This window comes from Lampetra fluviatilis, chromosome 5 (genome assembly GCF_964198595.1).
Source record: "Lampetra fluviatilis chromosome 5, kcLamFluv1.1, whole genome shotgun sequence".
NCBI classification, from domain to species: domain Eukaryota; kingdom Metazoa; phylum Chordata; class Hyperoartia; order Petromyzontiformes; family Petromyzontidae; genus Lampetra; species Lampetra fluviatilis.
The window spans coordinates 4,093,866-4,237,371 of record NC_136279.1 but is presented as its reverse complement, the minus strand read 5'-3'; the positions used below and the strand labels follow the sequence as shown (position 1 = coordinate 4,237,371).

The window sequence follows — 143,506 nt, the reverse complement described above, 5'->3', positions numbered from 1 at the left end:
AGCGGGGTTCATGAAATCAAATCATAGCGGTCACGAAGTGAATGAAACCAACAATTACTGTTCCACAACGGCATCGTCTGCCCACCCCTCCTCCATCATCCACCATTTAGTACGCGGAATTTCCACCAGTGGCCTGGGATCGTCAGCGGCTGTGAGATGCGTTTGTCGAAGCCGGGAGGCTGCACGTTGATTTTTTGGACGTATGGACGGTGGAGGCGGATCGGTGCGTGATAATAACGATGCCATCTCTCGTTTTTTATCGTTTTCAGGCCATGCACAGATGAAATCAGCTGCTTCCTGCCAACTCATCCAAACTTATCTTGCCGACCTATGAAGAGCGGGAGAGAGACGGAGATGCGGGGAGATGATGCGGGGACATGTGGGGAACAATGCAATCGGTCTTGACGACAGAGTGTGGGTTCCGTGCGCCGCTGGGGTGCGGGGTGGGGGGGGTGAAGAGGTGAAGTGAAGAGGTGGAGTGAAGTGGAGGAAGATGAAGAAGAGACTAAAGGGAGTGATGATGAAAAACTCTGCCCTGCATGGGATGCTATAGAGATGGCGACCGGGCGCGCACGCACACACACACACGCGCACACGCACACACACACACGCACACACGCACACACACGCACACCACTACGTGACAAAGATCCCTCGTGCAACTTGCAGTCTGCCATACCAGTGGGGGGCATAACCCGCCCACCTTTGTCCTCCCATTGCCGATGCTTGTGACGAACACCATGGCACCGGTGACTTAGGTTGAGTCGGCCTAAAGGAAGCCAAATAACAGTTCTTTTGTAATGCGGCTTCCAGTTGCTTTTGAAGATGTGCATCGTGGTCAGGAGTCGAACCCGGGTGACCGGGGTTGTAGTGTAGTACACTCATCACAACGCCTTCATAGGTGCTCGCTAATTGTTCTTGCACTGGCAGTCTGTAAGAGCCGAGGGATCCGTGTCTGTGACGCACACACAAACACACAATTGTACACCGTACTACAAATGACCAACTTTGAGAATTAAACGAAATACATTCTAGAGTACAGTATATATTGTAGTAAGTTAATATTTTAGGACAGCAATCTGTGTTACTAGCACAACAATGATTCAGCAAACATTATGATTCTTATTATTATTATTGAGGTATGGGCCTTTGCCAGTAACAACCTCTTCTGTCATAACAATGACAATTGTTGTCATGAAAATGCCAATTGTGTATACGTCCAGTTGTGACGATGATCTCCAACGTTCACGAAACCCAGTCCACGTCTCGTCGCCCAGACGGAAGGGCCGTTGCGCGCGATGGTGATGCGCTAAATATTTTAGTTTGTTAATCCAGACGCAGTTTTGTTAAAGACGACAGTCGTAATTTATTCTTATCCATGCAAGTCTCATCGCTTGGTGTAAATTTCCCGATGGGGTTACGGGAAAGACCCCCCCCCCCCCCAATGCCTATTGGCCAAAGAGAGCCGACAGATGCCGACGATCGGCACATTTTTTTACGCGTAGACTTTGCATCTCGTAATCAGCGCGCCGCGCCGCACGCGGTTAAATCGACGGAACGGCGAATGTGTCCAGGTGCACGGGACTGCGTTCGGGTGCCACGCGATCGAGCGTCCAGCGTGGTCGTGCGCCGAACCGCTGCGACTCGACGGCCACCACCCCCCGGGTTCGATCCCTGGCCGCTGACGCACGCTCGTTAGGACGTCGTGTTTGTCGCTCCAACGCGGCGTTGGGCCTCCCCCAGACCGACCCGGCTGAGAGAGCGTTTCGCCGAGTGGCCCCAGTGGCGCTGGGCCATGCCAAGCCCTCGCACTCGAGGTGCGCCATTTGGTCTTCGATCATTGCTGCTCGATAACGGCACTGGCCCCCCACGTGGCTATAAGGCTGAGAGGGTACGGTGGTGGGGGACGGGGGGTGGGGGAGGGGGAGACTTTGCCATTGCCTTGTGTTCGTTCGGTGTTGGCTCTTTTACATTCAGTCCTGCTAATGGTATTGGTGGCGCTAATGACAATAAGCAGCACTGCATTCTTTCCTCATTCTGTTCCCATGTATTTTATTTATTTCTCCACTGATAGGCGACACCGCTTGTCCTATTAATTTATACGACACCTTGCCCCCGCGTGTATTTATTGTGGATGTGACGGGGAAGTCGAAGAGGACACGCTCGCGCCGATTCGTATGTATGAGAGGCGCGCCGATGTCGTTGTTGCACCCTTGTTGCGTATTGTAGTCTGCGTATCGCTTTGCGTATGAAGCTGGGGCACAGATGTGCGAGAGCTCGTGTGATTCTCGTACAGGCTCTCAATAAACACGTCTTCCTTGTCATCCGTCCGTCTGCCCGAGTCGTCTGCGTACCGCTACAAATATCGCTTGCTTGTCAATGCGTGTTAGTTTTAGGGCCACGGCGGTGTGGCCCACCGGTAGTGCCTCTCACCACTCGTTGTTGCCGAGGTTCGAATCCCAGCGGCTGCCCTGATTAATATTGCTGGTGCATTGACCGTAAAAAGCAATACTACTGAAGCTCCTACTAAGTGCGGTCTGCTTCGCGGCCGACGTCAAAAGATCCCGTGACGTCGTTCGCAAGAGTTTGCCACTGCGTGTGCCGGCGTCGCGGTCCAAATTTGCACACTTAAAAAAAAATTCACACGCCAAATGTATTCGATTGGGAATCGACAAAACAATAACTTGCCCCCCCCACCCGCCCATACTGCAAAAACTTGGCAGGACCCTCCTGAAAAAGAGTCACGAGACTCGGCACGCTCGTGTAATGTGCCTTATGAACAGGACCAATTTACCCAGAAATGCAACTGATCCCATCACACCTTGGATACTAAAAGCGAGAGTTGAACGTGGTTAGAGCTTGGATGGGTGGCTTGCATGAGAGCAGAACAAAAACTACGTAGTCTTTTGTTGTTCTCACTCCTGCCCAACTTCATCACCCCCCCCCCCTACAAGCGTGGTGAAGTATGGTTAAATTACCCTCCCGGCCCACTCGACGTGGGTGCGGGGGAGACCCTCGTCCAGAAGCGGTTTGACAAACGGTCTGCACGTGCACACACGTACTTGCAGGAAAAGCGTCAAACGAACGACACACCTCAAACATTGCACAGAGCCAGATCGTGGAGTAGATAACATGAATAATCGATCCTAAATTTGGAGCTTTCGTGACTGCAGGAATTACTCTTTGGTTCTTTCGGTAAAGTCACGTATAAAGATAAAATAATAAATTAAATAATAAAAGGCCTCGCCACAGAGACGATCTGCCTCTCTGTGCCTGTGTTACTCTCTCTCTATGTATCTTGGTGATATCTGTCTGCTTATATGTCTGTCTATAGTTTTCTGGTTAGATTTTTGTTGCTATTTCAACATGAATAATCGTTAAAATCGGGATAAACGCACCAATTTCGGCAAGTATTCGCTCGGACGAGAGTTTCTCAACGAGGAAAACACGTGAGCCACCAACATATCAAAGATTGCCGCCCAGAATCAAAGAGTGCCACCACCAAAAAACTGGTGGCCATCTTGGAAAAATGTCAACCATATTGGAATGTTTGGGTGGCTAACCTTTTATTTTCCCGAAAAGTTCCACCGCTGTGAACAGCTCTCGCAAGTGTCATGTTTGTATCACGATGTTAACGATTCCCGCGAGAGAAAAATAAATGCACATCTGCTCCACTTATAAACGTGAACCCTTACATAACAAACTGGCCACCTGCCTCACCAAATGTGACGCTTGACGGGCTATTTCAGATCACCGTTAATGGGACACTTTCGCTCTTTCAAAAGTCTCAATCCTTCTTTATGTGTGTCCCGTGCACTCTCGACTAAACTTGAAAAAAAAGTGGCACCCGAGCATTCCGTCATGGAACAAAAAAAGATATTATTTCATCAGCATCGCGTTACTATTTGCGCAACGGAAATATTCCTCCCGTAAGGACGGCGATGTCGTTGTCCAAAAAATGTTCCCACACTTGCAACGATCATTCAAAGTGTGGGCGTGGCTGGATGGTGGGGAAGGTTACAGATGATAACTTGAGAGTGCCAGATTAGGAAGTGGTGGTGTGGTGGATGGAGCAGCCAGCCAGCAGCAGCAGCAGCACAATCCACCGGAACTGTGTAATGGCCATCTGGATTGTTGTTGTTGTTGTTGTCTGCCTCGTGTGAAGGCTGATGCACGTTAAGTTGGAGGGGAGGGTTTCTGCCATCTGAATGTCAGGACCCGTTCGCCAATAAGCAGCGTGTCAACAATCTATCAAACATTTTCACTTTTGTAAGGATGCAATAACAACGCTAAATAAGAGAAGGTACTTCTGTTTTTTAAGTAAACCTCGTTTGTTTAAAAGAAAGCCACAACATATAAACATACTAAGGTTGAATATATATTATAACTTTAAAAAAAGCATGCATCATTAAATAAAAGTATCTTAAAGGACTAGTGGCCGATACATCAGCAGCTACATATTCACAACAAAGCAGTGGTTCGTGCGCTCGACTATAAACTCAGCCACTTGAGTTAGATTGCCAAGCACGGCTCACATTAGTGGCGAGTGATAGCTGTACCAGTTAATGGTCCGACCCCTTCACCAACCCGCACTGACCGGCGTGGCGATGTAAGATCCAACAGGTGGCCCAGCGGACTTGCCCCAGCCCCTGTCATCACAAGCGGTAAACAGCCCTCCATTCAGGGCAGCGATAAAAAAAAGAATGAAAGCGGGCTGAGCGTTGCGACGATGAGTTTGTGGGCTCTTGTGGGCGAACCTCCCCACCACATCATCATCATCAGGAGGGTGCGAGGAACGGTGGCGGCGGTTGCCTCTTGTCATGTCGAAGATGGCATGTCTGTGGAGGGCCATGGGCCCTTGGGTACGACGAATCGTGGCGACCGTCCAGGGCCCCGCGCTTTGGGGGGGGAGGTCGAGCTTTGATGTCACGGTGTCAGATGCAATACTTCTGGTTTAGTTTGAAGGCGTTAGGGAGCCCGCACTCTGGGATTTGCCCAGGACCCCACACTCACCCCCCGATATGGATGGATCTGCTCGTGAGCAAAGTGGATGAGTCTCGGATGGCTTGTGTGACCTCAGCCTCGGACGTTGTCTAAAGTGGCCCCGAGGGATACGGTCATTTGATTTGGGTTGGCTCGAATGCTCGCGTAGAGGACCGTGATGCTCACGCATGGATAGGAGTAATTGGAAGGTATGGGCCAGATCAGTTCAACAATCATCATGACAAAAGTTACAAAAAGTGTAGCCACTCAATCGTGGAGGCCCGAAACAATAATATGCGTGGCATTTATATTTTTAACACTGATTTAATATTTTGATTCAGCACTTTAAAACAAAAACCGCCAGTCATACAATTTAATTGAGCTGGGTCCATTGAGCCGTGTCCAAATCTTGAAAATATATATATTGGAGGGTCAATTTAAAATTGGATATTTATTTGAAGTTGATAGCAGTGTTTATAGGTGTGAAGCCATACACTTGCATCATAGGTGAGAATTTCGAGGTCGTAGAAGCACTGTGTGCATTGAGGCGGTAGCTCGCGTCGTGCAAGGGGGGGGGGGGGGGGTGAGGGAACAATTGAGCTGTGTATTCCGTTACCAGGGCGAGTGCTTAACGGATGACACAGAGCACTTTTGGAAGAGTAGAGATGTCAGTGCGATGAGACAGATGTTCGAGGCAACGGTAATGTCTGTGTTGCTGCGTGAGTCAGAGAGTTTCTTGAAATTTAACAAACGAACTTGAAAATTAACGTCCGGCCTATGAAACGCAGGTGAAGGATGTTTCGAGCTTCGTGAAAGGTTTTATGGTTAAGCCCCTGGGGCGTCTGTAACATAATATTCCGACAAAAGTGCTGCCGATGTCATCGTGGAGGAGGGCAGGTTGGCGAAACAGCCTTTGGAGCGGCACCCAGAGGGTGAGCCAACGCTGGACCCATCGCGCCTGATATCGCTTACCAACAAATGTCGGCCGCGGTTGGGAATCGAACCTCGGTCTCACTGGCGCGTTGGGTCCGTCGGCGTTTGAGCGATGTCGTTAAACAGCGTGGCCCACACGCAAGCCGGGAATCCCCCCAACCCCACCCCACCCACGGTAACGTGGCCGCAAAGGTGCGGGGGCAAGAGAGCGAGCGAGAGAAAGAGAATTGACTTTGAGTCAGGAATTCCCCGCGACAGACTCGCTTCTGAGAATCAACGGAACGCGCAGACGGGTGGGCGGGCTGCGGGCTGGAGGTGCGTGGGAGGGGATGACGGGGTTTCGGGGTGTGGGGGAGGGGTTGCAGGTCACGGTGGTGGTGGTGACGGTGGTGAGGAGCTGTGGAGCAGCGGTTAGCGCTACGCTGCGCTCCGAACCCCGTGATGCGGACGTTAGATTCCCGCTCGCTGCCACCAACACCGGTGACGATGATCTTAAAGCTGTATGGCTCAGTGGGCCTTACCTGGTCAAATGAAAAGAAAAGAAATAAACCCGTCCTGGGCCTCTCTCCTTGGTCGACTCGGCCTCAAATGAGTACCTGGTGCTGTGTGTAAAACATCGCCACTGGGGAGACAAAGGCGGTCGGCCGTGGTGTTGACCATCCACCCCCTCGTGTGCCGTTCACGGCCTTCATAGGTGCTCGCCAACAGGACATGCTCCTACAGTCTGTTAAGGCAACACGGGGGATCTGAAACAGTCCAGGTTCTCCCTCGAGGTCGGCTCAGCCTCAAAGGAGTCCAAGTACCTGGTGCCTGCGGTGTGTATACATCTGTACGTACAAAGAATATCGCAAAGATCCTCCGGGTAGCCTTAATGGACTATTGGGGCAAGTGCTGTGAGCGAGTAGCATCGATGAAGGCCGGCACGGCACACGAGGGGGTGGGGTGGCCAGCACCACTCCCGGCCGCCTTTGTCTCCCCAGTGGCGTCGATTACACACCGCACCAGGATCTCCATTTGAGGCTGAGTCGACCTATGGGAGGCCCAGGACCAGTTGGGATAATCGTCACTGGTGCTAGCCGTGAGCGGGAATCGAACTCGGGGTCGCCTAACCACTGCGCCACCGCTCCCCAGCGACACACCCACCCACCCACCTCGCCGCTACCCTCATCGCTGCCGCGTTCCTGCGAGTCACGCCACCTGACAAAGCGCTGTTCACACAGAGACGTCACGATGATGGTCCACACCTGCGTGTCCGCCCCGCCTGTAAGGCCAACGCCCGTGTCGTCGCAGAGGCGACCCGAGTAGCATCGTCACCACCACTCGGCACGGGCCCTCCTGCATCGAGAGCCCTCTATTCACGTTCACTCAGATGTTAAGTCAATCCCCATTCACTTACATTGAGACCCATCCAATACACATCCATTCACTTTCATTGAGATATGTGAAGACTAAGTTAATCCCCATTCACTTACACTGAGACCCATTCAATACACATATATTCACTGTCATTTCCATATGAATATATATATATTCTTTGGTTCTTTCGGTAAAGTCACGTAGATAGAAAAATAAAAATATAGTGAATAAAAATAATAAAAATTTAATAAAAATAATAAAAAACTAAAAACTACTAATGTTGTTCCACCTGATGACGATTGGTTGTGTTGCGATCGAAACGTCCTGATTTGTCTTATTTAATTGTATTTCTACCTACGTGACTTTACCGAAAGAACCAAAGAGTAATACAATGAATAACATGGACACGAAAAACTGATAAGTGCCCTACGCCCCACCACTCATTGCGCAAGCAGACGTGACGGGGGGGAGGCGGGCGGGTGGGGTATTTGTAAGCCGGAGTTGCGTGCCTCGCAAATCCAGGCCGCGCACGCGACGTCTGCCATTGTTAGCGCAGTCCCAGCATCAAGGTGGGTATCCTCTTTCTCGCTCTGTGTCACTCACCGCGGGATCCGTCTACAGCTCAGAGGTCGGCGAACTGCGGCTCTGGAGCCGCATGCTGTGGCTCTTTAAGGACTGCAGTTCGGGCTCTTGAAATAAAATTTGAAAAAATGTCTCTTCTTGTTATTTTAGGTTGCCGACCCCTGACCGTGGAAGTCCGGTTTTCTATGGAAGTCCAGTTTACCACGGAAGTCCAGTTTACCATGGGAGTTCAGTTCACCATGGAAGTCTAGTTTACCATGGAAGCCCAGTTTACTATGGGAGTCCAGTTTACCATGGGAGTCCATTTTACCGTGGAAGTCCAGTTTACCTTGGAAGTCCAGTTAACCATGGGAGTGCAGTCCACCATGGAAGTCCAATTTACCATGAGAGTTCAGTTCACCATGGAAGTCCAATTTACCACGGAAGTCCAGTTTATCATGGGAGTTCAGTTCACCATGGAAGTCCAGTTTACCATAAAAGTCCAGTTTATCATGGGAGTTCAGTTCACCATGGAAGTCCAGTTTACCACGGAAGTCCAGTTAATCATGGGAGTTCAGTTCACCATGGAAGTCCAGTTTACCATGGAAGTCCAGTTTAGCATGGGCAGGGGTCGGCAACCCGCGGCTCCACGAGCTGCATGCGGGCTGCATTACGAATCGTTTCGTGACGTCATTTATGAATGGCCATCACCGTCTCCTATCCGCCGCACAGCGCATTGCGGCTCTTGAAATATTGGGGTTGTTGGTAAAAAAAAAATGTTTCACAGAATTAAAAATGAAATGGCTCTCTTTCTTCTTTTTGCTGTTTTGGTTTTTTACCGATCCTCTACTCGAGCTGACTTCCATCTGCGCGCACGCCGAACGCAGTCGTGGACCTCTCGACTCCAACGTGTTCATTGGCGTCGGTGTGGGTGAAGATTCAATCACGCGGATGAAACAACCGCCTGCTGTACGAGCACACACATTGTGACCTGCGATTTTATTGAGGCGCTGCGGCGTCGTCTTCGTTGTTGTCTTGGCGTGCTCTGGGGCTGTTCTTGCTGGGGTTTGTTTTTCTTGCTCTGTTGCTCAAGCTTGTACAGATGCAATTTGAACTCGTCAACTTTGTTGAGCCATCATTTGTGGCCAGGTCGCTTCTGAAATACAAGTGAATGTCTCAGTGGGCGTTACCTGGTAAGATAAAAAAAAAGTTTAGTTTATAATCTTGGATCTTTCGAAAAAGTCACGTAGATATTTTCTTTGCACCTATCTCCGTGACTTTACTGAAAAACCCATGAATATGAATTCCTGCAGTCACGAAAGCTTTAAGTCTAGTTGAGTTGTTTTCGTGATTTACTTACCTTTCCTATACTTTGCACTCCAAATCGTTTTTGTTGTTGTTGTTGTACTGTTTGTTGTTGTAACTTTCTGACCCGCCCCTACTGGACACCTGTGAAAAATAGATTCACAACTCATCGAATTTCTCCAGCACAAATAAAGATTCTGATGCTGATGTTGAAACCGGTCCAGATATTGCGTGTCTTGAATCAATGCTACTGAAAATCATGCGCTCCTGTTGAAGGCCGTCCGGCTGATGGCTTGTGTCAGAACGGTTTTTTTTTCTATTCTGTACCAGAGGGATATGTGAAGGAGACGTATCATCTGCTTATTTTTCTTTTATTGCTTTTGAGGAGTTTTTTGGGGGCTGAAATTCATCATATTCTTGGGTCTTTCGGTAAAGCCACGGATATAGATCAAATAATAAAAATAATAACAATATCACGACGTGTCGATCGCAACACAAGCAATCGTCATCAGGTGAGAAATATCGCTCGCGGGAGAGCTGTGTATATATTCTCAGCAGCTCCCCCGCGATATTTCTCACCTGATGACGATTGCTTGTGTTGCGATCAAAACGTCGTGATATTGTTAATTTGTTTTTATCTATCTACATGGCTTTACCGAAAGACCCAAGAATAGGAATTCCTGCAGTCACGACAGCTTGAAGTCAACATGAAATTCATCATCATCATCAGCAGCTATGATCTGCCACTGCTGGATGAAGGCCTCCCCAATCCGTCGCCATCTCTCACGACCCTACGATGCACCCGCAAGCGAGCTGGCTTCGTCTTCCTCATCATAATCCTCGCTCCTGGGTACGCGCGATGGAAGATGGATTGCAATTACAATAATCAAATGACAAAAAATTTGAATCGTCACTGAAATATTTCCCACCGCCCTCTGTCATCGGAATACTCCGTTAAAGTCATTGCTGTTTCGCACTATCGCCTCCGTGTGAGGTGAGGAAGGGACAATTTTAACTTGAGCTGTGGGTTTAAGTGGGGGGAATATGATAATTTTTTATTTTAAAGAAAAGCCAGAATTCTGGGGAAAGTCAGATTCCATTGCAGGATGGACACGCGGACCTAAGGGACAAGTTCAAAAAGTACCAGGGCATTGTCTATTGCTCTTCTGGTCTGATGACCAAGCCCATTAACAGCCACGCGTTATACAAAATGCCGCAGTGAGTGTATCCGACATGCGAACGTCACCTCAATGAACCATTCCAAGTCCACGGGGCTACAGGAAATATCCCCCTCAGCCCCACGGACTGTCGTGACCTCATCTGCCGAGATGTTTCTCATGCCTTTCGACTTACAATTGCCACGTGGCTCACATTCACAACGCGTTGCATCGTGAAACAATGCTACCGAAAGTATTCTTGGTACACATTCATGTGAATACATTTTTTTACTTAAAGCTATTATTATCATCAAAGCCCTCCACAAGCCGCGTTCGTTGAAGTCGTTCGGCTATACTTCACCAGACTGGTCATTGTGGGCTGGATCGGTTCAGATATCACTCAGCACTGATGTTGACCTTGGCCAGGAATCAAACGCAGGTCGCCGGATTCACAAATAATGATTATGTTATTATTATTAGAGATTCGCTGGGTGCAGTTAGCCAGACAGACTAAGGCACCCTTCTTACATGAATATTGTCAAAGTCAATGACCCAATCACACTGATCTTGGAAGCTAAGCAGAGTTCAGCCTGGATTAGCAATCCCCATGCATTAGACAGCTGTGGGACGATGATGTGGGCAGCAGAGAGCATTGCATGCCACAAATAATTGTTGTATGGATTCACCCCACGGCTATCGCCTCTAAGGGCCGTCACTGACCAGCGCGCTGAAATATGTGTGTGGGAAGGCCCTCATCCAGCAGTGGATTTACAAAAAGAGGCCCTGTTACGTTTACACATTGTCAATGCCTTAGGCTCAGAGAGCCAGTGACATCATTCGGATTCTAAGGGTTACATCTTAGGACACACAGAAGGCCGTAGGGTTCGATCCAGACCCTGACGCCTGCTGTATATTTGGAGTTTGCGTGCCTCTCTCTCGCCGTGATCGCGTGGATTTTTCTCCGGCTCCTCCGATTGTTTTTCCTCCACGTCTAGAACCAACATCACGCGTTCGGAGTATTTGGCTGCTAACAATCTCCACGCGATGATGAGCCACTTCGTTGAGCTATCAAATTGTGGCCAGGTCGTGTCTGAAAAAAGAGTTATTAAAGCCCAGTGGTCCTTTACCTGGTAAAAAAAAAAACCCAAACCCGCGGATAGTTCCATGAGCAACATATCCGGTAATTAGCAACACACCAATGTTCCGTATCCACGTGCTTAATGTCTCCTCCCGGTTGTCGTGTTTACACGGTCGGGCATCGTCTCGCCTCTCCGTCGGGTGCTGTTGGGTGTTTACGAGGACTCATCGCTGCCGTTGCTAACGCGACATCTCACCGCAGCCTCCCTGCGGCGAGTCGGCGGAGGTTGGAGGAGTCCCGACGGGAAGAGCCCCCCCCCCACCCCCACCACTTTTGTGTCTGCGATGGGAGTCAGGGCGGACCCCACTGCGGTGCATCGCACACAGCACAGGAAGCAGGAGGCGTTCGGCGAACGAGACACGCAAAAGTGTTCAGCTTGCACTTGATCATGTCACCAAACGCGTCGTCGTGCGGCTGCTTAATTCGACGCAGAGCACCACCGGACTACAATGTCACACTCAGGTGGTCAAGCCAGACAGCCGCGTCAAGGTCAGCGGCGGAGTGGCATCGCAGCGACGTCTCCCTTCGGGCACTGGTGCGGCCTGTTCTGGATGGCCCCAGTCGCATACTGGGGAGGGAGTTTGAACATTGCCATTCGAGCATCAGAAATCCGCATCGACGGCCACGGTGCGCGCAGCGGATGCGGTTTGGGGTGGACCGCCAGCTTCGTGGCAGGACAAATCCCAGGGGGATCTTCTGCGTTTGGCTCTTCCCTTTCGTTCATGCAGTGCAAACCGCGAAGCGAGTTACAAACCCAGGGGCAGTTTAAGACAATCGACCACATCTTCAGCGAAGATCGATGATGGTGGTGGTGAAGACGATGGCGGTGGTGTGGTGAGCGAATGTTGGCATGCCCTCACCCCCCCCCCCCTCCTGTGTACGCCTCTGGCTGATGTACAACAGCCAGTCGCGGCTTGCAGGGCGGGGAATGAAACAGAAAGCCGAGTTCCGTGCCTCCTGCACGCGACTGCCTCGCCTGACGGCTCCGCCTCACCCAGAACCGGCCTCAAAGCGATCCCTTTTCTTTGTCCATTGAGCGCGGCACGGGTCGAACCGTGCTGGCGTCGTTCCCGGAACGTGGCCAGCCGCAGATCGCGCGCGTTCCCATGGCAGAGCCGCACAGACAACAGCATGCGCACTCGCGTGGTTTGCCAAGAGCGCCTTCGTCTCGTGGACAAACGTGTTTCCCCGAAGTTTTTAACGAAATAAAAATCTACACGTTTTTTGTCATAATATTTCCCCCCATGTTTATTCCGACTGCGATACCTGCGTCTGCATCACGAACGAGGAATCCGTTCGGAACTCTCGCGGGGGGCAGTGCGTCTCTCTCGCGGGGGGCAGTGCGTCTCCCTGGCGGGGGGCAGTGCGTCTCCCTCGCGGGGGGCTGTGCGTCTCCCTCGTGGGGGGCTGTGCGTCTCCGCCCGCGGAAGCGGGTAATATCACAGAGCTACTACCTCCGAGATCCCTCCCAGGGACCTCTGTTCCACGAAGTAAAAAGGAAGCACTTTTTCAAACTGCTCCGCGCTTTTTAGATCTCTGAGCCAACCGGGGCCACTTTAAACGCCAGATTTTTGTCAGTCGAGCATACCCAGACATGGTCGATCATCCTCCGGTTTGTATCTGTACAGTCCTCCTTACGACAGCAATATGTAAATGGCACTGTTACAGCCGCTGAAGGCTTCTTGAGGCGTATAGTCAAAACGGTGTTAAACCGTGCAGGGGTTCGAGGGCATGGCTGTATCACCGCATCTCCCATTCGCCCCGGTTGGCTGCGTACGGTTTCGAAAGAAGTTTAACAAACAGTGCACACCTACAGGGAATGGCACCGACTCATGGCCACGCAGCTTTAACTCGGGCCAGCACAAGATCACAGAGGAGCCCTGGAATGATCATTGGGCAGAGGGTCAGGGGGCACCCAAATTGGGAAGGACACACCCACACCGAACGAACACAGACGAAGGTGCCGGTGAAGGCGCAGCCCTGCGACTGCTTGCTCTAGCCACTGCTGGTGGAAGGGTATCCGGTAGAGGGAGCTCCAGAAAGCCGTTCTAGAGGGGTATTTTATACTTACTTATCTACATTTCATTTTATTTTACCAGAAAAGGCCCACTGAGCTATATCGATATTTTTGAGAAGCAACATGGGTACAAAGGATAGCTAAAAAGAAGTGGCTCATCACGTGGACACGTACAGCAGCCAAATAGTCTTAAACACACGCTGATGCTAAATGTGGAGGGAAAAACCGGAGGACCCGGAGAAAAATCCACGGGGAGAGAGAGATAGACGCAAACTCCAAATACACAGCAGGCGTCAGGGTCGGAATCGAACCGACGACCTGCTGCATACCAGGCGAGGTAGTTAACATCTCGATATAAATGAACACGTCCACACATGTGGGTCACCCACGCACAATGCAACACAAAACAGCCGCGGCCAGGCCAGCGGCTGGCGTCATTTCCCCCGCGAGATCGGGTTTTACATTTTAATCCGTCCTCCCCGCACCCCCCGTGTGTTAAAGCGGTGCCATTCCTCTCCCACTGCAACCCGATCTCCCGCGCCTGCTCCATCTGTTGCCGAGCTGAGAGGAGCATCCCGCCATGCCGACCCCCACCAACCCCCACACGCCCACACCCCAGCTCCCCCCAACCCCCCCCCCACACACATCCTGGACACGTGTGAATAAGAAAGAGCTTCATAGCTCACCGGATTCCTCCAGAATAAATACTGATGCTGACATCCTCCGAGGCCGCCTAACCTCACCACGCAGGCAACATCAACAACAAGCGCCGATCACCACTAAGTGGCGGTGACGTCACCACGGCGCTTGTGCCATGCTAGGTGCACTTTGAAGCCAAGCGAAGTGTCGAAGGCTCGCTGGCAGGAGGAGGTCACGGAGCAGACCCAGATGCCATGGGTTGACTGAGATGACCGGCAGATGCACCAAATGTGCTAGCCCACTGTGCCAACTTTCTACGTTTTATCCACCCCGGCGCTCTGCTCGTTGATGTGAGACGTCGCTCCTCTGCCCTCCGTTGTTGCTGGAGGGCGACTGCCTCCAACTCCCCAGTGGCGTCCTTTACGAACCTCCTCCACAGAGGCCGATCTTGACACCGCTGGTATCAGTCATCGGCTCGTACCAACCACACACACACACGGTCGCACAGAAACACACCACCGGTCACTCGCTCTCTCGCTCGCTCGAGCTGACCTCTGAAGCCGAAGCCGCACTCACCCTGGACACACAAGCTGCACCACTGGGGTTTGCAATGAGCAGGATATAAAACGTGAATTTATTTCTCAAAATCAGTGTGTTCAGGATATGGATACGGTAAGGCCTCGCTTAACGCGGTTCTTCAATTAAGAAACACTTTTCGCACAACGCAGAACGCGCACACCGTTATAACGCGGAACGCGCGGCGCAATAACGCGGCTTCTGATCGGTCGACGTACTTCTTTCTTGAGCTGTGGGACGGTGATACAGTACGCGGAATGATACAGAAACGCGGCGGCGTACCCCTGAGTTCTCAGTCCCGCCATCTCGCTGTGTGCGCGTAGTAGTACATCGTAAACCCACCAGACGTGATCGTTACATTGTTCACGTGCAAATCGTCTTTTCGCTAAACGCGCTTTTCGCTTAACGCGGCACTCTCCAGGCAACGCATGTCACCGCGTTAAGCGAGGACTTACCGCACGCACACGCGAAGGGGTTACCTAATAAAGGCGACAAACCGGATCAATCAATTACCGCGGTCTCGCCTCGCATTCACCTGGGGCAACGCTGCTCGTTTTTGTTGCTTCACCTGCGGGGTGAATGTGGGGGTGGAGTGGGAGCCCGGGCCCCTCCCCTCCCCCCGAGCCCTCACCCTGCCCCCCCCCACCACCACTACCAGCCCCCCATCACACTCCACCAGGGCGTCATCTCGACTCTGAACGCCTCTTCATGTGTCACGCGCAATCAATCAGGGGACGACCGACGACTTAGTCACTTTCATTATGGAGTCAATTAATCTCAAAATGGAATGTCCACACCGCGCTTAGAACCTGCATACGGTGCTCGCAAACAGAACTTCGGAAAGCAGTCGACATAGGCCGTAAAGGGCATCTGCTTTTATGGTGGTGATGGTGGCGCTATGGTGGCGGCGTTGGCGATTGTGATGATGATGATAATGGTATCGGTGGTGGTGATGGTGGTTGCGATGATGATGATATCAGTGGTGAAGGCGGTTGTTGAGACGATGGTATCCGTGGTGGTGGTCGTGATGATGATGGTATCGTTGGTGATGATGGTATCGGTGGTGGTGGTGGTGTTGGTGATAAAGGTTGTGATGATGATGATATTGGTGATGCCGGCGGTGACAGATGGATTATTCTGGCTGCACGCCTGGCACCTGCCCACGAGGAAACGACAAAGAAACCTCGGCGTCTTACGCCCGCGACTCTCTCTCTCTCTAACGAAGACACCCACGCGGTTTGTTTTTGTTCATTTTTGTTTCACGCAAGACTCACTGACCCACTCCACAACCCAACACACGAATCAGCCACCAAGAGTCAGTGTTATTGTCCCAGACACAAGCCCCACCGTGCTTTTTAAAGTTGGTTCGCCCGCAATTCGTGCTGCGTTCCGTCAGTTACAACTCAGGGGGTTGTGGTGGCGGGGGAGGCACCTTTGTTAATCAAGGAAATTACCACCACCACCACCACCCAGTCAGGATCGTGCAGTCTTGCACGATCCATATTTTCCACTGCCAAGCCTCAACTTGTACCGCCGTCTCTTCCTCCCGTCTGCCACCACCCACAAGTCACGCCACCCACTCTCCCCCCCCATCCTCCACTGCCTTTGTGATTGAATACAATTTTTTTTGCGGTTTCTCAAAAAAATTAATGTTATGGCAACAGGTGTGTCCATTATTAAATATATAGATGGGAGGAGGGGGGGGGGGCGCAGTGAGATGGGGCTTGCATGCGATTTACAATTAGCTTGAGGCTACATTTCCATCTGCTGTTGTGAGTGAGCCTCCGTGTATGTTTCGCCACAGAGATATCCTCCGTGTCTCGCCTGCGCTTGTTTATTTATACTGTGTGTGTGTGCGTATATCTATCACTGTTGCTGAGCACGGGTCCAAAGGACAAAACGCCAAGCGACCAGTAACAAACGGCGCCGTTAATGTTGAACTATCGATAAGACGAGTTCTAATGTCTCTTGAATTGAGCGAGGTTATTCGGGCTTGGGGGAGGGGAGACAAGAGGAGAGGGGATTCCACAGAGGAGCAGTGCGAGTGAAGACGTAGAGAAAGAGAGAGAGCTAAATAAGTGTTGTGACCTGCAGTGTGGTGAGCGAGTGGGTGAGTGAGTGTTTTGTTGTGACCTGCAGTGTGGTGAGCGAGTAGGTGAGTGAGTGAGTGGGTGAGTGAGTAGGTGGGTGAGTGGGTGGGTGGGTGAGTGGGTGGGTGGGTGAGCGAGTGGGTGAGTGAGTGGGTCAGTGAGTAGGTGGGTGAGTGAGTGGGTGGGTGAGCGAGCGGATAAGTGAGTGAGTGGGTGAATGAGTAGGTGGGCGAGTGGGTGGGTGAGTGGGTGAGTGAGTGGATGAGTGAGTAGGTGAGTGAGTGGGTGAGCGTGTCGTTATGACCTGCTACAGTGGTAGTTGCTGAACGCAGCCGTGCGCGAGAAGAAACACATCAATCTGCTAGACCGAATCCTTCGACACGACCCATTGAGTTCCAGTTCACGGAAACGGTGACCATTGTAGTCGCGATGATAACAGAGGGACGAGCAACTAGGAGGTGAGTCAATCAGTGAATCAGAGGTGCCACATCTTCAGTCGGTGGCTGCTTGGGAGTGATGAACAAAATGCCCATTTCGCACCGCGCATGTGAACGCGTTTCGCGACACGGGGAGACGTGCGTTGCATGAACGAAAGCTCTGGTCAATGGAAGAACAATACAGAAACAAAAATTGCGGCAAGTGATGGGACAGCGAACGTAATGCGCTACGGACAATGGTTCATGGACTTGAGTCAGTGGCAATGACGAGAGAAGAATGAACACGCAGTTCACGAATGAAATGCAAATCACATGCGTCGTGTCGTCTCGCGATGGAAAGGCGGTGATGCGAGAACTTGAAACGGCGTGGTGAGGCTTTTATCTAGAAGTGGATAGTGGCTGATGATGATGATAATGATTATAAATAACTAAAACAGGCACTCCCAAAAGCTGACGATTTAAGCCTGTCACTCATACAGTTCTGTATTTCCGTGTGTTCCACCTATCGTAGGTGATAACTCAAGACTTCCTACAAGCCCGCTGCCCCCGTCAACATGCAACGTCGAGCCAACGTTGGCACGCGCTTGGAACTGTTGGCCCCACTAATGCCATGGTTACTGGGTAAAAACATTGCCAACTTTCACTCAGAGTTCTGTTTTTGGTTTAGAGTGACCAAAAATTCCCTTCATACCCATCACAGTAGCCGTGCAATAAATACATTTTTCAGCCCTTTGAAAATCCACTGCTGGATGATGGCCTCCATGCTTAGTCTGTGCCCTAGTTTCATGGGAGCGCCGCTGTGTACCACAGATAAGCAAATTTCACTTGAAGCACTGTAGAGGTCGTGAGGTTCGATCCCGAACCTGACGCCTGTATATTTGGAGTTTGCGTGTCTCTCTCCCCGTGATGGCGTGGATTTGTCTCCGGGTCCTCCGCTTTTCCCTCCACATTCATAATAATCAGCATAAGTATTTGGCTGCGATACATTGCCACACGACAAGCCACGAGTTATACGCTTATTCAAGAAGATATATTGGATTAAGAAAAAAAGTGTCATCATGCATACAAAAAAAAACGTGGAATCTTAATTTTTTTCGTAGGCCCTTTTTGTGTTCGTAGGCCTACTGTGGCCTATTGGCCAATAGGGCCCTGCTTCTTGCTACTGCCGGTGACGACTGGTATCGAGGTGATGTGTCCCTTGGCGCCGGGGGAGAGGAACCGTGGCGTGCACGTGGGAGTGGCGCTTCTGTGCCACTCCTGTCCGGACCAGCCCAAGGCCCGCAGGCACCGGCATTGTGTGATGATCTGCGCTGACAAAATGTCAAATATCACCACATTTATTGTGTGCATATATCAACGGTTGTGGGGGGAGGGAGCGTGGGGGGGCGCGGAGTGGTTGATACAAAAATGGAGATACTGTACTACGATACCTCGTCGTACGGTACAACGTACTTTGAACTTCTTTCGCACCGTACGTAGCCAACCGCGCTAATCGGATGTGCGCGGGAAAGACAATAAAACCAAACGCACAAATCAGCTGTAAATAAATGAGTTTTCAAGCTAAATTGTTTAAAAGTGCATCACAGCTCCATGGGTCTTCCTAATATCGCAGGGAAGAGCGTTCCAGACGGCCGCAGAAGCGCATCGGAAAGCGACGCGCGATACGGTGACCACCGTCTAAACGTCCGCGCTTATTGTGCCGTCCGATTTACTAAATATCTGCAGGTCGCGATTTGCACGGGAAAGGAGGACTTTCAGACATCACCCTAACGAGGGCGTGGTGGAAGCGACGAGTTTCAGGAGAGAGTGGACGACCCAAGATAAACTGGATGACAGATGTGAAAACTTCGACTGATAAGTACATCACCCGACAAACACTGCACATCGTAGGAAAAGGTGGACAGAGTTGACAGCTGAAGCATTTCGGTTAAAGGACAGAACATTAATATTTTTTTATTTATAGATATGTTCGTAACATCATAGTACATACATGTGTGCAAGCTACGACTTGAACAGGAATGAGCCAATGTTGATAAATGTGGGCTCCTTGGAACCGGAAAGACTGCTGGAAGATTACACGGCAGTGACATTGGATGACAGGGCCCTTGTCTCAATAGGGTAGACGCTGGTGCTGACCACGCACAAAGTAGTACTCGTTTTATCAAACGTCGAGATGATGGGTTTCAGTTGACCACCTTAACCAGGATTTGAGTTTGAACCCCCACCGTAGCCATGGCCGATGCAGGATGAGTGATGCACGAATGGGCATTTTTATTTAAACTTTCTCGTGCGGGACGATTGTCACCCCGATTCACGAGTAGAGATCGCACGAGCGAGGAGGCATCGTCAGGGCAATGCCCTCAACCACCTCGATGTCACAGAATAGCTGATTGCTCCACGTCAATATCAGCCGTACAAAGGAGAAGCACCAGACTTTGAGCTGTTATATATTGTGAATGTCGTGGGGTTTACTCTAAAAGTAGTAACTAATTGGCAGGTTTTGTGTACGCGACAAACCTTACCAATTGGCTGTGTCGGGTGGTGGCGGATTAACGACACATTTATATTTACACGATCTAACTCCCCCGAAACCCCCTCGCCCCGCCTCCTCCGTAATTAGGGAAATTATTGGTCGCGAAAGCCTGCGTGTTAAAACTGTGATAAATTCTTCAGCAAACTGAATTCAGTTCAGTACAACCCTAAACAACAACAACAACAATAATTAACGCCATTCGCCACTAAGTGGTGGTGACGTCACCACGGCGCTTGTGCCAGGCTACGTGCACGTTGAGGCCACGTGAAGTGTCGAATGCCCGCTGGCACGAGGTCACGGGACAGACCAAGGTGCCATGAATTGCCTGACTGAGATAACTGACCAATACACCACCTGTGCCCCCCTACTGTGCCAACTTGCTGTGCTTTAGCCATCCGACGCTTCACTCGTTGTGAGCGTCACTCCTCCGCCTTCCGCTGTTGCTGGAGGGCGACTGCCTCCAACTGCCCAGTAGCAGCGTCCTTCACGAGCCTCCTCCTCCACAGAGGCCGATCTTGACACCGCTGGTACCCTAAACAAAGACAAAGATCCCCCGTGTAGCCTGAACATACTGTTGGGGCAAGTGCTGTTAGCGAGCACCTATAAAGGCTAGCACGTGACACGAGGGGGTGGGTGGCCAGCACCACGCCCGGTCGCCTTTGTCTCTCTAGTGGCGATGTTTACGCACCTCACCAGGTACTCATTTGAGGCTGAGTCGACCTAGGGGAGGCCCAGGACGGTTCAGATAATCGTCACTGGGTGTTGGCTGCAGCGTAGCGCTGACTGCTACTACACTACCGCTCCCCACGGAAACGCCGCAGTCGGTACCTTGAAACTTCGTTTTATCTGAAGTTTCATTCGCAAAAGCGTGTTTATGTTTTGTTTTGTTACCAACTCATTACAGCGCAGAGGTAGGTGGGTGCGTGGGTGGTTTGGGGGGCGTTCTTCTTCTTACGTTTGAGCACAAATGCGAAAGTGGCAGAAAGGGTGAAGGACAGACCCAATAACCAACCTCAACCGCATCCACACACACACACCCACCCAGGTGTTTGCCCAGGGCGGCAAGTTGCCGCTGGATCACCGTGGTGACTGCCAAACGAAGTCGGGCGGGAAACTACTTAAGTTTGGTATTACCAATTAGTTCGTGAACATCACCCACCATCGGCCATGATCTTAATCCACTTCACACGAGGGCATCCGAAAGCCGTCGCCAAAGCTCACGGCGCGGATTCGCAAAGCCACAGTCCTAGCTCCTGCACATCCCGCCACGGTGGCTAGGAGATGTTAACTACCTCGCCTGGTGTGCAGGAGGTCGTGGGTTCGATCCCGATGCCTGCTGCTGTATATTTAGAGTTTGCGTGTCTCTCTCTCTCTCTCTCATCATCACGGTGGCTAGGAGATGTTAACTACCTCGCCTGGTGTGCAGGAGGTCGTGGGTTCGATCCCGATGCCTGCTGCTGTATATTTAGAGTTTGCGTGTCTCTCTCTCTCTCTCATCATCACGGTGGCTAGGAGATGTTAACTACCTCGCCTGGTATGCAGGAGGTCGTGGGTTCGACACCGACCAAGACGCCTGCTGCTGCTGTATATTTGGAGTTTGCGTGTCTCTCTCTCTCTCATCATCACGGTGGCTAGGAGATGTTAACTACCTCGCCTGATATGCAGGAAGTCGTGGGTTCGACACCGACCAAGACGCCTGCTGCTGCTGTATATTTGGAGTTTGCGTGTCTCTCTCTCTCTCATCATCACGGTGGCTAGGAGATGTTAACTACCTCGCCTGGTATGCAGGAGGTCGTGGGTTCGACACCGACCAAGACGCCTGCTGCTGCTGTATATTTGGAGTTTGCGTGTCTCTCTCTCTCATCATCATCACGGTGGCTAGGAGATGTTAACTACCTCGCCTGGTGTGCAGGAGGTCGTGGGTTCGACACCGACCCAGACGCCTGCTGCTGCTGTATATTCGGAGTTTGCGGTGTCTCTCTCCCCGTGGTTCGTGTGTACTTCCCTCCGGGGCCTACGCTTTTCCCCCCCGCCACATTTAGAATCAACATCACGCGTTTAGAGAATTCGGCCGCTATAAATCTGCACACAATCATACGCCGGCTCGCTGAGCTATCAATTGTGGCCGGTCGCTGCTGAAAAGGAGCCACCATAGCTCAGTGCGGCCTTACCTGGTAAAAGAAAAATAAAACAAAGTTTAGTTTAACTGATGTCATCTCTTTTGATTTAAAGCTTTCGTGACTGCAGCGATTCATATTCTTGGTTCTTTCGGTGAAGTATATTATTTTATTATTTCCCTTCTACGTAAATATATTTACATTATTTCCCTTCTACGTGACTTTACCGAAAGAACCAAGAAGATGATGTCATCTCCTTTGGCTGCCACTGCGTCATGAGCCGTGGCCACTGCCCATCAACGCTTCAGGCCCCGTGTCTTGCCCAAACCCATTGTCTGATCAGAGCAATGGCGTGATCAGACAATATGAGCGATACGCAACTTTGCACCGGTGTGTATTGCCTTCTCATAATGTGCTCGCTTCCGTTGCGCGTGTGTGTGCTGAACTTCCTTCGCACCGTACGTAGCCAACCGTGCTAATCGGAGGCCTTGCGCATGCGTGAGACCTATATGTTTGCATCTATTTGCTTTGGTTTTCCATAACCATGGCGGCGGGGGTGTTAATCAAAAAACGAGCATAAATTACACGTTAGTCGCTAAGTATATGCCTCGCCTAGTGTAAACGACCGAAGAAGTGGCTCGTTTGTTTGATCGTCATGCGACTTGCTCTGTTTGGGTAACTGAGTCATCATCCGTGGCTTCTATCGTCCGCGTTATAATAAGAGATTCAGCCCTCGGGCAGTTGCGTCTCGGGGTTTGCAGTCGCACTGAACACGATTCTGATTACACTCCAGCCACGTGTCGCCCCCCCCCCCTCATCTCCAAAGACAAAGATACCCCGCGTAATAGCCTTGGCAGACTGTCGGGGCAAGTGCTGTGTGCGCTAGCGCCTAATGAAGGTCGGCACGGTGCACGAGGTGGTGGGTGGGCAGCAAACACGCCCGGCCGCCTTTGTCTCCCCGTTGTTAGCGTCGCCACCAGGTACTCGTTTTGAGGCTGAGTCGACCTAGGGGAGGCCCAGGACCGATCTGTGAAACTACACAAATCCGAGATGCTGTATAGCCAAGGAGGGTGGGTTAGAGAAAGTAGTTGCATCAAGCAGTTGCATCAAACTACGTGGGGTGACCTTTGCAGTAACAAATCTTTGATGCACCTCTATATTGACCCCCCCCCAACCACCAACCAAAGACAAAGATCATCCGTATAGCCTGAACAGACTAGTTATGGCAAGTGCTGTTAGCGAGCACCGCACCTATATACATACTGTAAATATCAACAAATCACTTCTCGCTGAAGCCTTTCTCCCTGCACCGATTGATTTGGTGGTGCCACTCACACGGCTCGTGGCCTGTGGTTAATGCAAACGATCCAGGGCCGAGGGGGCGTGTCTCCAACGGTGACGCGGTGCCTGCGACGCTGGGTGACGTGGGGTGACCTTTGCATCAACACACGCACGGCAGCAAAAGCACTCAGCGGCTCGTGGAATTCGCCGGTGCGCGGGCAAAGGTCACCGGGGGACCTGCCCTCCGAATGTTCGCCGTAAAGTGCGTGAGGGAACCCGACGGCTTTATTGCGGCCCTCCTGAAACACGAGCTGCGCGCAAAACCGACGCGCCATTGTGCCTGCGGGACAACTGGAAGAGCCACAAAGGGCTTAGAGGTGCAGTCATCACGAGTCTGCTTTGTCATCTTAGGTCTCACTGGGCAAACACCCACCTGCCCGCCTAATTGTCTCCACTTCTTCAGCCCCCACTCTACGTCTCCTGGCCTCTGTGCTGTCAAGAAGGGCCATTGACCGAAGCGTCGCCGATTGTATGCTTTTTATTTCTGAGGCAGTGCTGTTGACGAATGTGTTGGGTGTGTTCTTGCTAGTTGGTGTTTGTGCACCGCTGCCAATGCAGCGTCACCAAATAATTAATCCATACTTCTCTACCCATCGATCCACTGCACCACAGCATGCACGGGCCATTTTGTCGAATCAATTGCTGGATGAGGCGTTCCATACGCCTGTACAGGTCGTGGAGGTTAATGTCACCTTACTTCACCATGCTGCTCGGCGTGGCTTGGTCTAAGCGGGGGATGGGAGCTAGGCGCCCATGCCCGCTTCATTCTGTATATAAATTGCCGCTGACGTGAACCGTGGCCAGGAATCCAACTCAGGTCGCCTGGTTCACAGCGCATCGCCTAAACCGCGTCGTCACGCACAGTTACACCCACCTACATTGCAAAATATGCCCTGCCAAAAATAAAGCGGACGGAATTGCGACGATGATTTGGCCGCAGTACAGAGAGGCGGCAGCCGTTGGCTCCACGCCGTTTCGTTGGCCACCCTAGCGGTGATGCCACCCGCCAAGAAGTGGACTTGGCAGCGCCGAAGGGACATGTGGTGGCGTAGGGCCCACCCACCCACCGGCCCACCCACCCACCCACCGGCCCACTCACCCACCGGCCCACCCACCCACCCACCGGCCCACCCACCCACCGGCCCCCAAAAACCCCGGAGCGCCGGTCCTGATTTAAAAAAAAACCCACGCGAGGAATTTACCCGCACGTGGTTTCTTTGTTGGAGTGTAAAAGATGCTGGGTGAAGGGTATTTCCCGAAAAAAAATACCTCGCGGCGTCTCGCTGATGCTGGGTAAAAGTCGCCGGCATCGGTTCAGTGCTGAAGAAACCCACACCTGTCGCGTTCCGTCTTTGACATCGCTTTTTGTCCCGTACTCATTCATGTACCGAACCGCCTTGATAGGTTTCTCGGAAACCACACACCCCCCCCCACCCCACCCCACCCCTCCAGACACACCTCCACGGCGCGACACAAACACCGCGCACACTCTGAGCTCACACCCGCACACGGTTTCCGCGCGCTTAGCTAAGAAACTCCGCATCTGCACGGTGCGAATTTGCCAAATTTGCAGAAGAAGAATAAGAAGAAATTGCACCGCAAAACCACTGCAATTGTACACAGAGAAAAACGCCGTCCGCCCCTACTGCGAAAACTTGGGAGGACCATTTTAAATAGGGGTCACGAGACTCGCTGAGGCTTTCCTGGGTAAAACACGCAGAATAATAATAACAATGCAGACAGAGCCGGCTCCAGCTCCACTCGGATGGTGGTGTGGTGGTGGGGGGGGGGCAAGGAGAGCGTGGGTGATGGATGGGAGGGGGGGGGGGCACCATACCAGTGATACACCATCAATGAGCGTGAACTCGGGAGGACTAAACGGAACACCTATCTGGTGGCGCATGGCCGGTGCAGATGTCACTCGCCACTGACGTTATCCGTGGCCGGGACTCAAACTCGGGTTACCTGGTTCACAGCGCAGTGCGGTGCGCGAACCATTGCACCACCGCTCTACGAGCGCATCTCGTCTGTTCAGTGTCGATCAAAGAAGACCCAATTTCGTGAGAAGTCCACGACTGTAGTCACCACTTAGAGACCGGCACCCGCCATACGAATGTGGAATTTTAACGACCCGGCTCAAAAGCCGCGTACAGAAATTAGCTCCGCCCTAGAATGCTACCGAGTGCCGTAGTGTCCCCCCCACCCCTCCCCCATGGCACATGGCTAAAGAACTAAATAAAGTTCGGAGCCGCGCGAATTCCGAAGTGTGAAATTACGGCCGTCGTTTGCTCAGATTTAGTGCCGCATGACGGCCCCTATCGGTTTTGTGCCCCCCCTCCCCGCCTCCCCCTCCCCGGTGTGATTGAGGTGCACCGCGAGGGGCATTCCGTCGCAGGGCGATCCACCTTGGGACAATTCATCACGGGCCCTGACGGAGCAAGCGGCATCGCGTCAGGCGGCGTGGTTGCCTCCTGAGAGATGTGCGCGCCGTGAGAAAGGAAAAACAAAATAACAACTCCCCGACAGCGATCGCCATTCAGCCACACGACAGACGCCGACTTGGCGTGCCGGAGTTGGAGGGTCAAGTGATTGACGTTGTCGGTGCAATGAATGTTCAACACGGGCGGCAGCGTATCTTCAAAGTCGTTCGTAAACATTCGTTCGCAGGAGGGGGGGGGGGGTGAGCGAGTGCGAGGACAGAATGCACGCCGGACGAAAAGCTGCAGATCGACATTGGTAGGCTACTGATTGTGTTTTGAGTTTGACGTTTGTTTTGAGATTGTTTAACATTCACTGTGCCGTGCCTTCCCCCACTCACTCACTTCCCGCCTCTCATTTGTTTTGTGTGACCCCCCCCCCTTCCCCCATTCCCCTATAAACAAGGTCAAGGTACAATGGTTGGTTGTTTACGCGGCAGACCCTCGGTTTTGCGTGGCTTTTGCAGGTTATCAAATTTGACCCTTTGAGCACGAGGCATTGCGAGCTGCTAGCGGTGCCGCCTGTTCTGGTTTTCCCAGGATCGTCCTCTTGTTGAGGCAGCAACTGTCCCGGGAAATCTGTGAGCCTTTCCGGGATATTACAGGTCCAGCTTTTTGTTAGTTGCATAATCCAATAACGCACCATTCAAAACAAAACCAACTCTGCACGTTCATTAATAGCACCGCCTTATAATTAAAAATATATAATAGGTGAAGTTTCGGGCAATGTCCCGTCGTCATAGTACATTATATATGTTTTTCTTCTAAAGTCGTAGTGGCATTAGTGGCAGTGGTGCAACTTCATTTGCACTTCATTTGCACCACTCCCTCCAGGGCAGTATCACCCAAACTATTACTTTTAAAACGACGAGTTTGCATGGACTACCTTCCTGGCGTCGTGGCGCATTCTTCTTCTTCTTACGATACGGATTTTCTTTTTTGTAGCCTGGAGGTGGCAACCCTACAGATTGCACCTCCGGCCTGGATTGATGAGTGCCGCTGGTGCACAGCGCGCCCTTACAGGCAGGCAGTCACTTAATTCAGGCAATGGGGTAGGATGTGAAGATTGAGCGCTCGCTGTAATTGCCGGGGCAAAAAAAATTCCATGCGGATGAATGGATTCATTCATGAATTAATGGGCGCGTTATTCTTTTTTTATTTGTGGGACGAGATTCTATGAGGACGTGGGTGCACGTCACACCACCGTTTTCTCCCCGCTCCAAGCCGTGAGCTGTTGCACAAAGACAAATCGCAAACATTCATCGTGCAAACATTACCCGCAAATTACTCAATGGGAGTGGAGTCTCTGTAGCAATCATTGCCCCCCAACTACGACAGCTTGGCAGGACCCTCCTGAAGTAGAGCGTCATGCTACTCCTCGGTGAGGCTTTGCTAGGCAAACAGGCATAACACATGGAGAGAGAAAAAAATATGCAAACATTGAGTAGCACAGAGTTTGCCGGTTATGTGGCCAGCACATACAACTATAGATGAGTGGCCTCTACACACGCCAGTTCAGATGATAGGCTGTATGCACACACACACACAGCAGACTGCATGTCAGGCTGTAGACACACACAGCAGACCAGATGTCAGGCTGTAGACACACACAGCAGACCAGATGTCAGGCTGTAGACACACACAGCAGACCAGATGTCAGGCTGTAGACACACACAGCAGACCAGATGTCAGGCTGTAGACACACACAGCAGTCTGGATGTCAGGCTGTAGACACACACAGCAGTCTGGATGTCAGGTCTCCGTGTTCACTGTGAAGTGGATGAACACCGCCCCACGCCAGGTCGGTTCTGCGGACTTCTCCTGACGTCACTTGCCACTGATGTTAACCGTGGCGCTAAGCACTGCGCCACCGCTCCGCCCTGATGTTTACTGACATTGTAAAAATAGACGTGTATATATTTATATATTTCCGTGCAAGGGCTTTTTTTTTTGGTGAGTACAATACAAGAATAACGTAAATAAATGATTATAAACAGGTTGTGGGAGTCAAGTGACAGGATGTGTGAGTGTAAACATCGGGTTTAAAAAACAGGTGTCGCAAGAGATTACTCTAAGTGAGGGAGGAGGGGGGGCGACAGCGCGAGAGGAACCGAGGTGGGACCATGGCAGAACATCGTACAGGGGGGGGGGGGCAGTAGTAGGGTCGTTATATTAATTTTAACAGATCACATTGGGTTATTTCATTTCTCCTAACGAATGCGCACGCTGACTTCCATGGGCGTAAATGCATGCCGCGTGAATTATCTTTTGGAATTAATGTCGGAGATTTTGTTTTTAAAGATTGCAACTGCTTTCTTCAGCATTAATTTTTCAAAAAAAACGAATTTAACTCGTTCCGTCTTTCGTCGATTATGGATTTCAGATGGTGTTTTGTTGTTGTTGTTGACATTTTGTTCGCACCGTACGATGCCATCGTTGCTCATCGGGTACGCGGGGGGGGAAGGACCTCAAAACTAAACACAAAAAAGCAGTTGGGATAAATGTAAGCCGGCGACTCCTGTTCACAAGTCGATGTGCACAATTTATCTCTCGTTGGTTTACGCGACCTCAGAACCAGGTAGACAAATTTAGCGTGGAAAAAATACAACACGGCAGAGAGCGAGAGGCAGGCCTCGATATAAAAAAAACGTGGTTGGAAGTGGTGAACCAGGATATGAAAGACTGTGCAGTGGATGGGCATGGCCCAGAACAAATATGAGTAGACCAGGGAGACACTCAGTGTAGAAAAACAAGTTGGGAACGCGAGAGAGATAGGGGGTGGTCATGTAACAATGTCACCGGGAAGTCCTTGAGCTACAATTCTCAATGGGTGGCCCAGATGCTAATGGAGGGGCAATCAATAGGGGGAGGGGGCTAATCGTAATCATAATCAGCCATGATCTATCCACTGTTGGACGAAGGCCCTGCCAAACGCCGTCATCATCTGTTGCCCTCTTAACAATCCATTTAGCTCCTGCACATGAGCTGATTTCCATCCACTGCAGAGGTTAGGACGGGAGGAGGAGGGGGGGGGTCCTCCAATATGAAACGCGTTTGACTGCTAAATCAACATCGATAAGGGCATTGCTGGCAGTGCCACTTCACCTTCGTACTTGTACCTACTTGCTGTGCTGTCTTCCTACAGGCACCACCGAATCACCCAGACGGTGGTGATATTAACCAACCTCGCCTTCTTGGTAAGGTTGGTTGGATGCACTCAGGTTCACCTTGCCGTCTTGAGGCAAGGCAATGCAAGGTTAGCTTGAGTGCATTGTCCGTGGACCCTTACCAAACCTTGCAGTGTTTGCCAGGTCTTAGGCAAGAGCTGGTATTTAAACTTCACCTGCATTCCATTACGCGGTCTCTGAACCCAAGTCACTCTGCACACTTGCTCAGTCTGTTAATCATTGCCCAGCCTGAGCTGAGCAAAGATACTTTGAGACAGGATGTGGTCTGTATCCGGAGATGCTATAAATGATTTGAGCGGTGTCAGAAGTGAATTAGGGAACGTACCACACGTTGTGTAATAAATAAATCGACGCCGACTTCGGGCACAAAATCTCTGACTCGACGAAGAGCCTCTTGACGTGAACCAAATTCAGCCTGCACACCGCGGGGCTCGCCACGAATATTTTTTTTTTATATATAATTCTCTTCTTTCGCCCGACTTATCTCTCGGCTCGTGCTATCGGCGCCACCGCTGCCACGATACGACGCATTCTCTCTCCGAGCTGCAGGACAACGGTGCATCGCAACCCACGCAACTTCTGCGTTGTTCGATTCGTGCGGCAGTTACACATCGCCAGAACTTGGCGTCCGATGTGGCTCCAAGTGGCCTCTTCGGCGAGAGAGCCGCGTTCGTCCCATGGCCGCCGGATGCAAAAATGTCCTCAAATCAAGTGCAACGGCGAACGCTGTTTGCACAGTCCATTGATTGGTGACCGGGATGACCAACATCGCCATCGACTCGGCGCACTTGGGAACTCCGTTTCATTGTGAGTGGCTCAACCTGGGTTTGAACTTGGGACCTCAGCTGTGTCCGCTCAACGCTCTGACCTCTGAACCACTCAGCAACATCTTTTCACCGGACGTGTTGAATTATCTCCTCCCCCGCCCCCCCCACCCCGACTGCATGCACTGCTGATTCGTACGTGTGTGTGTATGTTGAACTTCTATCGCACCCTGCGTAGCCAACTGTGATAATTGGAGGTGCTGAGAGAAGGACAACAAACAGCAAGCAGTTCTAAAGGAATCAGTTTGTCAAGATAGATGATGATTTAAAAGTGCATAGTTCCAGTGGCTTCCTAATATCGGAGGGAAGAGCGTTCCAGACGGCCGCAGAAGCGCATTTCAATGCGGGCGATGTGGTCTTTGTTCGATGGCGAGAAAAACGCCATCGCTGTGAGAATGATCGGAGTTCGCGTGATGGTTTATTCCCTCCCTCTCCTTGACTTCACTCTCTCCCCTGCTGTGGCCTGGGTCGCTCCTCAGTGGACACGATCATTCGATCTCCAAACCTCCCTGCCTCTCCACCTCTATCATCATACCCCCCCACCCACTTTTCGTCCTGGTTCTGCTTCAGACTGTTGCTCACATTACAAGACGCAAATATTCATTGCGATATTTCCGAAATGTTGTAAGCTGCAGCGACCCCTGTCTCCCTGTGGTGGAAATTCCACGTTCGTATGGCAGGACACAGGAACACCATCGGACTTATCTACACAGATTTGAGCAGACAACCCTCGAGGAGATGACGAGGGTAGTGATGATTATAATGTTGATAATAAAAATGAACCCCGAATGGGAACTGAAACTGCTTTTTTTCCACGATGAAGAAGCACGCTGCTCCACCAACTCAACCACTAAACCCCCCCCCTCCCCCACCATCATTAGTGGAGACTTTCAAAGCAAAAAAAAAGGGTGCCAGCATCAACCACGTGCGCGCGCGCGCGCCCGCCCGCGGGTAGCCTGATGTGACGGCACTGGTCACGCGCGCGCGGCACGGGTCACGCGCGCGCGTGACCCGACCGAGCGGGCGTCACGCGCCCGGCGCTGCTGCAGACGGAAGAGAGGGTCGCGTGCGCGCGTCAGGTGGTGTTGGCACCCCCACTACCGATGAGAATGTGCCATGGTCATCCACCCCCCCCCCCCCTCGTGCCTTCGGCGAGCTCGCTCCGCCTTGGCAGCCTGCAACTGGCTACAGCTTGCTGATGAGCACCCCCACCCCTCCCACCCCCCGCCGGTTTGTATTGATTCTCGCGTATGGCGATATGGTGCAAGAGATGAATGCCAATGTCGAGCGAGCTCCGCTAGCCATGACGAGAGGGCTTCAGGAGACAGAGAGAGAGAGTTCGTGTCGTTGCTGATGTCCCTCCTCCACTGAAGGAGCGCACACTACGGCGGCTTTACTGCGAAGTCCACAGTTCAGGTTACGTGGCCACGTTCGCACTCCCCGTGGCTTGCGTCTTTAATAGTCCACGCATCAAGGAGGCGTGCGCAATGGGGCCCCGTTGATGCCATTCTGACGCGGCTCACGGTTGCACCACCGGTGTGTTTCGAGGAGGAAAGTGAGCGCCAGGCGCTGTGCGATGTTTGGATCTCGAACGAGACGTGTTCCTTGTGGCCGTCTGCGTTGCTCCAGTCCCAGGGTACCGATTGGGAGCCTGTGGTTTAATCAGGTTTGTGACAGGTTAGTTAGAGAAGAGTGGTTCTCATTTTTCAAAATACGCTGTTTGATTGGGACTGTTTAAGTGCGTCGAATTATGCATGAGCGTGGAATTGTTGCAAAATATAATGATGTTGAGGGGTCGTTACAATGGTCCTTATTTTATATATTTTAGATATTAAGGACCACCCTAATATATACATATTCATGGGAGGTTCATCGTTATCACCCTGTCAAAGTTATGCTCTGGAATGCATCTGAGAGATCGCGCCGCCCAGCAAGGAGGTGAAGTCATGGTGCGAGCCAAGGACGAATGAAATCAGCTCACGTGCGCCTCACCCATCGCTGCGTTCTTGACAAGATGAAACAAAATGGCAAGTAGATAAAAAAACTAAATTTGCTTAAAAATGTTTCGTGTCACTCGGCGCCTGCCCCGTGACACGTCCGCCCTCATTCCAAGTTTGGCGAAAACCGGTATCCAAAATCAGCGTGACTAGGTCACGCTTTTTTTTTGTTGCACAAAGGGTTTGCCGGAATGCCGACCACTTGGCCCAGGGTAACCATTTGAATGTGAAACTTGAAAGCTGTCTCAATAGGCTTATAGACAGACAAAGACCCACCGTATAGCCTCAACAGGCTGTTGGGGCAAGTGCTGTTAGCGAGCTTTGTGGAGAAATCCTCCTGTTTCGTTGTTAAATAGAGGAATAAATGTGACGTCGTCCCTTGCGAGCCAATGTTTACGAGACAAACCTTCTTAATTGGCTGTGTCGGGTGGTGGCGGGTTTAACAACACAATTATATTTACGCGATCTAACCCAAAAAAACCACTATTATGGATAATATTGGCCACGAAAGCCTGCAGCGTGTTGAACAGTTCAATCGTTTTTTTTATGTAGAGGATTCGCGAATAGCGTACCCCACATGAAGGCAGGCCTTTGGAGTTGCGCTTTCCATGCCCCCTCCCCCTGTTCCCCATGATCTCTGCCTCTCAGCTCCCCCCCACTCACCACCTCTGCAGGGAGTTGGGGTTCGGATGGAGAAGGCAGGCGCGGTCTTTGCTTGCACGATTTTCAAGAGGAGGCCTCTGACTTGGCAAGGGTGTGGCTGGAAAGTAGACATGCCTGGGAATGAGTCATACGTATGAATGTTGAACTTCTTTCGCACCGTGCGTAGCCAACCATGCACATTTGGAGTGTGCGGGGGAGGAGGGAGAACGGCAAACTCAACGTGAAAAAGCAGTTCTAAAGAAATTGGTTTTCAATCGAGATGATTGAAGAGTAGTGCATGGCTCAAGTGGATTGCTCACATCGGAAGGAAGAGCATTCCAGATGGCCACAGATGCGGTCACCGCCTTTGTTCGACGGCCAGCAGCTAAAAGCCTTCACTGCGAGGTTGACCGGAGTTCACGTGGTGGTTTATGTTCCTTGACGAGATCAGCAAGGTTAATTTGTGGCAAGTACTTTGAATTTGAATATAAATTGTACTTCAAGAGAGATTACAGTTGAGAAGTTTGAAATTGACATTTGAACAGTTTATTATTTTTTAATCAGCGATGATTATTATTATAATCTGCCACAATATGCCCACTGCTGGATGAATGTCTGAAGGTGTCATCATCTTATTGATGAGTGTTAATACATGTGAGAGCAAACCGGAACAATCGGGAGAAAAAAAACCCCACCCATGTGCGAGGGAGCAACACTCGATCCCATACATACATACATACAGACAAATAGGACAAATGGAGACGAGCCCACACTCGCTGTACCGCCTTCCCCTTGCCAGCCAGGGGCACGGCGCCTCCTCCTTGAACCCCACAGGAAGAGAGTTTCACATCACGTGGTGTGTGTGTCTGCTGCGATCCATCGACCCTCGCTTCTGCCTCCACAGCGCTGGATTGTAAAGCCACGTGCATAGCCACCGCCGCCGGGTTGTCTGTGCCCATAGCTGGGCTGGGCCTGAGCTGGGCATTCCTCGCATTCCACCGATAACTGAGCCACCAGAAACCCCCCCTGGGTCTCGTGGGGGGTGCGGCCAATGAATGGATTATTGAGTCCAGCTTCAACTGAATGTGAGCGGTCAAAAGGTGAGCGTCTTGGATGTCCCCGCAACTCTTTGATCAATTGTGAGGCTGATTTGTTTTTTTTATTTTTTCACCTATATCGTCACTGCTGTGCGATGAAGCCGTGTCAATCCACTGCTGGATGAGGGGCCTCCCCACACCGTTGTTGGTCATGGGATTTGAATTGACCATACTTCACCACGCTGGTCAGTGCTGGTAGGCGAAGGGGGGGGGGTGAATGCCCTGGACCTGATCACAGATATCACTCGACCTCTGATGCTTGGGAATTGAACTCGGCTCGCTGCTGTTTATTTATTTATTTCAGAGCGCAGTGCGCCCACCAGCGACGCAGCGGGGCAGAGACGTCCGTCCGCTGGGCCCGGTATACTTCACTCAAGAACTGCCTCCTGCCTTTGCTGACAAACGTGCAGTGATTCAAACGTTAAAGGATCGCTCACAGCCCCCCCATCCCCCCCAGGGGGTGGTCAGTGCTCTATGCGAGTACACGACTATTACACTCGGCATTTTTAAGAGATCTCTTTGAAAAGAATTATGACATCCGCTTGTAACGGCTCACTCGTGGACCCTTCCACGAGGAAGCGTACAAGCGGGGAGCGATCTGTCAAATTAAAAGACTGGGGAGGTGGAGGGAGGGAGGGGCACGAATAGAAAGGGTCTTACCACACTGACCAGCGTGGTGAAGTATGGTCAAACAGATATGGCGTGAGAAGGCCTTCATCCAATACCGCTGACCGATACGTCTAAATAATAATGATCAAAACAACTGAAGGAATAACAGGTGACATGGCCTTGACTCGCCAAATGCACCTTTAAATAATACTATAAATAACAATGTACCTTTAAATAACACTATAAATAACAATGTACCTATAAATTATACTATAAATAACAATGTACCTATAACTAATACTATAACTAACAATGTACCTATAAATAATACTATAAATAATAATGTACCTATAAATAATACTATAACTAACAATGTACCTTTAAATAATACTATAAATAATAATGTACCTATAAATAATACTATAACTAACAATGTACCTATACAAAAGAGCCATCACGTGACCTCTGTCTTGCCGCTTACCACTCTGTAGCTGGGCATGGCTCACTGATGAGGCCCAAAGCTTGAGCGTCATTCCTCGGCGAATACATTTTACTTTAAGGAAGAAGAAGAATAAAAAAAACCGCTCACTGAAGGTAAAACATGACGGGAACTTCATGTCCACTCTTTTAGCACGGTGGTGGAGTGGTGGCGCAGTGGTTAGCACACCACGCTATGAACCCAGCGATCTGGGCTCGATTCCCAGCCACGACCAACATCGGTAGCGAGTGATATCTAAAACAGGTCCGATCCCACTGACCCCCTTCATTGACCCACACTAACCATGTGCTACGAAAAAGGGCCATTGCCCGAAACGTCGCCTTTTAAATATTACAATTGTGTTCATTCTAGGGGCGATTTTATTGGAGTATGCGCTGTGATTGTGTTTCTTCACAATGACCATTGTTATTTACGAGACAACGAAGCAAGCAAAGTCACTGAGACGAGACCCAAACCTCCAAAACTCCAAAAACTCCAAAACTCAACACAAGCCGCACCAATGCCACGCGTCTCCCATCCACTCCCCTCTGACCAACCAATGTGAACCAACCCAACCCACCTCACCAACGTAACATTCAGCCCGTCCGCTGTTGCGGATGAGCTACGCGGACCATGCTGGGCTTATCCGGCCAACACCCCCCCCCTGCTCCTCCTTCAAGTTGGCGATGATGACCTCGGGTGGTGGAGAGGCGGGGCTGGTGGTGGATGCGGGCAAGAGCCGAGTGCGATGATGCAAGCCGCTAGAAACTGCTCGAGCCATTGTGGATCACGTGGTACAAAGTCTAATCGCAGCAGCGACTAATTAAGGTTCGATTGACTCTTGATGGAATGCTTCTGCGACGTACGGCGAGATGTTAACTACCTCGCCTGGTAAACAGGAGGTCGTGGGTTCGGTACCGACCCTGAAGCCTGCTGCTGTATATTTTGAGTTTGCGTGTCTCTCTCCGCCTGGTCGCTTGGATTTTTATCCGGGTCCTCCGGCTTTCCCCTCCACGTTTCGAATCAGCGTGCGTTTCGAGTATTTGGCTGCTATAAATGTCCACGTGATGACAAGCCGCTTCGTTGAGCTATCATTTGTGGCCAGTTCGCTTCTGAAAAAGAACTACAGAGCTCAGCGGGCCTTACCTGGTAACATTTAAATAGTTTCGTGTAAAAAATATACGGGTCAAGGTCAAGAGGTCATCGTGGCCGGTGTCATTTGATTCGACGGCACCTCGCCGTCACCTCCTTCCGCGAGATCGAGTTCCCCGACCTCGCCAGGGCACACGGGCGGCATCGTGAGCGTGGGTGAAGGGGCTCTGACCTGATTGCAGTCCAACATAGCAGAGGCAGAAGAGTCTCCGGCAGAGGCAATGTTCCCACAACAGGAGACATCGTTTCAACATTAAACGTTTTCTCACCACGTTACATTACGGGACAACGCGAGGAAGAAGTGCGCATTTCCTCCACGAATGCAAGACCGATGACGGCAGCGCAAAGTTGCCAATGCGGTGGGGTGCAAACCACGAGGCATGATGACTGCCCAATACAAACTCGCCTACCCTGGTGGGAACTCAGCTACCCCGGACGCCGTAGAATGGCTTACAAAGGGACATTGCAGAACGTCGCCACTTAAACGTGCATCACGATGTCCCCTGCTTGCCCTCTGCAGGGCGCGATGTTCATTATTAACGGTGAAACCGGCGGCGGTGGTGGTGGTGGTGATGCAGCATTCATTTGCAGCTTAAGTGTGTTTGTGCGATACGCCTATTGTAGTGCCGTGGGGAGGGGTGGGTGGGATGGGAGGGATGGGAGGGTCACAAAAGCAGCCGTCGCTGATGTTGTCCAACGTGAATAAATAATTTGTTTCGCCGATCTCGCATTCCTCTGCCCGACGGTCCAAGACGAGATGATTATTGTTTGTGTCTCAACGGGCTCCGAGTGCACCGCTCCCCTTCTGGGTTTGTTTTGTGTCAATCCACGAGCCGGGCCAGGCGCTGCAATGCGCCAAAGACTTCACCACGCTGACCGGCGGGGCTTTGGCGAAGTGGTGAGAGCAGAATAATCATCAAGAGCGAGGAACTACGGCACATCGATGGATGGATGTTGCTGCGCTGCTGCTCACAACGTAACTCCCGGTAGCATCGACTGTTTGCTGTTGTTCTAACATCATTACCCCCCTACTGGACATCTGTGAAACAACGAGCTTCATAGCTCATCGGGATCCCTCCAGTATAAATACATATTCTGATTCTGATCTATTTGAGACACTGATGATGGTGACCCATCCAAAGCACAATCCCGCAAGCTCGACCCTGTCGGCAACGGATGCGCTCCGTGTGATGCGGCCAGATGCAACGGGCTTGCGCGCCTGGGTTACAAACACAGAACAGATGACGGCATTGTGAAACTATTGAAATCTGGGTTCACGATGAGAGTGCGGCATTCCCCCCCACCACCACCACCGCAGCTGCGAATGACGATAATGTCACCGGACACTTAAGTGTCCACTCTGCGGCAGGATGTGGCGGCGGCGGTGACAATGAATGCCTGCGATCCATCGGCTGGGTTCGTCGCTTCGGCAGCGATGTGTCACGATGATGCCGATGAAGATGAGGATGATGATGTGCATCAATCACCCACCCCATTGGATAATGGGATGGTATCTGAAGTGGCATGGTATGGTTGACATGGGGGGGGGGCCTTGGTGCAAGAAATTAAATGGGGGGGTGGGCTGTAGCCCGACACTTGGGCCCCTTCGGGCCTTGTCCCCCAGCGCAGTTGCACCGCCTGCACACTCGATAGCTACACCGCTGGGTATCAGTTCGAGGTCGCACAGCAAGTAGATTTCTGATGGGCTAACTTTATGGTGGAGTTCGAGTGCTTTTCCCTCAAATGTGCGGGTATTCCCCTGCAATGCCAGTATCAACTCACTCCGAATAATCATTATAATAATAACAACATTTAAACAAAGTTACTTGCTGGCAGGACCCTACCAAAATTAAAGTCCTGAGGCTCAATGCGGATTATTGTCAGGAAATAATATTCGGCAGTGTCGGGCGACTGAACCCGTGCCCCTGAGACACTGGGTTCAATCCTATAGGCTCCAGATACCCATAATTGCAGCCATGTCAAAAGTATCACTCACTGAAGGTCTCAGCACAACCTGCGATACAAACCACCCTGCGAAACGAACAAATATATCTCTAGAAACTCGGTAAAAAAAATGTGGAAGTCGCCAAGCCCAACGCCTGAGGATGAACATTTATAAACACTGCGAACGATTGACATTTAAACAAACCACTCTTTAAAGACCATCAGCAGATGTCTGGTGATAGCCTTACTGAAGTGACTCCAGGTGTGGCAACTTGATTCCTCCGCGCGGGGCTCTTCACTCGATATTTCCTGGCAGGCAGGCGCCCCACTGATGTTCATTCAATTCCTTTGGTTCTTTCGGTAAAGTAACGTAGGTAGAAAAATAAAATAAAACAAAAAATAAGAAATCACGACGTTTCGATCGCAACACAAGCGGTCGTCCTCAGGCGGGAAAAGAATAATCCAGCAGTGGAACTGCTGAACCAGCGAGAGAGCTGTTATTTTTCTACCTACGTGACTTTACCGAAAGAACCAAAGAGTATAGATTCCTGCAGTCACGAAAGCTTCAAATCAAGATTTTATTCATATCCTTATCGCAGTGCTGGATTAAGCTAGTGCGGGGCATGTAGCATATGTTAAAAGGGGCCCTAAATAAATTATAAACACATACATATTAAACACACACATTTTTTATTTGCATAGTAAAGTAATTGTATTTTTTCATTTGCTATGCAGCCAGATAATACGACAAAACGCTAACCTTAAACACTTAGTCGTTCGTAAAAGTTGAAGGCGGTATAGCACTATAGTAATAGAGCAAGTGCAGAATCACTGAACCGGAATTGATAGCTTGAAAGCATTTATCGCGGGGCCCTTGAACGTGCGGGGCCCGTAGCTACTACACATGTAGCTACTTTTGCTGCGAGGATAATCCGGCACTGCTTTATCGCACAATTGGAATGTAATTGCTAATGGCAATTTCTCCGCAGCTTGTCTAAGATGTCTGTGCTGACTGGACTGCTTTCAGGTGAGTGGGTAGCGGTTAGCGCGCTGCGCAATGAACCCGACGACCCGAGTTCGATTCCCGCTCACGGCCAACACCAGTGACGATTATCTGAACCGGTCCTGGGCCTCTCCTAGGTCGACTCAGCCTCAAATGAGTACGTGTGGTGTGAGTGTGTAAACATCGCCACTAGGGAGACAAAGGCGGTCGGGCGTGGTGCTGGCCACCCACCCCCTCGTGTACCGTTGCGGCCTTCATAGGTGCTTGCTAACAGCACTTGCCCCTACAGTCTGTTGAGGCTATACGGGGGATCTTTGTCTTTTCTTTTGCTTGCAGGTGACCAGTGTGCTGACTGCTTTGTTGGCCTACAAATAGTGTCATACATCGCGTGAAGGAATTATTCTCGATTATATTCTCGAATTATATTACAGAAAATATTCATTAAAACAATTGCGATTCAATAACAGCAAGATGTAACTATTTAGCTGCTCAATTGCCTGCCTATCCACCTACTCACCTAGGCCTCGGCAAGGTAAGGCAATTTACCCTTTTTACCGGGTAAAAGGGTAAAGGTAGACGGTAAAGGTGTCGACATGCCAAGGGCAAGGTAAAGGGTAGGGTAAAGGTAGCGTGAAGAATTACCCGGTAAATCATCTTGATTTTAAGCTTTTGTGACTGCAGGAATCCATACTATTTGGTTCTTTCGGTAAAGTCACGTGGGTATCAAATAAAATAAATCACGACGTTTCGGGCGCAACACAAACAAGGTATTCACCCGGTAAACACCTTGTTTACCGCTCGCTAAAAGCTCCGTGGCGCATTCCGTGGCCTGCATTTAAAATTGGAATAATCGAGAGCATTCTATACTCGCTTTACTACCCGGCTTCGCCCGGGACTTGGATTCTTGTCTTGGATTAATACACGGCCTACGCGGAGGGTGGGGGGGGGTGCGTGACGTCAGCAGGCACACTGCGTCACGCTGCCGCATGCGGGTGACATCACAGATGTGACGTCACCGCTCACTTGCCGTGCAAAATATATTCATTATTGCGCCGACCCCCCATTCCCCAAAATACAAAAGTCTATTTTTGTACGTTTTGCATTGTGTACAGTCTGGAAGCTACCCACATGCCAAATGTCAGGTTTGTTGCATGTCAGGAAGTATGCTAAACATTTCGAACAAATGAATAAAGTGCTCTACCTAGCATTTACCTGTTATAAACCTTTTTCATGTGTAGTACCCCAGTAATTGCCCTGTAATCGGGTAATTTGTATGAGGTAAGGGTAAAATGTAGGGTAAAGGTAGGCTCGTTATTTTTACCTTTTACCTTACCTTGCCGAGGCCTATACCTTACCACCCACGCGTTCACCACCAATAAACCAACCTATCATGCTCCTCGCCTACCTGCCCACCCACCTATCCATCCACCTCCCTACTTGTTCTCCCATCCACCCACCGACTCACCAGCTCTCACCTGGTCGTAGGGCACCATTGGACACCACATCAATCAATGATCGGTATCGCTCCGCTTGTTTTTATTTTTGCCATCGCACCGGACGTATGGGGGGGAGGAGGGGAAGGGGTAGGTGTGGGGGGTTTGTTGTTCTTTTTGATTCGTATCAAAAGCCACGGAAACCGGTTCGTTTCGTACCGCAGCCGCACCCGGCTGTTCGCGTCCGGTTCACGTGAATGTGTCCGCCGCGCATTCCCATGGGCCCCACCAGAAGGAGTGTGGGGGGGGTGATGGAGTGGGGGGGTGAGGGAGCATCCATCCCCAGCAGTGCTGTGGGTGAAAATTCTCGGGAGGGCAGCAATGTTTGTTGAGTCAGGGATAAGGTTGGGGGTGGGGGGGGTTGATGCGAGTATTATGAACAGGGTGGGTGTTTTGTGTTCATGTTCGGGATAGGGTTAGTATTTGAGTTGGGGCTTAGTGCTATTGGATAGGGCTGGAGTTAGTGTTATCGGATATAGTTGATGGTTGTTTTAGTCTTATAAATGGAGATGAGTGTTGAGAATAAGAGTGGTGTTGGCATTGTTGCAAGGGCCCGGTTCCTGTGAAGCGAAATGGTTGGTGTCAAGGGTGATGTGGGTGGCGATATTAGCGGTGGGCACTACACGAACTGTCCCACGCATTCACTCATCTGAACACTTATCAGGGTTCTGAACACTTATCAGGGTGCGAAAAAAAACAAATTCATGTCACGCCACCCACAGCTACCACCCGTACCCATGCAGTGCCTTTGCATTGCCCACGTGATTGAATTACATGTTGGTAAAGTGCATGAAGGGCATAATGACAGCCAAAACACAGTTTCATGGGAATTACGGCCCATGACTCCCTCTGCATCTCCCTTCATGTTTGCTCGAGTGTGAATGTGTCCCCGACTCTCCGCGTCTCTCTCCTTATCTCTTTCTCTCCCCCACTTAAGACCCGAATCGGCTCGGAGCTTCGGGTGCTGCACACAGCCTCACAGGGCCGCATAGCTGCAGCCCTGACAGTTTTTTCTGACATTCATTACCAAAACAAAAATTAAACCTTTTTATTTTACCGGGTCAGGCTATATTGCTCTTTTTCAAAAGCGACCTGGCTATCACAAATGATAGCTCAACGAAGTGGATTGCCATCATGTGGACATTTCTAGCAGCCGAATACTCTTAAACGCACGTTGTTTCTGAATGTGGAGGGAAAAGCCGGAAGAGCCGAAGAAAAATCCACGCGACCACGGGGAGAGAGAACATGCAAACTCCAAATATACAACAGCAGGCGTCAGGGTCGGGATCAAACCACGACCTCCTGAATACCAGGCGAGGTAGTTAACATCTCGCCACCGTGGCGCCAAATTACAAACTGTCTCCAGCGTCCCTGTGCTCATCCGTGTTGGCATCCCTCCACCAGTGGTCAAAACCCCATCGTCAACATCTCAGGATCAGTGTACCAAGTGGGCAACCTTGTGTTGTGCTCAAGAGTGCGTGTATTCGGGTACATCGCCTTCGTCTTTGTGAGGAGCCGTGGCATCGTGGCAATGAACCCGGCTTATGTGGGTTTGACTTCAGGTCCTGGCTAACATCATCGGTGGCGAGTGTTACCTTTCTCAGATTGCTGACCCTGCCCATGTTAAACTGGGCTTCCATGGAAAACTGGACTTCCATGGTAAACTGGGCTTCCATGGAAAACTGGACGTCCATTGTAAACTGGGCTTCCATGGAAAACTGGATTCCCATGGTAACCTGGGCTTCCATGGAAAACTGGACGTCCATGGTAAACTGGGCTTCCATGGAAAACTGGATTCCCATGGTAAACTGGGCTTCCATGGTAAACTGGGCTTCCATGGAAAACTGGACGTCCATGGTAAACTGGGCTTCCATGGAAAACTGGATTCCCATGGTAAACTGGGCTTCCATGGAAAACTGGATTCCCATGGTAAACTGGGCTTCCATGGAAAACTTGATTCCCATGGTAAACTGGGCTTCCATGGAAAACTGGACGTTCATGGTAAACTGGGCTTCCATGGAAAACTGGACGTCCATGGTAAACTGGGCTTCCATGGAAAACTGGATTCCCATGGTAACCTGGGCTTCCATGGAAAACTGGACTCCCATGGTTAACTGGACTCCCATGGTAACTAATAACAAGAAGAGCCATGCTTTTCGAATTCGTAAAATAAAAAAAACTCAATATTTCGAGAGCCGCGATGCACGCGAATAACAGGCGGTTGCCCTTAATAAATGACGTCACGAAGCAGCCCTTAAAGAGTGGCAGTTTGCCAACCCGTGGTCTATGCCAAATATCTTTGTCTTCATCTTTGTTTGGAGGGAGGGGGCAGCATGTGCACTTTTGGTGAGCATGCGTGCGTCAGTGTACTGCGCTGTCATATCTGTATGTTATCTACGATCATAACCATCCTAGAGTACAGCATTTAAATATATTTTGATGGAATCTCGCAGCGCAGCCAGAAACAGAATGTCTAGAAATACAACTAAATGTTCGAACATTTTGTCAGAAATTCAAATGGGGGGGGGGGGGGGTGTCTGTGCTTTTCGGATGGACGGGTTCACTTTTCTACCTGATAAACAAAGACAAAAGATCCCCCTTATAGCCTTAAAACACGTTTGGGGCAGGTGCTGTTAGCGAGCAGCACCTATGAAGGCCGGCATGGCACATGAGGGGGTGGCTGGCCAGCACCACGCCTGGCCGCCTTTGTCTCCCGAGTGGCGATGTTTACACAACGACACCAGAGGTACTCAGTCAACCTAAGAGATACAATTAAATATAAAGGGGCTTTTGTGATCAATACCACACGCGTACCCAGCTGCCTTTGTCTCCCAATTACTGATGACACATCCACTTTAGGCCAAGTCGATCCTGGGCAGCCCCAGACCAGGATCAGATACAAATGTCCTTGAATAACAATGCGTTGCTAACACTCGATGCCATAGCGACCAATTCTCTCTCTCTCCATCACGCATCACTCGTTTAACAGACAGTAGGGGGACAATGCTGTTAGCGAGCGCCTATTAACGCAATTCATGATACACAACAGGGCTGATCGTGGGCAGTGCCCTGCTCGGCCACCGATCAAGCACGGTTGGCTAGCGTACGGTGCGAACCGTGAATTGAAGGCGCCCCAAAATTCGAATGTATACAACATGCAGGCAAGCAGGCTCTCGTCTATGGCCGAGTTGACCTCGGATTCAGGTTTCATTCGCCACTCGTGGCTGTTGCGTGTGAATTGAACCCACGGATTGCATTTCCGCGTGAGAACCACATTGGGGAATGATCGCCGCAATTTCAGATTCCCATTCCACAGATAACAGACGTGGGCGATCTGTAAAATCGTCCATCGTGAGCACGTCACGGCCAGCAGTAGTGGCCCGTGTGTCGGATGGAAATAACGCGTCCACCTTTGTCGAGAAGAGACGCACTCAGGACGGACTTGCTCCTTTCGTCCACGCAGGGAGAATCGTTGTCTTTGTCAAACCGTGGGCTTATTCCATAAGTAACCCATATTACCATACGGCTATACGCAATTGCCTTCAAAACGACACCCCGTAATGTCTTTGGACGATTCGGAAACGTTTACTGCGGCGTTTCGGGTTGCCACCTTGTCCGCAGCCTAACACCGGATGTATTACGCCTCAGCCAACCTCGCCCTTTACAAATGTGTCCGTGTACTGCAGTAAAGTCCACCACAACACAGTCCCAAGTAACCACATCTCAGTATACGGTACATCAATTCGTGCCGCCAGAACACAGTTGCCAATCCCCGGCCAGGTAGGGTTCAACTCTTTGGGGTGAAACAAAAAAACCCGAACCTCGTGGCAACCCTGGCAAAGTTGCCCAATTTGTGGACCTGGGACAATAATAACACAGCCTGCCGTCTCTGCCTGCACGCTGCATAACAAAACACGTGTACGCCGCTCTGCACCTCACGGTGACCGTAAACGATCCCGTGACGATCATTACGAGAGCATGGGCCACTGTGTGCGTGCCAGCGTGTACGCTGCACTACGAACCTGACGACCCGGGTTCGATTCCTGCTCACGGCCAACACCAGTGACGATTATCTGAACCGGTCCTGGGGCCTCCCCTAGGTCGACTCGGCCTCAAAGGAGTAGTTTGGTGCGATGTATAAACATCGTCACTGGGGAGACAAAGGCGGCCGGGCGTGGTGCTGGCCACCCACCCCCTCGTGTGTCGTGCCGTGCCGGCCTTCATAGGTGCTCGCTAACAGCACTTGCCCCTACTGTCTGTTAAGGCTACACGGGGGATCTTTGTTCTTTGTGCCAGCGTCACGGGGTCCACGGTCCACATTTTTGCCGATTCAACAATCATCGCCCCGACCGTGAAAACCTGGCAGCATGGTCATGTCTGCTGCAGCAATAGTAATAATACTACATACTGTAATCTCACAATCCGAATATTTAGTCAACATATGAAAGCTCTATTACACATGTCCAGTAGGGGGCGGGTCAGAAAGTTAAAATAACAAACAATACAAAAAACAACACGATTGTAGTGCAAAGGAGAGGAAAGGTAAACAAACGACTGTTACCAGAGTGACCATACAGATCAGTTTGCACTGCGCGAGGAGGATGCGGTCTGTGCCTTGATGGCATCGCGATGAACTGGACACACAGCAGTCAAATGCCCATACCTGGTACTTGCACATCGATACATCTCAGGCATTCCCGTCATAATTGGGAAATTAAAGCAAAAGCCACGTTAGTGTGACTCTGTAGCCGTCATGCAATCCAAACCTACGCCCCGTATTGTAAACCCCTCTATAGTCTAGTCCCTTTCTCCTGAAGCCTGGTACGCAGGAGGTCGTGGGTTCCATCCCGACCCCAACGCCTGTAGATTTGGAGTTTGCGTCTTTCTCTCTTTCTCTCCCCGTGGTCGCCTCGATTTTTTTCTCCGGGTCCTCCGGTTTTCCCCTCCACATTTATAAACAACGTGCGTTTAGAGTATTTGGCTGCTATAAATGTTGTGATGCCGCCACCACGAAGCCGTTCAGCAGGCGCCCCATCTGCGGCCTCGCCACCACCAAGCGACGGAGCCGACCCCACGTCCCCCTCACCTCACCTCACATGAACACACCCGCACGCATCCCCCCCATCCCCATAGAGCGGGAAGGGGAGGACACCTGATCGACCGGTTTTTATCCGAGAAACCCTTATCGGGATTAACTCTCACGGTTTCCGGCGATCAGGGAATTGGATGACCTCCCCCGACGCTACGTTGCACCGCGGCGCTGCGACCGGCCTTAATATGGTGTGGCCGCGGCGAAGGGCATTCGGCCACCACGGTTGAAACGCATCCCCCACACACACCCCCCCCCCCCCCCATGCGTCGACGAGGCCAGCAGGGGAAGGACGGGACAGCATGAGTAGCAGGACTGCAGGGGCTCTTGCGCATAGTCACGGAAGGTTGGGATAGTTGCGCTTGAGCGCGCAGGCACAATTGTTGGGGAGGATAAATAGGGAGCGCAAAGGGGAAATCGCTCTCTTGTCTACAGCGACAGAGGACCAGCAGCAGCTCCAGCCAGCGACCCGGACGTCCGTGCGACGCACCGAGGTACGCTGTTAGCACAAGGATCAGCGGACCGCCGTGGACACTTGACGGTGAGTAAGGAGGTAAAAGTAGGATCATAGCCGATAAATAGAGAATAGATTCAGGGGTGGTAGAATAGGCCAGCCTCGTCGACTCAAACTGATTTAACATCAATTACCAGGTAGCAGATAATAAATCATTAATAGCGAAGCGTGGCCTCGCGTGATCTTGTCGAGCAGTGTGAGCGTGTGGGTGCGCGTGTGTACACAGTGGTTCGCCACGTGAGTGAGCGCTGCGCGGAGCTGAGCGCGTGGGTGAGCGTGTGTACACAGTGGTTCTGTAGTGCTGCGGCTCGCCTCGGGGGAGCGCTGCGCAGAGCGGTGCGAGAGTGGGTGTCGCGTGTGTTCACTCCGTGTGTGATACAGGTGCGCGATCATAACGCGAATATTCAGTGGTGAGTGAGTGCCGCGGAGAGCTGTGTGCGTGAGTGCGCATACGTTCGCTACGTTTCGGATACGGATGCGCATTGGTAACGTGGTTATTCGACGTGGAGGCGAGTGCCGCACAGGGCTATAGACGGGCACACGCTCGCAGTGTGCGAGAGCTGTACGTAGCGGTGTAAAGAGGGGGAGTGTGGCGTTTGATTGATGATGCTGTGCGCACGTATGCTCGCAGCGTGGGAGCGCGGCGCGAGGCTGTAACAGTAGGGGCATCGCGTTCGAATGCCGGCGAAACCGTAGCGGGTAATAGGGAGGTGGGGTAACTTAAACGGAATAGGGGATGAAGGCGGGAGGGACCCCGGGGGCCAACGGCCCCCACAATGTCCACATCATAAGCCACGTGGCCAGGTCGCTTCTGAAAAAGAGCGAAATAGCTCAATGGGCTTTACCTGGTAAAATAAAAAGTTTAGTTTAATATCGCTGTCATCATACGCAAGTAAAGCATCGGCAACCGAGCGTAGAATCGATTTTAGTGAATCGATGCATCTGTACATGCAGACTATTCCAAGACAAGAATGCAAGGATTATTATTATAAACTCCAGTACAGCACCAAACACTATACAATATATAACGCTACAAGATTGCGTATGCAGAATGCGGTATTTAAAGATGGAAAGCGAGCAGCCGGGTGTGTGTGTTGTTATCAGCCGTCCAACACCTGGGTGCGGGCACTTTGTCGACGCGCAGAGATTTCCACTGTGACGCCACAGCGCCCTCCAGTGACTCCAGACAGACCGGGTGGCCACAATTGGATAAGCGGATCCTTTTAAATCGATGGCCACTTTTTTCACACGTTTGGCCAGAACGGTTCCCTGTGGTGTCGTACCCCCAGCTCTCTCATCACTCTCACTCGCCTTTACAATTCTACAACCCTTAAGACAATTCCCCCCTCTCTCTCTGGCACAGAGCTTGTGAGCGTATACTCGCTCCTAAATCCTGTCTGCCCAACGCTTTCCACACATTGGCTTTTGATGCCCAAGTATCCTGCGGTTGAGAACTCGAAGAGACCGGGATGAGTCTCGCTTGCAAGTGTGACCGGGTGCGACCAATATCACAATGCCCCACTACGCAATGCCCCACTACGCAATGCCGTCTGCTCCACACGCATCAACGCAGTCATTGCCCACACACACGTAGTCAACGGCTCAAAAAAACACACCGATTTGGTCGTGAATTCACAGCCCTTTTGTCGGTCATGAGGTTCATTTGACTGATACCTCACCACGCTGGTCAGGGCAGGTTGGTGAAACAAAAGGCACGGTAACGGTTTTCAGATTAACACTCGCCACTGATGTCAGCCGTGGCCTGAAATCGAACTCTGGTCACGGGTTCATAGCGTGCTGCGTTAACCACTATGCCACCGCTCCACCCACCTCCCCCCCCCCAAAAAAAATAAGACACGAAACAAGAATTCTATTTACACCAATTTGTGAGCACGCATTTTATTTGCCTGATGAACTGGATTCGCATTCGGACTTCAGCCACTCGAGATCGCGTAGCTGAGCAGGTCGACCATTCCGACCCAATCAGCAATGCCTCCACACAAAATCCAACACGGAAACATTTGAGTTGATCGCCGGAGTGAGCATGTGCCCGCACCGAGATGCAAAAACGATGGCACGTGAGCCGTGTGTCAAAACGACCTGGACGGAGCCAAAAGGGGCACCCGTCCAGTGTTGGGCAGAGGGCCCGGGGTGAAGGTGCATCGAGAGATAGTTCTGCGACGCCAGCTTCTGTGGGTCGCTCACTAAAACACTGTCGCTGCGCGGGGGGACGCGGACGCGAGTTTCACCGCCTCGTGCCGACTTGGCGATGCGTCGAAACAGCACGGCGCGAGCTTTGGGCGCCCTCTCTTGGGGAGTGCTCCCAGCTTTGGCTTCCGCTCCGTTGTTGAGTCTCAACCGCAGGTCCGAGACCAATGCCTTCTAGCCCTGCCCGAGCCCGCTCGCTTTCCTTCACCGTCAACACGGCGCCCTGAACTCGTCACCTGACATCCCGTGCCGGGTGAAGCGACGAAGGCGCCTCGCCTGCGAGGCGCCGTGCGCACGTCTCCCCGCACCTCCGATTAGCGCGGTCGGCCACGTACGATGCGAAATAAGTTCAACGTACAGACACACACACATATACGTCGCGTCGCAAGACCACAAGCGTGGCGAAGGCTTAACGAGGCCTTCGTCTAGTAGTCGATCGATTGTGGCCAATGACGATAACTACGGCTTGCGCCAGCTGGTCCGAAATTTCCGAGCCCAACCCCATCCCCCCCTCCTCCTGCGGACCCCCCACACCCCACCCCCCCGCGCCGTTCAGTCGAAGTAGTCCTCGATATCTACGTCGGGGTGCAGGAGATCCTCGCCGTAGGGCGAGAGGTCGGTGCCGTTGAGGATGAGGTTGTGGAACGTCTCCTCCAGGTCCGTGTCGCCCACGAGCACGGCGCCCGCCATGCGCCCGTCCAACAGCACCACCTTCACGTACTCCAGCGTGCCGCTGCTGCGCACCAGCAGCTCCTGGCCGCTGCCGCTGCTGCCACCAACCTCAGCGCCGGCGTCGCTTCCATCGCCACCGTCGTTCCCGCCGCCGTCGCCGTTCCCATTGCCACCGTCATCGCCATCGACCTTTGCGTCACCACCACCACCACCGGTGCGGGCGTCGCCGCTGCTGCCGCCGCCTCCATCTTTATTTAGCCGCGTGGCCAGGCCCTGCCCGTTGAAGCGTCCCAGCAGTATCACCTGTACGTGCAGAACGCAGGCAAAGAGGGGGTCACGGAGAAACATGGATTGAGCGAGAGAGGCAGGGAGGAAGTAGAGGTAAGGCCTAGGGCTCGAAAAGACGAGGATGGCCGTGGTATCACCGAGCTCGGGGCTCGCTTCCCGGCTCGCGTGCCGAGGGGGGCCAGTGTAAGCATCTTGCGAGGGGGAGCGACGTCACACGTGGCCGCCCCCCACCTCACCTTGTAGCCGAAAAAGCTGGTGACGTGGGTGAAGAGGTCGAAGCAGAGGTCGAGCTCGGCGTGCCGCCCGTCCGCGTGCGCCGCCATTGCGCGAGCCGCGTGGGCGCCCATCTGGCGCGCCTGGGTCCACAGCCTCATCTGCAGCAACGACAACAATGACGATTAATCGTGATCATTGGGCGCTTTGGGTTATGTACGTATATATGTTGAATTTCTTTCGCACCGTGCGTAGCCAACCGTTCAAATCGGAGGTGCGGGGGAAGGACAACAAAGAGTTCCAAAGAAAATGAGCCTTCAATCTAGAGCAGTGATCTTCACTAACTTTCAGAGGGGGACCCACTTTCGCCTATAAGACGTCAGTGTGAGGGCCACCACACCGCCCGCAAGCGGTATTTTCACATTTGTGTACTGCCAGGGGCCGCACTAAGGTCCGCCAATGGCCCGCGGTCCTTGCAATGAAGACCACTGACCTAGGGGTAGGGGTAGATAGTGTGGGTGGGATGTCAATCAGAGCTTTGCTCCCTCCACCAACCGACACTGGCAAACACATCATCAAGATGTCACCCGGACAAGTGACCAATTGAGGTTTTTTTCAGCAACCCGGGGAACGTGAAATAATTGCTTTGTGTCTTTTTTTTACATTTTGCGTCGTTCTTGCAAATTGAGCACACCGGACGAGCTGGAAGGCAGCAACAGCAACAACCGGGAGGTAAGCCGACACTGCCCACAGTTGCCAAAGCTCTGAGGTCCTCTATATATTCAGGTGTTTTCAGCCAGTTAATGAGTGCTCATGTTGAAAAATAAAGCAGAGTTTTGACAATTGTATCGGATGGAGGAGCGTTTTAGCTCTAAGTTACATTATAACTACATGATCTAACCAAGATAAACTATTTATGAATCGCAGTATTGGTGGTGTATATATGTTTTGGAATGTCCGTGTTTTTGTTTCATACAGACCACTCCTCCCCGCACCCATTACCCGGGATATTTAAGGGTCATCAACAGTTCGGAGATCCGAGTTGGTTTCCTCCGTACGTCTGTGTGCGTGAACCCGGCGACCCGTGCCCCATTCCCACTCTGGGCCTCCCCTAGGTTGACTCAACGTTAAACAACGACATGGTGAGGTCAAGTGTGGTGCTGTCCGCCCACCAGCTCATCCCGTTTCCGGCCTCCATAATTGCTACTCGCCAACAGCACTCCGCCCCCCAAGTGTCTGTTAAAAAGCTATACTGGGGGTGGCGGGGTGGGGGGGGACCCTTTGTCTTTGTGGACTCTACCTGGAACCAGTGCGGCCGGGGCTCCCAGGCAGCGGAGCACGCGTCCCCAGCGGCGTAGACGCACGGCACGGACGTCCGCATCTGCTCGTCCACTCGCAGCCCCCCGTCGTCGGCCAGCGCCAGCTGCTCATCGCACACCGCGAGCGCCGTCGCCGCCGTCGAAACGATGGTCACACACAACACCACCGCCGTCGTCGCCACGCGGTGAAGTCATCGCTGACAATGGTAACGCGACACCCGTCACCATCGCCAGCCGTCATGCGGTGACACCGTTCCCAATGATGGTGATTGCAACATCGTCATTGCGCATTGTTAACGCCATTACCGTCATCAAAAAAAAGCGGGTGTGGCACAACCATCAGTCAAACAAAAGAACTGACACCGTCGTTGGGGAGAACGCACGCAACAAAACAGCGAAGCAGACGAACACGAAGGAGCCATCTTCTGCTCATCTATTTCACCGTCAACAATGCTCGCGCGGCGCGTTGTGTGTGCGCGTTGACGCGTGCCGTGAGAAGCCCTTCACCCGGCAGCGGATCGACAAGAGGATCAGCGAACGGACTTCCTCGCGCTTCGAGGGCAGTGTGGCCACGGCCAGTCGACGTCTCGGCGCTACGTTGAGTGAGCCGCCGGGGGAGCCTCACCTCGTTGCGAGCGACGATGGCAGCGACGTTGGGCACGACGCCCGTGGCGCTGACGACGAGGTCGCAGCCGAACGTGCGCCCGTTGGTGAGCCTGGCGTACACGGGCCAGAGCTCTGCACATCCACCCACCCCCCCCCCACCAACGCGGCCGCGGACCCGGGAACAAAAAACAAAAAGAACGCGGCAACGGTGACGAGGGGAGCGCCGGGCGGGAGCTCCCCGCTCGTCGCAGAGGTTCGCGGTTCGACTTCCAGCGGCTCGCCCCCGGTTGTTACCACGGGTGTAATTAATCAGAGCAACATGCGCCGTGTGCTCAACACTGGAGGCTCAACTTCCCTTGACATCATTTTAAGGTTTCGTTTAAAACGGCAAATGCATATGCAAAGGAAAGAAAAAAATTCATTTATGGGTCAATTCATTGGGGGGGGGGGGGGGGGTCACAATACATTTAGACCACCCTGTGTAAGGCCCCCATGTGCTGGGGTCACAGTCCAAATTTGCCAAAATGTGAAATATTACCCGCAAATACTCCATTGTATTTATACAAAGCAAACACCACCCCCTACTGTGAAAACTTGGTAGGACCCACCTGAATAAGGGGAATGAGACTCAGTGAGGCATTCCTGGGGCGCGGAGAGGGTGGGGGATATGTGTAAACACGTAATTTGCAGGTAATTTTTCAGCATTTGCGAGTTTGAGCAATACCAGTGACATTGTACGCTTTTTTTAACTATGGGAGGAAACCGAAGAACCCAGCTGAGAATGCACGCAGAACAACAGGGGGAGAGACAACGTACAAACTCCACGCACGCAGACATGCGCCCGCGTTGGAAATCGAGGCCAGCAGCTACCCCCCCTCAATGCTGCGAGGCGCCAGTGTCACCGCTGCGCCGCTCTGCCGCCCACTACCACAAGGTTAGGGATCGGGAAGTCGGCGACGGTGACGCGTTACCGGTGTCGGGCTGCGGGGAGTCCGGTCCGGGGAAGGCCAGCGGCGTCTCGGAGCGCGCGACGACCTCCTCCGGAGAGAGGATCCTCTCCACCTCGCAGCCGTACTCCACATGCACCCTGCACGGCCCCTTGACACACCAAGACAAAGATCCCCCCATATAGCCTTGACGGACCGCTGCGGCAAGTGCTGTTAGCGAGCACCTATGAAGGCCGGCACGGCACACGAGGGGGTGGGTGGCCAGCACCACGCCCGGCTGCCTTTGGCTCCCCAGTGACGATATTTACACACCGCAACAGGTACTCATTTGAGGCTGAGTCGACCTAGGGGAGGCCCGGGACCGGTTCAGATAATCGTCAATGGTATAAGTCGTGAGCGCGAATCGAACTTGAGTTGCCGGGTTTGTAGCGCTGCGCGCTAACCACTGCGCCACCGCTCCCCACACACACACAGTCACCTGCCATGTAGCGCCATTCCCGCACCTCCGATTCGCACGGTTGGCAATGTACAGTGCGGAAAAAGTTCTACATACGTACGTACTATGCAACTACACACAAGCCGATGTCGATAACTCTGGTACCAGCCAAGAGCAAATCCACTCGGCTCAAGCTCATCCTGTACAAGATCAAACTCAGCTCCTTTATAACCCACGATACCCCGTGCCCCCGCACTGCACACGCTTACCTTTTGAGCCCCTTCCAGGCTTAGGCCCTCATGCCAGTCGGGTCCTAAGGCACTGCCAAGGGCTGCCCTTTGCTCTGCCTGTGTGCTGCCTGCCGCAAATTAAAAAGAACCACACGTACATAACCATTAATATTATTTATGATTACGTATGAAACAGTTTACGACTATTGCTGAACCACTAATATATGGGAATAGTCATGCACAGTATGTGCAGATGGAATAAAATGGTAGAACAGCATGGCTGTCGATTCCAATTTTTCAAATCCTGGCCAGGGTCAGTTCAGCCTCGGTCTCATGATGATTATGAGCGCCGCCGCCACCTACGCGTTGGGCATATTCAGTGCCGTAGCAAAGCGCGGCGGCGGCGCCTGTAGCGCAAAGGTGTATACGGCATGGTACTGCATCAGAGCACAGAGAGGCAAGGCCAGGGCAGTGTGGTCTGCAGTGCAGAGGTGCAGCACGTGATGGTTTAATCTGTGGCGAGGGCATCACAGCGCAGGGTGCAGCAGGGTGCGGTTGGGGCGGGGTGCAGGGGGGGGTTGGTGCGGTCCGGACCGTGCGAGCCTCGCCCCGGCGCGTAGCGCTGCCGCTTGCAGGGCCTAGGGACGGCGCCCGACGCCGACCCTGGCGCCGTCTTAACCAGGTGCGGCAGGAAGAAGGCGGCGGCGCCGGCGTCGAAGAACGACGTGCCGATGGCGCGGTCCTTGATGGCCCAGATCACGTCGCAGCCCCGCACCTCGTGGCTGCGGCGGGCGACAGGCAAAGTGTGGTCAGGTGGCGGTTGAAATGACCTCACTGGGGACAAACCACGTGGCAGCATCCAACGTCGCCCCTCCTGTGGCGAGACTACTCTGCGTATGGGGTTAAGTGCATTAACTGGGCATGCAGACGTTCATCGATTAAACCATTTACCGTTATCCTCGGATATATACATGAATTGAATTGTGAATATCAAAATCGATTGTCGATTGTTTTCACAACTTATATGGCTGATGTATGGGAATTCTGGCTCCGGAGGTATCTCCGTCACCAAGCCACAAAGTAGAGACAGAATATACAAGACAGACAAGACGGACAATCCCGTATGAGACGAACAATCACTGATTCTTTTGATAACTCAATCATAACCATGAATCACGGAAACTCGTGGGTTCAAATGCGAGGTTAGCAGAATTATTTTTACGTGTAAGTTTCAATTTTCAAGTTTAGTTTAACCAGGTGAGAATTCAAGAGACTTGCCCAATTTCACTTGAGAAAACAATGCAATGGTGACCTGGGGCATGAGTCTGCCAGAAGGGGATGATGACTGATGTGTACAATCCCCATTGAGTAATTTTGCAGGTAATTTTCAATTATGGCACATTTGCGTGTTACTACGCATTGTTTATGTGTCGTACATCATGATTTGTTTATGTGTACAAACGGCCAGTGCACGGCTATTCTGAAGCACCGAGCAGATGCCTTGAGTCCTCCTCCAAGGCCTACGGCTGTGGCAGTCCCAGCTATCACCCCTGCGCTCGTGCCTGCGCGCACATGCACTGTAAATTAAAATAGTTGTTATTTTACCAGGCAAGGCCCACTGTGCTACATATCTCTTTTTCAGAAGCGACCTGGCCACAAATAATAGCTCAATGAAGTGGCTTATCGTCACGTGGAAATTTATATCAGCTAAATACTCTTAAACGCGTGTTGATTCTAAATGTGGAGGGAAATACCGGAGGACCCAGACAAGAATACACACGACCATGGGGAGACCATGCAAATATACAGGCATTAGGGTCGGGATCAAACCCACGACCTCCTCCATACCAGGCGAAGTAGTTAATATCTCGCCACCGTGGATACTCACACGAGCTCAAGCGCAATCCCTCCGTTCCCGATCACCACCACCCGCCTCGCCTTCTCCAGCCTCTTTTGAAATTCCTGCCAGGGCAAGAGAAGAAATAAATCAAACAACGGGCACGTCTTTTTTAATGTGTTCATCGTATTCAACAATTGTATCCTGATTGTGCTATGGGCAACCTGTCATGAGACCGAGTATCCAATCGAATCTCTCACAAGAGCAGTATAACCCTCCATTGAACTGCACAGCATGTGCACGGGAGTAGAATGAGATGAGGGTCAGGAAGGGAAAGCATGGGGAGGGGAGAGGTAGTGAGCTGAGAGGAGGCAGGAGGGGAGAAGCAGGAACGTGTGTGGAGTGCCGTATAGCGAGTTGAGAGAGGAGCGATGATAGGAGAAGATGTCAAGGAGAGTGAAGTGGGATGGGAGGAGAGAGGTAAGAGACGCAGGCAGCAGTCGTCCCTGGCCGAGGGCTTCCCACCTGTGTGCTGTCCGTGTCCCGGATGCCCAGCACGTGAGGATTGCCATCGGCCACGACCTTGGGTCGCGCCCCCGTGCAGATGCAGAGCCTCTCGTAGGCGAGCTCCTCGCCCGCGTCCGTGTGCACGACCTTCACACGCACGTACGGGACAACAAAGGCAAAGATCCCCCGTGTAGCCTGAACAGACTGTTGGGGAAAGGGCTGTAAGCGAGCACCTATGAAGGCCAGCACAATGCACAAGGGGGTGGGTGGCCAGCAACCACAACTGCCTTTGTCTCCCCAGCAGCGATGTTTTAACATCCCGCACCAGGTACACATTTGAGGCTGAGTCGACCTAGGGGAGGCCCAAGACCGTTTCAGATAATCGCCAGTGATGTTAACCGTGAAATCCAACTTGGGTCGTCGGGTTTATACCGCAGTGAGTAACGGCACCACCGACGACACAAACGCAAGCACATGACAACGCTCGCGGGCATGGATGGGCACTTACTTTGGTGGTGCAAACCTTTTCACCCTAACATGCACGCAAGGTGCATGCGCCAGACAAGAACCGCCTCATATTTCAGCATCGTTACCCTTTTTAAAATGATTGATGCATTATGTGTGTACCGTTCCCAAAGCTTTTCAATTCCCCCCCCCAGAAATACATTTCCTTCCAAGATCATTCAGGTTCCCGTGCACGGCAAATGTACGAGAACGCCCTTGAGTACAGACACGCACGCAAAGGCCGCCGCCGCCACCACCCCCCGCCCCCCGCCCGCAGACACTGTTCAACTACAGACACGCTGCACATCACGGCTACATGTGGCAGGTGCGTACAATTACAGGTGGCGGTCCGAGTGGTTGGCACCGGTGGTTGGGCCCTCAGTGGTTAGGCCCCCGGTGCTTGGGCCCCAGGTGGTCGGGCCCCACGGTGGTTGGGCCTACCTTGCGAGCGGCATCCAAGCGGCAGGCCGTGCCCAGGTGGACACGCACGTTGGGGTGGGCGGCCTCCAGGTGACTCCCTGCTCGCTCCTCCACGTCAAACTGCTCCAGGGCTCCGTACACCTGTGCGGGGCGACGTGGGGCACGCACCTCTTACACCTACAGATTCCCCTCCCCCCACCCTGCCCATGAGCAGCAGGTAGGTCGTTGGTATTTTTTTCTCTTACAGTGTTATCACGAATGTGAGTTTGGATGGTTGGGTAGGTGAATGGGTTGTTTTATGGGTGGGTGGATGGTTTGTGGGTGGATGGTATAGATGGGATGGTTTGTGGGTGGATGGGTATTGTGGATGATTTCATATTGGTCAGTGGTTTGTAGTTGGATAGGTATCGGTGGGCATTTTGTAGTGGGTAGTTCGATAGATTGGTAGATGGATGAAGGGGTGATTTGCGAGCGAGTGGCTGTTCTCAAGGTCTCACCTGCCTCCAGTTGATGACGGACTTGACGGCTGGGGATGCCGTGAGGAGGAGGATGTCATCGTCAGGGCATAGGGAAGCGATCTGTTGGCACATGATTGAATAAAATGCATGAAAGTTAAACATTGATCTCAATAAGTAATCACGTGGCCCTGAGGGCCGTCCATTCATTCGCATTATCTGTGCTTACCCACCAGATTCTCTCTCTATCTTCGAGAGAATACTGTGAGACGCATTACTCAGTGAATTATCCAGCAGTGGATTAAGGAGCATTATATAATTTAAGGAAGCAGCAGCAGCAGCCACGCGTTGAGTCGGCACTACCAATAATTGTCCGAGCTCTGCAGTCCTCTATATATCAAGATGTTATCGGCCAATTAATGAGGGTTTAAATGTGGGTGTGTTGTTGTCCTTCCCCCGTTCCTCCGATTAGCACAGTTGGCTACGTACGGTGCGAAAGAAGTTCAACATGCATACATACAAACACCACGCGTGCGAGGGGGACAGACGGAACAGGTGGGAGTCTCTACCGCCTTCTCCTGGCAATCCAGGGTATCGCACCTCCTCAACACCAACGGGAAGCGACATTGGTGCGATCCAACCACCTTCGCGTCCAATGCTGGACTTACAAACGACAAGATCCACCCCGTCTAGCCTTAACAGACTGTTGGGGTAGGTGCTTGCAGCGCCGATGAAAGCCGGCACGGCACACGAGGGGGTGGGGTGGCCGGCCAGCAACACGCCCGGCCACCTTCGTCTCCCCAGCGGTGATATTTACACACCGCAATCGGTACTCATTTGAGGTTGAGTCGACCTAGGGGAGGCGCAGAACCGGTTCAGATATTCGTCACTGCTGCACACGCTTCCCATACCCGTGCTTGCTATACTGTACACCATAATAAAGATTACATTTTGGGTTTGATCGCGTAAATATAAATGTGTCGTTAAACCCGCCACCACCCGACACAGCCAATTAGTAAGGTTTGTTACGTAAACAGAACATGGCCAATTCGTTGCTAGTGTAGCACACCGGTGTGTTGGAGAGTGAATCCACATTTACAATCCGAGTACGACGTTTCGCCAGTAATTACAACTAGCATCATCAGGCGACAGCCAAATGTCGTGGGTTTACTCTCCAACACACAACCGGTGTGCTGTACTAGTGACGAATTGGCCACGTTCTGTTTACGTGACAAACCTTACTAGTTGGCTGTGTCGGGTGGTGGTGGGTTTAACGACACATTTATATTTTACGCGATCAAACCCCCCAAAAAAACTATTATTGATAACATTGCTCGCGAAAGCCAACGCGTTGTACTGTACACCGTTACCTCTTCCACGCAGTAAACACCAGCGATGCCGCCGCCTATCACCAGATACTTGGCGCTGCTGGAGTTCATGGCTCGCATTAACCGTTCATGTTATCGCTTCTTGTTGTTGTATCTGTAGTGTTCATTTAGATGTTGGTGACATGCGGTGCGGTGCAAGGCCAATACTGCACTGTACTGCACTGTCATCCGGACCGCGTCTCCACACGAGGTGCGCGGGAGCTACCACGTGTCGCACTCTTACGGGGGTCCCAACTCATTTTGTATTCACAGATTTTCAACAAAATTAACTATTTATCCCAAAAATAAAATAGTGAATACATTATACAGTACTTTAAATTAATGTGCATCAGCAAATTCCGGTTTATTACCATTTACAGAGATATATTTGTTTTACTTTAATAAGACGTGGACCGTTTTGTGGTTGGTACATTCCATGTTGCTTGTCGAACTCCCCCTCCAATCCCCCCACCTTGTTTAAATGTCGCGTGACGTCACGGCGTCCAGCGTAATGACGTCACAGTGTAAAGGTCATTGACGGAGAGATGCGACGAGGGGTGGTTTATTGGTACTGCAGGAGGAATCCGATGAGCTATAAAGCGCTTTTTCGCAGACGTCCAGTAGGGATGGGTCCGAAACGTTACAACAACAAACAAACAAAAAATACAAGAGGAGTGCAAAGTATTGGAAAGGTAAACAAATCACTTTTAAAAAATACAAAAATAAAACTAAATTTTTTTATCCTAGCAGCTATTAATTTATTTTTCTACCTACGTGACTTTACCGAAAGAACCAAAGAGTATGGATTCCTGCAGTCACGAAAGCTTCAACTCAAGATTAGCTATTAATTTGTTTTTCAGAAGCGACCTGGCCACAAGTGATAGCTCAACAAAGTGGCTTATCACGTGGAAATTTATAGCAGCCAAATAATAACGAGTTTCCGTGTCAAGACAACTTGGTATATTTATGTCATACTGATGACAATACTATATTATATCATAAAAAAAATATATTTTTAAACATTATTTTCACATCTTCTTGGTTCTTTCGGTAAAGTCACGTAGAAGGAAAATAATAAAATAATAAAAATAAAACATAAAATCATTCTCACGACGTTTCGGCCACAACGCAAGCAGCCGTCTTCAGGTGGCCGAACCGTCGTGAGAATTATTTTATTGTTTTATTTTTATTATTTTATTATTTTCCTTCTACGTGACTTTACCGAAAGAACCAAGAAGATGAATCCCTGCAGTCACGAAAGCTTTAAATCGAAATTATTTTCACATGTTATGTTTCGGCTTGGCTCTAATTGTGCACGGTCAACTGACGTTGGCTGTAATTGCCCCACGGTCCCTGACGTTATGGCAAGCTTCGGGGCCACTTCCTGGAGTCGTGGAGTACTTCCATTACTAGTACATTTCATAAAAGCGTGTTTTAAAACAAAGTGTTTTTTTATATTACGTATTACCAACTTGGCTGACCTTTAGGAAACCATTGCAAGGGCTTTTCCTGTTCGCGCAAAGCTGTCAGTAACTGGGGGGGTGGGCGTGGTGTTGGCCACCCACCCACTTCCATGCCGGCCTTCGTGGTGCTCACGAACAGCACTTGCCAACAACATTCTATGAAGGGCTATGCGGGAGGGGGGGGGAGATATTTGGCTTTGGGGCCGTCCATATATGACGTCACCACCTAGGGGGGGGGGGTCAGACATTTGTGACGATGTGTGACGAGGGGGGGGGGGGTTGAGAAATGTGACGTCACATCAAAATGCGCAACTTTAAATAAATATAGACAACACGTTCCACTTAATTAAATAGACTTTTTAATAAATGTTTTATCCTACAACATCAGAGTGCAGCGCCACATTAAATACGCACTACAATGACAATAGTTTAAAGCGATTTGAAGCATGTTTTATATTTGGGGGGGGGGGCAGAGCTTTGTGACGTCATATTTGAGGGAGGGGTCTGACTTTCTGTGACGCCGTGTGACGACAGGGGGGAGGGGGGTCAAAAATCGTCCAAAATCGCGTGACGTCATTTATGGACGGCCCCTTTGTGACGCGCCGGTGGTGAGCGTGCTGCGCTCGGAACCTGGCGACCCGAGTTCGTTTTCTCACTCACGGTCAACATCGGTGACAGTTTTACCCGAACCGAACCTCTCCTAGGTCGACTCAGTATCAATTGAGTACATCTGGTGTGGTGTGTAAACATCGCAACTGGGGAGACAAAGGCGGCCGGACGTGGTGCTTCTCCCCCACCACCACCAACTGGGGGATCTAGGGGAGCGGTGGCGCAATGGTTAGCGCTACGCTGCGCTACGAACCCGGCGACCCAGATTCGATTCCCGCTCACGGCCAACACCAAGTGACGATTGTCTGAACCGGTCCTGGGCCTCCCCTAGGTCGACTCAGCCTCAAATGAGTACCTGGTGCGGTGTGTAAACATTGCCACTGGGGATACAAAGGCGGTCCGGCGTGGTGCTGGCCACCCACCCCCTCGTGTACCGTTTCGGCCTTCATAGCTGCTCGCTAACAGCACTTGCCCCTACAGTCTGTTACAGGCTATACGGGGGATCTTTGTCTTCGTTCGCCGTCACTTGCCCCTACAGTATGTTAAGGCTATACGGGGGATCTTTGTCTTTGCTCGCCGTCACTTGCCCCTACAGTGTGTTAAGGCTATACGCGTGATCTTTGTCTTGTGTGCTCGCTAACATCACTTGCCCCAAGCTTCGTGATGTCATTGTCATCATCATCCTCATCAGCAGCCTCTTGACACACTGCACGGGCGTGCCTTGTAGAGGAGCTGGGAGGTTCCGGCCTCCGAGAGGCAGGACACAATTTGTTTCGTGTCTCGAATGATCGACCAGGATATACACAAAAAAATAATAGTCGATCATAAGTGTTGGTCCATCAATCGGCTAATCGACTCATAGTCCCAGCTCCGATGTGACACTTTCAGGACGGCTTTCGATGCGCGTGTGTACAAGTCGTGAGTATGTAGTGCACGCGAGACGAAACGAGGGCGTGAGAGGAGATGACACTGGGATATACACACACACAGCTCGGCCAAGAGCTTCATTGTGCTGTGATTATTTTATTTTACTGCCTCCCTGATGGCTCTCTCGGAGACCTGTGCGGCAGAGTTTCGTGCGTAATCTCCAGCGAGTGGCCTTATACGGCAAAGAAGCTGCTGTGCAGGGTAGAGTTTAATTGTTCTTGCGCGGACTTTCTCTGGCCGTTTAGAATTCTTACCACATCAAACATTTATCGGCTTACTTTTTTTTTAATAAGTGCCAAGGGTTTAAACTCGCAAGAGTGGTAATGTGCGTCAGAACGTGAAGCCGAATCTTCTGTCGAAAACGGAACAGTTGCATAAAATACCTTAGGGGGCGTCCATAAATGACGTCACGCGATTTTGGACTATTTTTGACCCCCCCCCCTCGTCACACGGCGTCACAAAAAGTCAGACCCCCCCCTCAAATATGACGTCACAAAGCTCTGCCCCCCCCCCCAAAAAAAAAACTAAACATGCTTCAAATCGCTTTAAACTATTGTCATTGTAGTGCGTATTTAATGTGCCACTGCACTCTGATGTTGTAGAAGAAAGCATTTATAAAAAAGTATATTTAATTAAGTAGAACGTGTTGTCTGTATATATTTAAAGTTGCGCATTTTGATGTGACGTCACATTTCTCAAACCCCCCCCCCTCGTCACACACCGTCACAAATGTCTGACCCCCCCCCCCCCCTCGGTGCGTGACGTAATTTATGGACGGCCCCTTATGGGAAAATGTTCCTTGACTTACACGAAGCGGGTTCAGAATCAGAATCTGTATCTATACTGGAGGAATCCGATGAGTATGAAGCTCTTTTTCACAGATGTCCAGGAGGTTTGATCGATGTCATCGTCGCAGCCCAGTCACCAATTGCATAATGAATAAGCCACGGCTTAATTTAAAAGGTCACTGAATTTGGCATAGTCCAGACGTAGTTGCTAAACATTAAACAAAGTCAGTTTGCGTTCCGACCTATGTAACCATGATTGTAACAGAGGTCTGTACTGCGTCATGCCATCTGTACCGTCGCAGGACTCCCATCAAACAGAGCCTAACAGCTTCATTGGGCCCTTCCTGCTGAATTAAACCAAATCTAAGCGTCGGATATTAGAATCTCATTGAAGTTTATTGTGACGTCGTCGCGCTCGAGGGCGATGTTACAATTCTCGGCGTGGCGTTTAGATGAAAAATCACTGATCCCTTGCCATGATGGCAAGTGCACAATTGCAATATAATGTAAAGTATAAATGCAGTGTATTGGAATTCGTGATTGCAAATAAATATGCTGAAATCTTTCAAAGTCAGACCCATCCGTCCCTCCTGTAAAAGTCTTAAAGATGGGTCCTGCTGACATCTGCACTGGCCGATGAGAGACGCTCGTCAAAGGTCAAGTCAATGTAACTTTGTAGATCAAACAAAAATCAGTAGCCAAATTCGTTTCAGTAGAGACCAGAGAAGATGGAACCTGGTTGATGGTGGTACTGTTGACGGTAGTGATGGCGGTGGTGGTTGTGAGTCTGCTGAATGCAGACTCTTTTACAGGGCGTAGTCCGAGGGTCATGAACGACGTGGGCGGGGCTAGTGATGTTAATGAGATAAAATTTGCATGTTAATGTGAGACATTAGCATGTTAATGTGAGATCGGAGAACGGCCTCCGCTTCGAGTGCGCGGTGGCTATGTTAATGTGAGAGATTAGCATGTTAATGTAAGAGATTAGCGTGTTAATGTGAGAGATTAGCGTGTTAATGTGAGAGATTAGCGTGTTAATGCGAGAGATTAGCATGTTAATGTGAGAGATTAGCATGCTAATGTGAGAGATTAGCGTGTTAATGTGAGAGATTAGCATGTTAATGTGAGAGATTAGCATGTTAATGTGAGAGATTAGCGTGTTAATGTGAGAGATTAGCATGTTAATGTGAGAGATTAGCGTGTTAATGTGAGAGATTAGCATGCTAATGTGAGAGATTAGCATGTTAATGTGACAGATTAGCATGTTAATGTGAGAGATTAGCATGTTAATGTGACAGATTAGCATGATAATGTGAGAGATTAGCATGTTAATGTGAGAGATTAGCGTGTTAATGTGAGATCGCAGAGCCACCACGATGTAGAGGTCGGCGTCTGGAGGTGGTCACGTTGGCGCGAGAAACTCAACCTGTTAATGTGAAATCGGAGAGCCGAAGCCACATTATAATATAATGTTGATGCGAGAGCCGGGGGCTTATGGGACCCCGGGGTCCCGCCATAAGGTTCATATGGCAATGCCGATGTTTGACGTTCCCAGTAAATATTTCAAACGAGAGTTGTTTGTAAATGTTTAGCAGAACTGGGGTCTGTATGAAGCGTAAAGGCACCTTTAAAATATCGCAACAGCAAAACATTTTATACAGTGTGTGAATGTATTATCTAAACGAAGTTCAACATACATTTAAAGACAATGCGATAGATCGTAGCAGCAAATGCTGTTAGCAAGCAACCTGCTCGGGCCAACACACAGCCATCAGTTAGTTGCCATATATGTCTACCAGTTTCCAAATATGTCCATCAATTGCCGCCAATAGAATACCGCCCCAAGTACTGTACTCATTTAGGGCAGAACCGGCTCACGGGAGGCTGAGACGAGTCTCAGATTGTGGTTCCAGTTTGCCCCCTTATTTTGCTGAACTGGACGTCATTTATTTTGAGTAAAAAAGAAAGGAAGGTCAATTCAGTGGATGAAAAATGAATGCTACACGTCATTTAAAACATCACACATGCAAGACCGCGGGCTAAATAACGCACGCGGCGTTTTCAATAATTGATGTATGAACAACGTTTTCAATAATTGATGTATGAACAGGTGAGAGCCCGGATTACCCAGGATAAAACAATGTCCGAATGAAACAGTAGCAAGTAAAACACAGCACGTGGCTTTCAACAACCACCGTAGTGGCCTCTTTAACATGTTATATATTCAGAGAACACCGAGTTATTATTAATAATGTATTCCTAAAACTCGGCGATGGAACGGAACCCACGTGATCAAAAACAAATCTCCCTGCTATAACCACTGTGCCACCTATCCCTTGCCACACAAAGATAAAGATCTCCCTGTGTAGACATACAGGCTCGTGTGTCAAGTGCTTGTTATTGAGCACTCGTTAAGACTTGCAACGGGAGTGATGGTGTAATCCCTGGGTTTGATCTTCCACGAAGCTCATGGGCCACCCGAAACCACATCCGCACAAACCGTGGCAGCAGATGCGGATACCCTGATGCACAAATGGAAAATAAAAAAACTAACTATCCAGTGTGCGACTGGGGTCATGCAGAACAGACCGTACAACGCAATTCTCGATCCACAAATACGGAAACATCGCAAGCGATACACTCCGCTACTTCCGACGCCGTTGTCCGGCTTGAGCACCTGAATGTGAAGTCGTAGTTGATTGCTCTGCATCTACATCAGCCGTACGAGAGAAGAGGAGGTGTGACCAGAACCACACCCGCGCCACCGAATGTCTCCCCAAGTGCCAACGTCTGTGCACCTCGCACCAAGGCTGAGTCGACCGAGCGAAGGACCAACACAGGCTGCGATAAAAAAAAACTCCCCAAGCGGCAACAGCCACCGTGACCTGGAATTGAACTCAAGAGACGCCCGTGCGTTAAAACACACGCGCGCACACAAAGATCCCCCGTATAGCCTTAACAGACTGTAGGGGCAAGTGCCGTTAGCGTGCCCCTATGAAGGCCGCAACGGTACACGAGGGGGTGGGTGGCCAGCACCACGCCCGACCGCCTTTGTCTCCCCAGTGGCGATGTATACACACCGTACCAGGTACTCGTTTAAGGCTGAGTCGACCTAGGGGAGGCCCAGAACCGGTTCAGATAATTGTCACTGGTGTTGGCCGTGAGCGGGAATCGAACCCGGGTCGTTGGGTTCATAGCGCTAACCACTACACTACCGCTCCCCACAACGCGCGCACACACACACACACACGCGCACACACACACACGCACACACACACCCACACACACACCCGCACACACACACACCCACACACACACACGTGCACACACCCACACACAGCCACACACACAGCCACACACACCCCCCCACACACACTCACACACCCACACATACACACCCACACAAAGATAAACATCCCCGTATAGCCTTAACAGATTGTAGGGGCAAGTGTGTTGGTGTTACGGCCAACACACCCACACACATACACGCGCACACCCACACACCCCCCACACACCCACACATCCACCCCCCCGTCTTCTGGCGACACCAATGTAAACACTCTCCTCCTTGAGCGCGGCTCGCTGGGCTCGCTACCCTAATAAGGGAAGGTCGCGGTCTGGAGAAACTGCGGCGTGCGAAGGATGGGTGTGGTGGGGGGGGGAGCGGGGAAGGGGGGGGTGTCTTCGGACTGAATTCCTTTCCGATTTTGGGGCTGCTGTTCGGCAAGGAATGCGCGTCACGTCTCGTCGTCGTCGTCAGCGCCAGATAATCCGGCGTTCCTCACACCCACTCTGTGCCCCTAACCTGACCATACCTATTTGGCATTCAACAGCTTGACATCCCCCCCCCCTCCTCCCCGTTAACGATTCGATTAAGCGTCACGATATTCCGATTGCAATGCGATTTTTAAAAACAACTAAAATCCGTTATATGGTTTGATTACCGTGGTCACGTAACAAAACATCGAAGTGGCGGTGGGTTTATATGAACTTAGCACGCGACATATGGACGCGTCGAACATCCAGTAATCGGTTCTAATGCGCATGATTTATTGCACGCATCATGAGCAGAGTCGAGTTTTCAATTTAGTCGAGTAGCTACATGCCTACCTGGCTCTCAGATTATTGCTGCTGCTGTCATTGCTGATACTCGAGACCATTCTCTTAATCTATATACCTCGAGTCCGGTTTGTTCAGTGTCTAGAGGCATCATAAGAGACTGGTCTGGCATTTGTCGAGTGACCACATCAGGGATCGGTCTGGCATTTGTCGAGTGACCACATCAGGGATCGGTCTGTTCGTCATTGCTTAGTGCAGCGTTTCCCATCCTCTCTGGAATTGCGGATCACTCACCCTCAACCACTCAAATATTTCCACGGATAATCATGCAACCAACTAACGTATTTTCTCAATTTAAACTACAGTCCTCTGAATCGTAGTTTTATCCCCATACATTCCGCGGACCATTTCCCACGGCTTTGGGGACCCACGTGGTCCCCGGGACCCTATGGATTTAGGAGCCACAGGTCTAAAGACCACGGCAGAGAACATACTCTTTACTCTCCAAGAGGCACCTTCAGAAACTGGTCTGCCTGTCTCCTCTCTGCACTCAAACCCAAGATAACTGCTAGTAGGTTGTCTCTTCGATTGTTGTGTATGTCTGTAAGTATGTACTCATGCATGTCTGTCGCATGTGTATAGTGGGGAGTGGTGGCGCGGTGGCTAGCGCGCTGCGTTACCAACACCGGCGATCCGAGTTCGATTCCCGCTCACGGCCAACACCAGTGACGATTATTTGAACCCGTCATGGGTCTCCCCTAGATCGACTCATCCTCAAACGAGTACGCGGTGCGGTGTGTTGTTAACATCGCCACTGGGGAGACAAAGGCGGCCGAGCGTGGTGGTGACCACCCACCCCCTCGTGTGCCGTGGCGGCCTTCACAGGTGCTCACTAACAGCGCTTGTCCTAACAGTCTGTAAAATTCCATATGGGGATCTTTGTATATGTGATCGTCTTCTAATACAATAAAGACAATAATTACGCTTCTACTCACAGAACGTGCTCAATGTGTCCACCATTGTTCCTGATCCACAACTCCAGACGAGATGCCCAGTCAGCAAGCACACGGTAAATGGTATCAGGCGTAACGGTGTTACGTGCGCAAATGTTTAACACTGGATTTTCTCTGCGTTGACCCAGCGCCTTCAGGTGACCCCAGAGACGTCAACATCCAGGGGTGTGAGATCGGAGATCGGAGCTTCTCGCTGGCCATTACACAGGCCCTCGACGCCTGATCCAACGACCAGGGAAATATGAATTGTGATTTATTTGTATTTTATACCTACGAATCCGATGAGCTATAAAGCGCTTTTTCGCAGACGTCCAGTAGGGACGGGTCCTAAACGTTACAACAACAAACAAACAAAAAAATACGATAGGAGTGCAAAGTAATAGAAAGGTAAACTAATCAGTTAAAAAAAATCGAAATAAAACTAAACAATGTTTTTATTCTACCAGTGATTTTTTTTATTTTTCTACCTACGTGACTTTACCAAAAGAACCAAAGAGTATGGATCCCTGCAGTCACGAAAGCTTCAAATCAAGATTTAAATATGAATTCGTCATTTTTCCCTATGATTCCAGACTTATGGGGCACCCTGTATATCTGTATATGTACGTGTTATGTCTATGCCTGTGTATGTATCTGTCTGTCTGTATGATATATTGAGTTTATTCCTTTTGTTTTTAGATCATTTATCGATTTGTTTCATTTATTTAAATTTTCTGACGGCAACATTTACTTTACATTTGCTATCAACTATGCATGTAATTATTATTTGTGCAGCGTTGTGAGATGCAATTGGCATGAATGACGCAATATAAAACTGACATCGTTACCGTAGTACGTGTTTTACATGCATGTATATGCATCCACGTCTGAACTCTGCATGTATGCGTGTGACCTATGAAGGTTGCGTTGACCTTCATAGGTGCTCGCTAGCAGCGTATGCCCCTTAACAGCCTGTTAAGGCTATAATGGGGATCTTTGTCTCTGTGTAAACATCATCCCTTTGGAGGCCATGTGCCAGCCCTTAACAGGTGCTCGCAAATAGCACTTGCCCCACACGGTCTGTCACATGCTGTATACCTACCAATGGGCACATTCGTCTTCGTAACCAGAATCAGCATAATAGTTTTTTTACCCTTTTATCTGACTGCAGGTATTGTGGTCTATGCAAACATGACTCCTTGTAAAAAAGGTGTCAGTTTTGTTGCCAGATAAAAGGGTAAAAAAACAATTATCATCTTTTTCTTCTGGCAAATGAGGTTCCAACAGAATCAGCATCTTTATCTAGACTGGAGAGAATGCGATGAGCCATGAAGCTCTTTTTCACATTTGTCCAGGAGGGGCGGCTCAGCAAGATATTTTGTCTTTGTCTGCAAGGTGATGGTGCGCGTGTGACTGAGAACATGCGTAACGAGGTCCAGCATGTGGTGTGTGCGTATGCCATTGCGGAGGCGCGCGCGTGTCTATTTGTCTCCGTGAAGATGACCACGATGAGATCATCTCTTCTGTCATGCGACCATCGTTGCATCACGAGTGTGTAGTAGGTGTGTGTCAGTGTGCCTGCATGTCACATTTGTGCACGCGCGTGTATGTATGGGGGATGAGATAATCTCGTTTGGAGGATTGTTGCACTTAGAGTGTGTGTGTGCATGTACGTGTGAGTGTGTGTATATATCCACATGTCAGTGTGTGTATATCCTCGTAGGCCATTGTGTATATATCAGTGTGTATGTGTGTGCCATTGTGGCGTGCGTGTGTGTGTGTGTCTTGGGCTTTTGGTCACTACGTGGGTGCCACTGCCTGTCACTGCGTTTGTATTTGTATGGGGAGCGGTGGCGCAGTGGTTAGCGCACCGCGTTATGAACCCTGTAGACACCCGAGTTTGATTGCCGCTCACGGCCAGAACCAGTTCCTAGGTCGACTCAGCCGTGTGTAAACATCGTTACTCGAGAGACAAAGGCGGCCGGGCGTGGTGCTGGCCACCCACGCCTCTCGCGCGCTGTGCCGGCCTTCATAGGTGCTCGCAAACAGCACTTGCACCAATCGCCTATTGCAGGCAATTGTGTCAGTCCGCGTGTGCTGCTGGAAGTCCCTCCCCTGCATTTTCTCGACGCTCATCCGGCACCACGGCTCCCTCCTCCTCCTCCACCCCCCATATAAACCTCCTCCCCGAGGCGACCAGACAGACCACTCGCCTCCACCCCCCAACAAGGGCAGCAGACGACCCAGGGCTCGGCATCGTCTCCCACCACCACCACCCCTCGTGTCACACACAGGGTGACGCGTCTCGTCACACCGCGGCGGCAGTCAAGTAAGTGTTGCTGTGCCCTGGTCCAGGTACGACATCGCCCGTCACACTCGCCATCGGAAGAGGAGGCGGAGTGGTGTAACGCCGTCCTCAACACGAATGTCACATTTGAACGTTGGGCGGGTTTTTTTGTGTTTAAATATATACACGCGCAGAGGGTGCTTTAAAAAAAATGTTGACACTTGCGAGAATTTGCGACAACGCCACACGGAACGAGGCCTCGGGGCCTCTGGGGACCACCTCGGGAAGATTCCGGGCACGCGTTGACAACGAGGGCGAACAAGTGGAGGCTCTCTGACTTTTTGAAGCTGTTAACATACATTTGTTAACGCGTTGCAGTGTATCATCCGTTCTTTTAGCGTTAAAAGCGATAGTTTAAGCGTTAATATGTTTTTGAATCACCCTGTGTATATGCGCACTGTAAACACACGCGCGCGTTCTGCCTGGCAATGTTCAAAGCCCGCGTTGCTCTGGCGAAGAGGAGACTTTGAATTCACACCCACACAAAAAGCTACGAAAATTGTCGGCTTCGTGCATGTAGTCACCCACCTCCGATTGGCTACGTGCGGTGCGATAGAAGTTCAACATACAATGATTGTGTTGTTTTATTACGCTCACAGATGACTGTATTATTAACGCCCATTCATCACCACGCATACGCGCACGCCAAACAACACAAACCAGCAACGTCAAACCGTGCTCACTCACACGGAGCAAAGATAAAGATCAGCCGTATAGTCTCAACCGACTTTTGGGGCAGGTGCTGTTGGCGAGCACCTATGAAAGGCCGGCACAGCACCTTGGCGGATACCAACCAAAACTTTAGACGCACAATCTACAACTCCACGCACACACACACACCGACCGTGCAGAATCATACCACGAATTCACACACCCATCATATACACCACACACACTAAAACCAACACTGGACATAAGAGCTTTTTTGGGGTTAGATATATAAATATATAAATGTGTCGTTAAACCCGCCACCACCCGACACAGCCAACTCGTAAGGGTTGTCACGTAAACAGGACGTGGCCAATTCGTCACTAGTACAGCACGAGTGTATAGTGTAGTGTATAGTGTAGTGTATAGTAGTGTAGTGTATAGTGTAGTGTATAGTAGTGTAGTGTATAGTGTAGTGTATAGTAGTGTAGTGTATAGTGTAGTGTATAGTAGTGTAGTGTATAATGTAGTGTATAGTGTAGTGTATAGTAGTGTAGTGTATAGTGTAGTGTATAGTAGTGTAGTGTATAGTAGTGTAGTGTATAATATAGTGTATAGTGTAGTGTATAATGTAGTGTATAGTGTAGTATACTAGTACAGCACCACACCGGCGTGTTGGAGAGCCAAGCCACAACATTTACAATCTGAGTACGACGTTTCGCCAGTAATTACAACTAGCTTCACCAGGCGACAGCCAGATTTGGACACGAAACAACCACAAACACACGTTCACACAGACACACACCAAACAATCCATCACACATCTCGGCACACATCTTCCACACACGATATATACACGGCACACGCGTCCACCAACAGTGTAATTGACGATTGTGTTGGGTTCGTTTGACATTCAATGGAATGCTTTCTTTCCGACAAACCATCCACACCACGACATTTTGTCTCAATGGGGGTTTACAAGTTAATCTGGGTCTGTCTTTTTAATGCGTAAATATATAAATTATTCTAGTTTTTCTTTTTACAGTTGAAAGAGACAATTGATGTTGGGCTTAGGAAGAGACTCTCATTGTTAACGTATTTACAATGAGGCCCTTGTTGGCGTGGTGGCATTGTGGCTGCGATGCATGCCCGTCGTCTGGGGACACAGAGTTAGGGTCGGTGGACCGCAGAGAGACGGGTACCCATTGCGTGATGTTGTGGAGCACACCTCTGACCTGTTAGGCTGTGAGTAAGTGCGCAAAGAAGGATGCACAGCAAGTAGGTTAACGTGCGGGCCCACTCTGAGGCGTAAATCGTGAGTGGTTTTTTTTTTCTCGAAAAGGCAGTTTCCTGAAGCCTGCAAAAACACTTAATAAGGTAATGGTCTCAGATCCAAAACAGGAACTTCCTGAAAAACTGTTTTAAGTTGTTGGGTTTTTTTGAACGAACAAAGTGCTCATAAATAAATTAAATATTTTTTTGGAGTGTGATTAATAATAATTAAAGTTGTACCATTTCAACTTGAAGAGAAAGACTCAGCCTCAAATGAGGGCCTGGTGCGGTGTGTAAACATCGCCACTGGGGAGACAAAGGCGGCCAGGCGTGGTGCTGGTCACCCACCCCCTCGTGTGCCATGCCGGCCTTCATAGGTGCTCGCTAACAGCACTTGCCCCAGCAGTCTGCTCAGGCTATGGGGGGGATATTTGTCTTATTTAATCTTCTGGTTAAACACATGGGTACAAACGACGTTGAGTCACAGAAGAAGTTAGGAAAATTTTAATGGAAAAAATACATCACAAGTTTTTTTTGTAAGTAATGGTCGACAGAGTTGACTCACAGGCTCTCTGGAGGCTCATAACAGCTTTGTCGGAACAATGAGCCAACAATTGAGATCTGGCTTTAAACCTTGGGCTCCAGCCACAAATTACGTAGCAAATTTATGATCTCAACCCAGTGACCAATGACCACACCATACATGTGAAAACCATATATAAGAAATTCATTTTGTACCTCCACATGTAAATAAAATTAATATTTAGTCCGTCAACCTCTAGGCTTTCCAGAGCAATGTAATCCAGCAGCATTTATTTAAGCAAGCAAACTGTGGACCGGTTTCGACCTTCGAGGTCTCATCAGCACAGTCGTGCTTGTTAATCGAATGCTGCCAGGTATTATTGGCAAGAGCACTTCATGTAAACGACAGGACCCCGTTCAAAACAAAAGCAACATCGTACACAAACTCATTATGCATTGTTGTGCCGCCTGATAACTGAATTGCACTTTAGTTCAACACATTCCAGCTCTGATGACTACATATTTTGGCTATGTACAGCGCGAAAGAAGATTCAACATACATGCATATGATATAGCAACTCTTACATGGCATGAAGAAACATCCTCTCGTGTTGTGTAAGAGACCAATGGAAGTGCACTTACAAGAAGTACAGTACAGCACTTAACGTCGTGGTGTCATTTCCCGAGAGCCCCTTCTGGCGAAATGCCAATTTATCGGCCTACTTTATTGATAACCAATGACAACGGATCAATGCTGGGACATAATCCATAACGAGGTGCGGCACCACCCGAAGACGCATCATCGGACAGCCAAACACCTCGGCTTGCCACCTGCCAGATTTGACCCGGACATCGCGGGAATTGGCGTCCGTGTTCGGCTGTCAGGAATCGTTTTGTGCCAGCGATCCGCTGCTCGTGTTCCGCTTTATTGACAAGATTTTGAAAACTACACCTTGACGGATCGAGAATGACGCGTGGGCTTGGTCCGTTGCAACGTTGGCAAATCCAGCCATGCCGCGCAACCACAAAATTCCAACCCGTGGACGTTGTTTAAACACGGTAGTTAAAACTGTTTTCTGTTGCACAGAGTTGTCGAAAACGACGAGGTTTCAACTTCCAATCGAAGGTGAAACCCAGAGTGGTTGTGACGGTGCAAGTACTGTAGCATTCACGTCAATGTTTCAATACAAACCTTGTGCTTTGACGAATATTCAGCACAAATAACGACGGGGCGTTAAACCGCTCGGCGGGTGACAGTGCCGGTGGGTAAGCGCCTCATCCCGTGGCCCGGGACCGATTTCTTGGCTACGAAATTTCTGTCTGTGACAGTCGGAAGAAAAGCGGAACCCTTGTCGATGAAATTCAAGACTTTGTCTTCCCGTCAACTAAATCCCATGAAAATGGGCGCAAGACTCATTCGGCCACATCACCATGTCTAGACACCCACGTCTCAACAACTCGATGGGATTGGGAGGAGATTGTGAGGCAGGCGAAATAAGTTGTGACTCCTTCCAAAACCTCTGGCCACGCTAACTCTGCGGGGCACGAATGTACAGCCATGCTTCAGTCGACTGCTGGACAAAGGCCTCCCCACAAAGTGTCGGCCGCGGGCATCGTTTAGCTCCCGCTTAACCGTGCTGGTCAGTGCGGGTCAGTAAAGTGGGTGGTCTGGAAGGTCGCACTCGTCACACACACGACGTGTTTGCCACAAATGAACCACAATACTGTACCTTGCTTATCGAGGAGCGTAAACCGTCATGCTAACTCCGGCCATAAATGAGCACCTGATGTGGTGTACGCCCATTTCTTTAGAACTGCTTTTTGCATTTAGTGTGTTTTTCTTTCCCACGCACCTCCGATGGGCGCGGTTGGCTACGTACGGTGCGAAAGAAGTTCAACATACATGTAGAACATATGTAGACGCAACAGGTGAGCGAGTGTGATGCCAACCACTCGAATCCCTCGTGTGCTCTTGAGTCAAGAAAGCGATTACAGGCGCTGGACAGTTTGCTCATCCATTGTAGGAGCAGCCCTGAGTTAGTTGTGAAAACTACACGTTCCTATGGCAGTGCCCAGTCTGTCGAAAAGTGAGACGAACTCCCCCCAAAAAAGGATTTTAATCCACAGCCTTAATTCCCCAATAGTGAGTGGAGCTTGCTGGCCTGAATATGTGATCACTTACATTAGAATCAACATCTTCAGCATTTGGATGAATCCGATGGGCTATGAAGCTCTGTTCACAGATGTCCAGTATGGGCCGGCTAGAAAGTTACAACAACAAATACCAACGATTAAAGTGCAAAAGAGAGAAAATGTAAGAAAGTCACTAAATATATATAAATTATACAGTATAAGTACAACTTGCATAAGTTAATTCCTGCCGATTTTTCAACACGAAATGCAAACTTGGGTAAGGCAGAAAAACAACAACTAAAACAAACAGTCCCAGACCACACCACGATAACACACAGTGCCCATGGCAACACCCATCGGCTGAACGAGGATCTATGTCTCTGTGTCTCTGTGTGCGTGTGCGGTAATGCAGTGGTTAGCGTGGTGTGCAACGAGCCCAGTGTACCGAGTTTCGATTCCCGCTCACAGGCAATACCAGTGACGAATATCTGGACCGGTCCTGGGCCTCCCTTAGGTAGACTCAGCCTCAAATGAGGACCTGGTGCGGTGTGTAAACATCGCCACTAGGGAGACAAAGGCGGCCGGGCGTGGTGCTGGCCACCCACCCCCTCGTGTGCCGCGCCGGTCTTCATAGGTGCTGCTCACTAACAGCACTTGCCCCAACAGTCTAGTAAGGCTATACGGGGGATCTTTGTCTTTGTGCAGAGACGCAGGTGTCCGCAATGTCGCAGTGGGGCGGTGGCGCCGCGTGTGGCGTGTGCAACCAGCGCGTGTACCACGCGGAGGAGGTGCAGTGCGCGGGAGGCAGCTTCCACAAGTCCTGCTTTCTGTGTCGTAAGTGACGATCATTCACACGCGCTCGGTCAAAACCATCATCATCTTTACCACCACCATTACTTTCATAATCAAAACTGCTGCCAATATCGTCATCACCGCCAGCATCGCTATCATCTTCCTCACCGCCGCCATCATCATCGTCATCACCAGAAACATCACTGTCATAATTACCACTGCCACCACCATCATAATTACCACTATCATCACCACCACCATCGTTATTATTTCCAGTACTATCATCATCACGACCACCGCTGCCACAACCATCATCATCATAACCATCACCAGTTACGTGGTGTAGCTGTGTAGCTTTTGGAAACAGTGCGAAGATGGCACGTCATGTTTAGTGCTGACCTGATCACGGCTCTTCAGACAGTTGGGTGTCATCACCATCCTACTCACAGTCCATGGGATTTGGGTCACGTACTCCTTTGTTATCTGGCATGTGTTTGTATGTATGTTGAACTTCTTTCTCACCGTACGCAGCCAACCGTGATCATCAGAGGTGCGGCATAGGCAAAGGATGGGTAGAGAGAGAGAGAGAGGGAGGGAGGGGTTGAACATTAAATCGAGGTGGCGAAATTCACTCATCCGGCTTGGAGTGGCAACTGCAGAGGATTGTGATGCGCAACATGAGCTACTCCCCCCCCCCACCCACCGACCTCCCCCATCCCCATCACGCAGAGGTTTGCCGTAAGAACCTGGACAGCACGACGGTGGCGTCGCACGGCTCGGAGATCTTCTGCAAGTCCTGCTATGCCAAGAAGCATGGCCCCAAGGGCTACGGCTACGGGCAGGGCGCGGGGACGCTCAGCATGGACTCGGGCCAGCACCTCGGCATCAAGCCCGACGAGTGAGTGACGCACGCACGAAAGACAAAGATCCCCCGAAATAGCCTCACCAGACTGTTCGGGCGAGTGCTGTTAGCGAGCACCCACGAAGGTGCACAGCGTGCCCCCCGCGTGATGCGCCACGAGCCGGGGCAGCAGTGGAGATGAGCAGAATCCGGTGCTCATTTGAGCGTGGAAACGTTGGGATGGCATTCGCCATTTAGGGATGATTACGCATCCATTTGGCGCAATGGTTTGGACCGAAACGTAAAGCGAATACACCGCCTTTAACGTAGGTTATAATGGGCCATATTTAGAAAAACCATTTAAGCAGATTTTACAAGGTTTTGTCAAATCGGTGCCTCTACACCGGTTAAATCCCAATTCATGTTGACCAATGAAAGGGGCCGGTGTTTTTAGAAGTTTTGATGACGCAGCGGTTGTGTGCCCCCTCTCCCCTGGCGGATCACCGCTGACCGGCGTGGCTCAATCCCCTGGCTCCTCGCAGGGCGCGGCCCGGCGGCTGGGGAGGCGGCAGTGGGGAGTCCGGAGCCTCCAAGGGGGCGGGGAAGTTCGGCGGAGCCGAGAAGTGCTCGCGCTGCGACAAGTCCGTGTACGCGGCCGAGCGCGTCATCGGGGGCGGGAAGGTTCGTGTCTTCTCCTTGCGCCGCTCGATGACGTCGCGTGCGCTCGATGGCACCGCGTGCATGTTCTCCACGGGAGCAAGCTGTGCGAAGTGGTGGCTCGCTGTGCTCTCGGGAGGGCTAGTGACGCCCCCCCCCCACCACCCCCCTTCATGCGAGAGACACCGAGCCGACTAGGTTCTCAAGTGCAGAAGTGCGGTGACGATCTCGGCCCTTCTCACCAATGACTTGACACACACACATGCAAAATAATACATTGTTATTCATCGCTTATTTTGGCATAGTTCATCTCCGAGGACAACACCTCTTTTTTCTTGCAAAGTTTTTTTGTTTTATCATACTAGCTTTGCACGTCGAATCTTCGTTGCTAAATAATGTATGTTTATTGAACTTCTTTCGCACCGTACGTAGCCAACCGTGGTAATCAGAGGTGCTGGAAAGGACAACAAACTTTACACAAAAAGTTGACGGGAAGACAAATAAACATAGGGGGGACACTGCTGACTGACAGAATAGGTAAAACGTACGCCGGCTCATATCACCCAATTATTCTACATCCTTCAGTCATCAGCAATTGTAAACTTGTGACTGTAAGCGTTCATCTCCCAGCAACGAGTATGAGGGTATAACCAAACAAGGTTTTGGAAGAAGAAAAAAAAACAAATGAGGTTTTGAGTCTCATCAGGCGGGGGAAGGAAAAGCCTTGCAAAAGCATCAACCATCGCTTCCTCTCTCACAAACCCAATCACTCCACTTCCCGCCCTTCTGTGGGTTCTTCTCCAAGCCCCCCCCCTTCCCCCACGCACCTTGGCTAAAGCAACCAAACGACCCGGTTTGGCCGACACTGTCTGGTTTCGGTATCGTGAAGCATTGACAAACACAAAGACCTGATAATTTTTTTGCTCTGGCATCGTGCTTGACTCATCATGCAGGGACTAAAAAGTGGAGCTCCCTGAGCAGTGGGTGGAGCTACGTGGACAGTGAGTGGAGCTACCTTGGTAGTGGGTGGAGCTACGTGGATAGTGGGCGGAGCTACCTTGGTAGTGGGCGGAGCTACCCGAGTAGTGGGCGGGGCTAGCAGTTGCGTGGGCTTGGCTATGGCAAAAGTAGGCGTAGCTGATGGAGGGAAAGGGGCCACACCAGTGGGCCACACCAGTGGGCCACACCAGGTCACCACTTATCCAGGTTGAGCCTCCAAAAAATAATGCGTTTTTAGATTGCTTGGCCGCTATAAATGTCAACATCATAAGCCACTTCATTGAACTATCGTTTGTGGCCAGGTCGCTTCTGAAAAAGAAGCTGAAATCTCAGTGGTCTTTAGCTGGTCAAATAAAAATATTTTATTTTTATTTGTAGTGATTTGCTTACCTTTCCTATATTTTGCACTCCTATCATGTTTTTGTATTGCTTGTTGTTGTCACTTTCTGACCTGCCCCGCCTCGACTAGACATCTGTGAAAAAGAGCTTTCTAGCTCATCGGATTCCTCCAGTATAAATTAAGATTCCGATTCTCTGTGTTCCCCCAGCCATGGCACAAGCAGTGCTTTCGATGCGCCAAGTGTGGCAAGGGGCTGGAGTCCACGACGGTGACGGACAAGGACGGCGAGATTTACTGCAAGGGTAAGTACGGCGTTCGCTGCCCACGAGGCCCTGCGCCATCGTATCTCGCCAGGTGGCATTGTGCTTAGACGCAAGTCACCTTCCTCGCCATCTCTCGATGGGCCACGTAGCAGTCACTGTGTGCATTGAAGTTCCAACCTGCACGGCAAGAATATGTTTTCTCTCAAGTCACGGTTGTTAAACAGAGGCCGTATTGCGAGGGGTGTCGAACTGTGATCTCGAGTTGGGTTATATTCTCTGTAATGTTGAACCTTTGACCAATTTACCTGATCGGTCTCGTTAGATATTAAAACATAGTATAATAACAAAATAAAGGAGATTTGGAAAAATGTGCCATTAAAGTTTATATAAGCCTCTGACCAAGCTAAGCAGAGTTGTGCTTGGAAAGTGCTCAGATGGAGCACCACGTGCACAATTGGATGTCATAGGCTGTGGGTCTACGCTGTGGTTAGCAGAGGGCAGTACCCAAATACGTTATACTCCCACATCTATGTTGCTTGCCTTCAAGCCGCACTAATCAGCGTGGTGAAGTGCGGTCATTCAACCTCATAACCTGAAGAGCACGGGGAGGACCTCATTCAGCTGTGGATTGGCGAAAGTAGTGTGAATCTATGAAAAACAGAAACTAAAGCTTTGACTGTTTTTATTTTTGTCAGCTGTTCCTCCCGTCTCGTCATCCCAACCCACTCGCTCCACTTTGCTCCCCTCCCTTTCTCCCGCCGCCTCCCCACAGCGTGCTACGCCAAGAACTTTGGCCCCAAAGGCTTTGGCTTCGGACAAGGAGCGGGAGCGTTGGCCCACGCGCAGTGACGCGTGGGCGACCCCCCCCCCCCCGTTTCTCGCGGACGCAGGAGCCGCCGTTCCCACCATCGCTCCGGAAAAAAATCCAGCGGTGGGCAAGGGTTGACACCAGGCCCTTCTTTCACCACTCCCCTTCGCCCCCACCTTGTCATCGGCAGCGACGTCCCACATTCTTCCTCGCGTGTCCACGTATGTTGGGGGAGTGCAAATTGACACATCGGCACTCGGAGAAGGACGACGAATACAGCGTGTATTATTGGGGCCCATAACATTACCTTGGGGGCTCCTCAAACTGTGTTAATGATTTTCAATAATCCGACAAAAGCCTCTTAGGCCCCAGAGCAACCTGTAAGATTATCTACTGATTGCACGTGTACGCATGCAATCCAAAGATGATCACACAGGCGAGGTAGATAAGTGTGTTTGAGACTCCTAAATTGCTCCGCTGTGAAGGTGGTTATTAAAAGGGCAGTAGAGCAAGTAGGTTGCTGACCAATCTGCATATAGAGCTTTTAGAATAACTCTTATTTGCTTGTGTTGAGAAATCGAGAGAAACAACGCTGCTGGGAAAAAGAGTGCCTTCACGCTGAATTGAACTTTTCCTGAATAATTATATAGTTTTTGTATATTCAGTGGGCACTCCCACCTCTTCCAAGATGTCTGGTCAGCATGGACGAGTAGGCCAAACACCCTCGAGAGGAACTCCTTAGAGTGCCAGCAGTGGAGGCCTTTCTGCCAACTGTGGCATGAACAAGCGATTTCAGGCCTGCACCTTTACCTGTGCTAAATTTAAATTGCATTCAATAACTTGCGAAATCCCAACAACATCCGACTAAATCTTCCAAAACATTCTTAAGTGCTCCTAACATGTTGTATCGCACAAACCATAACAGCCTTTCAGATTTCAACAAGAGCCCGTTTATTATAACGGCGCACCGAGTTACAAAACACCTCACGATACCCTCCCTCCACAGCAACCTGGCAACCCAGAACCACATTCTCACGGCCTCATAAATTTAACTGACCGCCGGCTCGCCCATGACTTGCTTCCTGATGAGTTGGGGAGACAATGTTCTCTGGCTATCACGCTCACCATACGCATGTGATTAACGTGTTATGCTGTGGTGATGAATGTCCACGGGCACATGTTGGTGTCTGTAGATTGTTAGCTTACGACTTCTCAAGTGGTGCAGCATTGCGTGAGTCCAGCATGGGTAAACAATATTTGTCAAAGCTTCAGTTGCTTAATCCTGAAATAATTATAACAGCCGATTTTACATTGAAATCAAAAATCTAAATAAATCCATTATAATATAGCTTTATAATATTCAATATTCTTGGTTCTTTCGGTAAATAATAAAAAATATAAAACAATACAATTCTATAATATAAAACAATAAAATTCTAGTGAGAAGTTTATTGTTTTATATTTTTATTATTGTATTGTTTCCCTTCTACGTGACTTTTCCGAAAGAACCAAGCATATAATATTCAATAAGTTTTGTTTTATACTATGCTTAAGCATTACAATCGTTACGTTGCAGGATGGCTTGGAGAGGCCTTCATCCAACAGTTGATTGTTCATGGCTGCTGATGATTATGACGATACTAATATAGGATGCATTTTCTGAGACTGCCCCCAGCCACAATAACGTGTAATTTCCATCACTGGATCAGAATCGTATATGAAGATTCGAATCCCCCGCCCCCCCCCCCCCCCCCCATGTATGTTACTGTAGGGAAACACTTTCAAATATGTATTTTCAACTATAATAAAGTACTAAGTAAAGTCCATTGTCGGTATTCGATAAATATACGTATATTATTTCATAACTTTGCAGATGATTGTAAAACTAAAAAATGCTGCATCTACTTTATTGCAAGTTTGGTCAATGTTAGACAATGGAAACACAGCACTTTGCTTTGTTCCAATTTCTTTTTTTTTATCTCGCAGGATCGTTTACATTCCACAAGTTGTTTCCACATTGCCGTTGAATGTCGAACTGTACAATTTCTGGGGGTTGCGGCCAGATGAGCTGAAGGACCTTTAATATTCCATGAAAAATATGTAGAGTAGTTCACTTGTTTCTAAGCATGTCCGTACAGCAGTTGCCCCTTGTTCCAAAGCGCCGTGGCTTTTGGGAACCCTGGCCATAGGGCATTGACCTGATTGGCACCTTATTCTAGATTTGAAGTTTTCGGGACTGCAAGGATTCATACTCTTTGTTTTTTTCGGTAAAGTCACGTAGGTAGAAAATAAATGAAATAAATGAAAACAACTAAATTAAATCACGACGTTTCGGGCACAACACAAGCGTGTGTTGCGCCCGAAACGTCGTGATTTAATTTAGTTGTATTCATTTATTTCATTTACTGATTAGCACCGTTTGAAATCCTACATTTGAATCCTGAGCTTCAGCACGCAATTTAGTCCGAGAGCGTAAGCAAGCGAGGTGATGAGTTTCGTGACTGGTTAGTACTCTGACACTGCCCATTATGAGCCCCCTTAAAAGACAACCGTGCAGACAATGTAGACATCTCTAGCGAAAGTCTGATGGCGAACGGGGTTCGGACACAAGCCTAGCAAGTAATTTGCGAACACTAAAATGTATAATCTTAGGTTCATTAGTTAGATCTCTACCGCAAATACACTAGTTTTGTATCATTTACGTCTGTTGCGCGATGAAACGGGATGACGTGCCGTTGTCGTTGGAGCATTTTCACTTTCATTAAAACCTTACACCAAATGTGTGTGTTGGCAATCTGTGCAGACGCGTGGCTGCAAGGGTTAGGTAGGCTTCTGGAGTAACGTGTGACTTTCATCATGTTTCCATACACTGGTGGTGTGTTCGTAATCGGAGGCTGCCGCTGCGATTGGAAGAAAGAAAGAAAGACAGCCGTGCAGCGATGATGGAGCCATGTGCCACATCTGGATGGATTGCTGCATTTCTGAACTGAGGCATGGCCAATGGCTTGGGGAGGCATTCATCCAGCAGTGGATTGATCATGGACGATATCCCCCAAAGCTACATAGCTGCCTTAATCATGAATATCCACTTTGCCAGTGGTGGAGGCAACGAATCATTTTGCAAGTGGAGCTATGAATTAATAGATTCATAAATACTCATAAATGTTCTTAAATCCATCATCCCGTCGCCTCAAGCTAATCAGTCCTGAGCCTATAAAATGCTTGGATTGATGACTATAAAAGCATGTGTAAGCGGCATTGTTGGGCAGTAGAGGGCAGTGCAAGAAAAATCCATTGATTTTCTGTACTGTACTGTGTTGTTCCCAACTTCACCAACCCGTAATGACCAGTTTGGTGAAGTATGGTTAAATTAAACTCACTCCGCCTGCAAGGTGTGTGTGGGGAATTCCTCGGCAGTGGATTTGCAAACGGAATGTGCATACATGAGTCATGGTAACGGTAGATACAGTAATACAGTTAACGTGTGGAAGAATACATATTTTTAGTTTTCGAATCATATGCAAATTATATTTTGATGGTGAGGGGCCTGAAACGTAATTGGCTAACGTCGTCTTCCCTGAGCCAAGATGGCCACCCACCGAAAGTTAAAAATCAGGATTCCCTTAACCAAGATGGTCACCAACCGGAAGTGTAATATCAGGTTTCCCTTAACCAAGATGGCCACCCACAGGAAGTTAAATAGCAGGATTCCCTTTACCTTTCTTACGTATGGCTGATTTAGATACAGAGCAACAACTACAATTTTACATTCATGCGGTCAAGGCAGGCAAACGCATCATTGCATCGTTATTTGCTGTATGGTGTGTTCTGGATGACCACAGTCGGAGGATTTTTTTTTCGCAGCTGCCATGGTGTCCTCGTCTGCCATGGTGTGTGTGCAGTGGATGCGGTTTAGGGTGGACCGTGAACTTCGTGGACGATCTAAACCCAGGGAATTTGAATCACTAACAATCGCATTGGATTTCCTTTACAAACGTGGCCGCCCATTACCCACGAGGTCCCTGTGCAAGATGGCCGTGGACTACCCACGTGTTTCCTGTGCAAGATGGCCGCCCATTACTGAGGAGGTCCCTGTTCAAGATGGCCGCCCATTACCCACGAGTTTCCAGTGCAAGAGGCCGCCCATTACCCACGAGTCCCCTGTGCAAGATGGCCGAGGTGCCTTTGCAAAAGGCCGCCCATTACCCACGAGGTCCCTGTGCAAGATGGCCGCGTATTACCAACGAGTTCCCTGTGCAAGATGGCCACCCACTACCCACGAGTTCCCTGTGCAAGATGACTATCCATTAACCACGAGTTCCCTGTGCAAGATGGCCGCCCATTACCCACGAGGTCCCTGTGCAAGATGGCCGCGTATTACCAACGAGTTCCCTGTGCAAGATGGCCACCCACTACCCACGAGTTCCCTGTGCAAGATGGCTATCATTCTTTGGTTCTTTTCGGTTAAGTCACGTCTAAAAATAAAATAATAAATCAAAATAAAACAACACATTACGACGTTTCGATTGCAACACAAGCAATCATCATCAGGCATAAAAGAAATAGCAACAAAAATCTAACTAGAAAACTATAGACCGACATACAAGCAGACAGACATCACAACGGTACACATAGAGAGGAGTATACAGGCACACGAAAATTAAATAACCTAGTAAAATATTGAAATGTGATGTAATACAACACAGAGAGTCGGTTAACACACAATTAACGCATGGCCTGGTTGACTACGTGTTTCAAAATTTGCTAAGTTAGAATTTTAAGTGTGAGCAACAAATATCTAACTAGAAAACTATAGACAGACATACAAGCAGACAGACATCACAACGGCACACAGAGGACACAAATCGGCTGTGTGAGCAACAAAAATCTAACTAGAAAACTATAGACAGACATACAAGCAGACAGACATCACAACGGCACACAGAGAGAGGACACAAATCGGCACAAAGAGATGGTGTCCTCTCTCTGTGTGCCGTTGTGATGTCTGTCTGCTTGTATGTCTGTCTATAGTTTTCTAGTTAGATTTTTGTTGCTATTTCTTTTATGCCTGATGATGATTGCTTGTGTTGCAATCGAAACGTCGTAATGTGTTGTTTTATTTTGATTTATTATTTTATTTTTAGACGTGACTTAACCGAAAAGAACCAAAGAATAATTCCTGCAGTCACGAAAGCTCCCAAATTAAGATTTAAGATGGCTATCCATTACCCACGTGATCCCTTTGCAAGATGGCCGCCAATTGTCCACAATGTCCCTGTGCAAGATGGCCGCACATTACCCGGAGGTTCCTTTGCAAGATGGCCGCCTATTACCCACAAGTTCCCTGTGCAAGATGGCCGCCCCTATTAAACTGTCGCACTTTAAGAAGACGTCACGGTCCACCAAGACCCGCTCCGTTTCCCATTTGGTGATGGCGCGCGTGCTGCACGGTGAGGCGTGGGGGGATTATTCCTCTGGCGTTGCTGTTTAAATACATCCACGTTGCTCCGTTCTTGTCAACGCGTTCATGCATGCCGTCGATCGTGTAAACTTTGTAATGCGTTGCGTAGCGCGTTGGTTAAAGTGGTCTTAACTTTATTACCCGGCGTTTGGTTTGTGTTATCCAACGGAGCCTTTCTGACTAGGCCGCGGGTGAAAATGTTCAACGTTTAAAGTGGAACATTACGTAGGTTTTCTAGCGATATATTTACACGTCGCATCCACACTGTGTTTATACAAACTATAGTCCGTTCGTGTTTGCACTCAAGTTTCGTTCTTGGAAGTTTTAGTCGCGGTACTATCCTTTGGAATTTCCGCCTTTTGATTTTAAGGAGCATTTTATTTTATCACAAATATATACGACGGCAAGGTAGCGGTGGACATGCATTTTGGGGAAGCGTGATTTAAATAATAGCGCTACCGTATGTTTGTCAGAGAATGGTTATCGAAATAAAAACGTTACATCGTGTGCAGTATTTAAACCAGCTACGATAAGTTTTCTCTGCCCGTGTTGGCTACTGGTAGCAGCAGTACGTCTGTAACGTCGTGAGCTCGGTTGCCCGTGGCTCTCGCTACTCGCCTGGCCCCGACTGAACCGTGGGGTCTGGCATGCGTGTGGCCACGGAGAGAAACACCCGTGAAAGGGGAGAGGAATCTGCCGACAGGACCCGTGGAGACGTGGGGTACCCTGTGCGATGGCTCCTCACATGCGCGCGCACACACACAAACGCAATTACCCACAACATACATTTCACACACAACAACAACAACCCATACACGCGGTCCGTGAATGGAACTAAAATTGAGCTCGAGGTGAGAGCCCAGCCCAGTCCGTGATGACAAACACTGCGCAAATCTGACGAGCTTCGGTGCCGTGTGATCTAATGGACTATTGTACCTGAGACTGGGCTGTGTGTATCTACCAAGGGCTGAGTTGAAACTATGGATACTGTATGATTTGCCAAAGACCAGTCTAAATAGCTTAATTGTCGAGGTTCTAAACTCGTTTGTACTGTGTATCATTTCAGGCTGTTGGTGGCTCTGTTGACTGGAGAAAGGAGGGCCATTCCAGCTCAATATATCCGGAGATTCTCACAAGCTTCGTATTTGTTGTGTCGTGGAAGATATCGATGAAGAATTAAACGGGCCATTTTTTAACTCGGTAAATAGCTACAGAGATGCACGGAGACCACTCTGTCTATGTTGTGTCTCTCTGCTTGTCTCTCAAATTTAGTTCTACCTGATGATTGCTTGTGTTGCAATCGAAACGTCGTATTCTATTTAATTTATTTTCTTTCTACGTGACTTTACCAAAGGAACCAAAGAGTCATTCCGGCAGTCACGAAAGCTTCAAATCAAGTTTGAACTACTGTACTGTTTACTCTAATCATCTAATGTATAGTGTAGTATTTAATGCAGTTGCCAAGGAATAGAAATTCCGGAGTAAAAATGCTGAAAGGGAGGAAAATGTAAACGTTGAAAATGTAGTGAAAAATACTAAAGTAACGGAGCAAGAAAAACTCATACCGAGTTAAAAGGTGAAATTCTAATCCTGAAAGATTAGGCCAACATACCCAATATCTCCATTTCGTGGAGGACCTTTTGCCAGAAATGTCTTGAGCGAGCAATTGTCGGGATGCAACTTTACCTTACGGATGTAGTTTAACGTTACATTTGTCGTGGAGAAAATGGATGTCAAGAACGACTGATGCAGGAATGTAGGAGGAACATCTTAATTTGATTTACTGTAAAAGATTGACCGAGCAAAAAGAGCTCTTAGTGTTGAGATGTACAGAACTGCTACATTAGGCACCAAGTTTAGATTATCTTTATTCTGAACCATGGAAATGTATTTGCAACATTTGCAGGCTGCTGCTACAAAGAGCAAAAATGTTTTACACTGGATGTATCAATTGTTGGGGTTATTTTACTTTGTAAAGGTTTTCTGCACTGAATGTAATGTAGATTGTATTTTGTACCCCACTTTCCCATTTAAATGTTTTGTTTTCATGGACAATGTTCACTTGATCATTATTAAAAGTTCAAAAGGCAGTGTTCCATGGGTTTTATTTAAAAAATAAAAAGCTATGTCTTGTATTACAGATTACCAGAGATTTTTGGGTTAGATGGCATACAAATATGTCATTAAAACCAACGTCGTACTCTGTTAGTAAATGTTGTGGCTTGGCTCTCCAACACACTAGTGCTGTACTAGTGACGAATTGGCCACGTTCTGTTTACGTGACAACCCTTACCAGTTGGCTGTGTATTTATGCGATCTAACCCAAAAATCTCTGCAGTGAAAATATTAACCAGTTACAACTCATTTAATAATCTCATTAAGTGCTACAACGTTTAGGCTGCCAACCGATACAGATTTTGGAATTCTCACCTCAAACTTGTGGATTTTTTTTAGCACTTTTGACATCACTTCATGTGCTGCAAATACCTGTTTTCCACTAAACAAATGGGTCAATCTGGTGCCCAGAAAACCAGACTCTGCTCCAATGTGCTTGTGAAAAATGGGAGTTTGCTAAACTTTCCCAGTACCTGCCCTAAAAAGGTCTGAATATAGCTCAGGACTGACTGCCAATGTCACAATTTGGTTAAAATATTTGTTTCCATTTTCTCACCTCTGCTTCAATACCATTCATGTAAATGATTGATCCATAGTAATCGATGAATGTACACTTTAATGCATTGTAAAACATCTTAATCATTGCATGCCTAATTATGAAAGTGCCAGGAGAATGCAACTCATCCTAAGATAAGTACCCTTGCAATGCATAGCCCGAATCTCCAGACTTACACAAGTGTAGTACAGGGTGACCCAAAAAAAACGGGCCCCGTGTACACTTTGTGATATCTCCTTTATTTATTCACCGATTGCCCTTATTTTACAGGACATGGCAGAATCAACGACAGTGAGTACACCAAGACCCCAGTGGGAGCTGGGACAAAGAATACACTGTGTTAAATTTTACTACAAGACAGGCTCGTTCAAGAAAACCCAGGACAGTTTCATGCGTCAGTTCGAATGTGAAAAGGCTCCATCCAAAAGCAGAATTCAGAACTGGGTGGCCCACTTCGAGAAGTATGGGACGGTAGAGAACCTTAACGCTGCCAGTGAGAACCGTCCAAGCCACTCGGGACGTCCCAAGAAGCGAACAGCCGAGCTGGTTGAAAGAGTGAGAGAGTCTCTCCAGCAGAGTCCAAAACGCTCTGTGCGTAAGCGAAGTCAGTCCCTCGGTATGTCCCGTGAGACTTGCAGGAGAGTGCTGGTGAATGATATCAGGGCTTACCCATACAAAATACATCACGGAACTCCAGGAAACCATCAGGGAGGAGATGAGAGCCATTACCAATTCAGTCTGTAAGAACGTCATGGACAACTTCGTGCTGCGCCTCAAGAAATGCATGGAGCTAAATGGAGGCCATCTAGAACACATGCTGTAGAACAGAGAGAAAAAGGCCAAAGACCCTAGTGTTTTGATTTGATGTTTTGAATATAATAAACTAGTTATGACCAAAGTTTCATTTCATTCGGACAAAACACTAAGAAACGGGGCCTGTTTTTTTTGGGTCACCCTGTATAACCTGAAACTTGCAACATTGTCGGTGCTTGTGTAAACGTTGTAGTCGATTACTCATTCAATTATCTACAAACGCAAACCAGATTAACTCTTTAGTAATAAACATTTCATATGCACTTAACTGTGCTGCTTTGCGTGGATGAATTAGAAGTGGATCTGCAAAGCTTCCTCCGGTGTCGAAGTTAATTTTCACTTGAGGCTCCTTTGTGATAATGTCCTGGTTATCAGCTGGGTGGCGCGTATGTTGAAAAATGTCCATACCATACATAGCCAACTATTCAGAAGATGAGTTCAAATCCCGGTTGGGGTAAACATTACCCCTCCGAGGTGGATATGAATGCCACTTTGAAAAGTGGGTTTACACAAATCCCGGCCATAAAAATGGGAAATTACCACTATCCAACACTCATGTGAGTAATGCATGAATATGGGTATAACTTCTGTGATGAGACATGATCAACATCCTATAAAATCAGACTGCACGTCAACAGGCCAAGTCAAATGTAATTGAATTTGACATAAAACAATTCTAAGCCCAATGATTTACCACAGCCCACTGCAGTCATAATGTAATATATACAAGTGGTTATAGAGGCTTGGGAACATGTGTCAAATCAATTATCAATGTTTGATGTATTCTCTTAATACCATCCTTTATGTACATATTATACAATAAGTGCATTGTTAAGGGCTGGTTTGAGAAATCGGGTACCACGATTTGCATTGAAACTTGGCCCCACTAGGAATGTGGAATTTCTACTGACGGGGGATTCCCGAAGTCGTTTAATAGTACTCTTAATGTATCAGCAAGGGGACACTTTGTCTCAAGCAGCAGCGTTAATGCCTTAAGCCCCCAGCTCCAACTGTAAAAGTGTCTCGGTGGCTTCGTTTCATCCACATTGTAAGTGCTTCACTTTAGGCGAAGGCCTTAAATCTCATCCAAATGATGTGCACGAGAAGGCGTAAAATGAGTTTGGTCAAATAATTCTAAGTGTTTGCAATACGAACAACGCTTTGATCAATGCACTTTCCAGTAACAATTTTCCCATATTAACAATAACTGGATTTTCCGGACCACATTCAACCTTGTACTCCTTACAATTTACATTACAAAGTGAATTCAAAGTGGTAAACAATGCTTCCCCAATTTAATTAGCAGTGGAGCCTCCCACTATACAATTCACTTCCAACTCCGTGTGGCAAGTGGCAGAATCAATAAAAAGTCTCTTGCTCCGGTCATTGTGTGGACCCAGCAAGCCATGATATTCTGCAAAGAAAAGTGATGTAGGGATTTGCAACAGGCAATTGATACTGTCCATAGGTTTTTTTGGGTGAGATCGCATGAAAAAAAATGTCGTTAAACCCACCAACACTCCACATGGCCAATCGGTAAGGTTTGTTCACGTTAACAAAACGTGCCAATTCGTTACTAGTATAGCACACCGGTGTGTTGGAGAGTAAATCCACAAAATGTACAATTCGAGTACAACCTTTCCCCAGTAATTACAACCGGCATCATCAGACGACAGCCAGATTGTGACGGGTTTAACGACATTCATATGTACGCAATCTAACACAAAAAACCTCATGAATAATATTGGTCGCGAGATCCTACGTCATTGGAACCTCATTTGCCAGTAAAAAAATATAATTGTTTTTTTACCCTTCTATCTGGCAACAAAACTGACACCTTTTTTTACAAGGAATCATGTTTGCATAGACCACAATACCTGTTTTTTGTTTGCATTATGGCTGCAGGTATTGTGGTCTATGCAAACATGATTCTGTGTAAAAAAGGTGTCAGTTTTGTTGCCAGATAGAAGGGTAAAAAAACAATTATCGAGATCCTACGTGTGAACTAATACTGCTTTGTGATTTGCATCGCTCCTGAATCACCTCTTCAAAAATGGAGGAAGCTGTCCACGATATATATTTTTATATAAAAGTCAATGCAAATCAGTCTTGGGGTATGTACACATGTAGAATTATTTTTACAACTTAATATCACCAAGAGTGTTGAACAAAGTTATGATTTTTCCGAGACCAAGACAAGAATCAACAAGACTTGAACAGCGCATGACCTTTGTGTGTTGTGACATTCTGAGTAACAGTTGACCCATCCGATTAAATTGTTCAATCCATAATGATATTAAGGCAGCTTTCACATCCTGGCTTGGGCCAACCTATACCGCACAATCAACCTCATCAAAGATCGTTTGGGACATCTTCATTCCTGTGTTCTAGTTAAAACTAACAATAACTGTTTTGCAAACAAAAATCTACACGTGTACACACCTTTACCCAGTCAGGTTGGGCGAATGCAGAGGCAATGAGATATTACAGCCGTGTGTGTTGTAGTTAATGGTGGGGCCTCAAGGAAAAGTAGAGGTACCGTTTCATACTTGGGGGGGAAAAAAAAGGGCACACTCACTATTCATGAGTGCAAACCATGCGATGAAAATAAAACAAAACATGTGGATGGCATATAGGGCTTCCAAAATGCCATTCCTTCTTCTCCCACAGTATCATCCCCTATTTCTAGGTTTCTCCCCAATTATGTCTTCAATCTCCCTATCTCAGTCCTCTTATACCCCCTCTGGCCTTTCTGGACTCGATCCTTCCTTGCCTGTCTATCCTTCCTCTATAGGTACCCCCCTGCCCCCACCACGTCATCCCGTTCCTTCCCCGTGCAACCCTGTCAGTAGGGGTAGAGCGGATGCCACCAGGACAGGATGCGCACGCTGTCCTGGTGGTGCCCGTTCTACTCTGCCTCGCCTTTATCCTTCGTCGCCTTCCTTGCCTCTCCCCCTGCCATCCCTTCCCTCCCTCCCTCCCGCGCGCGACCCTGTCAGTAGGGGTAGAGTGGGTGCCACCAGGGCAGGATGCGCACGCTGCACACGGGGTCGAGCACGACGAGGGGACCGGCGTCCATACGCCGGCGCGTCCGCCCGCGCGGAGCTGGCGAGTCGACAAACGCCAGCTTGACGCGGTGGTGCCGCATGTCGGTGCTCACGGAGATCATCAGCTGCGCACGCAACGGGCAAACGGCACGAGCGCACCACATGACGCAAGCACGATACGTGGCACGAGCTGAACGTGCGCATTGTCAACATGTGCGGAATACGATACGCGGCACAACGCAAACAACAAGTACATGCACAATACTCTGGGTCTTTCGGTAAACTCACGCAGATATAATTTTTTTTCTATCTACATGACTTTACTGAAAGACCCAAAGAGTATGAATTCCTGCAGTCACGAAAGCTTTCAAGTCAACACGCACAATAGCAACACAACGCACAAACAATCCAAGCACATGTAGAGTGCATATACAATACACGTACAATGTAAATCCAATACACATGCACAATTTAAGCACAATAAACAATGCAAGCCCAATGCTTACTACAATTGTAGTGCGCAACGCAAATACAGACAATAAAATAAGGGTGCTCCCCCCCCCCCACTCCCTTACCTGCGAGAGCGTCATGCCCATGACGACGGGCACGAGGATGAAGTTGAGCACCGTCACCTGCAGCAGGCAGCAGTCGCCGTCAGCGTTCTCGCTCACCCCCTGGTACTCGCGCGGCACTGCCAGGGCTGGCCGTGCCACCCCCCTGGGCGTCGGCCCCGTCCCCGTCCCCGCCTGCGTCAGAGCACAACACCGACCACCGCACGCATGCGTCATTCCACCGCCGCCTCTGCGATTCGATGAATCGTCACGATTGCATACGCACGCACGACACATTTTGCTTGGATGTAGATGTTATATTTAGCAATGTCATTTAAATGCCGTGACTTAAAGCTTGCGTGACTGCAGGAATTCATATTGTGTGGGTCTTTCGGTAAAATCACGTAGGTAGGTTCAAAGAAAAAAACAAAAACCTACGACGTTTCGATCGCATCAGGCTGATGACGACCGCTGGCGTTGCGATCGAAACGTTGTAGTTTTTTGTTATTTTCTTTGACCCAAAGAATAGCAATTTAAATTCCATTTGTTAATCCACTGCTTGATGATGGCATCCGCTCACTGTCTTGAAACATGGGTGGGGGTCGTTTGACTTCACCACACTTGGCAATGTGGGTTGATGAGGGGGCTGGGGGGGGTGACAGGACCAGTTCAAATACCACTCGCCACTGATTTTAGCCATGGACAGTAATAAAACTCAGGTCAGAGTTCAGTACAGTGTACAAACCTCTTAACCATCACTACTATCAAATTACTGAGGGTAATGTTTCTAGTTGCAATCCGCACTGCATAGTTGAAAAAGGTGGTGGTGCTTTGGCAGCTCAGATCCATTGGGGGGAAATTCCCCATTCCCTTGGTGGTGAGGGCTTTATCTCCCCATTGGATGATCATTGTTCATTTCCCAAAGGGATGAACAAGCAGTCAGCCCATATCTAGGACTTGACTCACAAGCTACATGTACATTTCAATGTCAACGACGCGGCAATCAAATGGTTGAGTCATTTTGATTTATAAATCTGCAATAACTACACAATAATCAACACTGTACATCACTCACACCTCAGGAATGTCACTCGTGAGCGAGTTGGTGAAAATTCAGCCTCTTGGAAGCCAGTGCTGCAGAGTTCTGGATCTCACCTGTTTTCTAAATTTGAAGTTGAACTCCCACTTGTGCTGCTCCTGGCTGTGTGTGCTGCAGTTCACCCTTTTGTGCCATGACATGAGGCACTTGGGCAGACAGCAGAACAAGAGCACAGAAAACCAACGTGCAATGTCACTCCCAGACGAAGCAACGAATTTAATTTGAGTTGTGTCCATTCGACAGCCAAGTTATGAACACATTCCTGCGGAGGGAGCTGGTAGGAACGTTGGGTTGCTCGGTCAATGGCCAGGGTCAACGGCGGCGTGGTGTATTCCGCAAATATGCCCGACTGTGAGGGCGGGCACAAGCCGGCGTGAGTAGGTTAAATGTTGAGTTTTATAAGGGCACCACGGGGTGACCAGCCCGTCCCCACCGAGCCCCACCCCCCACCCTCCCCATCCAGCCCCTCCCCACCCTCCCATCCCTCCCCACCCAGCCCCTCCCTGCACGACGGACGGACACAGTAATCCCCTGTGGGCTGGTGTAACCAGGAGGTTCCTACCAGTAAGAAAACGATGACTTTCATACAGATTATGGGGACTGAAAGGGCAAATTACTGACCCAGTGGACATCCAAACAACATGCACTTTAGATTTTATATTCTATCGCACTGTGGCTTTCTGCAGGGTGTCAGGGCATGCTTGTGCACTATCGTACTGTGGCTTGCTGCAGGGTGTCGGGGCATGCTTGTGCACTATCGTACTGTGGCTTGCTGCAGGGTGTCAGGGCATGCTTGTGCACTATCGTACTGTGGCTTGCTGCAGGGTGTCGGGGCATGCTTGTGTACTATCGTACTGTGGCTTGCTGCAGGGTGTCGGGGCATGCTTGTGCACTATCGTACTGTGGCTTGCTGCAGGGTGTCGGGGCATGCTTGTGCACTATCGTACTGTGGCTTGCTGCAGGGTGTCGGGGCATGCTTGTGCACTATCGTACTGTGGCTTGCTGCAGGGTGTCGGGCGTGCTGTCGGGCAGTGGGGGCAGGTCCTGCACGCGGCTGCGGAAGGGCTCGTAGAGGTGGCACAGCGAGCGCACCACGTTGGCCTTGAGGCCGCGCTGGCACCGTGCCACCTCCTCGAGCTGCAGGCGTGCGGGCAACTCCGCACCGCGGTGATAGTATCTGCGCGCGCACAGAACGCAAACGTCCCGCGTGAAACCTGCACAGGCTGTCGGGGTGGGCGCTGTTAGCATGCACCCAAGAGGGCCGGTGCAGTGCACAAATTGCCCCTTTGTCAGAAATTGACATTAGAAAAACCCTAGAGATTGATGGGCAACTCTGCAACCAACCCCAGTTCTTTATGCAGGGGGTGAACAAGATTACATCCATCTTCTTGGTTCTTTCGGTAAAGTCACGTAGAAGGGAAATAATAAAATAATAAAAATAAAACATAATAAAATAATAAAAATAAAACATAATACAAATTGCATTGAATGTTTTATTTTTATTATTTTATTATTTCCCTTCTACGTGACTTTACCGAAAGAACCAAGATGAATCCCTGCAGTCACGAAAGTTTTAAATCGAAGATTACATCCTTCACTATAAAGCCAATTTCACGTGGATGACTACCAGCATTCACGATGAAGTGCACAATAAGCGTTTCACACATATACAAGACTTATGCATGAAAATATTGAACATAGGCAAAGCAGTTTTGCTGCACAGCTTGAGTTCGCATGACAAAAAGAAACTTGACCTATGTGCAGTCAAGGAGTGGAACCAGTGAGGGGGCATTCGGTAATGTGTCCCACTAAACTACGGTTTTAAGTTCTCGTTTGTTTTGGAATAAAAATTATTCAATGTATAAACAACTCCCAATTAGAAACGTTGTTGGTTGTGTAAGAACAAGTTTGTGTACAGTAGCAGCACGTTTTTGTACCGTAGTTCATATTCACACTGCAGTTAAAATATTATATAGTTAATGCATGCTCCATAAGTTAGCATTAACACGTACAATATTTAATATTGCATTTTACCCACATGAGTGTAAAAATTTGAAATTCATAGCAAGCGAATAATATAAACTCAAGTTTCTGAATGTGAAAGAAAAAAACCAGAGGACCCGGAGAAAAATACACGTGACCACGGGGAGAGAAAACACGCAAACTCCAAATATACAACAGGCGTCAAAAGGTTGGGGATCGAACCCACGAGCTCCTGCACACGAGGCGAGGTAGTTCAACATCTCGCCACTGTGACACCCTCTTGACATCACACGCGAAGCCCTCCAGCCAGGCCCCACCTGCGGTAGAGGCGAGCCCAGAAGACCGTGGTGCACGTGACGAACCACGCGCGCTTGGAGATGAGCGCGAAGCGGCCCACGTCTTCGGGCCGGATGTACGCGGCCAGCAGCAGCCAGAGATCCATGGGGAACTCCTGCCCTCCCTCGTCACCATCGTCCTCTGCCTCTACACAGCGGGAACATTGTAAAAAGAAAGCGTTGTTTAGTTGCGACGCACTAAGCCGTCTGTTTATATCGAATTATTGTGTTTGTCATTTCGCAAAAATATTTTGCCAGAAAATAAAATGCATCTAATGGAGCAATGATATGAAGATGTTTTGCAAAGCAGACAATACGATTATCGCCGTAGACCTTACATCGCACCATATATTGCAACATCGTCGTATCACAGCAGCCCTTAATGTAAACGGCTCGTGAGCCATCGCGCAGGAAGAAACTGAAGGGGCTCACTGCTGGCCGGCTTGCTTCTCTTCTTGCGGCTCTTGGCGTTGGCGTGATGCTGGGACTGCGACAACTCCTCTCCGAAGTCGGCACAGTCCGTGTCGTCCGAGTCACAGAGGCCGGCATCGCCCAGCTGCGCGCCAACCCCCGTCACAGGCACCATCGACGCCTCCAAGCCACACAGCAGCTTTGCTGGGACACAAACCACGCACAAAGACAAACATCTCCTGTATAACCTACACAGCCTATTGGGACAAGGGCTGTTATAGCCAAGGGTGGCACAGTCGGGTTTTTTTACAATCGGGTTTAATTGTCTTTTATATTAAACCCGATCATCTGAGATTGGGAGAAATCCGGTTTAATTGGTTCTAAAAAAAAAAAAACCCGATGCCTGCCGCTGGAAAAATCGGGTTTTTTCCACCCATGGTTATAGCAAGAGCCTATGAAGACCAGAACAGCACAAGGGGCGGTGGTTTGGCCCGTACCAAACATGGCCGCCGTCATCTCTCCAGTGCTGATATTTATACGTATGTGTATGTATGTCAAACTTATTTCGCACCCTACACAGCCAACTGTGCCAATAGGAGGATCCGGGGAAAGGACAACAAACTCAACACAAAAAGCAGTTCTAAAGAAAGGGGCATACACCACACCAGGTGCTCATTTATGGCCGACACATATTTCCATATTTCACCTTTAATATCACTTGAGATGGAACATCTCCTTACGAAGGGCATCCAGAGTGTCGATTGACACATAGATCGCTAATACGATTTGACGTGGGAGAGGCCTAGAAAGTGGTTCCGATACCACCCGTCACTAAAGATAGCAGTGGCCAGGAATCAAATTCAAGTCGCTACATTCATAGCAGTGCATGCAAATCATCATTGCAGCTACGCTCCTCCACTGCTCCCTATAAAAAACACACACCGAATGATGCAATAGCTTCCCTTTGCTCAGCAATGCAGACGTAACGAACGTGCCAAGTCTATTACGAGCACAAGCTCACGCCGTGTAGACACAGGGTTCCTAGAAAATGTACGATAACTTTCCAGACATTTTGAAGATTCTCAGGGTTCATTCTTAATGTCTGACCGTTAGAGACATGTTTCAAAATATTCACGCAGACTTTAATCGTTGATAAATTCTGCATAATCATTTGGCTGAATGGACTTTCCAAAAGTCATTCCGCAGCATGGTAGCGTAATATTACAACAAGGCATTTGTATCGGGTCATTTGCATTCTGGGGAAAGGAGGCACACCATTTACTTCATGGCAAGAGAGAGACTCGGTCATAAAATAGAGCAGAGGAAGGTCTTGAGCTTGGAATTGAAGAGGGGTAAGAGAGTGACAACTCGAATGGCTGGGGTAACGGGGAGTCCCAGACGACAAGAGAGCCAGCCACACATAGCTACAGACGACTGCCCAAGTCCACAGTTCTGAAGAGACCACACCTCAACCACGGTGTTCTCACCTTCTTTGTGTATGGCGTTCACCATGGCCTTCTTCACCCGCCCGGACTTTACCACCGCAGGGTCTGTGTTGGCGAAGTCCGCGACGGTCACTGCACGCACACACACACACAGACACGTCAACCCATGTCGCGTCAAACACACGTTGGACGGATTGTAAAGTTCAAACGCACAGGTGTCCCACAGTGAGATTGCCTGCTTAAGTTATGGGAGTTGATTAATGACACCACATCTAATTGGAGCTTTCCTATAGTAGGATGTTTGCTAAGGGAGGGGGGTGGGGTCTTAAATTATGATGGGTAACATCGTCGAATTTAAGTAGAGGCATCGCACATGAATGTGGCCTTCTTAGGGCGGTGCTGACATTTACGAAATTACATTCCAATACAGAGCTATCCCACAGTAAGATATTATTACTAAGTGCTGTAGAGGGGCATTTAAAATCAGTCTCATGGCCTACAGATTCCAACCGCCAGTGTCCCTTTGGCAGTCAAGTTTAGTACACAAAAACTGCATTCCATGTAGGTTTTTTTGTTGGTTAGATCGCGTAAATGTGTGTCGTTAAACCCGCCACCACCCGACACAGCTAATTAGTAAGGTTTGTCGCGTGAACGGAACATGCCGATTCGTAACTAGTGCAGCACACCGGTGTGTTGGAGAGCAAATTCCACAATGTTGTGGAGATGTTGTAGATTTGCTTTCACATTCAAGTTATTGAATTAAATGGAATTGTTTCTGTTTGATTTTCCTTCATTCGCATGGTGAGTTACACAGATAAAGTTACTGTTCTGGATCGGCAACACGTTATACTTGATGCAATGGGTGTTTGTCATTATTTGCACGGACCGTAGATAACACGCCACGGCAAAACTGCATAATCATTAACCACAACGATCTTCATGATGGTGATTGCGTTTATGACCCTTGAGCTACACACATTTGAAACCTTTAAAACGGACTGCATCAGCAGCTTTCCCCCTCTTTTTTCTTCCTGATGACGAACGCTTGTGTTGCGATCGAAACGTCGTAGTTTTTTTGTTATTTTCTTTGAACCTATCTACGTGACTTTACCAAAAAGACCCAAAGAAAATGGTTATTTTATTAAAATAACATTTTCACCACCATAAACCGGTCAAACAACTGCTGTTAGCCAATTGCGGAGATGAAGCCAGCTAATATTGTTCTGTGTAAGGCATCCTCGTGACCATCGTCTGGATGCCAACAGCGCCGTACACTCTGAATTGTAAATGTTCTAAGTGGTTTAAAGCTTTCGTGACTGCAGGGATTCATATTCTTGGTTCTTTCGGTAAAGTCACGTGGAAGGGAAATAATAATAATAAAACAATAAAATTATCACGACGTTTCGATTACAACACAAGCAAATCATCATCAGGTGTGAAAACCACAGAAATAATTTTTTTTCACAAAACCACAGCAAAAACATTTTCTTGCTGTGGGTTTCAACACCTGATGATTGCTTGTGTTGCAATCAAAACGTCGTGATAATTTTATTGTTTTATTTTTTATTATTTCCCTTCTACGTGACTTTACCAAAAGAACCAAGAATATTCTACATTTGAAGCTTTCGTGACTGCAAGGATTCATACTCAGTTTTTTTCGGTAAAGTCACGTAGGTAAACATAAATAATAGAAATAAAGTATCCACTTGGTGAGGCAGTCAAACATTGGTAGCCTTTCGGATATAATTATCTTACCAATGTGCTATGAAGGGACATCGGCCGAAACGTCGCCCATTATATATTTTCCTTTTTTTACGAAATGTACTGTACTGTACCCGCCCTTACCATATGCGGACTTTCCACCACTGGCCGATGGCTGTTGGACAGGGCACGAGCACCGCCTCAACGGAACATTTGAGCAGAACACAAACAATATCTCTTCATCTGTGTGAGGTGGGGGGAGAAGAGCTTAATAGCTCATCGGATTCCTCCAGTACAAATATTAAGTTTAAAAAAAAAACCTCCTTTACCAAGATGGCCGCGTTGACACGTGACCCCCTCCCCGGGGCCCCTCCCCCCCCCTAACCCCGCCCCTCGCGCGCCTCTCTCCTCAACGTTACCGGCGTCCCCGCACGAGTCGCCGCCACCGCCGCGCGACTTCAGCCGTTGTCTCTGATTCCCCTTCCTGGGCATCTTGCGCGACTCGCCGCGACTCGCGTCGCGCTCACTGCCATGACGGCGAGCAGCGCGACGCGGAGGAAATTAAACATTGGAGCCGGCTGAGCGGCAGCGGCCCTCCTCCCGGGTCGGCGGCCATGACAGACTAAGCCCCCCCCCCGCCTGCCTCCACTCCCCCTCCCTCCCACCGGATCCCCTGCCCTGCCCCCTCGCACCCTCCCCCTTCCCTCACTTCCCCACCCTCACCTCCGTCACTCCCCGCACCCCCCTCCCTCACTTCCCCACCCTCACCTCCGTCACTCCCCGCACCCCCCTCCCTCACTCCCCCTCCCTCACTCCCCCCACCCCACTCCCTCACTCCCCCCACCCCCCTCCCTCACTCCCCCCACCCCCCTCCCTCACTCCCCCCACCCCCCTCCCTCCCACCCTCACTTACTCTCTCACACCCCCCCCACCCCCTGCGCTGCCACGCGACTCGAGCTCATGGGGAGGACCACCCAATGGGGACTTCACGTCACCATTAAAGAGTGACGTCACCAATGAAGAGTGACGTCGTGCCACCGAGCGGGTGACGTGGATAAACGTTGTGAGCGCGTCACGTTTGGTGACAAAATAAACAGAACGGCGCTGGGAGACATTTCGCCTCCTTTTCAATTTCTTTCCCGCCACGTGAACAACAAACTTGTTCTTTACATTACCCACCGGACCTTCTGTGACTGCATCATTTCAGCAGCATTGCTTCGGTACAAGCGCAACTCTAAGAGACCCGAATTCGGCAGACTCGCGCTTGCTTTAAGGGGCCGTCCATAAATGACGTCACGCACCTAGGGGGGGGGGGGGAGGTCAGACATTTGTGACGATGTGTGACGAGGGGGGGGTTTGAGAAATGTGACGTCACATCAAAATGCGCAACTTTAAATAAATATAGACAACACGTTCTACTTAATTAAATATACCTTTTAATGTTTTCTCCTACAACATCAGAGTGCAGCGCCACATTAAATACGCACTACAATGACAATAGTTTAAAGCGACATTGAGCGTCACCGTCAAATGGTGACGTCATCGCATCGTTGGTTTCTTTCCACGTTGACATGACGTCAAAAAAACCCGCCAAACCGGCCCGCCCACGACGTAACATCTAAGAAATTGCGTCACCGCGAATCCAGTGTGACTACAACGCCGGTGACGTCATCGCGCGGTGGTGGACGTCACGAGGAGGCTGGCAAGATGATGGCGACCTTAGCGGTAGAGCCGCTGCGGCTGGATCGCGGTACGGAGCCTCAGATTCTGCGGCGGCGGCGGCGACGGCGGCCGCGGGCACGGCGACGGGGCGAGCGCGGGCGCGGCAGAGGGGTAGAGCCGGGGCTAGGGGCACGAGAGCGGGGGATACGGTCCCGTTACCAGGCACGCTCACCACCATGACGGGTCTTATATCCCACTCTCCCCCCCCCACCCCTCATCCCCCACTCTCCCCCCCACCCCTCATCCCCCACTCCCCCCGCCCCTCATCCCCCACTCTCCCACCCCTCATCCCCCACTTTCCCCACCCCTCATCCCCCACTCTCCCCACCCCTCATCCCCCACTCTCCCCACCCCTCATCCCCCACTCTCCCCACCCCTCATCCCCCACTCTCCCCACCCCTCATTTCCCACTCTCCCCACCCCTCATTTCCCACTCTCCCCACCCCTCATCCTCCACTCTCCCACCCCTCATCCCCCACTCCCCCCGCCCCTCATCCCCCACTCTCCCCACCCCTCATCCCCCACTCTCCCCACCCCTCATCCCCCACTCTCCCCACCCCTCATCCCCCACTCTCCCCACCCCTCATTTCCCACTCTCCCCACCCCTCATTTCCCACTCTCCCCACCCCTCATCCTCCACTCTCCCCACCCCTCATCTCCCACTCTCCCCACCTTCATCCACGACTCACCCCACCTCATCCTCGTCCATCTTATTTCCTACTTTACCCTGCTCATCATCCCTCAACTCTCACTGCCATGAAGCCCCCCCCCCCACTACCCGACTCACCCCCTTATCCTTCACTTTAACCCCGTCCCTCAGCCTACCCTACTCACCTCATCCCCCACTCCCCCCCCCCTTACCCTGCCCTCACTCCCCACTCATCAGGCTTCCCTTAGAAACTCATCACCCTTCTCATCCTCCTTCGTTCAATCCTCATCCCCCACTTCCTTTCACTCTACCCCCCCCCGCAACCCAAATCAAACTCCGTGCACTCATGAACCTGGCTCACAGTCACTCGTGGGAGCCAAGGGTCTCACGCGGGTCCCCCTGCTGTGTGCACCATCCTCGCTGTCGCAGCCCAAACATTGCCAGCCAGCATCCTCAGCAACACCCGTGGGGCGAGACGTACACGCGGCACCAGGGCTCGCTCAACCAGGAAACCTCAGCAAGCCCGCTGCTGGCTCTGACACCAGCATAGCCCGGTTTGGTGGTGACGGTGACGTGGATAATCAAATTGCTGCTGTCTTGTTGTTGCCGCTGCTACGGCTGTTGTCATTGTCACTGTCTCTTCCCATTAACCTCCCACACCCCCATGCCTCGCGCGCTGTCGACACAGACGTAGCCCGTGCCATTGAGCTCCTGGAGCGACTCCAGCGCAGCGGGGAGGTGCCCGCGCACAAGATCCTGGCGCTGCAGAAGGTGCTGCAGAGCGACTTCTGCACGGCCGTGCGAGAGGTGGGTTTCTAAAAACTCCTCGTGGCCACCCTCCACGGTGGAGATTCCCCGTGGTCATCCACCATCGTGCAGAACCCGTGGTGCGCCACGGTGGCGAGGTGTTAAGGTTTAGAAAAGGAAACGAAAAGGATTGGGCAAGGGATAAGATTTGGGCACTGGGTTTTGTTCATGTTTAGGGTTCAGCATTTATGGATCTCGGTTAGGAATAGGCAATATGCAAGGACAGGGATACGTTTGGCAAGTTGGTAAGAGTTAAGCAATAACAGAGCTAAGATAGGGTTAGGTAAGACCTAGGATTGTGCCATGGTAATGCAAAGTCAGGGTTAGGGTGAGGCGAGGGCAACATTCAGGGCTACATTTAAGAGTTATAACCTTAGAATTAAGGTTATGGTTGTCCGAAGGTTAGACTCGGGCTAACACCATGTTTGGTTTATGGTTGTACACCCTTCGGTGCGGTGTTGTGCGATAATCATATTCCTCCTCCATGTTGATCTGCCGCAGGTTTATGAGTACATTTATGAGACCCTGGACATCACGGGCAACCAGGAGATGAGGGCTCTCGCTACCGCCAAGGTACATCCACCCTCTCCACCTTAATCTGTCCGAGTGTCTTCTTCATTGGTTATGGAATGATGGAGGGATGTGCCCAGCCGATGCAGGGTTCTGCCTCGTCCTCTCCAGCCATCTACGAGCACCGTGCGTGGCAGCCTGTCCGTAATATTCAGAACTTGGGGGACGGGATTAGTGGTTCACGAAAAGATCGTACCGTGTGGTGACACTTCCAACACGCTGGGCGGCGAGAATTCCAGGAGATGGAAGTACAGCAATTGTGATTGTAATGCCCCTGTGTGGATATTTGAGTGTTATCCCCCAGTATGTGTGTTTCCTCACGTGTGAAAAAAACACGAATTCAGATTAAATTGGCCAAGCACTCCAATTCAGGACCCTTCCTGAATGGAGTCTTAAGGCTATATTAAGATTGGATAAAATATGTTTTTTATTTCTACCGACCACCAATATCATCAGCATTAACAGACACTTCTGTGTTGTGAATTGAAGAATACAGATTGGCCTTTGTAAATGTAGTTTTAAATGTTAAAACATTGATTTCAGAGGCGATCTTACCAGTTATTCTTTTCACGTTTATTTTTTACAACTACTTTGTTGTTGTTGCATATTTACATTTTGTTGAAGTGTTTTAAATACTTAAGTTATGTTATCGTTTAGCCTAACTTCGTGTAATTTAGTCCATCAATCCAAATGTCCAACGTATCAACCCATTCATAAATTTTTCCCATTCCATCTGTCTGACCATCCATATTCCCTTCTATTTGTCCATTCATTTCCCACCCATCCAAATCGCTGTTCATCGACGTGTACATTGCCCATATGTTTCTACATCTCTCCATCATTCCATAAGTGCCCATCAATCAATTTGTTCACATACCATCTTGCCATTTCACCATTTATCCTTCCATCTTGACTTCCATCTGTCCACCGTTCCCCAAAGCCCCTGCGTACTTTTCATTCGTTCCCATGTCTCCGCGCCCTGCCTGTCGCTGCATCCGCTCTGCACAGGCGACGGTGGCGGCGTTTGCTGCGAGCGACGGCCACGCGCATCCCCGCGTGGTCGAGCTGCCCAAGACCGACGAGGGCCTGGGCTTCAACGTGATGGGCGGCAAGGAGCAGAACTCGCCCATCTACATCTCCCGCATCATCCCCGGTGGCGTGGCCGACCGGCAGGGCGGGCTCAAGCGCGGCGACCAGCTGCTGTCCGTCAACGGCGTGGTGAGTAACGTTGTCTCCACCCGGCCAACCCACACACCTCACTCGCATCTTTCACTCACGTCCCTCGCCCGCTAAGGCAAAGATACCCCGGATAGTGTTGTCAGACTGTCGGGGCAAGTGCTGCAACGCCGTCTCGCCCAGCCACCCGCATCCCTCACCCTCATCCCTCACCGGCATCCCTCACCAGCATCCCTCACCCGCTAAGGCAAAGATACCCCGGATAGCGTTAGCAGACTGTCGGGGCAAGTGCTGCCACACCGTCTCGCCCAGCCACCCGCATCCCTCACCCGCATCCCTCACCCGCTAAGGCAATGATACCCCGGATAACCTGAGCAGACTGTTGGGGCAAGTGTCTCTTCCGACGTCCGTAACGGCGCCTCGCGCGCGTCTCTCCCGGCATCTGTCACGGCGCCGCAGAGTGTGGAGGGCGAGCACCACGAGCGTGCCGTGGAGCTGCTGAAGCAGGCGCAGGGCTCGGTGAAGCTGGTCGTGCGCTACACGCCCAAGGTGCTCGAGGAGATGGAGGCTCGCTTCGAGAAAATGCGCACGGCCAAGCGGCGCCAACAGAGCACGAGCTCCTAGCCGGGCACTGCCCAGCCCGCGGGCGAGCATACCACGCGCGCATGTGCATAAGTGGGTCCGAGTGAGTGAGTGCTTGCGTGTGTAATTGCGTGAAAGTTTGCGCGCGCACGTGTGTGTGTGTGTATATGCGTGCGCGTGTGTGTGCACCATGCTCCTACAGTCTGTTAAGGCTTTATGGGGCTCTCTGTGTTTGTGCACCGCGAGTGGGTGTGAGTGCATTCGTATGTCTGCATCATCATATGTCCTTTCCGTCAGCTGATTGGCGACGATGGGGCTGCATGAATATCTCTTTCCCTAAACAATCCTGAACCAATCCCACTCTTTTCTCTTCTAGGTCTCTTGCTTCACCATCTCTCCTCTGCTCCCGTTTCCTTCCACTTGTGTGTGCGGAATCGCTAAGTACGGAATCCTATCCCAGCTCATGCTTTGCAACAAACCCGAACCGCTGTGGTCTTCTCTCTTTCACTTCGTAGAGTGTAAAATAATTTTCAGCCGTTTTCTTATTTCTTCACGCTTCAGTCTTTGCAGTCTAGAAACTCCTCGGATCCTTCCCATCCGGTTCATCTCGGCTACTACGATCTTCAGCTTACTCATCGTCCAACATTCTGCAACGTACAGTAGCAGTACTGCAACCACCATCCACTCGTATGTCTTCACCTTGGCCCTGATGTTTTCATCTCTCCAGATGTTGTTCAGTCCTCCAAAGGTCGTGGCTGTCAGACCGATCCTCCTCTTTATATCGTTATCACATCTTTCATCCCGCGATATTAGGCCTCCGAAGTATACAAATTCATGTCCTGTTCTAATTCCCTGCCCCCAATCGATGCTTCTCAAATGGTCTTCTTTCCCATCACCATCACCTTTGCTTTGTCGGCATTGATTCTCAGTCCAAGCGATCTCTCTTCACTCTTCACCTTGTCTGTTATTTCTTGCAGATAGTATCTTTTGTTTCTGCCACAAAATTTATGTCATCCGAAAATGTTTACTGTAATTTACATGAACGTATGTGTGTGCACGTGGGTGGGTATGAGTGTATATATGAATGTGCGTGCTTGTATAAGTACGTATATGTAAGCTTGTTTGTCTGCACACAAGTGAGTGCGAGTGCTCTCGTGTGTGTGTGTGTGTCCATGTACGTGCGTATCCAGGAGTGAGCGCGTGGGCACATGTATAAGTGCACATGTATGTGTGTAGGTGTGTCTGAGTTTGTGTCCTTGAATGAGTTGGTGCTCATAAATACGTGTGTGAATGTACGTGTGTGTGTGTACACGTGGTATAATTGCGTGACTGTGCATGCGTACACGTGTGCGTATTTATGTGCGTGTGTTGATGCACGTGCATGAACACTTGCACATGTGCACACGCGTGCATGCACATGTGCTTGCACTTATGCACACATTCAGTCACATGTACACGTGCGCATATGTACACACATGCATGCATGTACCTGGTCATGCATGAGCACGGGCGCGCGCATGAGTACACACATACTTTTGTGCGCCCATGTGCACTTGTATGAATGTGTACGTGCGCGCAAATATGCGCGCGTGACCGACCTGCAGTCGGTGAGAATCCAATGCCATCAAGTGTGAGCTTAGCTTTTCAAATACTCCTGAATCTGAACCCCGATCCGATTGGGGTTGGATTGGGGTCATCGTTGTTACTATCACGATGATGTGGGTGCACGGGGTCAAGGGAGAGAAAACTCGCAGATAAGACTGGGGATGGTCTAAAGCAGCACTCTCAACTCTCGAGCCCTTATGACCCCCACCCCGCTACCACTACAATCTATCTTTTTGTAATTACAAATCTTTCTACGCATATGCAAATGAACACCACTGCATCCACATGATGGTTGGCAGTCATGGAAATCAGTACCGTGGGGCAGCGGTCACGAGGACTAGAGAATCGCTGGGCCTTGTTCAGTTGCGTCGAAATGATTCTGGAAGTTTTTAGGGAGCACAGTTGATGTTGACTTTGCCTCGGTCCCTAAAAGTTATGGGGTGAGAAAAGTTTGAACCTTTGGGAGATCCACGGTGGCGATATGTTAATTACCTCGCCTGAGGTCGTGGGTTCGATCCCGATCCTTGATGCCTGCTGTATATTTGGAGTTTGCATGTCTCTCTCCCTGTGGTTTGCGTGGGATTTTCTCCAGTTTCTTACCCCCACATTTAGAATCAACATGCGTTCAAAGTATTTGGCTGCTATGAATGTCCACACGATTCGACACTTTGTTCAGCTATCATTTGTGACCAGGCCACTTCTGAATAAGAGCTATATAGCTCAGTGGGCCTTACCTGGTAAAATAAAAAAAATGGTGTAGTTTATATCCACAGGCTTAGCAAGAAAACGTACATCCCGTGGCCCCACGCAAATAAAAGGATTTTGTGGAAAGACGGAAATATGACTAATGCCGTGTTTAACAAGCAATTTCACATGAAGTAGAATTATCGATTAACTGCACAAATTTGGTGGGGCTGGAAGGATAACCCCGCTACCAAATAAGCAATATCTGTGGTTAATCGGACACTAATAGGAAAGTGTTTGGGGTTTTCTGGGGAGGGTGCTCGGGCAAATATGGAAGGGGGATAGTCCTCGGTGACTACGAAAAGTGCACGACATCAGTGTTCTGTATTAGAGTATTATTATTATTGTGAAATCATCTGACCACATGGCACAGTGGTTAGAGCATTAATTAACCGCACAATGAGAAGGTTGCAGATTCAAATTCCACCTGGGGAGGGGTCAACTTGACCCATCGCAAACTTTCCCAGGCCGAGACAGGTGAGTTCTAATTTTCGATTTGAAGCTTTCGTGACTGCAGGGATTCATCTTCTTGGTTCTTTCGGTAAAGTCACGTAGAAGGGAAATAATAAAAAAGTAAAAAATGCGTTGCAATCGAAACGTCGTGAGAATTTTAATGTTTTATTTTTATTATTTCCCTTCTACGTGACTTTACCAAATAGGTGTGTACCACTTTTGTAAGTAGTTGCTCACCAGGCTACTAGGAGATACTGGCTCCCGTTCTATCACATGTGGAATTCCTGCTGGCTCAGGTTTGCCAACAGATCGAGGCACTGTTCAATGCTCTATTGGCCAATGAAATGTATTCGACTTGAAGGTGGTATAATCCTGGAACAACCAAGACCTCCCTACTCAAACTAGCAACCTTCTGTTCTCGTCTCACTTGGCAGGCCCAATCTAGCCGTGGAATTTCCACATTCCCTTGGTGGGGGCCATTCTATAAAATAGGGAAACCACCAATACTGTACATGAATATCATTTATCTATCCAGAAAATCCTCACTGAGTCTGAATACTCTTCAACAGGAGAGTTCTAGAATGTCTTTAATTACTATCTTGCATAATCGATTGACGTGGTAATAGCTGTCCCTTTGTAACCACGATTACCCGGAATGCATCTCTGTTAAATACACGGCGGTGGCAGACGCCAGCAATCTCTTTACTTTTAATGTAAGGTTGGTGGATCGTGCACAGATCATCTTCTAGGCGAGACTCTCAACCTGCAGGACTCCCTGATTGATGGTGCCTGTAAAATGTCGGAGGCAGTATAGAAAATAGGTTGTGGAACCTATCTTCACAGGAGATTATTGTTGAGTCTCTTCCTCTCATAGGTCTCTGTGTTCCTTTAGAGGCACTCTGGTGTCCTCACACATGAAACAAAATGATTCTCAACGAGGAACTGGCCGTACAGCCCAAGCAGGTTACTTGTATTGGAGCCTTCAGGCTCAGTGAGATTTCAATGGATATAAGACGTTTGAACTGACAGTATTTCGCTATAAGTGAACGCGGCACATTGGAGAAATATCGTGGGAGGATAGAGGAAGTAACCTGGAAATGCGGTGTAGAGAATGTTGTGTAAATGAGCTTGTGATGGGTGGGACACGTGTGCAGGAAGGAAGAGGGCATGTTAACGCGACAGGCATTGGAGTGGCGCGCAGAGTTCGGTGACCAAGCGCAAGACCTGGAGGCAGATGGTGGGAGACTGAGAGCAGACCTAGGAGGTCGGGCATTGACTGCGTTAAGAGCTGCGGGCGGCAACGGCGAGGTGTGGTAGCATCTTCAGCATTTGGGGCGTGATGGCCCCTTGCTCTCGCCGTACGAAAGCAATCGGTGTCTCGGCTTCTAAACGAATTGACCACTCCGCTGGCCGTCATCCCAAAAGCCCCTGCTTACCGTAGGTGGGCAACGATAAACTAAACAGTGGGCCCACATTTCTCTCCAAACAGAATCCCAAATAACGATCGCACACATGCCTCAAAGCCTTCACACTCATTTTCAAGAGGGTCCTGCTTGGGATGTTTGGCCAATTCTTGACCAGAATTAAACCAATGCATACGAGTGGTTAACACTTTGAAAAGATGTGTCTCAATCTGCTGTTCCGCAACTTACTTTCTCTCCTACTCCACCACGTCGGTCACCGCTTGGTTCCCATGGTCCTTGTTGCTGGAGCATGCGATTCAAGATGCCCATCCATATGCGATCCACCAACCCAACCTCCCGTGTCGCTGGGTCAAAGTGCACACCACCACCACCACATATATTCCACTGAAGTCTGCCAACACGTTGAGTGACGCGATATTGTGTTTTACAAAGCGAAGAGTACAAAGGGAGAAACTCGTGCTTGGTTCATGCCATGTTCACTTTCTGCCGTGGCACACACTCAAACCGCGGCCTCTGGGTATCGGGGCAAGATTAATGAATGCGTCACCTCGTGTTGGTCAAGAGTAATTATGCGCAACTACCTGCCGCTTAACAAATGATCCCAATGTGAATACGAGGGCTGATCGAACACTCGTGGGTCACGTGACCGAAGTTGAGCAATCGGAGGAAGATCGCTGCGTGTTTTAACAAAGTGTCTCCCTAGTCAAATTATCTTTAGGCATTGTTCTTACCCCATTGACGACCCTGCATCAGTGGCGCAAATTCCACATTTTTACGGCATATTATTACCCGAACATACGTGTCCCAACTGGTCCTGATCTGCCAGCCTGATTTTTCAATCATAAGGTTGTGAGTTCAAAGCTCCTTTAGGGGTCAGCCCTGCCTGTCATCCTTTTGAAGTTGATACAATGAGCGAACCGCTTTGTGTAACGTCAACAGCAGCGGTCGTCTTCTCAAAGAGACTGGCCCCGAACGGCAATGTGAAATTTCCACCACTCGCTCGGGACAGCCAATGGGAGTGCTTCGAGCAGGAAGACACGTTGGGCCCCGTCCACGTACTGGTAACGAGTATTCACGCTCATCCAGCTGTTGACAAAACCATCCCATTGTCCCCGTTACCACCAGAACGGAGACTCCCTGAAGCGGCGTGTTCGCTGTCAACATTTGAATCTGGCCCTGGGTCGTTGTTTTTTTTTACTTTGCCCGTACAGCAAACGAGAAGTGCTTTTTCTGTTTGTGTTGTTTGTTATCCTTCCCGCGCACCTCCGATGAGCACGGATGGCTACGTACGGTGCGGAGGAAGTTTAACATACAGCCAGCGTAGAGTTAATTATATACTACAGTGCTGTGCGAGTCAATGTTCACGTGCTGGTGCGTATTGTTACACCAGGAAACCCTCACTTGTTCTCAAGACCCTTTGTTTGGTTTTTTTGAACGATAATCCTTCCATTTGCCCTGCATTGGGATATTTGGCCATTTCTCTACCCAAAATGCAGCTTGGCAAGAAATACTTTTTTTTAGTTTTAAACAATATAGAGGTACATACGAAGGTGTTAATTCAGCAATCGGTGAGGTCGTGAAACGTCTTCGCGTGGCTCGAGATACATTTCCACCAGAGCATGTCACAAGCCGACGGAGAAATCGAGCAATTTTGAAGTCCACCCACACGACGTTCTGACCCCAGTCGCCTCAACATGTAGCCCGGCTTTGAAGCGTTAACAGTGTTCCGTAGTTTACCACTTAGCAGGTTCTATTTTTGTTGTTAATTTTAAGTTTTACCTTTGTGTTTACTGTGTCGGGGTAATACTGCCTTGCTTGAAGATGTGATGTGATTTGGTGAGGTGCTGCAGTTTCGGCTGTACGATGTTACATACTCTTTTTTTTTAATACCTCATTGGCGTGTTGCAGATGCATAATTTATGTCTTTCTGACCATATTTAAGAGGCGTTAGAGACTTGGATGTTTTCAGTAATAAATGTTAGTTCGTGTTCACCCTTTAATCGCCACTGCTTCACCTTTCATTGCATGTGCTGCAACCCAGTAGCAACAATGTTACACAGCCTCCTTGACTATTAGAATTTAACATTCGTGCTGGGTTTTCAACAGTGGCTGGGGGTGATCAACCCCCTCCAGCCCCAACGCAACTGGACTGATGTTCAGTAGCACGAGGCAACGGCGGCATTCCAGGCTCATAATGGCCATTCCAAAGACACGTTAGCCAGAAATGCCAAGGTCTGAGCTTCAGGACCTTAGGCTGGGTGCCCATCCCTCAGCGCACGGGGCGATTATGAAGGACAATGGTAGCGCCGAGCCAGCACCACTGTGAAACAGCACCACTGTGAACCAGCGTGCGTCTCTTAAGAGGTTCATAATGGCCTGTCCCAAGACCCGAAGCCAGTGTTCTTCACTAACTTTCAGAGGGGGGCCCACTTTCGCCGATAAGACATTGTCAGTGTGAGGGCCGCCACACATTTGGAGCCATTAGGGTTTGACTGCACGATGGGGGGGGGGGGGTGTTTTCATAAGTTGTGTGTGGTCAGGGGCCACCAGTGGCAATGAAGACCCCTACCCGAAGCCAACACCACTGAAACATTGGTTGCAATCCAGGATTCAGCCGTAACCCCCCCCCACCACACCCCCCACCCCCTGGTGGTCAAAGCTACGAGTTGGTGCCACCTTGGCAACCACCATGAGAGATGTGTTTTCAACAACAGTGCAAAAGAACAAAAACACATTTAAAACGGGGGTTTAAATTTACGCTTCGATTTACGTTCCATGTTTTATTGCCATTTAATCAGAGCAGTAATATTGCAAAGAGGTACGACTACGGAGCTGTAGTGGCTTGCATTTTACGAAGGAGCGCCCACCACCGTTAAATGTTCGAGACCGTGAGCGTATCGACGATGTGATGAAGGCAAGAGGAGGCGCCACATGTAGCTACTACATATGTAGTTTCATGGCTTCAACTTTTATGAACTACTGGGTTTTTAAGGTTAGCGATTTGTCGTATTATCTGGCTGTATAGCAAATTAAAAAATGCAATTACTTTACTATGCAAATAATATTTGTTTTTCGATTTAAAGCTTTCGTGACTGCAGGGATTCATCTTCTTGGTTATTTCGGTAAAGTCACGTAGAAGGGAAATAATAAAATAATAAAAAATAAAACAATAAAATAATTCTCACGACGTTTCGGCTACAACGCAAGCAACATTTGTTTTATTTAGGGCCCCTTTGTAACATCATATGTTGCAGGCCCCGCACGATCTTCATCCGGCACTGGTCCTGCCCCCCCCCACGCTCGCTACGCTCCTGGGTCCAGGCAATGATGACGATGTCACACGCAAGGCTGTGCGGACGCAATCGCCACCCTCGCTCAGCAGTTCACCTGGTGGAAGGGAGAGGGGGGGGAGGAGGTCATTCTTCCCTGACTCGTTACCTGGTCTCACAGCCCCCCCACCCCCCTCTGAATACCATTCACACCTCCTAGGCAGTAAGGCACATTAGTCAGCTACTACTCCCAGGGGGCGGCTGGCGACTCCTTCCAACCCTTTGAGGTTCCGCATCCCGAGCAAGATCAGCAAGCTGCCCCCCTTCCGTCCTCATGCATGCACACACGCCTAGCAAAACAAAAGACTAATATCCCCCGTATAGCCTTAATAGACTATGAGGGCAAGTGATGTTACCGAGTACCTATTAAGGCAAACATGGCACACGTGGTACATACTGTGACTGATGCCGCCCACGGCCGCCTTTGTCTCCCCAGCGGTGACGTTTTATACGCCACGCCAGGTACTCGTGTAGGGCTGGGACGACCTAGGGGAGCCCCAGGGACCAATGAATGTTTGCCACTGACGTTTGCCATGAGCCGGAATCGAACCCGGGTCGCCGGATTACACAAAGACACACGCAGACACACGAGAGCACACAGACACGGGCGCACAGACACGGGCGCACACACGGACACACACGGGCACCCACGGGTACCCACAGACACACACGGGCACACACAGACACACAGACACACACGGGCGCACACAGACACACAGACACACACGGGCGCACACAGACACACAGACACACACACAGACACGGGCGCACACAGACACACACAGACACGGTTACACACAGACACGGGCGCACACAGACACACACGGGCGAGGTGGCGGGACACGAGGAAGCAGAAAGGTCACCACCGCCCGCACTGTCGATATCGATTGTGGACGGCACGGCGGTAATTGCGTCCCCGAAGGCGGCGCCTCGTTACGAGCCCCGTGCGTGGAGAGGGGGGCAGAGGGGGGGGGGCTCGGGGTCCGCGAGTGGGGGGGGGGGCGAGGAGCGACACGGGGGTAGGGGAGCGTCAGGGAAGGGTTGAATGATGGAGCTGTGGGGTGACATACAGAGGGTGAGAGTGATGGGGGTGGTGTGGGTGGAGTGATGGGGTGGTGTGGGTAGAGTGATGGGGGTGGTGTGGGTGGAGTGATGGGGGTGGTGTGGGTGAGAGAACGGGCTGTGTGAGTGATAGAGGTTTCGTGGTTGACAGATGAGGGGTGTGACCACGTGGTGGAGGAAGCGTGGTGCCCGGTGTCCTTCACTGCTTCACTGCAAGGCCCGCGGGCCACTGGCGGCCCCTCGTGGCCTTTAGCGCGGCCCCCATCGCGCTGCTGTCAAACCCCCAATGGTTTCAAATGCGTGGCGGCCCTCACTCTGAAGTCGTATCGGCGAAAGTGGACCCCCCCCCCCCCACGTCTGAAAACGAGCGAAGAACGCTTGTGGAAGCAATGCGGGTGAGGGTGAGCATAGCAAGCGGGTGAGAGAGGTGTGGGTGGGAGAGAGGGGTGAGTAAGTCGTGGGGTGTGGGTTGAGTGTTGAGGTGTGGGTTGAGTGATTGGGGGATGTGGGTCCGTGTATTCCTCTGCGTATGCATGCGTAAGTGCACGCGTTACATTTTGGGGAGCGGTGGCGCAACGGTTAGCGCACTGCGCTTTGAACCCGGCGAACAGAGATCGATTCCAGCTCACGACCTGAACCAGATAAATGGGCTTCCCCTAGGTCGACCCAGCCTTAAATGAGAACCCGTTGCGCTTTGTGTAAACATCAGCACTGGGGAGACAAAGACGGCCGGGCGTGGTGCGGGCCACCCGTCTCCTCGTGTGCCGTGACGCACCCCCGATTAGCACGGTTGACTACGTACGGTGGGAAAGAAATTCAACATATACACATACATATTGCCCATAGACTAGCACTGCCCATAGACTAACACTGCCCATAGACTAACACTGCCCATAGACTAACAACTACCCATAGACTAACACTACCCATAGACTAACACTGCCCATAGACTCAACACTGCACCATAGATTCAACACTGCCCATAGACTCAACATTGCACCATAGACTCAACACTGCCCCATAGACTCACCACTGCACCATAGACTCAACACTGCCCATAGACTCAACACTGCCCATAGACTCAACACTGCCCCATAGACTCAACACTGCACCATAGACTCAAGACTGCCCATATACTCAACACTGCCCATAGACTCACCACTGCCCATAGACTCAACACTGCACCTCCGATTAGCACGGCTGACTACGTACGGTGCGAAAGAAGTTCAACGTACACGGCTGCCCTCATCGGTGCTGCATACGAACGGCACTTGCCCCAGCCCCCCCCCCCCCGCTACAGCCTCCACGGGGGGAGTCGGTGTCGTCGTGCGTGCACGTGGCAGTGGTGTCAATGTTTTGGGATCTCTCGAGCAGCCGAGCACAGGGACCACTGCCGTAATTTGTGGACACGGGCAATGCCCCCCCCCCACCACCACCAACCCCCCCCCCCCTTGCAATTACAATAAATATCGACACGGCAATGCCGCCTGCAACAAGGCGAAGCGATTGCACAACGGGGACCGAATCGCCAACCCCCCCCACCCACCCGTCATCATTAGCACGCCACACACAGCAGCCGCTGATCGTAAACGACTCAAGTGGCGGTCACGCCAGCCAGCCGCAGCAACGCCCGTGCCAGGCTAGGTGCACGCGCGCTTGCGTCGTGCCGAGAAGCAGCGAAGACTCGCCGGTAACGGGGGTGGGGGAGGTCGCCATCAACCTCGGAGGGTCGTGGGTTAAGAGGCCATACCCATCAACCCATACAGGTTAGCCAGATTCTTGTACAGGGGAATTGAGTAAAACATTGTGGGTTTTTTTTGGCTATTTGTTTGTGTTTCTCTCCCTTGTGATGATGGGACTTTGCAGGATGAACGTTGAGATGTTTAAGGGGCACGGGGTTACCAATACGGTCTGAATTGGCCTTTAATACAGTGGGGCATTGATAAGGGGTTGACAGGTATGTAGTGGTGAGTGTACTAGTGGTGAGTGTACTAGTGGTGAGTGTCGTAGTGGTGATTGTCTATTTGTTTGTGTTTCTCTCCCTTGTGATGATGGGACTTTGCAGGATGAACGTTGCGATGTATAAGGGGCACGGGGTGACCAATTAGGTTTTGAATTGCTCTGTAATAAGGTAGGGCACTGAAAAGGAATTGACAGCTGAGAGTCCGAGACACGGCCGCAGTGACTGTTCTGTTATCGCTCTCTGTCTCTCTGTCTCTCTCTCTCTGGCTGACGTGTTGCAATTCGGTACCGAAACGTCGGAAATCTTTAGCCCGAGCGGAACAAGTCGCTCGGCACAAATCGGAACACAGATCAAGAGCGCCGATCGCTGCTCTCCGCACGGTGCCGCCACTGGCAGATCCGAGGAAGGGATCTGTGTGTGTGTGTGTGCCACCGTGCTGTTTTATCCGCCCCCTGCGCTCTGCTCAGTGTTGTGAGCATTGTTGCTCCGCTCGCCTGTGCAGTGAGCTAAAGCGTGAGTATTCCCACCTCTTCCAAGTCGATCTGGTCAGCTTGGAAGAGTAGACCAAATACCCTAGAGAGAGGGGGGGGGTGCTCCTTAGAGCTCCCACTCGGAGAGGCTTTTTTCGACAGCAGTAGGGTGAGCGAGCAATTGCAGGGCTGTACCTTTACCTCCTTACCCCCCTCCCCTCCATACCCTCCCACTGCCTCGTCACCCTACCTCCCAACCCGGCCTAATTTAAACTCGGGGTGGGGTGAGATTGGGGGGTGGTGGTGGTGGTGGTGGGGCTAGCGAGACTGATGTGTGACCGTCACATCGGGAGAAGTCACGGGGCTCGTCACGCGAGGCGCGCGGGGCTGGGGGTGCTGGGGACGGAGCTAATTGTCGGCTCGTGGCCCTTGTCAGGCCGTGTTGACATTTGGCGAGGCCCGTGTAATTGGGAGGGTTTGGGAGCGGGCGAGGGAGAGAGAGCTGCGCAATTTGTCTCGCTACGCCGAGGGTTGGGGGGGGTGTAGGGGACCATACGGCCCGCGGGGCCAGACGCCCCTCCCCCCCCGCGCGCGCCACCCAACCGCAAGCCCCCCCCCCTCGCCCCCCCCCCCTCTCGCCCCCCCCCCTCGCCCCCCCCCCCCCTTGCCCCCCCCCCAGCCGAGTTCCGAAACGGCCCGCGCAAAAAACGATCAAATTGCCCGCCACGTGGACTCATTGGGCCGCACTAATTGGGTACTAGAGGGCTGTGGGCGATTCGACCTGGCGGCATCTGCGCGTCTAATATTAGCGCCGCTAATCGCTTCTTTCACTGCGAGGGCCTCTTTACAGTCGGTACCGGCGCGCGCGTGATGTCCGTGTTATCATTGGATAACGCTGATGCGTGGGCAAACGCGTGGTCCTGCCAAACACATTTGTAACCACCTGTTCGAGCCTCAGTAAGAGAAAGGTGCTCCGCCCCTGGACGAGAGCAGGCCAGCGTGGAAGAGTAGGCCAAATATCCTCCAGGGGCGGGTCTATAGAGCTGCCTCTGAGCGAAGTTGATGAAGGTTGGAGTATTTGGCTGCTATACATTTCCACGTGATGTCGTACTTTGTGGAGATATCATTTGTGGCCAGGTCGCTTCTGTATAGCTTAGTGGGCCTTGCCTGGTAGAATGAAAAGTTGAGTTTATAAGTTTGCTTCCACCAACAGTGTCACTCTTCTTCTTGGTTCTTTCGGTAAAGTCACGTAGAAGGGAAATAATGACGTTTCGGCCACAACGCAAGCAGCCGTCCTCAGGTGAAGAACAGGTCTGTCGGAAAGACAGCGTCTGAATGACCAAGAAGATGAATCCCTGCAGTCACAAAAGCTTTAAATCGAAAGAGTGTCACTCTTGCAAACCGATGTCACTCCTCTTGCAAATGAGACTCCGGAGTTTTTACCTGCTTAAACAAAATCAACTTGACCTGACTAACAGTGGCATTAAGCAAGCGCGGAGTGCAAGCAGGGGAAGAGATATTTGCAGAATATTTCATACATAATTGATGAACTCACTCATTTAGCGGCGCGTTACTCTGAGCAGGAGTATACGTTTCCGCCACCATCACCTCCTCCGAAATAAATAAAACTAAATCGCTTTGCGCGCCAACTGACTGCCATGCCCACGACGCTAATTGTGGACGCCGCGTGGCACCACCTAGGCCGCTCGTCCCGAGAATGAGGGGTCCCGCTTGTTATTGGGCATGCGCATCCACCTCCAACTGCTCGCATTGCCTGTCTCATCCAGCTGAAGACGGATGAGTGGAGAGTGGATGTGGGGGGAGGGCGCGGAAGACGAGGAGGAGGCGGCTCAGCAAATCGCGAAGCTCAGCAATGGGTAACACTCCAGATCCATGTCACACAAGGCCCTCAACATCTCCACAAGCCCCATACTCTCAGTCAACCACAGCCCCCGTCAACGCCAACGTCAGCTGTCTCATTACACGCGACCAGCTCTCATCTCCGTCTCATTCACTCATTCGCGCAGTGACTCAGCTACTCACTCACTCACCCAGTCACGCTCACAGCTAACGAGCGACTGGGTGATGCTGCTGCTGCTGCTCGTGGTGGTGGTGGTGGTGGCTGTGTTACGCCAGGGTGGGTGTGCAGCCTCAATTTTGTCCAAACAGTCAATTGCACGGGAAGGGAAAGCAACTGTGTCTGTCCCTGGGGATGTGCATGACTGGTTACGTCGAGACACGATGTGGCCATCCCTGCCCAAATGAGCGCTGGTTCGCGTGGCAGTCGTTTTCCGAGTTGGCAGCGGACATTCCACTATCCCATGGCCTCGGCCGCCGTGTCCCCGTCGAAATACCGCTGCTCACTTGACGCAGTGGTGCGAGATTCCACAAATCCACGGTCAGATGAAGATTACGACAACGACGACGATGATGATAATTGACGGTCCACGCTGTCGACATCTGACCGATTTTGCGAATCGGTTGCTCCGAGCGTGACGCAGCGCTCCCCTCTTCGTGAAGGGGTTCAGAGTACAGGGAAGAGCGTGAAGTGAGCCAGGGTCCTTTGATGCGTGGGCGGTGGGTGTGGGTTTGTCGATGTGTTATTTTTAGTTTTTTTGCTAAACAAGTACAAGTATTAGAATGGAACGGGACAATCGCGTGAAGTCGCTTTCAGATGTCGCCGTTGTTTGGTGCCGTTGCGTGCCCCGGTGTAAGGGACACGATGGGTGGGGCTGTGACCTAAATGGGCTTTATCTGGTAAGATTTTTTTAAAAAGTTTAGTTTTATTTGTTTTTTTTAAAATAGATTTGTTTACCTTTCCTTATACTTTGCACTCCTATCGTGGTTTTTTTTATTGTTTCCTGTTCTAACGTTCTGACCCGCCCCTATTGGACATGTGTGAAAAAGAGCTTTATAGCTAATCGGATTCCTACCAGTATAAATAAACATTCTGATTCAGAATTCCTCCCTCACCCGCCCTCCCTCCCTCCTCCTCGTGGCCCCACTCCTTGGGCCCCTCCAGCTTCAACTTTTGGGGCCTCAACGCAGTTGCACCGCCTGCACACTCGATAGCTACGCGACTGCCGAGGTTGCTTCCACGTCAGAGGCGTAGCTAGGATATTTTGCGCCCGGGGACGAACTATAAATATGCCCCCCCCTCGTTTAATCACATTTTCCTATTACATCGAATAAGGAATAACAATTTAAATTTTAATGAAACATTGTATTTAAAGAAGCAAATTTATAGAAATCATATTACATGGCTCACTCAGTCACTGTCGTAGACTGGTTGACATAGTCTACAAAAGATTAATTTTTCTTGATTTCACTGTCGCAAACTGGTCAATCACGTAATCAAAATCAGTTTTTTTCCAATATTTCTCTTTCAACGCTAAGAAGAGCAAGATCGCTGAGACGATCTTGTCCCATTGAAGCCGCAAATACGACAAAATAAGTTTCAATTTGCTGAACGACCGCTCACAGCTTGCAATTGAAACTGCTATTGTTAATAAAATTTGCCGTTAAATTCGCAAATTCGGAAATATGTCGTCTCCATAAAACACAATAAAACCAATAAGATCCAAAGGAGTTTCTGGTAGAACTTCATTCCGGTTACTGAGCAGCATTTTGCAATCTCCAATTTCTGTGAAAAGTTTGTGGCCATTGATGTCGGTGTCATAGAAATTTCCAAAATCTGTGCAATTTCGACGAATTGCATCGACATCTGTGTCGGATAAAAGAGTTTTGACGTCCAACAGAAATCCAAATTTTGTGTTCAGGTCTTTTAGTCGTAAAAACCGTGTTGACATCTCCTGTTGAAGTCGATAAAATACGCTCTTCATAACGCGCACAATTTCTTCTTCTGCTGAAAGTCCTGCATCTCTTGCCAGTTCTCCTGGCATCTTCCAACGTCGCCTAATTCTTCTATCCACATCGATCCCCCAGGCTGTGCATCTTGTTTTGGCGTTTTCTACAGCAACTTGGCTCAAATCATCACGAAGCTTGACAAATTCATGCTCCAAATATTCAAGATCAGTTGCTGCTTCCTTGAAATTCATAGTAGGATCCTGTAAGCGCTTCTGAACACGATCAATTTTTCCAAGAATGACATTCCAGAAATTTAATATGCATGCCTGTAACTGTTCTGCATCACTTCTGGTTTCAGGCGTCATAGTTACGTCCTACGATAATTTGTCTAGCAGCCCTACTAGTTCATCCAGTCCTTCATAGATAGCTTTAACAGCTTCTGATCGTGCACTCCAGCGTGTTTCAGACTCCCGCTTTACTGTGATGGTTACAGCTTTTTTTTAACTCTTCCCAACGAATTGTTGAAGGAGAGAAAAACAAATATATACTTTCAACTGTTCAAAAAAATGTGACGACAAGTGGATCCCTTTAGCTGAGTGTACTCCTGCTAAGTTTAAGCTGTGGTTGTCACAGTTGACAAACAATGCTCTGTGATTTTTGTCACATATTCGTTGTTGAAGGCCGGATATATGCCCAGTCATCACAGCAGCATTGTCATAACATTGTGCCCGACAGTCGGCTAGAGGTATGTTGTCAGATTTCAGTCTCTCGACGATGACTCTTTCTAGGCTTGCTGCATCTTTTGCATGTATCTCGATATATCCTAAAAAAAAATATTTGATAGTTACTTTTTTAGTTTGAAAATCCACATCCACAAATCTTATGACCTGAGAAAATGTAATTACATGACATGTAGGCTGTGTGTGGCGGGATATATAAACTTTTAGGTTGAGGTGTAGATTTGTGCAGTAGTTTCAGGCTGCCGCGCCCGCCGCAATAAGTTATAATGTAACGTTGTAAGCCTCATTTTGGCGCCCCTTTACCTTGGCGCCCGGGGACATATGTACCCCCCTGCCCCCCCCCTAGCTACGCCTCTGTTCCACGTGGGTTGTCAGATGCCAGTTGGGACGAAGCTGGTGGCTGGGATATTCTTTGGGTCTTTCGGTAAAGTAACGTTGATAAGTTCAAAGAAAATAGCAAAAAACTACTACGTTTCGATCGCAATCATAAGCGGTCGTGATCAGTTATTTTCTTTGAACCTATCTACGTGACTTCACCGAAAGACCCAAAGAATGTGAATTACTGCAGTCACGAAAGTTTTAAGTCAAGATTTTGCTGGTGGCTGGTGCTCGTATAATTTTAATCTGTGTGAGGCTAAAGCTCCAGTGTGGGTGTCTGGATTTAAATAAAAATAAAAGTTTCAAAATAAGATACTGTATGGGCAAACATGGGTTTGTAAACATGGGGCGGAGTGATGGCGCTTCAATTCCCCGTCACGGCTAACGTCAGTAACAAGTGACAAACGAACCAGTCCCAGACAGCTCGTCACTCCTACCCCGCGCCCAATCAACAACCCGTATTGACCAGCGTGGTGAAGTATGGTTATTATGACCCATCACCATATCACCACTCTGTCTCTTTGATCATGTCACCATCCATACCTGATGCACACTATCCAATCCCCACGTAACATTACACAACATGCACACATGCTCTCTCTCTCTCTTGCTGATCCCATAGCCACTCTGACTAATCATCACATCACCCCATTACCCCATTACCCCATCACCACCACTCCGTAGTGATCCCATCACCACGCTACCACTCTACCCAATTAGACTCTCTAACACCATGACCATCCTCACCCATCATTGCGACAATACTCGACACGCTCCCTCTACTGCCATCACGACCCCGACCTCTCGCGCCATCACCCCATCGCCAGTCCACACACCCCCCTCACTTATCCCATCTTCCCATTCTGTTCCTATAATCCCATCACCATCGTCTCCCATCGCCACTCGGCTCTCTCTCTCTCGCTCTCTCCACCCGCCTCTCTCTTCACAACAGAGAGAGAGAGAAAGACTCGTAGCTCTCATGCTAATTAACTGTTTGGATTTTAATCCTAATTGCTTCCCCAGTGTTCACCTTCAGTTTGCATTCCCACCTGCAAACACACACACACACACAAGACAAAGACCTCCCGTATAGCCTATAACAGACTGTTGGGGCAAGTGCTGGTAGCGAGAACCTACGACGGTCAGAACGGCACACAACGAGGGGGTTTGTGGCCAGCACCACGCCCGGCCGCCTTTGTCTCTCCAGTGGCGATGTTTACACACCGCACCAGGTAACTCATTTGAGGTTGAGTCGACCTAGGGGAGGCTCAGGACCGGTTCAGATAATCGTCACTGGTGTTGGCTAGCCACTATGCCACTGCTTCCCACACACACGCACGCACAAAGACAGATCCCCTATTTAGCCTCATGTTTGAATTTATGAGTTGAATATATGCACAGTAGTTTATTCCGTTTAACCAGGGTGAAAACTCAAGACAGCAGGATGAGTCTCATTTGCAAGAATAACCTGGAGGCATTCGTCCGCCAGCTGTGTTAACATCCCACAACGAGGAGTTTGCTGGTCGTTTTCAAATTTGGCCAAATTTGTGTAACCGAGCGTAGCACCGCTCCGTCAAATTTCCAAACGGATTCTCTTCGTTTCACGGCGGTGAAGTCGACAGCACAATTGGGATACAACTGTGGATTTCCTTTTTTGAATCACACACAATGGTAGCGAATTATGTTGATCAACCACCGAGGGATGATGATGATGACGATGACGGGTTGATCCCAAACCACGGCAGGGATTTAAAACTTGCAACCTTCTACCCGTGAAGTTCATTTTAATTACCACTAAACTAAGCTCGTACCCGAGGGCCCGGGGGGCACAGGTATTTGTGACGTTTCGTGGCCAAATCCCATTTGGCGGAGCCAGGAGACTGGACCCACACACTCGCGGTTCTTTCAGAAACTGCAAAAAAAAACACTGCGAGTAGCCACGTGGAATGTTCGAACGCTCAGTGACACACCTCATGCGTACATACATACAAACACACACACACACATACCTACATATGTTCCACTCGTATATTGGACTATATGGGCATGCGCGTGTGCACCACTGGCCAAAGAAGAAGTAGCAGCAGCAGCGTCTTCATCAAATAAGTTTCACACTTGAGGGCCGCCCGTCCTATAGGCGGGTTGACGTGTCACTCACGCGAGATCTGACTTCTTCTCCAGCCACTCGCCGTCATGTCTCTGAATCTTGAGAGTCAATAAGCTTTCCTCTCCCAAAGGGTGTGTGGACTACACTTGTGCTTGCCGCAGACTCACACGGTGGAGAGATGTTAACTACCTCGCCTGGCTTCGATCCCGACCCTGATGCCTGCTGCTGTATATTTGGAGTTTGCGTGTCTCTCTTCCCGTGGCCGCGTGGATTTTTCACCGGGTCCTCCGATTTTCCCCTCCACATTTCAAATCAGCACGTGTTTAGAGTATTCGGCTGCTTTAAATGTTCACGTGATAAGCCACTTCGTTGAGCTATCATTTGTGGCCAGGTCGCTTCTGAAAAAGAGCTATGTAGCTCAGTGGGCCTTACCTGGTAAAATAAAAAAATCCATAACAGAGGTTTTTTTGGGTTAAATCACGTAAATATATAAATGCGTAGTTAAAACCCGCCACCACTCGACACAACCAACTAGTAAGGGTTGTCACGTAAACAGAACGTGGCCAATTCGTCACTAGTACAGCACACCGGTGTGTTGGAGAGCCAAACCACAACATTAACAATCTGAGTACGACGTTTCGCCAGTAATTTCAACCTGCTTCATCAGGCGACAGCCAGATTTGTGGATAAGTCTAACTGTTTCGTTCCTTATATAGAGGCGTAGATGTGGTGACCAGCCATCTGCACTTTTGCACCACGTGGCGCTAGTTCTCCAAAAATCTGGCTGTGGCCTGATGAAGCTAGTTGTAATTACCGGCGAAACACACATTTTTAACTTGCATAGTAAAGTTATTGTACTTTTTCATTTGCTATACAGCCAGATTATACGACAAATCGCTAACCTTAAACACCCAGTCGTTCGTAAAAGTATAGTACTACAGTAATAGAGCAAGTGCAGAATCACTGAACCGGAATTGATAGCTTGAAAGCAATTCGCGCGGGGCCCTTGAGAGTGCGGGGCCCGTAATAGATGCTACTTTTGCTACTGGGATAATCCGACACCGCTGGTTACCAATCATTGGCAAGTCCACTCAGCTCCGCGTGCTGCTGTACCACATTATCCCGTCACTCCTCAAGGCCGCGCCCGTTAAGCCGCCGATATCCCGGCCAAACAGAAGCTGCTGCCTGGCCACGCGGTGGCTGGGCATTCCGGGATACGTGACCCAGCCAACGCAGCCTTGCCAGGAGTTACTTCATTGACGGGACCATATCCAGACTTTTCAAGCATCTGTGAGCTTATACTCCACTTCAGACGGGATAAATCCAGGGTGGATCGTTGGTTGGTCGCCCTGAATGTTTCAAATCGGTGCGGGTGTTCCTGTAAGGGGCCCATGTTTTGCAAGTGTACCCAGCTATTCTTGGGTCTTTCGGTAAAGTGACGTAGATAGGTTCAAATAAAATAATACAAAACTACGACGTTAAGATCGCAACGCAAGCAGCCGTCTTTTCCTGAAGTCGACCGCTTGGAGTTGCGATCGAAACGTCGTAGTTTTCTGTTATTCTCTGTGAACCGATCGACGTGACTTTACCTAAAGACCCAAGAAGATGAATTCCTGCAGTCACGAAAGCTTTGAGTCAAGATTTGTACAAGAGTAGCCTACAACTACTATTCACACAAGGGGCCGTCCATAAATGACGTCACGCGATTTTGGACGATTTTTGACCCCCCCCCCCTCGTCACACGGCGTCACAAAAAGTCAGATCCCCCCTCAAATATGACGTCACAAAGCTCTGCCCCCCCCCCAAAAGCATGCTTCAAATAACTTTTTAAACTATTGTCATTGTAGTGTGTATTTAATGTGGCGCTGCACTCTGATGTTGTAGGAGAAAACATTGATTAAAACGTCTATTTAATTAAGTAGAACGTGTTTTCTATATTTATTTAAAGTTGCACATTTTAATGTGACGTCCATTTCTCAAACCCCCACCCCCCCTTGTCACACATCGTCACAAATGTCTGACCCCACCCCCCCCCCCAGGTGCGTGACGTCATTTATGGACGACCCCCAATGTCCAATATCCCACACTAGAGAGACTGTTGGGGGTGATGTGTTGTTAGTGAACCGCTATTACGGTCAGCACGGTGGCTTCGTCTCCCCAGTGAATTTGTTCACGCCGCACCAAATACTTTACTTACTTATGGCTGAGTCGACCTAGAGGAGGTCCAGAAGCGGATCACATTTCAACGCGCCGCCACTGCCGTCAGCCGTGGAAGGGAATCGAACGCAGATTACCGGGTTCGTAGCGCATTGTGATTACCACCGCTCGCGACACACACACACTGACAAATATAAAGATGCCCTGTATAGCTTTAACGGACTGTTGGGGCAAGTGCTCTGTTAGCGAGGAATTAATAAGGCCGGCACGGCACACGAGGGGAGGTGGGTGGCCAGCACCATTGCCGACCGTCTTTGTCTCCCCAGTACTCATTTGAGGCTGAGTCGACCTAGGGGAGGCTCAACACCGGTTCGGATTCATATTCTTGGTTCTTTTGGTAAAGTCACGTAGAAGAGAAATAATAAAATAATATACATATAAAACAATAAAAATTCTCACGACGTTTCGACTGCAACACAAGCAATCATCATCAGATGGTGATTGCTTGTCTTATTTCCCTTCTACGTGACTTTACCGAATAAACCAAGAATATGAATCCCTGCAGTCACGAAAGCTTTAAATCAAAATTTAACCGGTTCGGATATTCATCACCGATGTTGGCCGTGAGCGGTAATCGAATTGGGGGTCGCCGGGTTCGTGGCGTTGCGCGCTAACCACTGCACCACCGCTCCCAACATGCTCTCACACACACCAACAAAGATCCCCCGGATAGCCTTAACAGACTGTAGGGGCAAGTGCTGTTAGCGAGCACCTATGAAGGCCGGAACGATACACCACGCCCGACCGCCTTTGTCTCCCCAGTCGCGAAATTTACACACCGCACCAGGTACTCATTTCAGGCTGAGTCGACCTAGGGGAGGCCCAGGACCGGTTCAGATAATCGTCACTGGTGTTGGCCGTGAGCGGGAATCGAACCCAGGTCTCCAGGTTCATAGCGCAGTGCACTAACAGCTACACTACCGCTCCCCACACCAAGCGCACACACACACTCTTACACACACACACCAACGCGCACACACACACTCTCACACACCCACACACACCAACGCACACACACACACACACCAACGCACACACACACACCAACGCACACACACACACACACCCTCCCGCCCCGCTTAATTAGTTGGTTTACATTAAGCCCCGCTTATTAATAGCCTTAATTTGCAGTTGAAAGGATCTGCCAACTCTAATTTGCGTAATTGCCGGCTGCTTAAAAGGAGGAAGGCGAGAGAGAGCGCCGGAGAGGAGAAGATGTGGAGGGGAGATGGGGGAAGGAAGATGGGGGGGGGAGATGGGGGGAGGGGGAGATGGGGGGGGGGAGATGGGGGGGGGGGGGAGATGGGGGGGGGGGGAGATGGGGGGGGGGGAGATGGGGGGGGGGGAGATGGGGGGGGGGGGAGATGGGGGGGGGGGGGAGATGGGGGGGGGGGGGAGATGGGGGGGGGGGAAGATGGGGGGGGGGGGAAGATGGGGGGGGGAAGATGGGGGGGGGAAGATGGGGGGGGGGGAAGATGGGGGGGGGGGGAAGATGGGGGGGGGGGGGGAAGATGGGGGGGGGGGGGAAGATGGGGGGGGGGAAGATGGGGGGGGGGGAAGATGGGGGGGGGGAAGATGGGGGGGGGGGAAGATGGGGGGGGGGAAGATGGGGGGGGGGGAAGATGGGGGGGGGGGGGAGATGGGGGGGGGGGGGAAGATGGGGGGGGGGGGAAGATGGGGGGGGGGGAAGATGGGGGGGGGGGAAGATGGGGGGGGGGGAAGATGGGGGGGGGGGAAGATGGGGGGGGGGGGGAAGATGGGGGGGGGGGAAGATGGGGGGGGGGAAGATGGGGGGGGGGGAAGATGGGGGGGGGGGGGAGATGGGGGGGAAGGGGGGAGATGGGGGGGGGAAGATGGGGGGGGGGAAGATGGGGGGGGAGATGGGGGGGGGAAGATGGGTGGGGGGGGAAGATGGGGGGGGGAAGATGGGGGGGGGAAGATGGGGGGGGGAGATGGGGGGGGAGAAGATGGGGGGGGGAAGATGGGGGGGGGGAAGATGGGGGGGGGAAGATGGGGGGGGGAAGATGGGGGGGGGGAAGATGGGGGGGGGGAAGATGGGGGGGGGGGAAGATGGGGGGGGGAAGATGGGGGGGGGGGGAAGATGGGGGGGGGAAGATGGGGGGGGGGGAAGATGGGGGGGGGGGAAGATGGGGGGGGGGGGAAGATGGGGGGGGGAAGATGGGGGGGGGGGAAGATGGGGGGGGGGGAAGATGGGGGAGGGGGGAGATGGGGGGGGAGATGGAAGGGGGAGATGGGGGGGGGAGATGGGGGAGGGGGGGAGATGGGGAAGGGGAGATGGGGGGGGGGGAGATGGGGGGGGGGAGATGGGGGGGGGGAGATGGGGGGAGGGGGAGATGGGGGGGGGAGATGGGGGGGGGGAGATGGGCGGGGGGAAATGGGGGGGGGGAAGATGGGGGGGGGGGGAAGATGGGGGGGGGGAAGATGGGGGGGGGGAAGATGGGGGGGGGAAGATGGGGGGGGGAAGATGGGGGGGGGAAGATGGGGGGGGGGAAGATGGGGGGGGGGAGATGGGGGGGGGGAAGATGGGGGGGGGAGATGGGGGGGAAGATGGGGGGGGGAAGATGGGGGGGGGAGATGGGGGGGGGAGATGGGGGGGGAGATGGGGGGGGGGAGATGGGGGGGGGAAGATGGGGGGGGGAAGATGGGGGGGAAGATGGGGGGGGAAGATAGGGGAGGGGGGAGATGGGGGGGGAGATGGGGGGGGAGATGGGGGGGGGGGAGATGGGGGGGGGAGATGGGGGGGGGGAGATGGGGGGGGAAGATGGGGGGGGGGAGATGGGGGGGGGAAGATGGGGGGGGGGAGATGGGGGGGGGAAGATGGGAGGAGGGGGAGATGGGGGGAGGGGGAGATGGGGGGGGGGGAGATGGGGGGGGGGAGATGGGGGGGGGGGAGATGGGGGGGGAAGATGGGGGGGGGGGAGATGGGGGGGGGAAGATGGGGGGGGGGGGAAGATGGGGGGGGGGGGGGAAGATGGGGGGGGGAAGATGGGGGGGGGTGGGAAGATGGGGGGGGGGGTAGATGGGGGGGGGAAGATGGGGGGGGAAGATGGGGGGGGGGAAGATGGGGGGGGGGAAGATGGGGGGGGGAAGATGGGGGGGGGAGAAAGATGGGGGAGGGGAAGATGGGGGGGGAAAGATGGGGGGGGGGAGAAAGATGGGGGGGAAGATGGGGGGGGGAGAGATGGGGGGGGGGAAGATGGGGGGGGGGAGGTGGGGGGAGAAAGATGGGGGGAAGATGGGGGGGGGGGAGAGATGGGGGGGAAGGGAGATGGAGGGGGGGGGGAAGGGAGATAGAGGGGGGGGGGAGGGAGATAGAGGGGGGGGGAGGGAGATAGAGGGGGGGAAAGGGATATAGAGGGGGGGGAGGGAGATAGAGGGGGGGGGGAAGGGAGATAGAGGGGGGGGAAGGGAGATAGAGGGGGGGAAGGGAGATAGAGGGGGGGGGGTGGGAGATAGAGGGGGGGGAAGGGATATAGAAGGGGGGGGGAGGGAGATAGAGGGGGGGGAAGGGAGATAGAGGGGGGGGAAGGGATATAGAGGAGGGGGAGGGAGATAGAGGGGGGGGGAGGGAGATAGAGGGGGGGGAAGGGATATAGAGGGGGGGGAGGGAGATAGAGGGGGGGTGGGAGATAGTGGGGGGGGAAGGGGATGATAGGGGGGGGGACGGGATATAGAGGGGGGGAAAGGGAGATAGAGGGGGGGGGGGAGATTGAGGGGGGGGAAAGGGAGATGAGGGGGGGAGGGAGATTGAGGGAGGGGAGGGAGATAGAGGGGGGGGGAAAGGGAGATAGAGGGGGGGGAGGGAAATAGAGGGGGGGGAAGGGAGATTGGGGGGGGGAGGGAGATAGTGGGGGGGGGAAAGAGAGATAGAGGGGGGGGAAGGGAGATAGAGGGGGGGGGAAGGGAGATAGAGGGGGGGGAAGGGAGATAGAGGGGGGGGGAAGGGAGATAGAGGGGGGGAAGGGAATAGAGGGGGGGGGAGGGAGATAGAGGGGGGGGGAAGGGAGATAGAGGGGGGGGAAGGGAGATAGAGGGGGGGGGAGGGAGATAGAGGGGGGGGAAGGGAGATAGAGGGGGGGGAAGGGAGATAGAGGGGGGGGGAAGGGAGATAGAGGGGGGGGAAGGGAAATAGAGGGGGGGGGGGGAGGGAGATAGAGGGGGGGGGAAGGGAGATAGAGGGGGGGGGGAAGGGAGATAGAGGGGGGGGGAGGGAGATAGAGGGGGGGGAAGGGAAATAGAGAGGGGGGGAGGGAGATAGAGGGGGGGGAAGGGAGATAGAGGGGGGGAAGGGAGATAGAGGGGGGGGGGAGGGAGATAGAGGGGGGGGAAGGGAAATAGAGGGGGGGGGAAGGGAGATAGAGGGGGGGGGAGGGAGATAGAGGGGGGGGAAGGGAGATAGAGGGGGGGGAGGGAGATAGAGGGGGGGGAGGGAAATAGAGGGGGGGGGAGGGAGATAGAGGGGGGGAGGGAGATAGAAGGGGGGGGAGGGAGATAGAGGGGGGGGGAGGGAGATAGAGGGGGGGGGGAGGGAGATAGAGGGGGGGGAGGGAGATAGAGGGGGGGGAGGGAGATAGAAGGGGGGGGAGGGAGATAGGGGGGGGAGGGAGATAGAGGGGGGGGAGGGAGATAGAGAGGGGGGAGGGAGATAGAGGGGGGGAAGGGAGATAAAGGGGGGGGGAGGGAGATAGAGGGGGGGAAGGGAAATAGGGGGGGGAGGGAGATAGAGGGGGGGGGAGGGAGATAGAGGGGGGGGAGGGAGATAGAGGGGGGGGAGGGAGATAGAGGGGGGGAGGGAGATAGAGGGGGGGGAGGGAGATAGAGGGGGGAGGGAGATAGAGGGGGGGGAGGGAGATAGAGGGGGGAAGGGAGATAGAGGGGGGGGGAGGGAGATAGAGGGGGGGGAGGGAGATAGAGGGGGGAAGGGAGATAGAGGGGGGGGAGGGAGATAGAGGGGGGGGAAGGGAAATAGAGGGGGGGAAGGGAGATAGAGGTGGGGAAGGGAGATAGAGGGGGGGGGGAGGGAGATAGAGGGGGGGGAGGGAGATAGAGGGGGGGAAGAGAGATAGAGGGGGGGGAGGGAGATAGAGGGGGGGGAGGGAGATAGAGGGGGGGGAGGGAGATAGAGGGGGGGGAGGGAGATAGAGGGGGGGGGAAGGAGATAGAGGGGGGAAGGGAGATAGAGGGGGGGAAGGGAGATAGAAGGGGGAAGGGAGATAGAGGGGGGGGGAGGGAGATAGAGGGGGGGGGGAGATAGAGGGGGGGGAAGGGAGAATAGAGGGGGGGGAGGGAGATAGAGGGGGGGAGGGGAGATAGAAGGGGGGGAGGGAGATAGAGGGGGGGGAAGGGAGATAGAGGGGGGGGAGGGAGATAGAGGGGGGAAAGGGAGATAGAGGGGGGGGAAGGGAAATAGAGGGGGGGGGAGGGAGATAGAGGGGGGGGGAGGGAGATAGAGGGGGGGGGAAGGGAGATAGAGGGGGGGGAGGGAGATAGAGGGGGGGGAAGGGAGATAGAGGGGGGGGAGGGAGATAGAGGGGGGGGAGGGAAATAGAGGGGTGGGGAGGGAGATAGAGGGGGGGAGGGAGATAGAAGGGGGGGGGAGGTAGATAGAGGGGGGGGGAGGGAGATAGAGGGGGGGGAGGGAGATAGGGGGGGGGAGGGAGATAGAGGGGGGGGAGGGAGATAGAGGGGGGGAGGGAGATAGAGGGGGGGGAGGGAGATAGAGGGGGGGAGGGAGATAGAGGGGGGGGAGGGAGATAGAGGGGGGGGGAGGGAGATAGAGGGGGGGGAGGGAGATAGAGGGGGGAAGGGAGATAGAGGGGGGGGAGGGAGATAGAGGGGGGGGAAGGGAAATAGAAGGGGGGAAGGGAGATAGAGGGGGGGAAGGGAGATAGAGGGGGGGGGAGGGAGATAGAGGGGGGGGGAGGGAGATAGAGGGGGGGAAGAGAGATAGAGGGGCGTGGAGGGAGATAGAGGGGGGGGAGGGAGATAGAGGGGGGGGAGGGAGATAGAGGGGGGGGGAGGGAGATAGAGGGGGGGGGAAGGAGATAGAGGGGGGAAGGGAGATAGAGGGGGGGAAGGGAGATAGAAGGGGGAAGGGAGATAGAGGGGGGGGGAGGGAGATAGAGGGGGGGGAGGGAGATAGAGGGGGGGGAAGGGAAATAGAGGGGGGGAGGGAGATAGAGGGGGGGGAGGGAGATAGAGGGGGGGGAGGTAGATAGAGGGGGGGGAGGGAGATAGAGGGGGGGGAGGGAGATAGAGGGGGGGGAAGGGAGATAGAGGGGGGGGAGGGAGATAGAGGGGGGGGAGGGAGATAGAGGGGGGGGGGAAGGGAGATAGAGGGGGGGGGAGGGAGATAGAGGGGGGGGGAAGGGAGATAGAGGGGGGGGGGAAGGGAGATAGAAGGGGGAAGGGAGATAGAGGGGGGGAAGAGAGATAGAGGGGGGGGGAAGGGAAATAGAGGGGGGGGGGAGGGGAAGGGAGATAGAGGGGGGGGGAGGGAGATAGAGGGGGGGAGGGAGATAGAGAGGGGGAAGGGAGATAGAGGGGGGGTGGAGGGGAGATGGGGGGAGGGAGGGGAGATGGGGGGGGGAGGCATTCTGGGTGGGGGTGGGAATAGAAGTTCTGGGGGGGGCAGAGGGGGAGAGATGAAGAGAGACAGATAGAGAGGGGAGGGGGGATACGCAGAGGGCGATGAGGAGGAGAAACATCTGGTGCTCGCGATTGATGATGAAGATGGTGATGTTGTTGATGGCTGTTGCTGCTTCTACTGCTCTTGGTGGTGCTGCTGATAGCTGCTGCTGCTGCTGCTGATGGTTCCTGTTGCTGCTCGTGTTGACGCTAATGATTAATACTGCTGCCGATGGGTACCGCTACTGCGGCTGCAGTTGCAACTGTTGCTGACGCCAATCGATGCTGCTGACGATGATTGCAATGTAGCTGCTGCTGGTGCTGATGATGATGTTGTTACTTCCGTTGTTGCTGCTACTCTTGTAACCGTTACCGATTGATGCTGCCGATGATTGATGTTGCCGCTTCTGATAATGAATGCTTCTGCTGCTGCTGCTGATGAATAAGTTCAGCACCACGACCAGCGCTCCGCGTGAAGCGGAGCCTGGAGGGCGGGATGCGTTCGCGAGGAGAGTGGAGGCGCTACGGTCCTGGTTTCGGGAGGGGATGGGGTAGCCGGAGGAGGTCGAGGGTCCGGCACGCGACCTCAATTCCTCATCTCGGGCACGGGAGCGCCTTCCGCTCGATTGGAGTTCGCGTTTCAAGCGGCACCCGCTTCGGCACGAGGCCGCCACCGAGGGAGTGGGTCCAAGCACCCGCGTGGTGGCACGCGTGTCGAGGACGGTTGAAAGCACCCGCGATGAGACGGCGAGTCATGGAACCGACGCTAAAAAAATGTATATATCGCAGGCGACGTTCCGGGCAATGACCCTTCTTAGCAGCGTGTGCCTCTTCCCGTCCCATCGGTGTATATCTCAGCGTGCGTCTCTCCGTGTTTCTACCACCATCATCATAATCATCATCGTCTCTCCACTGCTGGATGACGATCAAGGTGGTGTCTCTAACCTGCGTGTTTTCTCTCATCCACGTGTCCCTCTCTTGCCGTCACTCAGTGTCGTTCCAAGCACGCGTCTGTCTCTACGCGCATGCTTCTTCGCGCACTTTTCCCATTGTTCTGTGCGCTTTTGTGATTGTCTGATCGTAGTTGGACAATCGGGCCGCTCGCTTGCCGCATCGCTAAGTCGATCGGTCACTTATTACGCTCGCTCGCTCGCTGTTAATCGGCTCTGCGTCCTTTCGGCTGGCGGCAATTTAGAGACATGGAGACAAAAGATAGGGGCGGAGACGGCGCTAATGAGAAGGGTGAAGGGATTCAAACAAAGTTAGAGGGAGGGTGGAATTATTCCGGGAGGGGGGGGGGGAGTTGGGTTGCAATTAGCAGTAGCGAGAAATTACTTATGCAAATCACATCTCTCTCACACACACACACGCGCGCGCGCTTTCACTGCGTTCCAAATTCATCTAATTAAAAAAAAATACAATAACGTGCAAATATTCCCCCACCCCCTTCTCCCGGTCTTGAGTGGGCAACTTTTTTTTTTTAAAGGACGCATGCAATCACGTCTTACGCCTCGAATTTTAATTCACGTTTCATTTTAGAAAGCTCAATGTGAGCGGTGGCGCAGTTTTGTTTAGCGTCCCTGTGCCACGAATCCGGCGGCAGCCGCAGTTCGATTCCCGGCCACGACTGTAACGCCAGCGGCGAGCGAATACGTGCACCGAACCGCATTCACCACCTTGGTGAAGTATGGTCAAACAACCTCCTCTGCGGCGAGCAACGCTGTTGGCCGTGGCAAGAAGCACGCTCGATTAATTATCCACAAATTCGGTGTCAAGAGTGCGCTTTGAAATGGCATGTCAGTTGTGAGTTTCGGCTCACTCGCCGGTAAGTTGAATACAAAATGTTGTTTTACTAAATGCGGCGGTGAGTATGTAACAGCTGCAAGTGCGAACTGTTATTGTAATGAGGAACAGCCGAGAGCCGATCGGAGTGTGCGAGTGTGCACGCAGGATTCGAAGTACGATGCATTGTGCGTCTAATCATCGGTTTCAATCGATCAATCGATTAATCGTGAAGCTTATAATTAACAGGGGGTGAACGGGAGAGGAGCGAGGGTGGGAGGGCTCACATCGCAGTAGCGCCAACCACTGCGCCACCACTCCACAAATATAATAGGAGCTATGAAGGAGGGCTATTGCCCGAAACGTCGCCTATTATATGATGATCCGTTTAAGGCCTCAGTGTTATTGACGCAAAGTGTTGAGGTTTGTTTTGTTACGTGTGCTTGTGCACCGCTGTCAACGCGACGGGATGACATAAATAGTTTGTTTCCTTGACAACAACAATAATAATATTCTTAGGTTTTTTCGGTAAAGTCACGTAGGTAAAAACATCAAAATTAATGAAAATAAAAGAAAATAAAAACAAAAACAAAAATCACGACGTTTCGGAGGCAACACAAGTCTCCGTCATCAGGTGGGACCGTCACAGCCGAATTAGCTGCATCAAGTGAGGCAATGATTCAAGAAGTAATCCCTTATGAGCAAGTTGAAGGGGGGAGGAGAGGGGGGGCTCATCAGAATGTGGTAGCCAATGAATGGAACGTATCGGGAGGGAGAGGGGCGGGGCTCAAAGACAGCACGGAGCGCCAAGCACAACGCATCGGGAGGGGAAGGGGGGGGAGCGGGGCCAAAACAATGGACGACGGCTTGGACGCGGTTGCCGCTGCACACGCCAACACAATGGACAGAGAGGGAGGAGGGGAGGTCTGATACACATGATAGACAAAAGAACGAAAATGCCCATGCCTACACCAATGCCGGCTGAACAATGAAGAGAGCACTGCCAAAAAACAACTGGGGATGTTAACACTCGGTAAAGTAAAGTAAAATAGTGCCTGTCAGATAAGATGGTCCAAAAAAGTGTAATTAAGTCTTTTTTGCGTGGTTGATAACATCTTTCCAATGATTACTAAGTTTGTACCCATCATCACGGTTGAAATTATGTCTGTGTTTGTATATTTGTATGGCTTCGTGTACAAACCTTTGATGGTAGCCGGGAGGTTTGCAGAGAACCTTGGTCTCGGAAAAGACAATTTCATGAGAGCCCACCGAGTTGTAGCAATGATCGGCAACGGCAGAAGAATCAGTTCTGCCGTGTTTCAGATCTGACTTGTGCTCGCGGACACGATCAGAAACATGACGTTTCGTTTCTCCAATGTAGCAATCACCACAAATGCAACTCAATTTGTAGACTCCAGGATACTGTAAGTCAGGAACGACATCCTTCACAGATGGAATCAGATCACAGATTTTATGCACTGTACTGAATCGGACTTGGATCTTATGTTTGTTTAGAATTTTGGAGATCTTTTTGGTCACGCCTGCTATGTATGGTAACGTGATGGTTTTGGTCGGAGTTTCAAGTGGCTGTTTCTGTGTGGTGGGAGAGACAGCTTGGCGGATAGTACGGTCAGAGTATCCGTTCATCCTGAGGGCCCGATGTACATGTCTTAATTCACCGGTCAGGTGGTGTTTGTCAGAAATGCCATGGGCTCTGTGGTATAGCGTTTTGATGAGAGAATTCTTTTGAGATGGGTGGTGGTGGGAATCCGGTTTCAAGTAGGAATCTGTGTGGGTGGCTTTCCTGTAGACAGAATGTCCCAAGGATCCGTCAGGCCTCCTCTCAAACAGAATATCCAAGAATGGTAGTTTACCGTCTTTCTCCACTTCCATGGTGAATCTGATGGATGGGTGTCTAGAATTGATGTGGTCCAAGAAGTGGTTCAATGCTGGGAGGCCATGTGGCCAGATGACGAAAGTGTCATCCACATACCTCTTCCACAGGGAAGGACGCAGGGTAGATGTCTGGATGGCGTCTGATTCAAACTTTTCCATGAACATGTTGGCTATAACTGGTGACAAAGGGGAGCCCATAGGGGTACCCTCATTCTGTTTGTAGAAGGTGCCATTCCAGGTAAAATAGGTGTTGGTGAGGCAATGCCTAACCAGCGCAGGTACATCAGAATTCAATCCATGTTGGACTAAGTCCTCAATTATTGTTAGGGTGTCCGGTACTGGGACTTTGGTAAACAAAGATACTACATCAAAGCTGACGAGGATGTCATCAGGAGATAGTACCATGTTCTTAACCATAGAGACTAATTGGGTTGAGTTGAGTACTGCCGAAGAGGTCTTGCCTGTGAAAGGGAGCAGAGTATCTGATAGAAAACGGGCTAGTTTGTACGTAGGAGAGTTTATCGTCGACACAATGGGTCGTAGCGGGGTGCCTTCCTTATGGATTTTGGGAAGACCATAGAGTCTGGGAGGTCTTGCCGCCGATGGTTTTAGAGAGGGACGTTTGCTTGGTTCGATTAGGGAAGTCGAACTCGTGATGATACTGTTGGTTTTCGTCGTTAGGCTTTTAGTGGGATCGTTATTAATTTTGGAGTAACTCCCATCATTAAGAAGGTCCAGGATTTTGTTGTTGTATGAATCTTTATCCATGATGACCGTGGCATTGCCCTTGTCTGCCGAGAGGATGACTATATCATCTCTCTTTTTTAGGTCCGCGAGTTCAGAGCGTTCGTTTTTGCTGATGTTACTAGTGGGTTTCTTAGCATTCTTAAGAATAGTAGCTATTTCAGCTCTTGCTACATCCGCATGGATGTGTCCTATGCCTCTGAGGGCTACATCAATCTGAGAAATCATATCCTCTACTGGTATATATTTAGGGGTGACGGCGAAATTTAGTCCTTTGGCCAGTACCGTTTTTAGAGTGTCAGAAATTGGGATGTTACTCTGATTAATCACGGTCTTGTTAACATCCAGCTTTGCGATGTGTGGCTCTGGTTTCTTCTTAGATAGGAGGTTGAATTTAGAAATCAGGTTAGCTTTGCATTTGGCTGACATTGAGTCAGCAGAAGCAGAAGTCATGTTATCAACGTGGTTCCAATCAGAAGGTGACATTTTTTGTGTTAACATTAAATGTGTTTGTAAGAGGGTCTTGTCTAAATTATCGAGTTCAGATCGGAGTAACCTTATTCTCTCCGAGATTAGTGATAGGCTAGCTTTAAATAAGATCTGTTTAGAGTTCGGTGAGGACACAGCAGCGGATGTGAGTGTGAAAGCGATGGGTATTAAACAATAATAATACCAACCTGTTTCGTGCGGCTGCACAGTATTTGTACGTGTGTTGAACTTCTTTCGCACCGTACGTAGCCAACCGTGCTCATCGGAGGCGCGAAGAGGAACCCTACGAACAAATCAGAGGGGCAGCAGCAACGCGATTAGCCGGCACCAACAATTTTCCCAAGCTCCGCGGTCCTCAATATATACAGGCTGCTTCAAAAAAATGTTAACACTTACATGGGACTATCGTTTTTAATGGAACATGCCTGGAATCTTCTCCAGGTGGTCTCCAGACACCGGAGGCACATTTCCCGTGGTATTGTTGTATATTCTCACGAGTGTTAACATTTTTTTAAGTACCTTGAATTTTGGCGTTATCGGCCAATTAATGAGTGTGTAACACGCGGAAGCCGGAAGCACCTGGAGAAAACACACGCACACATGCGAGGGGGAAACACTATATCCCATAAAGACGGAACAGGTGGATTTTTAACACGTAGGCTTTCGCGACCAATATCATCCGTAATAGAGTCTTTGTTGGGGTTAGTTCGCGTAAATCTATAAATGTGTCATTAAACCCGCCACCACCCGACACAGCCAACTAGTAATGTTTGTCACGTAAGCAGAACGTGGCCAATTCGTCACTAGTACAGCACACCGGTGTGTTGGAGAATAAACCCACAACATTTACAATTTGACTTGACCGTCACCTGATGATGCTAGTTGTAATTACTGGCGAAACGTCAGATTGTAAATGTCGTGGCTTGGCTCTCCAACACACCGGTGTGCTGAACTAGTGACGAATTGTCCACGTTCTGTTGACGTGACACTCAACCTTACTAATTGGCCGTGTCGGGTGGTGGCGGGTTTAACGACACATTTATATATTTACACGATCTAACCCAACCAAAAAAAAAATCTGTATTATGGAACAGGTGGAGTCGAACATATGTTGCTGTACCGCCTTCTCTCGGAGACTTTCGCTAAAGTCACGTAGATAGGTTCAAAGAAAATAACAAAATAATTACCAAAAACTACGACGTTTCGATCGCAACACAAGCGATCGTCATCGGGAAAAGGGTCTTTTACTGATGGCGACTGCTTGTGTTCTTATTTTCGTTGAACCTAATCTACGTTACTTACCGAAAGACCCAAAGAATATGAATTCCTGCAGTCACGAAAGCTTTAAGTCAAAACAAAAAACAGCTTCAAGTTTGTTGGGAATTGCCTCGTTAGGCACATGGCGTGGCTCCCGTAGTCTGTCTGCAGGCTGCAGCTGCTGCTGCTGATGATGATGCGGGTTGGTGTTAACGGGCTGATGCGAATTCTCCACGTGAAGTTTTAATTACAATGAAAATATTATACTCTTAGGTTTTTTCGGTAAAGTCACGTAGGTAAAAAATAAAAATAATAATAGAAATAAAGTAATAATAAATCAATTAGAAAAAGTTATTTCATCGATTTATTATTACTTAATTTACATTTTTTTTTACCTACGTGACTTTGCCGGAAAAACCTAAGAGTATGAATCCTTGCAGTCACGAAAGCTTCAAATCTAGAACGGAAATATTAACCAACTAACGACGAGATCCACCGCAGCGCGCTGCGTGTGGCTATCATCCGTGGTGGTAGTGGTGGTGGCCAGCAGAGGGCATTGCAGAAATGAAAAAGAAAGCACATTAATTGTTGTACTCCACTCCTGTTCTACGCTTCCCCACGTCCAAGCTTCCCCGCCCACCTTCGCCAACGCGCACTGGACCAACGTGGCAAAGGTGGGACAAAGTCATTGTTATGCAAGTCCAAGTCGAGTCGCAAGTCATCAAATTCATGACTCGAGTCTGACTCGAGTCCAAGTCACATGACTCGAGTCCACACCTCTGCAACGTGGTGAAGTATGGTCAAAGAAAATTAATAATAAGCGTTGTCAACTAATAACGCCGAACTATCTCATTTAATATAACCCTTTCAGGGCAAGGGGGGGGGGGTCACGGTAGCCTTGTCATAGACGGAATGGGGGGGGGGGCTTGTCCACTGAGAGCGGTGTGGCGAGGGGGATAGGGAGAGGGGGGTTTAAGTACACACTCCAATTGTCACTGCGAGTGGAGAGAGCGGGGGGAGAGTGAGCGAGAGAGCGAAAGAGCGTTCGAGGCAGAATATGGGGAGGGATGTAGAGGAGGGGGCTGTCGGGGGTGAGAGAGAGAGAGAGAGAGGTGGGTGGGTGGAGGGGAGGGTGGTAGTTTCTTTTTCTTTTCTGAAAATGCAAATAGCATTAAATTACCATGTCCCCTGGCCGCACTAATCCGGTTACACCCCTGTCTCCTAATTAGTGCAGAAAATACGAGTCTCTCATGATTGTCAATTAGAATCGGCGTAAAGCTCCCAGGTGCGCCGCTCAAACGAGGCCCGCTCGCTACCTCTCCACGCGCACGCGCACAAAGACAAAGACCCCCCGCCCCCGTATAGCCTCAACAGACTGTTGGGGCAAAGTGCTGTTAGCGATTTCGATATAAAGCTTTGGGGACTGCAGGGATTCATCTTCTTGGTTCTTTCGGTAAAGTCACGTAGAAGGGAAATAATAAATTAATTAAAATAAAACATTATAAATTACAATTCTCACGACGTTTCGGCCACAACGCAAGCAGCCGTCCTCAGGTGAAGAACAGGTCTGTCGGAAAGACAGCGTCTGAATGAAACACCACCAAGCTTGGCACCAAGCTTGACAGACCTGTTCTTCACCTGAGGACGGCTGCTTGTGTTGTGGCCGAAACATCGTGAAAATTGTATTTTATTATGTTTTATTTTTATTATTTTATTATTTCCCTTCTATGCGACTTTACCGAAAGAACCAAGAAGATGCTGTTAGCGAGTTTGCACCTATGAAGGTGCCCCCACGGCACACGAGGGGGGTGGGTGGCCAGCGCCACGCCCGACCGCCTTTGTCTCCCTAGTGGCGATGTTTACTACACACCGCACGAGGTACGCGCATATGCGTACACCAACACAGCGGCAATTCGCCAGTAAGTGGCGGCGACGTCACCACGGTGCCTGTGCCAGGCCAGGTGCACTTTGGGGCCACGTGAAGTGTCGAAGGCTCGCTGATAGGTCACGGGACAGACCCGGGTGCCATGGGTTGGCTGACCGAGGTGACTGGCTGATGCACCACCTGTACCCCCGACTGTGCCAACTTGCTCAATTTTACCCGCCCGACGTTCCGCTCGTTGTTGTGAGCGTCGCTCCTCTGTCCTCGGTTGTTGTTGGAGGGCGACTGCCTCCAACTGCCCCAGTAGCGTCTTTCACGAGCCTCCTCCACATACATTCTTTATTACTCACACGGAGCACAACACAGGCGAACACTTATCCTCTCCCACACCGAGTACAACACGAGGTATTAACGTCTCTACTGGCTACACACAGCCGATCACTCGGCGTGGTCCCACCGCCCCCACTCGGCAACGCCGCTGGCTGGCGACGTGACGATGACGGCGATGGAAACCACGCAGGAGATCTTCCACGAGGCCGGACGACGGAGAGAGATGTCGGCGAGCAGCGACGCAGCCAGGACCCAAGACCCAGGACCCCACACACGAGCCCCGAGCCCCGGGTCCGCTCCCCCTTATATCCCCCCAGGCGTGGCTAAGCCCCGCCTCCGGCCACGCCCTCTCGTGGAACCTTCGAGCAGGTTCCCGGAGTATCTCTGCTAGCCCCACCTGTTACCTTTACCCCAGATACATTTCCCTCTCTGATTGGTTGTTACTTAACCGTGCCCCTACCCGTGATTCCTCTTCCAGGCCAGCAGGTGTCAGCCTGCCATTACACACGCACACACGCACAAAGACAGAAATCCACCGTATAGCCTACACAGACTGATGGGGGTCAAGTGCTCGTTAGCGAGCACCTATTAATGGCGACACGACGCACGAGGGGGTTGACGGGAGAACAGGGCAGCGCTCATCAAGCCAGGCCGCCAATGTCTCCCCAGTGGCGATGTTTACAACACACCGCACCAGGTCCTCATTTGAGGCTGAGTCGACCTAGGGGAGGCCCAGAACCAGTTCAGATAATCGTCACTGGTGTTGGCTGTGAGCGGGAATCGAACTGGAGTCGCCGGGTTTATAGCTCAGCGTGCTAACCGCTACACGACCGCTCCCCGCACACACATTCACACACTCATGTTCACACACACACACAGAGTGTGGACACGTCAAGTAACAGTGGTGAGCTTTGTCCTGAGCCAGCGGTGGAAATTCCACGTTCCCACGGGCGAGGGTCAGCGTGTGCTGTTGCTGCGGGGCATCTCTCAACTCTTGGAAGATACCCGCAGTGGCGCGTGGCGAAGACTTCGGGAGAAGTCGTCCTGACTTTAAACTTTCGTGACTGCAGGAATTCATTTTCTTTGATTCTTTCGGTAAAGTCACGTAGATTTCAAAAAAATAAAATAAAATAATCCTGATGGCGACCGCTCGAAACGTCGTGATATTTTTATTCACTTAATTTTTATTACTATTATGTTTTTCTATCCACGTGACTTTACCGAAAGAATTAAGAAGTCGTCCTCCACACGTGGCCCGACCTGTAAGTAAGAAACAAAAACGACGCTTGGAGGTTGAAGGATGATGCTGGGCGTGCTGGCTCGCGACTTCAGCTGTATAGGGGGGGGGGGCTCCGGCCTCCAAGGAGAGGCTGAGGCGTGGTGGTCCAGGGTGGTCTGCTGGGGGATCACTCGTGGGGAGCGGTGGTGCAACGGTTAGCGCACCGTGCTACGAACTCGGCGACCCCAGTTCGCTTCCCGCTCACGGCCAACACCGGTGACGATTTTATGAATCGGTTCTGGGCCTCGCCTAGGTCGACTCGGCATAAATTGTGTAACTGGTGTCACTGGGGAGACAAAGGAGGCCGGGTGTGGTGCTGGCAACCCACCCCCTTGTGTGCCGTTCCGGCCTTCATAGGTGTTCGCTAACAGCACTTGGCCCAACAGTCTATTAAGGCCATAAGGGGGAGCTTTGTCTTTGGCAGGGGTCAGCGTTTAGAACATACAAGGAGGTTGAAGAATGATGGTTGCTGGAGTTGTTGGTGGTGTTTGTAATGACAGTGGGGCAGTGGCAACACTCGCGTCTCACAGCAAGAGATCCCGAGGTTCGATTCCCGACTCTGGCGGCGTTATGAATTTTTAAGTCTCTCCTCCTGTTTTGTACGGGTTTCCCTAATCACATAGCTAAAACAACAACAATATACAATGTAGCTGGTATTGGGCCAAAATTACCTGCAAATGACTGAATTGGGATGACGGACACACAGAGCAGCAAGATTGCCCCTTACTGCCCGAAGCTGGCTCGACCCTCGTGACAAATGACTTTGGAGACCCAGGGAGAATTCCTTGGATAAATAAAGGACATCATTATTAAATGTTGACTTTTTTCTCTCTCTCTCTCTCCTGATGACGATTGCTTGCGTTGCGATCGAAACGCCGCAGTTTGTTTTGTAATTTTGGTCATTTTCTTTGATACTATCTACATGACTTCACCGAAAGCCCCAAGAATATGACATTATTATTATTAGATGGATGGATGGAGGCGACAAGGAAAATTGACAAAGTGTGGTTCGGCTGTCTACTGCGGGATGGGGGTTGCCCCCTAAACGAGGATAGAGGTTGCCCCCTAAACGAGAATAGAGGTTGCCCCCTATACAACGATGGAGGTTGCCCACTACACGAGGGTGGGGGTTGCCCCCTACACCAGAATGGGGGTTGCCCGTTACACCAGGACGGGGGTTGCCCCCATTAAGCGGAGGCTGAGACCGGGTGGCGTGTGGCTGGGAGCTGGGTTGGTGCTCGAGGGCGCCCTGCCCTTTGCCGAGGGATAACGAGCTCCGGGAAGCGAAATAAGGGGGCCCAGAGCGACCTCACTTGGGCCACGTAATTAGGGCGAGTGACACCGCCAGTCTCACGCACGGACATAGCTCGTCGACAGCGAGCGCTCGGCAGCAAGGCGCAGCGCGCGCGTGCGAGAACGTGAATGTGAGTGCGTGCGTGTGTGTGAACGTGAGTGTGTGTGCGTGTGTAGTGCGTGTGAATGTGTGTGTGTGAACGTGTGTGTGTGAACGTGAGTGTGTGTGTGAATGTGTGTGAATGTGTGTGTGTGAATGTGTGTGAACGTGAGTGTGTGTGCGTGTGTAGTGCGTGTGAATGTGTGTGTGTGAACGTGTGTGTGTGAACGTGAGTGTGTGTGAATGTGTGTGTGTGAAAACGTGAGGTCATCTCAGTCAGTCGACCCGTGGCACCTGGGTCTGCCCCGTGACCTCCTGCCAGCGGGCGTTCAACACTTCACGTGGCTTCAAGGTGCACATGGCCTGGCACAAGCGTCGTGGTGACGTCACCGCCACTTAGTGGCGAATGGCGGTTGTTGTTGTGTGAGAACGTGAGTGTGTGATTGTGTGTGTGTGAGAACGTGAGTGTGTGTGTGCAAATGTGGAGTGAATGTGTGTGAACGTGTGTGAACGTGTGTGTCGTGAATGTGTGTGTGTGAACGTGTGTGTTGTGAATGTGTGGGGAGCGGTAGTGTAAGAGATTACGAACCTGGCGACACGAGTTCGATTCTCGCTCACGGCCAACACCGGTGACGATTATCTGCACCTGTTCTGGGCCTCCCCTAGGTCGACTCAGCCTCAAATGAGACAAAGGCGGCCGGGCGTGGTGTTCACCAACCCAATCCCTCGTGCGTCATGCCGGCCTGTATAGGTGCTCGCTAACAGCACTTGCCCCAACAGTCTGCTGAGGCTATACGGGAGGGGGGGGGATCTTTGTCTTTGTTATTGAGTATAAGTGTGTGTAGCTATTTTCCGTTATTGAAAGAAGTGTGCGCAGGGGCGCGCGTGTTGCGTTGGGGGGGAGGCGACGAGGAGGAGGAACTTTGATATTTCGGGATGTTGGAAGGGCAAACGAATTAGATAGGAGGTTGGGGACCTAATTACCCGCGTATAATTGGGGGCTGGGGAATTGGGCTGACGTCCTTCTAGCGCAGACCCAGGATCAATTATGTTTAGGGAGCATCTGCACAGGGCGCGCTAATGAGTTCCATTAGACGGGCGCGCGCGCGCGACACCACGTGTCCAAGGGGGAAGGAGGAGGTGGGTGGTGGGGGTGCAAGGGGGGTGGGGGGCAAAGGGGGGTGGGGGCAAGGGGAGGGATGGGTGGTGGGGGGCAAGGGAGTGGGGGGCAAGGGGTGGGGGGCAAGAGGGTGGGGGGCAAGAGGGTGGGGGGCAAGAGGGTGGGGGGCAAGGGAGTGGGTGCTAAGGGGTGGGTGGTGGGGGTGATGGGCAAGGGGGTGGGGGGCAAGGGGTGGGTGCTAAGGGTGGGGGGCAAGGGGGGTTGTGGGGGGCAAGCGGGGTTGTAGGGGTGGGTGTGCCCCCCCCACCTCTATGCAGACAGAACAACAACAGCTGTACGCGTGCCGCGTGTTTCCACGCAATGAATTCAACGCCGCCCGTCATTTATCCGCAAGAGTCAATTTGAGTCTCGAAACTCTTTTTGTTGTTGCTGCTGCGTTGCTGGTTGCGATGCAGACGGGAGAACCCGCCCTGCGATGAAGATGTTTACACCGATTCATTATTAATTAATGTTCTGTGAACCCGTCCTGGGTCTCCCTCTAGGTCCACTCGGCCTCAACGAGTTCCCTCGTGCGGTGCGCGAACATCGCCGCTCACGACGGAGACCCCCAGGCGGTCGGGCGTGGTGGTGCTGGCCACCCCACGACCTCGTGTGAGCACCTTGCGGCCTTCACAGGTGCTGCTACTCGCTAACAGCACTTGCCCCAACAGTCTGTTACAGGCTACACGGGGGATCTTTGTCTTTGGTGGTGGTGATGGTGGAGGGGGAGGAGGGATACGTGAAGGGTGTAGTAGGGAGTGCGGGAGAGAGGAGGGAGTGTTTCTCAGGAATGTTCGCGAGCCGAGGAGTGCAGGAGGGAGAGGCGGAGAGAGTGGGGGAATGTTTAGGAGTGAGGAGAGAGAGCGAGAGAGCGAGTGTGAGTGTTTGTGTAGGGGAGTCGGTTAGGGGAGTCGTAGGTGATTAGGGAGAGCGTGAGAAGGGGAGGGGAGTACACGGTGTGGAAAGGGAGGATCTTGTGAGTGCATCAGCGGTTAAGGTAGCGGTGCGATGGATGGAGTATGGGAGTGCAGGCGAGAATAGGGGGGCGCAGAGAGAGGGGGAGGGAGCGCAGAGAGAGGGGGGGGGCACAGAGAAAGGGGGGGGGGGGGGGCGCAGAGAGAGGGGGTGGAGTCTGGGGTATCGCGGGAGGAGGAGGAGGGGGGGAT

General features: G+C 50.7%; 5 protein-coding genes, 1 long non-coding RNA gene and 1 other non-coding gene across 11 annotated transcripts in view; 5 read left to right on the top strand and 2 right to left on the bottom strand.

The window, feature by feature from the left end:
- Positions 1-1,887, top strand: part of LOC144932435 (uncharacterized) — a 6,568-nt gene extending 4,681 nt beyond the window's left edge. Inside the window, exon 2 of the mRNA XM_078856494.1 lies at positions 270-1,887. Coding sequence (XP_078712620.1) covers positions 270-284 — 15 coding nt within the window. The 3' untranslated portion in view covers positions 285-1,887. The remainder of the gene's footprint in view (positions 1-269) is intronic.
- A 46,544-nt stretch (positions 1,888-48,431) lies between these two features.
- Positions 48,432-57,904, bottom strand: PYROXD1 (pyridine nucleotide-disulphide oxidoreductase domain 1). 2 transcript variants are annotated; one of them, XM_078856492.1, is made up of 12 exons: positions 57,703-57,904; positions 56,375-56,455; positions 55,899-56,018; positions 54,972-55,100; positions 54,498-54,571; positions 53,204-53,391; positions 52,649-52,737; positions 51,968-52,094; positions 51,016-51,128; positions 50,372-50,494; positions 49,095-49,232; positions 48,432-48,873 (listed from the first exon to the last, which is right to left on the bottom strand). In XM_078856492.1, the coding sequence occupies exons 1-12, from the start codon at positions 57,778-57,780 to the stop codon at positions 48,451-48,453; spliced, it is 1,683 nt and encodes a 560-aa protein (XP_078712618.1). In that variant the 5' UTR covers positions 57,781-57,904; the 3' UTR covers positions 48,432-48,450. The 2 variants fall into 2 exon arrangements, with proteins under 2 accessions (XP_078712618.1, XP_078712619.1); XM_078856493.1 differs by lacking the exon at positions 57,703-57,904 and adding an exon at positions 56,933-57,172.
- Positions 57,905-68,729: 10,825 nt separating this feature from the next.
- CSRP2 (cysteine and glycine rich protein 2) lies at positions 68,730-79,981 on the top strand. Of its 2 annotated transcripts, none has more exons than XM_078856491.1 (6): positions 68,730-68,892; positions 74,165-74,293; positions 74,981-75,149; positions 75,635-75,773; positions 77,297-77,390; positions 78,124-79,981. In XM_078856491.1, exons 2-6 carry the CDS (start codon positions 74,182-74,184, stop codon positions 78,198-78,200), a joined length of 591 nt encoding a protein of 196 aa, XP_078712617.1. In that variant the 5' UTR covers positions 68,730-68,892; positions 74,165-74,181; the 3' UTR covers positions 78,201-79,981. The 2 variants fall into 2 exon arrangements, with proteins under 2 accessions (XP_078712617.1, XP_078712616.1); XM_078856490.1 differs by having other exon boundaries at positions 68,738-68,866.
- A 3,580-nt stretch (positions 79,982-83,561) lies between these two features.
- LOC144932442 (uncharacterized) lies at positions 83,562-88,861 on the top strand. The gene is made up of 3 exons (XR_013636911.1): positions 83,562-83,609; positions 84,687-84,820; positions 86,562-88,861. It is a non-coding gene; the product is annotated as an uncharacterized LOC144932442 (long non-coding RNA).
- On the top strand, positions 84,214-84,368 carry LOC144932802 (small Cajal body-specific RNA 14). Its single transcript, XR_013636945.1, has one exon.
- A 145-nt stretch (positions 88,862-89,006) lies between the features above and the next one.
- TMEM183A (transmembrane protein 183A) lies at positions 89,007-98,304 on the bottom strand. The gene is made up of 8 exons (XM_078856503.1): positions 98,096-98,304; positions 96,018-96,107; positions 94,552-94,734; positions 94,102-94,267; positions 92,795-92,978; positions 91,858-91,947; positions 90,727-90,897; positions 89,007-90,276 (listed from the first exon to the last, which is right to left on the bottom strand). The coding sequence occupies exons 1-8, from the start codon at positions 98,166-98,168 to the stop codon at positions 90,100-90,102; spliced, it is 1,134 nt and encodes a 377-aa protein (XP_078712629.1). The 5' UTR covers positions 98,169-98,304; the 3' UTR covers positions 89,007-90,099.
- A 1,030-nt stretch (positions 98,305-99,334) lies between these two features.
- Positions 99,335-109,408, top strand: LOC144932441 (protein lin-7 homolog C-like). Of its 3 annotated transcripts, none has more exons than XR_013636910.1 (6): positions 99,335-99,426; positions 100,736-100,854; positions 101,356-101,427; positions 102,433-102,642; positions 103,060-103,275; positions 107,139-109,408. XR_013636910.1 is itself a non-coding variant. In XM_078856509.1 (6 exons), the coding sequence occupies exons 1-6, from the start codon at positions 99,384-99,386 to the stop codon at positions 107,193-107,195; spliced, it is 591 nt and encodes a 196-aa protein (XP_078712635.1). In that variant the 5' UTR covers positions 99,335-99,383; the 3' UTR covers positions 107,196-109,408. The 3 variants fall into 3 exon arrangements, 2 of the variants coding, with proteins under 2 accessions (XP_078712635.1, XP_078712633.1); XM_078856509.1 differs by having other exon boundaries at positions 103,060-103,149; XM_078856507.1 differs by having other exon boundaries at positions 103,060-103,246.
- The last annotated feature ends 34,098 nt before the right edge of the window (positions 109,409-143,506 follow it).

Coding starts and splice junctions, on each gene's coding strand:
- PYROXD1 (XM_078856492.1), bottom strand. CDS start 57,780: ATGCGAGCCATGAACTCCAGCAGCGCCAAGTATCTGGTGATAGGCGGC. Junction 56,019..56,374: donor CCGTCATCAACTGGAGGCAG/GTGAGACCTTGA, acceptor CGCCCCGCACAG/GTGTACGGAGCCCTGGAGCA. Junction 52,095..52,648: donor GCCTGGAAGGGGCTCAAAAG/GTAAGCGTGTGC, acceptor TGGTGTGTCAAG/GGGCCGTGCAGGGTGCATGT.
- CSRP2 (XM_078856491.1), top strand. CDS start 74,182: ATGTCGCAGTGGGGCGGTGGCGCCGCGTGTGGCGTGTGCAACCAGCGC. Junction 74,294..74,980: donor CAAGTCCTGCTTTCTGTGTC/GTAAGTGACGAT, acceptor CCCATCACGCAG/AGGTTTGCCGTAAGAACCTG. Junction 75,774..77,296: donor GCGTCATCGGGGGCGGGAAG/GTTCGTGTCTTC, acceptor GTGTTCCCCCAG/CCATGGCACAAGCAGTGCTT.
- TMEM183A (XM_078856503.1), bottom strand. CDS start 98,168: ATGCCCAGGAAGGGGAATCAGAGACAACGGCTGAAGTCGCGCGGCGGT. Junction 96,108..98,095: donor CGACTCGTGCGGGGACGCCG/GTAACGTTGAGG, acceptor GTGTGCGTGCAG/TGACCGTCGCGGACTTCGCC. Junction 94,735..96,017: donor GAACGCCATACACAAAGAAG/GTGAGAACACCG, acceptor TTTGTGTCCCAG/CAAAGCTGCTGTGTGGCTTG.
- LOC144932441 (XM_078856507.1), top strand. CDS start 99,384: ATGATGGCGACCTTAGCGGTAGAGCCGCTGCGGCTGGATCGCG. Junction 99,427..100,735: donor GCCGCTGCGGCTGGATCGCG/GTACGGAGCCTC, acceptor CTGTCGACACAG/ACGTAGCCCGTGCCATTGAG. Junction 102,643..103,059: donor TGCTGTCCGTCAACGGCGTG/GTGAGTAACGTT, acceptor ACGGCGCCGCAG/AGTGTGGAGGGCGAGCACCA.